Source organism: Pantherophis guttatus, chromosome 1, assembly GCF_059756535.1.
Source record: "Pantherophis guttatus breed Tessera chromosome 1, ASM5975653v1, whole genome shotgun sequence".
NCBI classification, from domain to species: domain Eukaryota; kingdom Metazoa; phylum Chordata; class Lepidosauria; order Squamata; family Colubridae; genus Pantherophis; species Pantherophis guttatus.
The window spans coordinates 169,864,451-169,966,212 of NC_142063.1; the positions used below are offsets into that span (position 1 = coordinate 169,864,451).

At 40.5% G+C, this 101,762-nt stretch overlaps 2 protein-coding genes across 2 annotated transcripts; one reads left to right on the forward strand and one right to left on the reverse strand.

Annotated features, from left to right (window-relative positions):
* Nucleotides 1–25,469: 25,469 nt before the first annotated feature.
* WDR12 (WD repeat domain 12) lies at nt 25,470–52,149 on the reverse strand. Its single transcript, XM_034431100.3, has 14 exons — nt 50,156–52,149; nt 46,962–47,056; nt 46,067–46,161; nt 44,634–44,740; nt 43,225–43,340; nt 41,938–42,092; nt 40,841–40,886; nt 39,790–39,881; nt 39,134–39,274; nt 38,922–39,027; nt 32,231–32,363; nt 31,457–31,529; nt 26,608–26,687; nt 25,470–26,331 (listed from the first exon to the last, which is right to left on the reverse strand). The coding sequence occupies exons 1-13, from the start codon at nt 50,194–50,196 to the stop codon at nt 26,610–26,612; spliced, it is 1,278 nt and encodes a 425-aa protein (XP_034286991.2). The 5' UTR covers nt 50,197–52,149; the 3' UTR covers nt 25,470–26,331; nt 26,608–26,609.
* A 10,004-nt stretch (nt 52,150–62,153) lies between these two features.
* CNBD2 (cyclic nucleotide binding domain containing 2) lies at nt 62,154–97,737 on the forward strand. The gene is made up of 13 exons (XM_060688106.2): nt 62,154–62,338; nt 63,834–63,874; nt 67,607–67,732; nt 67,954–68,007; nt 69,259–69,422; nt 71,522–71,678; nt 72,407–72,558; nt 73,794–73,932; nt 85,643–85,769; nt 87,452–87,647; nt 92,237–92,399; nt 93,758–93,897; nt 97,293–97,737. The coding sequence occupies exons 1-13, from the start codon at nt 62,275–62,277 to the stop codon at nt 97,621–97,623; spliced, it is 1,854 nt and encodes a 617-aa protein (XP_060544089.2). The 5' UTR covers nt 62,154–62,274; the 3' UTR covers nt 97,624–97,737.
* Nucleotides 97,738–101,762: the final 4,025 nt, after the last annotated feature.

A 101,762-nucleotide genomic window follows, 5' to 3' on the forward strand; every position in this document is an offset into this window, starting at 1 on the left:
ACTCAACCTCAGGATTTCCAGGTTAGACACACTTCACGTTTCTTCCCCAGGAGATGGTTCAGAGTGGGGGGAGGTCGTCCCTTCCGCAAGTCTCGTTAACATGCCCCCGGATTCCCATGTTGGGGGACGTCTCTCGTTCTTCTCCGACCGCTGGGATTCCACTACTTCTGACCTCTGGGTGCGCAATACGATTAGGGAAGGCCTAACCCTGGAATTCTGTTCCACTCCCCCAAGGGTTTTTGTTCCCTGTCTCGGGACCTGGCATATCATCAGCATATGGCTTCAGCCATTTCCCATTTCTTAGACATCAAGGCTATTGAGGCGGTCCCTCCTGCCCAACATAGGTTGGGATTTTACTCCCGTTTATTTTTGGTCCCTAAGTCCTCGGGCGGATGGAGGGCAATTTTAGATTTGAAATCCTTGAACCGGTACATAACCTATTGCCGGTTCAAGATGCACTCCCTCCAGTCTATTTTGGAGTGCATCCGGGAGGGAGATTTTTTGCTCATCAGTTGATCTAACAGAGGCCTATTTACACGTACCCATTTTTCCTGCCCACCATAAATTCTTACGTTTTTATTATAGAGGCCATCATTACCAATATAAGGCCCTCCCATTTGGCCTCTCCTCGGCCACTAGAGTTTTTACTAAGCTTATGGCGGCCCTTATTGCCCACATTAGGTCCTTACCCATTCGCATTCTTTTTTATTTGGATGATATCCTCATCCTCTCCGCTTCTCAGTCCCAAGCCCATCTCGAGGTTAGTACTATTCAGTTGCTTCAAGCTCATGGGTTTCTCATTAACTGGTCCAAGAGTTCCTTGTCCCCATCCACCCGTATCCTACACCTGGGCTCTATCATCGATACCTCCTTATCTCAGGTCTCCCTCTCCTCTGCATGCCAGTCCAGCTTAGCTGCCCTGGCTTCTAGATGTATTAAAGGCCATTCCGTTCCCCTAATCACCCTCTCCCGGTTGTTAGGTAAAATGGTGTCTACTTTTGGCATCGTTCCCTGGTCCCGTCTCCATAGTTGACAGTTACAATGGTTTCTCCTCCCCTTTCAATGGTCCCTTTCAGTCACCTCCCTAGCGAAGGTTTCCCTTCCCTCTGAGGTCCTGGAATCCTTGGCGTGGTGGGTCTCATCCACCATTTCCAAGGGCAGTGGTTATAGGGAACCGCCCAAGTTAGTGCTCACCACTGATGCTAGTCTTTCTGGTTGGGGTGCACACCTAGACATCCACATGGTCCAGGGTCACTGGTCAGAACAGGAGAAGCAATACAATATTAACCAGTTGGAGTTACGAGCGATTTATTTTGCATTGCTTCATTTCCGCCACTTGCTTGACGGCCAACATGTCCTTGTGCGTACTGACAATACTTCCGCCAAGGCTCATATTAATAGACAGGGTGGTACTCATTCAAAGTCCCTCTTCTATGAAGCCCTTCACCTAGGGCTCTGGGCGGAGGATCATCTGGCATCCTTGCGGGCGTCCCACATTTCTGGGAAATCGAATATTCTGGCAGATTCCCTAAGTCATCACTTCGTGGACCATGCCAAATGGAGTCTTCACCCGCAGCTTTTTTGTGACCTCTCTCTTCGTTTCGGATTCCCTGCAGTAGACCTGTTCGCCTCTCACGTCAATCATCAGGTACCACGTTTCTTTTCTAGGTACCCATCTCCCGGTGCGGAAGCAGTAGATGCTCTCCTAGTTCCCTGGCCCCAAGGCCTGCTACTCTACGCCTTCCCCCTCTACCCCTCATTGCCAAGGTTCTACGCAGATTGCTGCAAGAAAAGGCGGAACTGATCCTGATTGCCCCGCATTGGCCTAGGAGCCTTGGTTCTCGGATCTGATCTCCCTATCAGTGGCACCCCCTTGGAGGATTCCCGATGACCAAATATGCCTCCTCCAAGGAAACCTGACCCACCCTGAGCCCCAGTGGTTACAATTAACCATCTGGAGACTGAGCGGGAGCTGTTGACCAGGGCCAACATTCCGCCTAGAGCCATTCTGACCATTCAGGCTGCTCGGTGGGCATCTACTCTCTGCATTTATGAGGCTACGTGGCGTGCCTTTTCCCTGTGGTGCGTCAATCGGGAGGTGGTCCCCACATCTCCTTCAGTGGCACACATTATCGGTTTCCTACAAGATGGGTTCAACGCTGGCCTAGCTCCTTCCACCCTGAAGCGTCAGGCAGCGGCTATTTCTTCTGTATTGGCCTGTGACTCTCTCTCCACCCCTTTCGAGCCCCTCTGGGAGGTTTCCCTTCGTTATCTCTCCCTTAAAGTGGCCTTCCTGGTTGCAGTAACTTCTGCTCGTCGTATTTCTGAAATGGCTGTCCTGTCAGTCCGCCGTGAGTTGTGTGTGTTCCATCTTGACAAGGTAGTCCTCCGACCGGATCCCACATTTCTTCCCAAAATTAACTCTGTTTTTCATCACACCCAGGAGCTTGTTTTACCTTCTTTCTGCATGAAACCAGTTCATCAGCTCGAAAAGAGTTGGCATACTCTGGACGTGCGCAGGCCTTGAAGGTTTACATCGCGCGCACGGCTTCATTTCGTCGCACAGACGCCTTATTCGTCTTGTTTCAACCTGGTACCATGGGTTCCAAGGTTTCCGCTCCGACGCTGGGGCATTGGATCAGAGCCACTGTTTCCTCTGCCTATGAGTCGCAGTCCTTGAGGGTCCCTCGTCACGTGACCGCGCATTCAACCAGGAGTGCGGCCACTTCTGCCACATGGGCGACTCAAGCATCACTAGAAGAGGTCTGCAAGGCTGCGACCTGGTCTACCCCGACCCCCTTTATTTGCCACTACCGTCTGGACGTCTATGCATTGGCGGATGCTGCCTTTGGCCACCGCATGTTGCAACAAGTGCTGCCCTCCTGAGGTGGGTTCGGCCGTGGTTCTTCCCTCCCATTTGGACATCAAGCTTTGGTATGTCCCATCGCTGACTGCCGTTTCCACCAAGGAGGAGAATGGGCGTTGGTCCTACCTGATACGCCCTTTCTCTCATGGGAGGAAACGGCAGTCAGCCTCTCCCTTTCTGGGGCCGACCCACCTATTGCCGGGGAGGGTGGGTTCACTAATTTTTTTCTCGTTTCAGTTGGAGACACGACAGTCTGCATTGAGGTCCTCGCCGACAAACTGGAGACAGGAAGGAAGGACGGGGCCTAAGCAAAGTGCAAACTCAGTCCTGATTGGCTAGCTGACGGAGTCTACCCATCGCTGAATGCCGTTTCCTCCCATGAGAGAAAGGGCATATCAGGTAGGACCAACGCCCAGTCTGTCTGTAACCTTCAATTGGGCAAAACAGTGCATCACATGGCAACAATTTTTGAATCAACATACCTCTAATGGACTAACAAAGGAGTCCAAAATCCAGGACCTATTAATCCTATGGGATTGAAATTTGGCAAGATTGTGGCTACTTCAGCACTGTCACACTGCCACAGTCAACCATAGTCATGTCATTATTTCCAATGTTGCTCGCTGGCTTCCATACATGGAAATTCAATGGGCAAGCCAGCAGGAATCCAGAAGTTGTTCTGCTTTTTCCCCCTCCCTATGGTCATTCTGTTTCTCTTTTTAGGTAAGGGAGTATGTCTGAAATGACCCAACAAATCACTGGTTGTGTGGTAATTTATAAATACTAAACTGTAAAAGGAATTTTGCTAACATTCTAGGTAATCATAGTTATTTCTGTTTTCAGTTGCTTCAATATATTGTTGGTCCTTAGAATAAAAACATTATTTTAGTTTGTTTCTTCCTAAAATGTAGTAGTAAAACAATTCTTTTAAAATATTTGTTAGAAAGCATAGGCTAAAATAAGCTAAAGATTTCCAATGTGATCATGATTATATAACAGCAAGAAAGACTAAAATTGCAGAGATGGGTTGTATTTTGAAGTGGATTTAGTTTACAACATGACAGATTCTTATTGCTACAGATGACTAACAAGAAGATAATGTTTATCAGTAAATAGCTTGTTCTTAGTGGTGGCACCACAGCTGGGAAGCAAATCAAATAGCTAGACTTTAAAGAGAAAACCCTACACAACCTCTGACATTATGAAATCCAGGTTAAATGTTTAAGCACAAGAAAATATATTTCTGAAATTGAATTGGAAGAACTACTGAAGCTTCAAATACTGTTGTGCCCATCAAACACTACTACATGTTTTAAAAATCCCTTTAAAGGGAAAAGTTGAAAAATCATATTTGAAATATCTGCATTGGCTTGCATTATCTACAGTGCATTCAGGAAGTATTCAGACCCACCTTCACTTTTGTCAATTTTGTTACGCTGAGTGTATATTATTATACGTGAGCATGTCCCTCAGATTATGTAATTCCTAAATCGATTTTTGAAAAATAAAAATGGCTCCAGACCAATGCTTTGTTTGGGTAAGGAACAATCTCAACTGTTGGTTTTTCATATATACTGTACATATATATCTGTAGATATATATACGTTATTTGACTTATTTACTATGTCAGTCATTTGGTGAAACAAGTAGATTAACTCAAAATTCCAAATATGTGTAAGAACCCAAAAGGTTTTTTTTTTTTTAACTCTGAAAAGGAATATGAACATCTCAGAATTGAGTTTCCAGAGTTTTTCCTCAAGCATATTAACTGCAGAAAAAAGGGCATGTTTGTCCTGTAAATACATGTGTGGGCATGCACATATACAAGTGAGGAGAAAGAATCTCAGAGAAATGCAAAGTATGCCAAAACAATTTTACCCCAAAAAAATTGCTCTTTTCCAAAAAATAACCTTGCAGTGCTTGTATAATAACATTTTTATGTACATCTTCCAAGGTAGAAATGGCTTTATTAAATTACAAAACAACATTACTTGATCAATTGATCTAAAACTCAAGATGATTACTGTGCTAATATTCGTTAAAGTACTTGATAACTGATTCTGGGTTCTTTATTAAGGGAGGTTTTTGCATGACAAGATGTGTTGAGCTAAAAAGTTAATTAATTTGCAAGTACCACAATTTTATTTCCACAATCTACCCCATTTTAGTGCTGCATTTTAATCAAGCTTTGTGGTAATTTGTGTTGTCTGAACCTGAAGCAGCTGCAGTTTGAATTTTCCAGAAACTGGGAATGCATCCAAGATTTCTTTGAATGTGAAGGAACCATTTTTGGAAAACGAGTATGTCAGCCATTTCACGCTGGGATGTTAACGTTTACTTAATGAGCTGTGTGCAGTAGGGTGGGATCCAGAAATGTTCTCTGGTTGCTGGAACTGATTTTCTGACTGTTGAAATGTTGTGGTTAGATATGTTCTCTGCTGCTTCCTCGGTCAGGATACTGGAGAAAGATTGTTTTGGCTATATGCATATTTGCCTAAAAAATGTACGGCACATCTTCAATTTATGAGCACAACTGGGACAGGAATTTCTGTCATAAATCATTGTAGTCATAAATCGAGTCATACCAGATTTTACAACAATTTTAGTGGTGGTCATTAAATAAATCACCAGTCATTAAATGAATCCAGCTCCCCGATGGGCATTTTTTTGCCAGAAATTGGCAAAAAAAAAAGTGGCAAATTGACCTTAGTAAATGCAAGCTGGTTGCCAAGCATTCCACTTGCAGCAGTGGTGGGTTTCAAATTTTTTTACTACCGGTTCTGTGAGCGTGGCATGGCTTGGTGGGTGCGGCATGGCTTGGTGGTATGCCTTGGTGGGCATGGCAGGGGAAGGATACTGTAAAATCTCCATTCCCACCTCACTCCAGGGGAAGGTTACTGCAAAATCCCCATTTCCTCCTGATCAGCTGGGAATAGGGAGGCAGAGAATAGATGGGGGTGGGGCCAGTCAGAATTTTTACTACCGGTTCTCCGAACTACTCAAAATTTCCACTACCGGTTCTCCAGAACTGGTCAGAACCTGCTGCAACCCACCTCTGACTTGCAGTCATGTGACTGCTGGGGTGGTGCAATGATCGTAAGTATGAGAACAGATTATAAATTGCTTTTTCCAAGGCCTTTGCAACTTTGACCATCATTAAATGAATGGTCATAAGTAAAGGACTACTTGAGGGGGTATCCTGCTTTTCAAGTAGAAGCCAATTACCATAGTCAAAACATAAAAACAATAGGAATGAGTACAATTTAGCAGCAGTTGGGGGTGGGGGAATAAACAGAAAATCCACATTAAATAATACAGGTTTTTTGTAAGGATATTCTTTCACCTACTCCATCCAACAAGAATAGCAACAGTTATGGCCTTCAACATTGGGTTTTGCTGCCACTGTTTTGTTTCTTCTCCTTATCTGGGTTATAGAAACAAAGTCAAAAGAGGGGAATAGCCTTCCCCTGCAACATTTGGTAGACAATCTGAAACCTATTGGGCCTTCTGAGACATATTGCCACCCCATCTAAGACAAACTCTTGCATCCAGAATGTCTATTTAAAATGATGGGGAGCAATATAAAGCAGCAAAAAAAAAAAACCCAGCTGAAGCTAAAACATGTAAAGAACAGTTGCAGGAACTGCATATGCCTAATCTAGTGAAAAGAAGGACCGCGGGTGACATAATAACAGTCTTCCAGTTTTTGAGAGGCTGTCACAAAGAAGTGGGGGACAAACTATTTTCAAAAGCACCTGAGGCCAAGACAAGAAGTAACAGATGGAAGCTTAATAAAGTGAGATCCAACCTAGAACTAGAAAAATTTCCTGATAGGGAGAACAATCAATCAGTGGAATGGCTTGCCTTCAGAAGATGTGAGTGCTCCAACACTGGAGATCTTAAGAAGAGATTGGATAGCCATTTGTCTGAAAAGACATAAGGTCTCCTGCTTGAGCAGGGGGTTGGAATAGAAGACGAGCAAGGTCTCTTTCAGCTCTGTTATTCTGGTAAATGAATGAATAATGTAATGTAATCTGCCTGATTATCAGATAGAAGTCAGGATGCATTAGATTCTTCTTGAATCTTAGTATAGTTTATCCCACAACTGCAGTTAAATTCTTCCTTTTAGCCAGGTGATATTTCCAGGGAAATTTATATACCCTATATCAGTGATGGCTAACCTTTTCCAGACCGAGTGCCCAAAGTGTGCGCATGCACATGCGCCCCTGAACTCCCAAAACGCAATGCGCATACCCCATTCACATGCACCCAACCCCCGCATGTGTGCATGCGCCCCCGTGTCCCGCCCCCCATGCATGCATACACACACACCCGCACGTGCCCCCCGCATGCGTGGCAGAGACCCGAAGACCAGCTGGCCGCCGTGAGCACACGCGCATGTGCGGCAGAACTAAACTGGGGCAATGGCTCGCATGCCCACAGAGAGGGTGCTGCATGCCACCTCTGGCACGCGTGCCATAGGTTCGCCATCATGGCCATATATATATATATATATATATAAATTTGATTTATATGCCGCCCTTCTCTGGAGACTCAGGGCGGCTTACAATGCGTTAAGCAATAGCCTTCATACTTTTGTATATTTATACAAAGTCAGCTTATTGCCCCCACAATCTGGGTCCTCATTTCTTTTTTTCTTTTTCTTTTTTTTATAAATACTTTATCTCATTTCACCTACCTTTGAAAGGATGGAAGGCTGAGTCAACCTTGAGCCTGGTGAGATTTGAACTTGCAGTAATTGCAAGCAGCAGTTGTTAATAACAGTGCTTTAGTCCACTGTACTACAGGCTCTATATGTTGAATTCTTCCCTTGCTTGTTAACTTCAAGGACCTTAAACCTTCTTTACTAGAAGAAGGTATCACTCCACATGCTGTGGTATGCAGCTAATCAAAAGGGGATTTCTAAACTTTGCACTGCTAGAGATACCTGTTATAGTCCAAAGGTGTGTATACATATGGTGCATACATCGCTCATCCTTGTTCTCTTTACCTGGTGCTGAAAAGCCACCAAGTTTAGCTGGCAGCAAGCTTTCCTAAAAGTGATCTGTAAAACTTGGGTGCCACATTAAGAATTCATTAGAAGACATCATGACTTGCCTAACTTATGATTGTAGGGAAAAGTGGAACATTCAAAAAGTGCAATTGTGGAGGACATTATGAGAGAGTGGTGGATTTATATATGAAGTCACTGGCTGCAAAGAATGTTCAGATTTAAGCATTTCCCATTTAAACCATGTAAGGAAAGTCTGCTTACTTTTGTGACTTTTCAGTTGGCCCAATAAATATAGACCTCTATGCTGTAATGATTAGGATGTTGGTTAGGAGTTGGAAGATCCAGGTTCAAGGTCACCAATAGCCAGGTGACCTTGCTACCCAAACTACCCAAACTACCTCCTATTGTTGCATTTACAAGGATACAAAGAGAGATCCCCTTGCAAGGGAGCGAGAGTACAGTGATCGATCGGTCCTCTAGGAGCCAGGCAGTTTTGCTCCTGATTTTCTCAGGTGTGCCTGAATTCAGAATCTCTTCTCCATTTATTGGGCGTGATTTTTTAAATTTTAATCTGGCAGTGGAGGATCCCTTCAAGGAGGAAAAAACACAAAACCCAAACTATTCCAATTGAATAGATTTCCTGCAGCACCTGCAAAAGATGAATCTTCTAAGAAAGATGGTCAAAATATTCATAAATGTGTTTAATTGTTGCCTGCTGCTTTGGTTGCCAGGTGACTTAGACAATGCTCGGCATAATTCTATGGTGGTAGTTGTTTTCTGTAAAATAATACGATGACTAGGCATGTTTCTCCCTTCCTCCTGAAGGAAGGGAGAGGTCTCTGCTTCCTGCTTTCAAGCTCTCTATCAAGATCATTACAATTTGGAAACAGTGGCGGTTGGCTCTTGTGGTATGCCCTTAAGTTAGTGGTCAAAGAGATCATACTGTATCCCGATTGCTGAAATTTTCATACAGCTTTTTGTGGTGTGTGCAAGATTGCCGTCTAAGAAACAATGTGGATATAAAATGGAATGTAATTCTTTCTATGTATTATGCTTCTAACTAATGGTGATGAAAAAAATATGAAACTAAATCCTTACTTAGAGCCATGACTAGGATTAGCCAGTTCCAGAACTACCCCTGCTACATACCACTCAAAGAAGATGGATGCTGCCTATTATTTACTAAGGGTTTCTGCTAGGAATATATGATAATTGCAATCAGTGGTGCTGCCAGCAAAGCCTCTGATTAGTTGCCACTGGAAATAGTTCCTGGAAAACAGAGTGTCTGATGTTTTACATTTATGTAAATTACTTTTTTTTTTCTTTCTTCCCAGCCTGAACTACTACTAATCATCACTATTTCACCGAGTGGAAGCATGAGTCATTAATTGAGAAAAAAGGATTGCTGTCCATGAACTATATTATGTGTTTGTGCATGCACACATGTGTATAAATGTATATCTGTATCCAAACACAGAAATGAGGCTAATGCTAGTTTACTAATTTATTTACCATCTGCAAGTAAGAGATTTATTATAATGCCAGTATGGATTAAGAGAAGCAAAGGCTTAATACTTAAGTAGTCATCTGTAAGAACATTCCTATTCCATGATTCTACAAATCCTTAGCAATCTTTGTTATATCTATATAAAAGGAATCCTGAAAACAAATCAGTACATCCCAGTTAAATATAAAACTTATTTAATAAATATGTGTTTACATGTCTACATTTATGTAAATTCATTTTAGAAAAAAAATCAGAAAAGCTATATTTAAAAAAGAAAGCATAGCTCAAAATAAATAGTCTATATTTAAATCAGCTGACATCAAAATAAATTATTTACTTAGCATACCAAGCTTTTCCAATACTCTTTCAAAAGAAAATTGTTACCAAAAACTAAAAGTATTTAAAACTATTTTAGTTTTTCCTGAAACATAAAATTGTTGAATGTGAATTATAGATAATAGGTAAACCGCAATCAAATGGTCTTGATATGCTTAGTGGAATATAATAGTTTCATTATTTTGCAGTAATTCTCCCTGAACTACTCATAAACATGTAACCATGTCTATCATCTCACTTCAAGTTTTAGGATGAGCATCCTGCCATCAATGCAGGTTGTAAAACAAAGGGAAATTCATTTCGTTTGTCTTCTGGTTTAGATTGCCTGACCCAATTCACTGCTTTCACATTTAATTTGTCCAATCACCAGCTGCAAAGTTCTCTAACAGAGCAGTTACCATTCTGTTTTATAGCTAGCAGTTTCTGGTACAATTCCCTCTGCCAGAGTTAGCAAGTGATTGCCTAAGCACAATTTAATTAGCTACCTTGAGAATTGTATTATCTGAATACCTCAGTAGAATTAGCAGTTAGCTTCTTAAAAAAGATCAAATAAATGAAGATTTTAATTACTTAAATTTAGTACACTGCACTCAAAATAATCCAAAATTACCAAACTATTTCATTTTTTAAAAAGTGCATTATTAGAGCAAAATGCAGTAAATTATAGCCCTATTAAGGGAGCCAGTATGATGGAATGGTGAAGATGCTGGCCTAGAAACAAGGAGATGGTGAGTTCAAGGTTTCAGGATATAATAATAATAATAATAATAATAATAATAATAATAATAATAATAATAATAATAATAATAAAGGAAAAACACCTGGAAAGTGATGTAACTGAACAAATATTAATGGATCAAAGACGCTTCATCATCCGTAATAAAGTTTTCACAGATGTGGAAATGCAACATCTAGAAATATTGGCTAAAAAGAAAACAAAAAGTAATGATAAACAAGCTGAAGCTGCAACACATGAACAAACTGACCAGCCAGTGGAAGAAACCAACATACAGGATGAAGATCCTCCTGTGCAACAACTCGAAAGTGTAGCAAAAATGCTGAAAAAAAAGATTGAAAACCACATCAAAGAAAAACATAGAAAGAAAAAGACTACCTACCATTCGTGAAGTGCATAACAAACGAGTGAAAGATCTGTTAACTGCTGTGAACAACATTTTAACTTCCATCCCATCCAGCACACTATATGAAACCAACCAACTAATGCAGGGGTGGGCAAATGTGGCCCTTTTACAACCTGTGGACTTCAACTCCCAGAATTCCTGAGACAGCCGTCTCAGGGATTCTGCGAGTTGAAGTCCACAGGTTGTAAAAGGGCCACATTTGCCCACCTCTGAACTAATGTATAGCACAGCCGCCATTATAACGGCAGAACTGGGTTATATAATGCCAAAAAAGAAACCCACTGGAACACCAAAGTGGAAAATTCAACTATGAAAACTATGAGAGGATGTCAGCAATTTAAAGTACCTGAAAGAAGGAAAACTAAGGAACAAAAAGCTGAAAAACAGTTTACACAAAAAATACAACCTGGAGGAAAATACAATAACAGAAATCAGAGAAGAAATATAACAACATGTAATAGCAATAGCAAAGAAAATTGAAAGATATGAAGGACGAATAAAACAATATTGTGAAAATGTCCAGTTCAGAAGAAACCAACACCTCTTTCTACTGATTCCTTGATGAAAATCAAGTCCAAACTAATGTTCACCCATGTAAAGAAAAAGCTTTGAACTTTTGGAAAGAACTGTGGGAAAACCCAGTGGAATACAACAAAACTGCCTTCTGGATCAAAGATATACAACAACAAACAATATGAAACAAAATGGAAAATATTATAATAACAACTGACATGGTTGCAAAACAACCAAAGAAGGTCAAGAACTGGAGTGCACCTGGCCTGGACGAATTACATGGATACTGGCTAAAATACCTGACCAGCCTCCATCATTGCATGGCCACTCAATTTGATAAAATGCTTCAAAATGCAACAAGCGAAGAATAGTTAACAGCTGGCTGAACACACTTAATAATGAAAGAACCAGAAAAGGACACAGAACCAAGCAACTACCGCTCAATTACTTGCCAACAACGTTCAAACTTTTTACAAGAATATTGGCAAATTCAGTATTCAATCATCTGATGGAAAACAGTTTGTATCCAGTAGAACAAAAAGGAAATTATAAAAAATCAAGAGGAACAAAAGATCAGTTGCTCATTGACAAAATGGTACTAAAGAATGCAAAATGAAGAAAAATGAATTTAAATATGGCGTGGATTGACTACAAGAAGGCATTTGATTCTTTACCCCACAACTGGATTAACACCTGTCTGGAAAACTTTGGAATCAGCAAAAATATCTGTACATTTTTGAAAGCAAATATGCAAAAATGGAAAACAGTTCTAACAGCAAATGGGGAGAACATTGGTGAAGTCAACATCAGACGAAGAATCTTCCAAGGAGACTCACTTTCACCACTACTGTTCAACATCGCATTAATTGTACTGACAATAATCCTACAAAACACAAAACTGGGATACCAAATCTCAAGCCAACATGGCAAGATAAACCATTTACTATACATGGATGACTTTAAAATGTATGCAAAAACCCCCACTGAACTTAAATCAATACTTAACACAGTTCAACTGTACAGCAGTGACATCAAAATGAACTTTGGACTTGAAAAATGTGCTATATTATTCATGCAGTGAGGAAAAACAAAAATAATAGAAGGAATAGAACTAGGAAATGGAAGCATAGCGAAAGCATTAGCAAAGGATCACAGTTTCAAATACCTAGGCATATTGGAAGCAGATAACATCTTGAATGAAAAAGCCAAAGAGTCAACACAAAAGGAATGCATCAGGAGGATCCGCAAAATATTAAAATCAAAGCTGAATGCTGGAAACAAAATTAAAGCCATTAATACATGGATAGTTCCAGTGATATGTTACTCAGCTGGAATCATCAAGTGGACTTTGGCTGAACTGGAAAACTTGGACTGGAAAACACACAAACTTTTGAATATGTACCACGCTTTACATCCACGAAGTGACATCGACAGTTGTACCTGCCAAGAAAAATAGGAGGCAGAGGGCTATTACAAATCCATCAAACTGTAGAAGAAGAAAAACGAAGTTTGAATGATTATGTGAACCAAAGTACAGAAAAATTGCTGCAGACTGTGAAAATGGAGAACATTATAAAAACAACAGAAACAGAAACAAAGGCATAATATAAAGAAAAACAGTTGGATGACAGATTAAATTGAATTTGAATTGAATTTATTAAACTTCTATACCGCCCTTCTCCCAAAGGACTCAGGGCGGTGTACAGCCATATTAAAACACATATAAACTCACAAAATTTAAAAACAATTTAAAATTAATATATAAAATTTGGCCCACAAGGTTAAACGCTAACAAACACCCAATTTAAAATTCATATTAAGCCAGCCCAGCCTGTTGGAATAAAAGAGTCTTAAGGGCGCGGCGGAAGGTACTCAGGTCAGGGATCATACGAACCTCTAGGGGCAGCTCATTCCAGAAGACAGGTGCATCCACAGAGAAGGCTCTCCCCCTGGGTGTCGCCAGTCGGCATTGTTTGGCCAACAGCACCCTGAGGAGTCCCTCTCTGTGGGAGCGTATTGGCCGGTGGGAGGCTATCGGTGGCAGAAGGCGATCTCGTATATACCCAGGTCCTAAGCCATGGAGTGCTTTAAAGGTGGTGACCAACACCTTGAATCACACCCGGAAGACCACCGGGAGCCAGTGCAGCTCGCGCAGGAGAGGTGTTACATGGGTGCGACGTGTCGTCCCCATAATCACCCACGCGGCCGCATTCTGGACCAGTTGGAGCCTCTGAGTGCTCTTCAAGGGGAGCCCCATGTAGACAGCATTACAGTAGTCCAGACGTGACGTGACGAGGGCATGAGTGACCGTGCGCAAGGCATCCCGGTCCAGAAAAGGACACAACTGGCGTATCAGGCGAACCAGATAAAAAGCTCCCCTGGCCACGGCCGTCATATGATCTTCGAAAGACAGCTGTGCATCCAGGAGAACACCCAAGTTGCAAACCCTCTCTGAGGGGGCCAAGATCTCATCCCCAATAGTCAGCGATGGAGCCAGCTGACTATACCGGGACACCGGAAACCACAGCCACTCGGTCTTGGAAGGGTTGAGTCTGAGCTTGTTTCTCCCCATCCACATCCGCATGGCCTCCAGGCACCGGGACATCACGTCAAGGGCATCATTGGGGTGGTCCGGGGTGGAGATGTACAGCTGGGTGTCGTCAGCGTACTGGTGGAACTTCACCCCAAAACCAAGGATGATCTCACCCAGCGGCTTCACATAAATGTTAAAAAGAAGGGGCGAGAGGACTGACCCTTGTGGCACCCCACAAACAAGGCACCTCGAGGTCGACCTCTGTCTCCCTGCCAACACAAACTGCGTACGGTCGGAGAGGAAGGAGGAGAACCACCGCAACACAGTGCCCCCCACTCCCAACCCCTCCAATTATCGCAGCATAATACCATGGTCCATGGTATCAAAAGCCGCTGAGAGGTCTAATAGGACCAGGACAGAGGAACAGCCCCTGTCCCGAGCCCTCCAGAGATCATCAACCAATAGATGGAAAACCAAAGCTTTGCATGGACAACACTTGAAAAACATTGAAGGAAAATGTGATGACAACCTTACATGGGCATGGCTTAAGATGGGACCATCAAGAAAGAAATTGAAGGTTTAATACTCGCTGCTCAAGAACAAGCACTACAAACTAATACCATGAAAGCGAAGATACAAAAATCCACTGACAATCCCAACTGCCGACTATGCAACAACAGTTGATACTGTTTCACATTTAATATGTGAATGCAGCAAAATTGCACAAACTGATTACAAAGCTAGACACGACCGAGTTAAATTAATCCACTGGTCATTATATAAAAAATATGACTTACCTGTATCCAAAAAGTCATGGGAGCACAAAGTGGAAAAAGTTGTAGAAAATGAGAAGGTTAAGATCTTGTGGGACTTTCGAATACAAACGGATTGTCATTTGGAACACAACACGCCAGATATCACAGTTGTCGAGAGCTGAAGCATACAGTTTATTGATATCTCTGTACCAGGAGATGCCAGAGTTGAAGAAAAAAAAACTGGAAAAAATCACGAAATATCGCGACCTGGCCATCGAAACTACAAGGCTATGGAAGAAACATGTAACCGTGATACCCATTGTTGTCGGGGCACTTGGTCCCATGTCCAAGAATTTTACAAAACTCATCAAGAACTTGCAGCTTCCTGTAATAACACCAGTGGAACTGCAAAAAACTACACTACTCGGAACATCATATATTTTAAGAAGATACTTGGTTGATACCTAGGACGCTGGCAGCAACCCGTATCAGCTATTAGGACCAGTCAGTGGTATTTGTGTCACATCTTTAGATGTTCAGTTGACTGAGTTTCCTGTTTAATGAATAAAGTATATAATAATAACAGTATCACTTTCACTGGATAAAAAAGCAGTGAATACTAATAGCATGAACATGCAATTCCTTTATATTTTTCAAAGAATGTCCTTTTTAAGCGCACACTGGCCTGCAGGTATGCATCAAGAGACAATCAAAGCTCGCAATTCTATTAACATTTTAATAGTTTAAGCCATAATTTTCTATTGTGGCCCAGCTGCACCATAAATGTAAAAGGTTTGTGAAGATTGCATTAACTTTCCATCAAAATGTATTTAAATCGTAAAGCGAAAGCAAGTTTGTAATTGCTGTGTTCATGTCCTACAATCAACCTAGTTACCGAATTAAGTCATTTTCTAGGTTCTTACAATCTTTTCATTTATTATATTCATCACATTACTGCCTGTCTCACCTAAGATACATTAACTAAATAATAGACTAGGCTCAGGTAGTACCCTAGGCTAGTGGTTCTCAACACGGACTCCCTTTAAATAGCTTTTGTGGCCACGGACCATGGCCGAGACCACCAAGACTTAATACAATATTTAAATCATAACATTTCTTCAAGCCTTCACGGACTGCCTGTGACATCGCTGCCCCCAGGAATCCACGGAACCACAGGCTGAGAACCACTACACTAGATCACAATGGTGATAGTGACGATAATTTTGTCTGTGAGATCCACTTTGGTGTGGTGGTTCAGACACCAGGCTATAAACTCTAGTCCTGCCTTAGGTGTGAAACCAATTGGGTGACCTGGGCCAGTCACTCACTCTCAGCCTTAGGAAGAAAGCAATGGCAAGACACTTCTGAAAAACCTTGCCAAGAAAAGTGAAAGGAATTATTAGCCCAGGCAGTCAACAGGAATTAGGATTAACTACATAATGATTATTAACATTATATTCCTGGCCCCTGGAAGCCTACCATACTGAAATTGTTACAAGTTTCCGGAAGGCCGTGTGAGCAGGAACTCTTGTTGCCTGGGTGCTCTGCTTCCTATTTGCTACAGGAAATCATTAACACAGTGGGATACACGCACACGTAGTAGGAAAAAAGCTGGTTTGTATTTTAGGGAGGAATTAAATCCCCAGCATAGCTTGCAAATTAAAGCATATGTACTGTAAATAAAAATATGTCAACCATATTAAAAGCAAAGAGAAGTCCTGGCAATAAAAGTCTGGGGGAACATGTCTTTTTCAGGGCTCTTAAAAATCCACAGTAAAGATGATGCCACCCAAGGGAATTTCACATGTGAAGTAGCATTCCACATCACTCCTCTTCTCCTGTGGGATTCATGCTTAGCAAGTATTGAGCTACTGTACTGTAAGTAGGGAGATACTGTCTGTGGCATGCTGGGATGAAATCAGGAGGCATTGCTTCAGACTGATCATAAATGCATCATCTGAATAAATAAGATCACCAATTAATTAGTCAATATATTGTTAATCAATAATATTAATTGAATTACAGAAACAGCTTCAAGAATTAGCCAAATTTTATTAGCCCAGGTGGATGAGATATTTGGGAATTACAAAAGACAGAGAGCAAAGAAGGAAATGTAATTATGACTTTCTTTTTTAACAGTAGAACAGAATGTAAGATTTTACTTCTGCATGTTATGTTAGAGTAACTGCAGTTAAAATTGTTCTTCCTAAAATTCTTTTTCCCAAACATTTTCAATTCCTTTGCTTATTTGATTCTGCACATGGGGAAAAAAAATCTTCATTCTTGGAAGAATTACGGTATATATTACAAATATGTAACTCAGATCAGATAAACCATATCATATATGCAAAAGTATGATGAAAGTTATACATACCAAATCCTAAATGTCATTTGATACTTTTTGCTTAATTAATACTATTTGGAAGATGAAATATGCTCAACAGATACAAGCTGAGTCAGCCTCACCAATCTGTCAAGACAATACCGTTCCTCCCCAATATTCAGAAAACTTTGGGGGAAAAAAGTAGAAACAATGTCCAACCCTAACTGCTCCTTTCTTCTCCCATTCCAATCAATATATTGTGCAGAGGAATGAGGTTAACCTGAATGTCAGGGCATTTATTAATCCCATGTTTGGCTCTGGGACTAATTACCCTGGTTTAGAGGAGGAGATGAATCGAGGCTTATCCTTGTTTGCAATATTCCGAAAAGAAACGCGAGGAAGGTTTCTAATAAAACTCATTTATTTGTTATAAAGAAAATAAAACACCTCACTAACTAAGAAAAGTTAATTGTTACATTTTTGAAAATAATTCTTGCCGGCTATGTCAGCCGGACCTTGGCAAGAGAACAAAGGAAAAAGAGTGTGAAGAGCAAGAGAAGGAATGTGGGTGGATGCGGAAACACGTAGCTTACTGATAAGAAGTTGGCAAAGCTACGGAGAGTCTGACAGTCCAGAAATAATGAGCTCAGCTGGTAAATAAAATAACGCAGTGACATTCCCCTTCTTTGCCAGTTGAGCGAATATCAGTACATCATCAAATAAGGCACATCTTCTCGCGCAGATACTCGTGTTGAGCTGCTGGAAGTGGTTTGTTGAGCATATCAGCAATTTGATCATGTGTAGATACATATTGCATTTTGACAAAACCTTTTTTTCACTAAATGCTTTATGTTTTGGTAACGAATGTCAATGTGTCTGGACCTAGAACCTGTGAAATGAGATTCAGAAATATAAACCACCAATTCATTGTCTTCCATCACGGTGATCGGTCGGATCGGGTGTGTCCAGATATCTGTGACTAAAGCATCAAACCAAGTTAGAGAATTACATGCATCTGAAACACAAGCATATTCAGCTTCAGTAGATGAACAAGAAACAAAATTTTGTTTACGTACTTGCCAATAAACAGGACATCCATTTAAGAACATATAACCTGAAGTACTTTTACGTGATTTCTTATCACTTGCCCAATCAGAATCTGCATAACAACATAATTCTGCATAATCAGTATGTGTTGGTTCTAACAATAACTTCAAATGTTTAGTGCATTTTAGGTATCTCAATAATTTCTTAATACATGTCCAATGAAACTGTTTTGCCTTACCTACGTGTCGAGATAAGAGATTAACACTAAGTGCAATGTCGGGTTTTGTCCAACTACTAATGTACAATAGTGACCCAATGACTGAACGATAAAGTGTTTGGTCTTCGAACTCAGGACTTTCTTCTTGTGTCAAGTTGTGAAAATCTGTTTGCATGGGTGTCTTTGTTGTGTTAGCATCTTTCATGTTGCAATGATGCAAAACTTGTTCAATTTTATCTTCTTGTGAAAGACTAAACCCCTTCTGTGTCTTTTCAATCTGAACACCTAAATAAGTGCTGATATGACCTAATGATTTCAATGTAAAGTATCTCTGCAAAGCTTTGGCAAAAATTTCACTCATTTGCTTATTTGGACCAATATAAACAATATAATCAACATAAACAAGAACTATCTCATATGCATTGTTAGATCTTTTTGTGAACACGCACTCATCAGTTTCGGACTTAATAAAGCCCATGGAATTTAGTTTGTCAGTAAGACATAAATACCACATTAAACCAGATTGTTTCAGACCATAAAGACTTTTGTTTAGGAACCAGGTATCCCCTTCTTGCTGTCGGAATCCTGGAGGACTTCTCACGTAGATCTCTTCGTCTAGGTCTGCATGTAGATAAGCGGTGTCAACATCGAACTGGAAAACTTCTAAACCAAGGATAGTTGCAGTTGCTAAAGCAATTTTTACACTCTCAGTTCTGACTGTCGGTGAGTAAGTATTTGTGTAGTCCTCAGGATAACGTTGAGCGAAACCCTGAGCTACAAGTCTGGCCTTGTATAGTGACTCACCATTTGGTTTCTTTTTGATTCTATAGACCCATCGAGTGCCAATGACCTTTTTGTTTGCTGGAGGTTTTGCAGGTGTAAATACTTTAAGTTTCTTTAGACTGTCCATTTCAACCTGCATTGCATCATACCATTTGTTTTGCTCTAAATCAGGGAGCTGCTTGATTTGTGTGAAATTATCAGGTGGAAGTGTAACATTGCAAATCAAAGGCAAGGGTGCTTTTGTCAGTTGCCAAGAATATCGTTGTGGAGGGATCCCTTTTGTGGCCCTCTTGGAATGTCTCGGAACAACTGTCCAATCTTCTTCTGCTTCGTCCTCATCCTCACTTTCGTCGCTAGCGTCAGCATCCGCGGCTTGCGAAGACGGAACATCGGGTTGAGAAGAATCAGTGGAATCTTGATCATCAATCTGCGTAGCATCAGCAGTATCATCTCTGGGAAAATAAACTCCAGGATCATTGGAATGAATCCTGGACCAGTCAATATCTTCCTCAAAATTAGCAGATTGGGAAATCACAATTGCATGTTTAGAGTCAATAAATTTGCTCCATTTTGAATTATCATCAATACCCATAAATCTCAGTCTCTTTGCTGCTGGACTTCCTTTTCTTCTTTGAGCTAAGGGAATGTTCACCATAGCGTATGAACCAAAAATATGAATGTTTTTAAGATCGGGCTTGTAGCCATACAACATGAAGAAAGGAGTCTGATTTGTTACACTGCTCCAAGTACGGTTTACAATGTAATTTGCATACTTGATAGCTTCACCCCAATATATCATATCAAAGTTGGCGTCTTCTAGGAGACAACGCATCATGGTTTGCAGTACCCCTTGTCTTCGTTCTGCGACTCCATTATGAGCCGGTGTGTAAGGCGCCGATGTCTGATGAATAATTCCATTCTTACGCATCCAGTCCTGGAAACGCTGAGACATGAACTCGGCACCACGATCACTCTGGATTCTGGCAATGCAAACTTGGTGTTGGGTAGAAACAAGGGTTGCAAAGTCTTTAAAGATCTGAAAAGTCTCTGATTTTTCTTTCATAGGATATACATATCCATATCTAGAGTAATTATCAACAATTGTTAGAAAATATTTTCTACCACCAAATGATGGCGGGAATGGACCAACTATGTCAATGTGAACCAAATCAAAAATGCGTGTTGACAGGCGTGTAGCGCGTTTGGGAATGGCTGCTGCTTTGGATTTGGCCTTTTTACAGACAGCACAATCCAAAAACACCTTACACCCCTTTAGATCCAAACCTTTTGCGAACTCCGGCATCTTCCTAAGAACACGGAAACTGGCATGCCCCAATCTTCTATGCCATTTGTGGATACACCTGGAATGCAAAGGTTTACCTGTTAGTGAATTCTCAACATTAACATTTTTATGCGGAACCTCAGGCTTGCTCTGAGCAACCTGTTTACCAATTCTATTTTTGTTGGCTTTAGGAGCCTTAGGAATAGCAACAGGATCTCTCTCTGGAGCATCTCTCTCTGGGCCTGTGCTCTGCCTTTTTGGAGTTTGCATACTTGCCTGTGTTTGTGGTTTAGGCTTTGGCTTTAAGTAATAAACACCACCAATTAATATGGTTTCAGCAACAATATCTCCATCTTTAACTATGTAACTTGCTTTTTCAAGGTGGTGAACTTGGAACTTTAACATTCTAGACAAGTGACACTGACTAAGCAAATTACTGGTTGCTGTTGGTATGTAATAGACATCAGGAATGAATGCATCGAGCTCTTCAACATAAACAGTTCCTTTTCCTTTGACCTGACAAGGATGATTTGAAAAAGAATAAAGTTCACGTAGTTCAGGTTCAGGCTCGTGCATTTCTGTGAAAAGTTCCTTTCTGTAGGTGACATGCAATGCTGCACCACTGTCCAAAGTCCATAGGAGTCGTCTGTCATACTCTGGTTGAGGTTGTGGATCAATGGTTAAAGCCAATGTGGCGAGTGGAGTTTGTGGATCATGCCGGGGACCACGACAATCTTGTCTTCCGCCTCTGCCTCTGGAATCTGTTCCTCTGGGCTGGTACGTGACAGGAGCTGGAACTTGTTGGGGACAATCCCGGGTGGCATGTCCCACACGATCGCAGGTGTTGCATCTTGGCGTCCTTGGAGTGTAGGTCCTTCCTCGGAAGGGGCGCCTAGCTGGAGCTCTTGATGCGGGTGGTCCTCTCAAATGTGGCGTGGCCAACATGAATGCCTCTTCTTCAATCAAAAGTCTACAGACATTGTCCACTGTGCGTTGAGCAATTGGGACTTGGTTAATTTTTGTAACAGCATCTTTCCATTCATAATTCAAAGAGTTAATAATGATGCTGATCATTTGAATATTTTCAATGTTATGGCCTCTCTCTCAATTCTGTTCTCAGACCTTTCAGTTTGGTCAAATGTCCTCCAATTTGTTCACCAGGTTTCAATCTCGAACCGTGGAGTTCAGACATTTTTAGTTTTGACTCACCAGTTAGTGGAGAGACAGAAAATGCCTGGTAAGGAGCCTGCACTTGGTACGCTGGCTGTGCTGGCAGAAATGCCTGTGGTATTTGCTGTGCCTGTTGTGGACCTAAAAATGGTCTTGGTTGTGCCATTGGAGGTGGGCCAGGAGGTGGCCCTATTTGCACTTGTGGCTGGGGCACATATGCAGGCATTTGTAGCTGCTGTGGCTGATGCACTGGAATCTGCTGTATTCCAGTTGCCATTTGTGCTTGATCTGCAATATTGGCATGACCTGCTGGAGATGCAGTCATTTGCCTTTGCTGTGTTCCATCTAAAAGGACACCAACACCGCCAGGGGGTGTTTGAGTTTGGGCCTGTGGAAACACTTGTGGCATTTCAGCTTCTTGTAGTAAATTACTTTTGCCAGCAGATGGCGCTGCACCTTTAGGCAGCTTTGCATACGAGGCATTGTATGCTTTAGAGTAGGAGTGGTTATGTAAGACATGTGTAACTTGATCAGGGAGACTTTCATGTAACGTATGCAGTGCTCTTTGCCTTAATTGGCCTGACACAGGATCCACCAGGGGGAGTGTCTTTGGCTCTGAGCAAGAAGACAATATGGCGTTTTTTGAAAAATTTAAGTTATCTCCCATATCTTGCTCAAGCATAGATATAGCCATTTTTGCCTGGGATAGCTGCTGTTCATAGAGTTTTATACGGTCACGATAGGCTTTCATAGCCATCTCACGCTGGGTGAGCTCAGGGCTTTGAGAAGAGTAATGAATTGTTTCTCTCTCTGTGTGGGAGGAATTTTGCTCAGCAGTGTGCTTTGGCCTTGCATCGAGCGTTACAAATTCAGAAGATTCTGGGAAGACTTTTTCAGAGCTTGGAAGATCAGAAGAAAATGTTACTGACCTCAGTCGTAAATCATCATCTTCAAAAACAGCTTCTGTCTTATCTCCTTCCATTTCTGTTCCCACGGCTTTTTCTTGTTCCAGGCGTGTGGCTGTAGTAAGGGGCTGGAAATCTGGAAACCTCCTTTCTGCCACCTTCTCAGCAAAATACATTTTGTATTTGTTTTACTTCTGTTTCGGCATCTCAGCAAAGATAATTAGCGTACCTCAGTAGCTAAAAAACTAATTGCCTATGCGCTCTTATCAGAAGTAACAAAACAAGGAAAAAGCCATAAATCAAACCATCCTCGTGCTATCAGAATGTCAGGACATTTATTAATCCCATGTTTGGCTCTGGGACTAATTACCCTGGTTTAGAGGAGGAGATGAATCGAGGTTTATCCTTGTTTGCAATATTCCGAAAAGAAACGCGAGGAAGGTTTCTAATAAAACTCATTTATTTGTTATAAAGAAAATAAAACACCTCACTAACTAAGAAAAGTTAATTGTTACATTTTTGAAAATAATTCTTGCCGGCTATGTCAGCCGGACCTTGGCAAGAGAACAAAGGAAAAAGAGTGTGAAGAGCAAGAGAAGGAATGTGGGTGGATGCGGAAACACGTAGCTTACTGATAAGAAGTTGGCAAAGCTACGGAGAGTCTGACAGTCCAGAAATAATGAGCTCAGCTGGTAAATAAAATAACGCAGTGACATTTTTCCCCTTGGGGAAAAAAAAAGCATCCTTTGGGAGATACAAGCTTAGTACATAGTAACATTCAATGCTGCAGAGGGCCCAAAAATAGCCCTGTATTCCATTTAAGTGTAAAGTGTGACTCCTGATGAATCTCAGGTTTCACAGTCACCAAATGGAATAAAAATAGGCTGTTGAAAATGAAAGGCACATTGGACTAGCTGTAGATGCTCCCCACCCACTGTAGAAAAGGAATTATCCCATTTTTGTACTCTAACCAAGAAATATGCTTAGCTGGACAGATTCCATGTTATATACCCAGCTAGGATTAGACCAGTGGTGGGTTCCTCCTGGTTCGGCCCGGTTCCACGGAGCCGGTAGCGGTGACGATATGACATCACCGAACTGGTTCTCTTTGTTCGGGAGCTGGGCCCTCCTGCCCTCTCCGTTATTCTTACCTTTTATTTGGTCCCACCCCCAATCTATTGCTGCCTCCTGAGTCCCAGCTGATCGGCTAGAAGGAAAAAAACTGTTTAAATTCTTGCCGCGGGGCTTCAAAGGGCCGCCCTACAGCTGATCAGTGTTAAAAGGCAGTGTGGTGGTAGACTGGTGCCTGCAAAAATAAATGGGTAGACCGGTGCCTCCAAAAACAAATGAGTAGACCAGTGCCTCCAAAAACAAATGAGTAGACCGGTGCCTGGAAAAATAAATGGGTAGACCGGTGCCTCCAAAAACAAATGGGTAGACCGGTACATGTAAAAATAAATGGGTAGACCGGTGCCTCCAAAAACAAATGAGTAGACCGATGCCTACAAAAACAAATGGGTAGACCGGTGCCTCCAAAAACAAATGAGTAGACCGGTACAGCTCTGCAAGCAGTTAAAAGCCTGGTAGACCAGTACCTCTGCTAAATCCTAAAGAATTGTCACATGACCATCAAGCCACACCCACAAAATAAGCCACGCGCACAGAACCAGTAGTAAAACATTTTAGAACCCACCCCTGGATTAGACCTCTTGCTGCCATCCCCGGTGACTAGGAATAACTCTAACATAATATCCACTTGCTGAAGGAGACTTCAATTGAATCATGTTGCATATAAAGCCTGCTGCAAGGAGGCATGGAGAATTAAGCAGAAGCCCTAGTTGTTCATTAAGTAAGGGTTAGTCCTAAATGCAGCAAAAATGGCTGTTTCTTGTGCAGTGGGATTGCAAGTTCTCCTGAAACAACAGACATGCAGGAATATCTCATAGGACAGAGATAGGAAGCACAGTGGCTAACACCTATTTTCTCCATAAGCACAGCATATGTACAAAGTAATAACTAGCCTTTTCTCAGTATTGACACCAATATCCAAACTGACATCATTACTTCATTCTTTCCCAAGTATTCCAGTACATCTATACGGATAAATTATTTTTCCTATATCCAATTTGAAATATGCCTGACTCCTCGATAGCTTATAAACAGAAAAAGAATACATATAAAGAGATCATGCTGACTAGGACTAAGCACCCAGTTGCAAACCAAATATAAAGGTTACCGAGGACAGCAAATTACTGTAGCTCTTTCAGTGCGGTTCTAACTTTGAATGATCAGTATATGAATGGTTGTACCTGTATTTACATCAGGCTGTGGTGCTAAATCTGGACAGAGAAAACTCTTTGAGAGCTAATATAATGTGATTTGGTTGCTGGACTAACATGTGGGGGATGCTGCTTCAAATCAATCCTTGGCCATGGAAATATACTTACTGTGTGACTTTGGCTGATCAACCCTCTCAGCTCAGTTTAATTACCAGTGTTTTCATTATGGAGAAAAATAAGAAGGCTGGAGCCCTCTGCACAAGCTCTTGAATGAAACATGATGAAAATTTACAAACAAATGTTATGAGCTGCCCGGTATCCTTCCATAAAATTTTCTTCTTTTTTTGGTTTCTCCCCTCTATCCTACATGTTTCTTCCTTTCCCTCCCTTATTTTACCATTATTTTCACTTTTCTTTGTATTTCTGTATTTTATATTTTGATAAATTAATAAAATGTTATTTTAAAAAACACTTTTTAAAGCAATGAGAAGCACACTCAACCCCCCACCCCACTTTCTCCATGACCCCAAAGTGTGAGTCTTTTACAAATGCTGCTGCTTGTTAAAGAGTTTTCAGTTGAAATGGAAACTTCTGCTGTGTCTAAAGGTGCACTTACACTGGTAAAATATTAGCACCCAGTCACAAAGTCAAAGGCAAGAGGCCAAGGAATCCATGCAAAATGTTGCCCAGGACTTTAGAAAGGCCCAACTGGCACATCACAAAACTCCCTTCAAAGCAACTGCTCTTGGGTGTATAGGTACTTTGCTGAACATTACACAGATAATCAAGGAACAGTCTTAAAAAATTCAAGACTTTATTAAGTTTTGACCAGAAGAGGAAAAGGCATTTATATAGTGCAAGGCGCTATCAGAAAGAAATATGAGCAGAGGTATGTATTATCACATCCAACCTCTGCAGCTAACTCTCCAGTCCCTTAAGGATGATATTCAGAGAATGTCCATGAAGTCAGAAGAAATTTTCAAATCGGTTCTTGGAGGACCATGTTTCAAATTCAATCCATCAAATAAGTCCTCAAATAGATATCCAAGGTACAGTAATATACTAGTGAAAACTTTGGGGCTATCAGTAGGAAATGTCTTAACCAAGAGCAAGACTGACAATGTCCTGATTCCAGTTTCTCCTCATAAGTCAGCTGAAATGGAAGCCTCCAAAACTTCTCCCTCTCCCCCCCTCCCCCAATAACCATGGATTTCATCTTATCATCTCTTCTCAAAGGTAAATGTATTTATTTAATTAAAAATTCTTAAAACCATACATTTTATAGAATCACGACTAGCCATCTGCAATAAACAGATTTCCAATTTAATTTGACATTTCTTCTCAAATGGTTTGGGAAGCTGAAAACAATAATGAACTGAAACACTTAAATATAGTTGCACAAAATAAGATTAACTGACATAAATACTATACTGAAATCCAATATGTTTTAAGTGGTTAATTTTTTTTGTACAGTTCATATATGTACATTAAAAAAGCTTTAAATACAAGGACAGCAATTTCAACCCTGAAGAAAGACAAGGCAATGAATTTTGCTGCATGCCACAAGAATACACATTTGACTGGCTCCAGAACATCCTTTCTACAAATAGCAGGCCACTTTCTGTTCATATATGAGATGTAGATCTAGCAAAATCCTCCCTAGAAGGAGAAGAGAAGAAATTTTATCAATTCATCATTACTAACCCCTAGGTCACTTCCCACACTGTCTGGAAAATCCCTAGAGTCTAATGGGAAAAGAAAGAAGGAATGGACAAACAACACCTCTTTAAAAGGCAGTGTTGAACTCACAAGAACTTGGGGGTCTAACCCATGATTTGACTAGCTATTAAACAACCCATTTTCTACATATGTAGTAAACAAGGTAGCTGTAGATTCCAGGGGAAGAGTTTTTGCTTTAACTGCCCTCTCACTCACTTTCATGCTCCAACATCTGAAGTGGTTGATTGATATCTGTAGCAATATAGTTTGTTGTCTGCTCCACCACTCAGCAGCAGCTGTAACAGAGGGGGAGAGGATCAAATTATAATAAGACACTATTACAAACTAATTGTTTTTCCAATCAAAAGGGATAAAAATGAAAGGTACGAAAGTCCATGAAAAGTGTATTATTTAAATAATAAAAAATCACCATGACTTTTGTTTCTCAATAATTTCCAAATAGCAGGAAATATTCTCCTAACAGCATTATCCCTAATATGGAAAAAAACATAGAAAAATGTTCTCATGTTTGATTATTATATTATCAGAGTAAGATCTTCAAAGCCGTGAGAAAAAACAAAACAAAACAGCATCATGATTCAAAATGTAGTGAATCCCTGGAAAGTCTCTACTCCTGTACTTGAAAAAGAAGCATCTTTATATCCAATAATATTTATAATTGCGTAGTCATGTTCTGTTTCTTGTTCATGCAACTCCAGCTCAGTTTTGTATCATGATATTGACTAGATTAACATGTTTTAACAAAATGCATCAATTTAATTTAATAAAAATAATTAACGTAACATAGGAACCACTCAACTCCAAATTAACTCTGGGCCAGTTGTGAAATGTGAAATTTGTTACTACCGGTTCTATGGGCATGGCTTGGGTGGGCGTGGTAATATGACTGGGTGGGCATGGTCAACTTTAAAAAAAAAAACTTTTAAAAGCATTTTTTCTACAACCTCTTCGGCGGAAGAGGTTGTAGAAAAAATGCTTGTAAAAGCCTCTGACGATCCCAGCTGAGCCGCGCGATCATCAGAGGCTTTTTTTTTAACTTTTAAAAGCATTTTTTCGCCCAAAGAGGTTGTAGAAAAAATGCTTTTAAAAGCCTCTGATGATCCCAGCTGGGCATGGGGTGGGGGGTGGGAGATTTTTGCTAACAGTTTTCTGAACTACCCGCCACCATCGCTACTGGATCAGGCGATTTGGTCTGAACCGGGAGCATTTCACCCCTGCTCTGGGCTGTGTACAATACAGATATGAATGGTATGGTATGAGTTTTAATGTTTTTAATTTTTAAATGTTTTTTATTAGGATTTTAAATATATTGTGAGCCGCCCTGAGTCTTCGGAGAGGGGCGGCATATAAATTGAATTAAATTGAAATTGAAAAATTGAAATACAGAAAAGTATTGTACAGAGTACAATACAATGATTATAAAATAAATAAGAATAAAAAAAAACAAGAACCAAAAGTGAGTCTAGATAACCACACCTCCACACAATCTGACAGGATCTCCCAATACCCTAAGCAAGGCCTGGAAGAATAGCCAGGTGTTTAAGGCTTTCCAGATGCCATCAGAATAGCAACCACACAGACAGGAGGAGGAACCTCACTGCAGAGAAGGCACACTTCCTGGTTCCCAGGAGATGACACTGATTAATTGAAAGGCCTCAGTATGCCAACTCTTTTAGATCGAACCAGCCAGCCTGATACCATGGGAGACAGATAGGCTATGTAGGGCTTTATAGGTCATAACCAGCACCTTGAATTGGATCCAGATACATGCCAATAACCAATGCAACTGACAAAGCAGAAATGTTCCACATGCATACCAAAGCATGCCTATCACTATCTACACTGCTGCATTCTGGATCAGCTGGAGCTTCTAGGTATATTTAACGACACCTTCGTGGAAACAGCAATGCAATCTAGGAATCAAGCCATGATGGTTTATTTAGTAAGTCTTGTTAAACAATCCCTTGTGTCATACTCAGTTCACATGAGGAGTGACTGTTTAACAAGACTTGCTAAGTAAACCATCATGGTTTGATTCCTAAATGTTAAACCGTAAACAGAAGGGCAGTTTTACTAAGCAAATAAATAAATAAATGCCTACATGAGTAACAGTAATTTGCAATGTAGAATGGCCACATTCGTATTACATTTAAGCAAAAATGAAACAAATCACATTATGCTCTTTTAATCAGGACATTCTGAACTAACCTTTGGTCTATCTAAAACTAAAGAGATGAGAATTCATGCATAGAGCCTACCCTATAAAGTAAAAATAATGTTATCTAATTGTCCTATAAACCCGACACTAAAAGGCTTAGCTTATTTTGTTAGAATGGGTGGTGAAGGGGCTGCAGCTGCTTGGAAATTTTGCAAAGGGATCTTTCTACAAAATTAGTTGAATCACAATGCAAAAAAACAAAACCAAAAAAACCAAAACCAAAAAAAAAAAAAAACCCAACCCAACCTGGATATAAGAATGAGAAGGAAATAAATAATTTGGATTTGTTGAAACTCAGTTCCAGTTTACTATCTTTTTCCTCAGCCACTTTTTATTAACATAACTTCCTCTGGGTTCAGTTGTTTTAGTTTTGAAGAAAAATGAATTCTAAATATTTATACGTCTAATAGCTTGGGATGAGATTGAGGAAGAGGACAGGGCCCTTGGGACCGCAAGCTCAATCATTTGTTTACGACATCCATGTCCCTCCTGGCTTGTCAAGGCCGCTAGGGAGGTGACATGCGATTGGATCCATGCAGCAGCGTCAGCCTCTTTGAGGGAAGTGGGGGTTCTGTCTGCCTTGAAAGAAGCCCAGTGCACTTCCTGCTGAAAAAGCTATTGCTGGATCCGACAGTGTGGAAAATTTCTATCCTGTCTTCAATTGTCCTTTTTAAGAAGTGGCTGGGCTACAGCTCCAGATGGCCCTTTTGGAAAAAAGATTATCCAGAGTTGGGATGGAGTGGTGCTGCCATCCTCATTCTCCCTAACCCCTCAGTGGCTTTCAGTTGGCCATGGTGTCCTTCTGGACCATCTGTAAGGATTTGGGGGGGGGGGCAGCATGGTATGGCAGTGCTTCTCTCCCTTTCTTTGTGGGCAGTACTGTTCTAATCAACTGGGGTAGGAGGGGTTGAGACTGAAGCCCCTAACTTATGGAGTGTTTCAAGTCTTAACACTTTTACCTTTTCTGTTTAATATTAGCTACATGAGGCTCTGTGTGAGTCATCTATTGGCTTGGGGTTGACAACAATGCTGTCAAAATCTTGTTCAAGTGTCTGGTAGGTGTAAAAGTTTGAATGGAGAGGAACTGACTCAGGCTCAACCCTAACAAGACTGAGTGGCTTTAATATTTGAGCCCCCAATCCCAAAAATTTTCTGGGTGGGGTTACATATCCCCATTTGGGCCTTGTGGGCAATCTGAGTTTTTCTACACTCACAATTTATGCTCAAAGAACAAATGACAGCTGTGGCCAGGGAGGCCTTTGCACAGGTCATTCACACACTAATCACCGCACAGGATGACTACTGCAATGTGCTGTAGACAGGGCTGCCCCAGAACACCACTGGGAAGCCACAGCTGGTCCAAAATGGAGGATGTGAATGATGATGTGGATGCTGTGATATGCCCATATAACATTGCTGCTCCACAAGCTTCACTAGTGACCACTTACTTGGCTTTCAGATACCAGCTCCTTTAAAACCACCACGGTGTCCCATTTTTCTTGCCACAGTTGTTAAGTGAATCACTGTAGTTGTTAAGTTTGTAATACAGTTGTTAAATGAATCTGGTTTCCCCATTGCCTTTGCTTTGTCAAGGTGATCATATGACCCTGAGGCACTGCAACCATCATAAATATGAGTCAGTTGCCAAGCATCTGAATTTTGATCACACGACCACATGGATGCTGCAATGGTCATAAGTGTGAAAAATGGTCCTAAGTCACTTTTTTCAATGACGTTGTAACTTTAAATGGTTACTACATGAACTGTTGTAAGTCGAGGACTACCTGTGCAGACTTTCATGGTATCATTGTAATTTCAACCTTCCATAAAATTACTATTTTAAAAAAAAGGCTTTCATGGCATAGGACTTTGCTATTTGAGGAATTACCTACCTCTGACCCATCCTGTACAATCCTATAAAGCAGGGGTGTCAAACTGACGGCCTGTGGGCCCAATGCGTCACACACAGGCTACGCCCACCCCAGCTCCGCAAAGGGAAAAAACATCGCGAAACATCATGTGACGGAGCGAGTTTGACACCCGTGCTATAAAATAATTATGTTCTATGTCCCAACAATCAAACACTGTCATATGATGGGAGTCAGGAAGTTTGCCTTCTCTGTTATGGTAACTGCCTCTTATTTTTATAGAAGATTCCTGGGGTTTAGGTAATCTTAGCCCTTTGAGGTAATCTTGGAGAATTTAAGAAGTTGCTTCATTCTAAAACAACAAATTGTCTTTATTCTCCCTAGTTTGGAGGCATTAAGAAAAACAGGAATGCCTTAAGTCTCTTGAAGACTTAAATCCTCCAACCACCAACTCCTAACAGATTGCAATGTCTGATCCAACCATCTGAGGTATCACGTTACTTGACTTTAAAAACAAGTGGAATCCTAGCCCTAAGAAAACTGACTCTTTACTGCCTGGGCTATTTTCCCTTTTGTGGCATTTATACATATCCATGCATTCATGTGAGATTCATGTGAATTTACATATGCAATACTAACTTCTGTACCTTTTAACATTAACAGTAATTTCAATCAATTTTAAGTGTCCTTTTGTGAGTTTGGATAATGGCTATAATACCTTCTCCTGAGAAGTAAGAAGTACCTATTTCCATAATTAAAGATTTTCAGTGCCCACATCTGATTCCTGCATGTCTCATACCTGTTCTGACATCTGTCTCTGTACACACACAAGTTTACACGTTCACGTGAACAGAAGATGCTGACAACAGTCCTGGAATATTTTATGTGATGCAGAGTTAAACATTAGCTCTGTTCTCTGTTTTCATCATCTATACTTTCTTGAAATATCAATTCTTACCCCAGCTTCGGTCCACTCCACACAGAAAACTTTGTCTTCATGAGCCGCCAAGTCATAAAGAGGAGCTTTGCAACTGATGAGATATAGATTATTAAAGCCAGTTTTAGTGTTGTGTTGTTACTTAAGTGGGATAACTCTGATGGTTCTTTACTGAAACAAAGTTCCCTCTCAATCCATTTTGTCTCCAACTCCTCTTTCTCTATTTTCTTTTTCTTTAAATGTAAATCTACCAAAACACACATACTGTCCACCCATCTGAGATGAAACAAAAATCTTACTTAAGTTGATCTTGACTCCTGATCATGTTCATAAAGATACGCCATTTTCTTTTCTATGTTTTTTCCCCCCAATTTCCCATGTACCATGTAGCTTTTTCAAGACCAGGCATGATATGATAGCCTTGCAAGTGCTTCAGTACTAAATTCAAATTAAAAAAATATGTTGGGCTCTACAATATTCACAAGTTAAAGTGATTATATCACTTTATTTATTTAATTTATACGCTGCCCATCTCACAGTCACCCGACTCCGAGTGGCTGACAACTTCATGTACTGTAAGTGCTTTCTGGTAGAGAATTTGAAGGCAAAATTTGCAAAATTCACTTGCATGTTCAGATCTAATGGCCCACTAAGAGTATCTGTGAAGTAAGATTTATCAACCAATGAGTATATTTTAAAGCAAGAACTTCCAAAACCTTAAAGCTGCAGTTCTTTATTTTGCATGTCATACAGTAATCTGAAATCATATATAAAATACAACAAATGAGAACTTACCTCCTAGTATCCCAGAGTTTGACAATGTTATCTAAAGAACCAGAGATAAGTTGCTGCTCATGAGTAGGAGACCATTTCACTGAAGTCACCCAGCCAGTATGTGAGGTGAGAGAAAGTAACACCAAAGAGCCATCTGAAACAAGACAGATTCAATAGCCATAAGGTACAATATGACACCTAATTTAGTTACTGAAAAGAAGCCAAGATAAATGTATATTTGACACAGAAGCTTGTAATGGTCTTTTTTGGGGGAAAAATGCCAAAAATATAAAAGCCTATACACCTTTGTAGGGTTCTGATTTTAGTTTGCTAAGGTAGACGTTGACAGACAATTTGGTGTAGTGAAGCTGGACTATGGATGGAGAAAGCTGAATTCTAGTCTTGTCCGAGGCACTCAGCCAACTGGTGACAGCCATTCTCTTTCAACTTGTAATGATATATGGGAAAGACCTTGGGAGAGGAGGAGAGATACCGCCTAGCGGAATGTCAGAATTATTCTCTCTCACAGAATGCATAACCCCCTTGCTGGATGGGAGGAGGGGCAAGAGGTTTCGAAAGCCCTCCTTAGTTTCTTGAGCAGTAAAGGAGATGGCAGATTTGTATATTCAGACTTGCGTGGTTGTTGTATTATAGCCTTAGAGCAGGGGTATCAAACTGGATTTCTTTGAGGGCCAGATCAGCATTGTAGTTGTCCTGTGCGGGCTGGCTGGGGTGGTGGTGGTGGGGAGATGGGATGGATGCCTCCTGCAGCACCCTGCCGGCCAAAAAGGGGCACGGGGGAGCCCTGCGTGGCTCCTCCCGCGACCCATTTTGGTCGGCAGAGTGCTCCAGGAGGCCCTTCAGGCCGAAAATGTTTTGGCTGCCAGAGGCACCAAGGGCCGGTCCTTTGCTATTTCCAGGCCAGCCCTGCAGACCAGATTTAAGCACCCTGTGGATCTGGTTTGACACCTCTGCCTTAGAGTAAAGCAGAATTATCTCATCTGGTTGGTTTTCTGTCTGCTATTAGCCTCCCAAGTAGACCAAACAGGAAAAAAAAAAACAATGATGAGCTAAATCTACTTTATTTTAAGGCTACAGTAACAAAATCTTAAAGCCTGAAAGTACAAATCTCCTACAGTCTCATTTTATCACTTGAATAATTAGGGTGGATCTCTTTAAAGTTTCTTTCTCTGCCCATTACCGTATTGTTCAGAGTATAAGACACACCTTCCCCCCCAAAAGAGGGTGAATATTGGGTGCGTCTTATACACCGAATGTAGCCAAAAACGTGAGGCACAGAGGAGGTGATAGTCTATGGCAATCTCTGCAGCCTGAAACAGCTGATTGGGGGTATTCCAGGAGGCCAATCCACCCACCAATCAGTGCTGGTGCTGAATCAGGCTGCAATAATGTGCTGAAGCTGACCTGGCTTTTTGCTATTTGCTGCAAGGACTGTCAGAGTTTGCAGCAGCAAGCAAAACACAAGCAGAGGAGAGGAGTTTCAGTTTCAGTTTTAGTTTCAGAGACCAGCACAGCATGCAGCTTTAGAACAATTGACTTAAGCCATGCCCAGATTCCTTGCTGTCTCTTTCCTTGTTGCTCACATAGCAAATACTGTTTCAGTTTCCAAACAGCCCTCAACTCCCTCTCATACTGACAGGATGTTATTCAGATGAATACCAATGGATGCTGGTAGGAAGAGGCAGATTTTTTAAAATTTATTTTCCTCCCCCAAAACGAAGGTGTGTATTATACTTCGGAGCGCCTTATACTCTGAAAAATACGATACTTAGTTGTGGGCGACTAATCCTTTTATCTAATCATTCCCTAGGCAGCATCCCTCTCCACCCCCTCAGCTCCCTTTTATTATGGTCATTCTCATGTTCCATTACATTACTGATATCAATCTTGCAAGTCTGGAGGTACAATTCTCCTACCATTTCTTTTACAGCCCAAGAAATTAGGGAGGGTCCCTTTTGAGCCTTTTGCTGTGCCCACTATCCAGCTGTGGGTTATGCCTTTTCTTATCTGACCATTCCCTAGGCAGCATCTTTTTGGCCTATTGCTCAAGATGTTTCCCACATACCATCACACAGCTCTATAAAGACACTGCACCAAACTATTTTCAAAAATGTTGCCAAGAAAATTTCAGGGACCTGTCAATAGTCACCAGTAGCCAACATTAACTCGAAGGTCCACACCACTGTCACTTCAAGGTAGTCCAGACAGGAAACCAAAATGTTAAGTAATAGTATTACCTTTATTGTAAGGCTACTGTAATAGAAACTTGCAGTGTGAAAGCACCTCTTCCCTCTTTTCTTTTACTTTCCAGAGAACTAGGACCCTTCTGAGATCATTACTCTGCTCCCTTCCTTCTTTGGACTCAAATTTTGCTTATTAGATGGTTGCCTAAGTTGCAGCTCTTTCTTCTATTTCCTAAAGTTATTCTTACAGCCAAGTAACTAACACAGGGTAGAGGACAGATGGCATCTCAGCTAGACAGAGAATGGTAGGGGAATAAATAATCCTAACACAGCCTTACCTGTGCTATTGGTGGCCACCTTTCCAGAGTTCAGCCACTCATGAGCTAAATAACTTTCTTCAAAATGTAAACTAGATTGTTAAACTAAAGTGTCATGATATTGATACGACTGTGGAAACAGGACACCTATTGGCCATCAGGAGAGATAGGGGAAACTGCCATATCAGCTTCACTAACATGGTATGACTAGCAGAAATGTTGCAAGGAATCAAGTAGAGATATTTCCCATCATCCCAACCCTGACTCTTTGATCTGGAGATGCTAATATCTTCCGCACGTAAAGTATGTCCTCTATCACTGCGTTTGCAAGAAGGGGCCAAGAAGGCAAGACGTGGCCATTACTTTTCTGCCACATCAAGAATGCCACATTACTAAAATACTGCAATGGGACTACAGATCTATTTTAATTATGGGAGACTGGAATGGAGTAATTGATTCTAAATTAGATAAAAAGAGTTTGGCAAAGTCTAGGATCAGATTACCACAGACTTTTTTTGACATGAAAGAAGATATGGAACTAAAAGATGTTTGGAGAATACATAATCCAAAAGAATTGGACTATACTTTTTTTTCTGATAGACACAGATCCTTCTCTAGGATTGACTTCATTTTGCTGTCAGATGACTTACTTGTCAAGACAAAAAGAACAAAGATTTTTCCAAGAACTTTGACTGACCATAGCCCAGTATGGATAGAAATTGAGATGGATAAGGTTGAGAGACGTTCTTGGAGATTAAATGAGAACTTGTTTAGATATGAAAAAAATACAACAGAACTTAAAAAGCATTTGAAAGAATTTTTTGAAATAAATTTGAATAAAGGTACCCTAATTGAAATTGTGTGGGACGCAAGTAAAGCTTATATGAGAGGGGTACTTATCTACATGAACTCTAAACAGACTGTTTCGACAAAAGAAAAGATCTGAATTGGAAATAGAAATAAAGAATAAAGAACAGTTACTTATTAAAAATCCAACAGATGAAAGAATATGCAGTGCTATAAAACTTTTGAAAGACCAATTTCAAATGCTTATGGCGGAACAAGTTGCAACAAACTTACAATATGTGAAGCATAATACATTTTGTAACGCTAATAAACCGGGCAGATGGTTGGCTTACACATTGAGGAAAAAACAAAGTATACGGACTATTGATAGTATTGATATTGGAGGGAAAGAAATTTTTCAACAAAAATTAATTAAAGAAGCTTTTGTGGACTATTATACCAAACTATATGCCAAAGAGGAGGTGCAGAATAGACTTATAGAAAAATATTTAAATGATAAAAGAGTTACAAAAATTACTGATCAACAAAAGGAAAGAATGAATTATCCTATAACAGAGGAGGAGATAATAGTAGCAATTAAACAGTTAAAAACAGCCAAAGCTCCTGGCACGGATGGTTTGACCGCAGTGTATTATAAAACTTTGCAAGCTGAAATGGTGGAACAACTCAGAGATTTATTTTGCAATATTCAACAAGGGGGTAAAATACCCCCATCATGGACAACAGCTTATATATCTTTGATACCAAAAGAACAAGTCGGTCCTAAAAAACCAGAGAACTATAGACCAATATCTCTTCTGAATACAGATTATAAAATCTATGCGAAAGTATTAGCCAACAGGTTGATGCCAGTAATCCAAAAGGTGATTCATGATGATCAGCGGGATTTATCGAGGGCAGACACATGAAGGATAATGTAAGGCAAGTAATAGATTTATTGGAATATCTTGAGAAGAATAAACAGATTCCTGCAGTGCTGGTCTTTTTGGATGCAGAGAAGGCCTTTGATAGAGTGGATTGAAATTTTCTACTAAAGACTTTAAAAAAGATGGATTTTGGGGATCAATTTATACAGGCGATTTCAGCAATTTACCAAGAGCAAAAGGCACAGATTATTATTAATGGAAGTTTGACAACAGAGTTTAAAATTGAAAAAGGAACAAGACAGGGATGTCCGTTGTCCCCACTTTTATTTATTCTAACACTAGAAGTCTTGCTAAATACAATACGGGACTCTAATATCTTGAAAGGTATAATGATTAGGCAAGAGGATTACAGAATAAAGGCATTTGCAGACGATCTGGTTGTTACCCTATCACAACCAATGGAATCAATAATCCTGATGAAGGACATTATACAAGACTATGGTAAAGTTTCAGGTTTTAGACTGAATTCAAAAAAGACTAAAATGATAGCTAAAAACATGACACAAGATCGTAAACATGAGCTTGAAAGGAGGGCAGGTTTTGAGACTGTACCTAAGGTAAAATATCTAGGAGTTCAGGTTGCAGAATCAAACATGAAATTGTTTCAAAATAACTATGAGGTATTGTGGCGAGAGGTGCAGAAAGACATGGAGACTTGGAAAAAACTGCAGCTGTCTCTACTTGGAAGAATAGCAGCAGTTAAGATGAACATTTTGCCAAGATTTCTTTTTTTGTTTCAAACGATTCCGGTGCTTAAAAGTGATAAACAATTGAAAGTCTGGCAAACTGGACTCAATAAGTTTGTCTGGAACGAGAAAAAGCCGAGAGTGAAATTGAAAATTATGCAAGATGTTCCAGAAAGAGGAGGTCTTAAACTTCCAAACCTACAGTTATATTATGATGCAGCAGCTCTAACTTTAACAAGTGATTGGTTTGGAAGTAAAAAGGCTGGAATATTGAATGCAGAAAGTTTTGATCTTGAATTTGGATGGCATGCTTACTTATTTTATGATGACAAAGTTGATAAAGTATTTAAAAGTCATATACTTAGAGACTCTTTAATGAGAGTTTGGAAGAAGCACCGACTCAAATGGGATTATAAAATACCGCTATGGCTGGATCTTGGTCATACTTTGTGGAATACAAATATAATGTCACTTGGGGGGGTTTTATACAAAGAGGTTCTTATTACAGATGTGGGCAGATGGCAGCTGAAGACATTGCAGATGCTGTTGGACGAAGGGATTAATTTAACTTGGTTACAATATAATCAATTACAATTGAGATGGAAAGAGGACCAAAAAACTGGTATTATGTTGCACGAGGAAGAATTGGTTAGACATATAAAAGAGAAAGGTCCAATGCATATCAAAAGGCTTTATAATGTTTTGCTAGAAAGGGACTCAGAAACTGAATTAGTTAAAGATTGTATGATTAAGTGGGCACAAAATTTTGAAGAACCAGTGATGTTGGAAACATGGGAAAAAAATTGGGTTCAGAATGTTAAATTTACACAGTCGCAGAATCTGAGGGAAAATTTCTATAAAATGTTTTATAGATGGCATTTAGATCCCAAAAAGTCGTCATGTATGTACCCTAATGTTCAGCCAAAATGTTGGAGATGTGAATGTTTGGATGCTACGTATTATCATGTTTGGTGGACCTGTAGGAAAGTTAAGGCTTTTTGGATAAAAATTTGGTGGGTCATGCAGAATGTTTTGAAGAAAAAAATTCAATTCTCTCCACAATTGTTTTTATTGGGTATAGTTAAGGGTTTTACATCGGGTGAAACAAAATTGATATTGTATATGATAACAGCAGCAAGATTGTTGATAGGTAAATATTGGAAAAATGAAGCTTTGCCCACTATTGAAGAATGGACTTTGAAGATGGCCAGTTTTGCAGAGATGGCGAAGATTTCAGCATACTTAAAAGATTGTTCACAAGAGACTTATGAATGGGAATGGAAAAGGTGGATAGAATATGTTCAGAACAAATATCAAACTAGAAAGTATCAAATAGCTTTTATTTGAAAATAATGTATTAGAAATATTTTAATGAAATGAGGTAAAAAGAAAAATTATACAGGGGAGGGAGGGGTTCAAGTTTACACATAAGTGTCATACTAAGGGTTTTTTTTTGTGTGTTTTTTTTTTACCAGTTATGAGTATATTATAGGGAAGTCTGGGGGGAGGGGAGGGTTAGGGAGGGTTAGGGAGGTTGGGAAGTTTGGGGGTGGTGGTGGGGGGGGAAAAAGGGGTGAAAATGTAATTGTAAAACTTTTGCAATAAAAAAAAAGAATGCCACATTATTATTCAAGGAATAAAGCTTTATTAGAAAGCACATGAACTCTGTACAATGCTAAGTCAATTACTCAACTCAGTAAATGAGTGACCTTAAACTTGAAAAATCAAGGCACTGAAAAAAATCTCATAAATATATATTCACTTCTACTCACCTTTGCTCCGAGGGTCCCATAACCGAATGTGTCTGTCAGTGCTCCCGGAGGCTATACGCCGACAAAGGGGTGAGTAGGCTACTGAATTAAACACTTTGTTTCCTGTCTACGATACAATACAAAAATGTGATAAGTAGCATTTTACAGAAATCTCCTTTTGGAAAAAAATAAACAAATTAAACGCAGAGAAGTCATGTTAAAGTGGCATTTACCAAAGTGGATTTAAAGCTTCCAGTTTCAACATCCCAAATTTTAATGGTGTGGTCCCATGAAGCACTGCAGATTTCATCTGTATCTGACCAAAGTACGGAAGACACGGATTCTGTATGACCAGAGAGGGTTGCAACGGGAGTCTAGACATGAGGAATAAAGACCAATTAAAAAATGGGTAACACTGGGTTTCTTAAAAATGGAAAATTCTGATTATCAATTAAAAACTAGACTGAGGAAGTGAACTAGAGCGTCCCAGTAGAAGACAATGGCAAAAAACTTCCATAATGTTGCCAAGTAACGTGGAATTTTCTAAGAGCTTGAGAGAGATGTTGCTTTAGAAAGCATTAGCAGAACATATTGGTATATGAGCAGCTGAGTAGAACCTTGGCACGTCTTAGTTGTAGTTACATTCCTTGGGAGTTCAGTTATTGAAGTGAATTGTGAATAGAGCATGTCATGTGAAATACTGGCAAACAAAACTGAACTTTTGATAAAAAGCTCTTTAGGAAGTATTAAGATAATAGACAGCTACAGCAAATTTCATTTTGAAGTAAAGGTTGGTGGTGGTGGTGCATCACTATCAGTCATCAACCCTGACAACTGCCCACATGAAAGACTGTCAGGCCAAGTCTGACTCCACTCATTCCTTTCTTACTCTTGTTAGTCCCAGCTGCTCGGTTTTTTGCTTTTTCCTTGGTCTGTTTACTACGTCCTCCATTTCTGCTTCATCCTCTTCATCAGCAGGCACTGAAATGAAAATGAGAGAAGACAAAAACAGGGAGGTCAATAATCACACACTCATAATCTCAAATAAACATAAATAGCCTAAATTAGCTATGAGTTATTTTTTATCTCTTGGATTTCAACACATTTTCAAAGCTCATTGCAGGAAATGGAAGGAGAGAAGCGATCTGGATCTTTTCTTGGATGTTATTGAGCAGGCATTCTGTCTGTCTGTCCATGTCTGTCCACCTACCCACCCACCCACCCTGTTTTCCCCAAAATAAGACATTCCCTGATAATAAACCCAATCAGGCTTTTGAGCACATGGCAATAAGGCCAAGCGCTTATTTCAGGGTTCAAAAAAATATAAGACAGGGTCTTATTTTTGGGGAAACACGGTACCTATTATCATTTTCTTATGAACTGTTCTCAACTTTATGGAATGTAAAGAATAATTCAAATCTTGAAAAAGACCAACTTGTTTTGCCCAGAAATGTTCTATCTCTTGATATCTTCAGTCTAACCAGATAATAAAAAATATGTAGTCATAAAATTCACCTTGCTAACAACCTTCGTGGAATGAAAAAGTCTAGTCTTCATTTCTTTATTGTACAAATGAGATTAAACGGGATGGAACGAAAGTTGAATTCCATTTATTCAGTCTTCTCAGCATGAAACTGGCTTATCATATGCTTTACAAGATGTGCCATTTATATATATATATATATATATATATATATATATATATATATATATATATATATATATGTCTGTTTCATACTTTGCAGCTATAGAGTCAAAAGTAGCACCCTATGTGTAGTAATGTACAATTTTGCACTAAAATGCTACATTTGGAATTGTCTGTAGATAACAAACGCAGCATTTTTGCACGATGGAAATACATTCACAGTTAGGAAGATGTGTATGCTGAAGGGGTGACTTGTGGGAAAAAAGAATTCTTGTATCTAAAATATTTCTCTTACCTGCAGACCATATCTTCAGCATTTTATCCCAGGAGCCACTGCAAAACTAATAAAAAGCACAACATTTGAATAAAAAGGTAAATATCTGATTTGATCTGATTCCAGCCTAAATTAATATGCTTGTGTTCAAACCAGATTTGCACTGAATCCAAGGAAAGTGCTCATTATCAGCTCTCCCCACTTGTCCAACCTGCCCTGGTAGAGTTGCAGCAGCAGCAGCAGAGAAGCTGAAGTTCCAATTACTTCCAGACATTGTCCATCAGTGGCAGAAAAATATTCTCAGTGATTCCAAAAACACTGAATATATAGAAACCTCCAGGATCTTCATGGTCTTAAAATGTAAAATCTCTGCTGCCACTATATTCCCCAACACTGCTGCCCCCATTATTTCACTAATCCAACTCCAACTCAGATTAAGAGACTTTAGTGTCATCAACAAATAACAATGCAATTCATACATGATAGGAATCCCTAGAAATTTAAGGATGAAAGAAATGGAGGACATAAAACCAGCATATGTTATTTGTTCGATATATATATATCCCTCCTTTCCCCTACCTGAACCTACACCCATCTAGTCCTAATCCATCAGTTTTTGCAAACTTTAAACATCTGTATTTCATTAAAAACTCAGAAGCAAATGCATTTAAAGCTCTTGGCAATTATAACTGATGTTATTTAAAAACAATTAGAGAGCCAATGCAAGTCATCATCTTACAAGACCTGTGATGGAATGTTACCTAGATTCCCAGGAGGGTAGGAGTACATTCCAGAAGAGCAAGAGACAATGTAGTTTAGATAGCTTGTGTGAGAGAAAGAGAATGCAGATGAGTCCTCCCTAATAGTTCCCGGGATGTATGATTTATGGTGCAAGTAGTCTGCTTTAGTTTGGCATGATTTCTGTCTGTAAGTGAGGAGCAATAAAGAAATGTGCTCACAAGAATCACAATCTGTCTTTTTTAGTTTTCAGAGCCTGACAAGGCCATGTTATGAGGTTTTAATCTGAATGTTCAAAAGAACTGCAGTAGTACTTACAGTACAACACATCTGTCTACTTTTTAGAACACGAGAGCAGAGGAGGAAGGCATATAACTTACTTTGGTCCTTGAGCTATCCACAGCTACTGATTCTACGCTTCCTGCGTGTCCCCTGCAGCAATGAAGAGCTCTCACTTTGTTCCTTTCCACGTTCCATTCCCAGAGCAAGATAGTCTGGTCCATAGAGGCACTGAGCAGCAAGCATGACAAGCTGTCTGAAGAATACAGGCAATAATAGAAATAAATGTATACTGAGCATTTCCCAAACCAATCTTCCAATTTCACTCTAGCTCAGAATAGGATAAAAAAGCAAAACTGTACAGCAAAACCATAATCAGATTTAGGGTATTTAAAATGGGACACTCCACTACACCTAAAGGAAATATAATACATACATTTTAAGGAATATGAAGATCAGTGGCAATCCATAAGTAGTGATTACTATTGTATGAACCAATAATCCTATATAAGTATTATCTGTCTGAAAAAGTAATAGGAATATATGGGATTCTGAGAATCATTTGACCTGCCTGTTAGGTCATACAGCTCCTCTTAGCCCTTGAAGGACAATCCCTTAGGAGAGAGATTGCCTATGTTTCTAAAGGTGAAATCTAGATGTTGCTTTAAAATCTGGTTGCTTTTTATTTTACTTTTCAGTAAACTTACGGAATCCAGCTACTATATTCCTCTGCATCTTGCTGAAATACCAACATGGATCAATGTTGCATAAACTTATACTACTAAGAACACAACACTTTCTGATCCTGTAAATTACAGATACAGCCCCATTGCCATATCCACATCTATGTCAGAAGCATAGCTGAAGGATAAAAGCCAGTCAAACATCCTCTTTTATACTAAAGCTGGTTCATAACTGGGTCCTTTTCACTAAATCTAGAGTAAAAATAAAGCCACATTTTTAAGCATTTTAAAATAGCATGTAGCTCCGCCTTAAATAACGTAAACGCTTCCCCCCTTTCCCCGGTTTCATGAATTGTCTCTCAAAACAGGAGAGGCCAGGAGAAACGTCATGACGTCAGGTAAGCAGAAGTCTGAAGCCTCTTGCACTATTGTTCCTGCATGTAAACAACACCAGGACAAAGGTAACACAGCCCAGTCAAATCTGTGAAAGATGTGAATGCTGCAGATCTTTTTTCCAAAAAAATCCTTAACAAATGTGAAAGAATTTTTTAAAAAAACAACTGAAGATTTAACAACAAAGAAACAGTCATCACCTAGTGGAAATCAAAACAGCAACAAAAACCCCCTGAGCTGACTGTAATAAAAGTCTATCACAAGATTTTTGACAAAATCTGTTTTCCCCTACTGATAATGAATTTTACTTACCTTTTTTAACCCAAGCTACATCTTTTACCACATCTACATGCCCAGCAAGAGTCATGATAGGTTTGCCTTCTACTGACCAAATCCGGGAAGTCTGATCATAGGAACCAGTCAAGATCCTATGGAAGTCAGAAGTAAAGAACATTTTTGAAGGTGTGCACAGGAGTTTTGCCTATAAAAATTTCAATTATACCTACTACAAAGAACTTTCAGATTCTATACAAAGCCATATTTTTGTAAATGTACTGCCAAGATGTGACTGGTAATGAGTTATAAACACTGTGCATAGTTCAAAGCAACCACCATTCCATTTTTTTCTATAAAAATATAGCTATTCCCCAATAATTCTTATTGTCCATATAGCCATATAGCAATCATTACAGTTTACATGTGAATGCCATGTCAAGGTGTTTATGAGGTTCAAACACCTTTTGCACTGTTTAGAAATTCCATATTTCTGATTTGTTACCAAAAACGATTTAAGGCAGGCAAGAACTTGGCTATTACAAGTAAATCTGAAAATTTACTACCAACTCCACATACCTATTCGTTTTCCCATTAATTTACGGGAAAAAAAAGAAAAACATGGCAAAAAAAGCAATCATCTTTTATTTTGCCAATCATTCTGTGAGAAAAAGAGCCACTAACATAACATGCATGCCTAATGTATCCACTCAATTTAAAACAACAGTACAATCATTTTTGGGATTTGTCTGAAAAGAATGGAAGGAGCTTATTGTAATTTAAGCGTTCTACCCTTACTTTTAAGGCCTCAACTTTTTCTACGATACCAGTGGTATATCTGGAAAAACAATTTTAACCTTATTGGTGATGCCATTTAATTTCACTGCTTCATTTTTTTTTCTTTTAATGACCTGGTAATCTCTTGCATCAGAGTGGAGTCGGGGCAACTAAACGGAGTTCAAGCATTTATTGGCCGGATGCCCTTCCTGATGCCTACATGGAGTTCACAGCTGTGTCCAGAGAGAGAAATATCTGCTGCTATCTAGGATCAAATTCACAGCTGAGAGCTCTACCTCTAGGCCACCGCACTGCTCAATTTCACTGTTATTTCTAAATAGCAATGAAATGTCTAAATAATAGAAATTTTCTTATGTTGCCTTGCTATATTAGCGTAGAATAAACTCTCATTGAATGCATCACTTACCTAAAACCCCGATGTAGGGAAAGAAGATGGATTATAAGAATTTCTGAAAGAAGCAATAGTCCCTCAGAGAAATTAAACTGAAAACTGATTTAAAAAACTTTTGGCAAAGGACAATGACAATACTAATATAGCTAATAAGAGCATCTCATTCCTAAACTATTGATATACAGAACAGAGAAAGGGACAAGGAAAAATAGATAATCAGAAATCAAAAAAGCCGAAAGCTAATTTAAAAATATCTTGCCATTCTTCTGTAGCTTCAATGGAACTGATCCAGTCATCATGTAGCATGCATTCTTCAGGCTGGGGTGCTGTATACTTCTCTACATATTCAATTTCTACTACATCTTCCTGTATGCGGAAGAAAGAAAGAAAAATCAACTACTGTACTATAAAACAAAATCTAGGAGATAAGGGATTAAGCCTATAATCCCACTTCCTAGGAATGGAAAACATGTTGCTGTATTAACTAAATCCCATCAATCCTAATCAACATGGCCAATGCTTAGGAATGCTGGGACCTTTTATCATCATAATCTAGAAAACAACAAGTTCCCCAGCCTTGTCATTTACTGTCCCTTGCCACGGTTCAATGGAACCAAGGGAACATACTTCCAAATCAACATGCCACTGCCCATTCGCTCATCCATTGCATTTGAATTCTAGAACCTGTCAATTCCATGGTGGACATTGCTGAGTTAGAATCAGAATAGTAATATAAAGTTTCTAGTGGTCAAAAATACAGTTAAATATATAACCTTAAAAAAAGTAACTTCTCACGGTCATTCACTTTTCATTACAGTGATTTTGAGTTTGGGAAAAGTTGAACAAATGTTGTTTGTATCCAGTTTTGTCTTCCATCATCATAACAGGTACAAGGGAATAGATCTGATTTTTTTTTCCTTCCTTCCAAATATGCTCCAGATAGTTGGGAGACACTTTTGTATAGGTCCGGATGATCCTAAGTATGGGCAGGTAGGAATTTCTGCTGCTAGGCATGTTCAATCTATTCACATGAGACTGAATCTTACCCTTTCAAAATAAAATACACACAGTCTTTGCTTAAAAATGGTAATAGGCACTGGAACAGTACCCAGTAACTACTGTTAAGCAAAAACTTATTTTAGACTTCCTGTTGGCTTCCCCATTTACTTTGCTTGTGGAAAACCAGCAGGGAAGATTGCAAGTTACAATCACATGACCATGGAATACTGGGCTGGTTGCCAAGTGGCTGGAACACAACCACATGATTGCGGGGATACTGTGGACAACTGTAACTTTGGGGACCAACTGTAAGTGCCACTAATTCAATGCCATCACAACCTCAAGCAGTCACTGAATGAGATGTCAATAACTGAGGATCACCTGTAATGTTTTAGTCTTATACCTGTATGCTTGCAAATCTGACGGTTTAGGTCATCATTACAAAAGGCATTACTAGAAGCGGCTACCAATGTAGCTATTAATGTAAGTGAATACTGTTTGACACTATGTGCTTCAAAACCTACAATGCATGAAGCAGAGATTAAAAATAAATAAATAGGCAGCATACCCATTCAAGTCTCCCGCATACCTTCTAGGAAGAAAATTGCACTGTATTTTTAAAAATACATTTCTGAGAAATGTTAAAAATTCATAACATTCACTGTTTCTTCAAAAAACATTAAAATGACTTACTGTTGAAATATTTTCCATTTCCATGTGTTTGACCAGAGACATACGCAAGAACTGTCCTTTGACAAGGAAGTCAAATTCCACATAACTGTGGTCATCTAGAAACAAATCAAAGGTATCAAGTTACTTAAGTTACAATTTACATTAAGAGCAGATTTGGAAAATGGATAGTCTCTTAAGATATAGTCTCTCTTTCGCTGTTCTTGAATAGCCATATTTTCTTTAACAAGTTTGCTTTCCAGTCCACTAGTAATATTACCAATATACATAAAATGGAATGCAGAATCTTGGTTTTTTTCCAATCACATGTTTTGCTAGACTCCTTTACAAAATATATTACTTCCTCTGGATTGCTTTCTAAAAACAATAATGAGAACAAAACTGAGCTGCTATTGCAGACAATCTGGCTTCATTCCAAAGCTGCTGAGATAAAAATTTGTGTGTGTAAAAAAGCATCCAGAGAAAGAGGGAATTTTTTTTAACGTTTGTTCTCATTTCAAGTAAATGAACATTCAATTGTAAGTAAATACGACTATATTTTGAATGGAGTACCCAGTCTGACATCACTATCCCTTAGTCTAATCTATTTTTCCATACTGTGGGAGACTCCATATCCATATCCTGGATTGGTGAAAGAAAGCATAGAGAGATCAACTGTTAAACAATCCATTATAATCTAGTGCATGGATTACATTATAATCACTTCTAATTTTTTGATTAAATAATACTGAATCTGAAAACTCTATAGTAAGCAATCAGTTATCAAAATAAGTTAAGTCTGCATAATTATAAATCCAAAATAAATGCGATTATTTGTTTGTTTTTGATACCTGATTTTGCAATAGCCCAGAGGGTTAGAATCAATATTGATGGCACCACATCTCAAATATAAACATACCATTTTTGGCTTCCAACAATTTGTTGATAATGTTACTGAGGTCAGCAACTTCAGAGGTAGCTTGGATAGAAAAGGGAACATCATCTACTGTATATCTACAGAGAGAAAAGAATCACATATTTTAACAAGACATGGCATCTCAGACCTTCAGCTCTCTCAGAGAAAAATATGGTTGAAAATTTGGGTTTTCAAGACTCTCTGCTCAGAGAGGAAACTAACAGGACTCACAGACATTTTTATAAGAATTCCACAGGAAGAAGAAGAAAACAACTTCAAAGTCTTGTATTCTGCATGATGGTGGGCTTAGCTGTGAGCAATGAAAACAGTGCTCTCCTGAATGGCTTCTGTTTATAAGACCTACTGAGATATGCTCATTGTCACTGTGGGTGACTGACAAGCACTTCCTACAGAGTAACCAGCAACTCTTAAGAGGAATATAATACAGCCTGGTTCCAAGAAGAGCAGACTCAGCAGTTTTCCAAGAAAATATCTACCATTTTTTCCTTAAGTGAAACGATCAGAGGAGAAAACACTGAAAAAATGAAAGCCCTTGTACTGATGGTACCCTAAACAGCCAAAGCAAAGATTAATAGATGCAATCTGCATTTGTGATTTGCAATTCCTGTAACATATTTATCTTCCTGCCTGAATAAAGCATATATTTATAGCCAATGCAAGCTTGTAGGTATCCTTCATGAAAAAATCAAAGGAGCAGTTAATGGCCACACTTTGGTTGATGAGCAAGAATGAGTAAGTTTGCTATAATAGCTGGCTGAATACTAGTAGAAATCCTACAAGACAATCCCCGCTTCTGAATGGTTGCACTGAGAAGGCCTCTCTGGGGTGTGAGTGAAACATCCTGAAAAAACTCTGATCAACACCTGAACATTGATCCCCTGAAGCCTACATACCACCCACTAAGATGTGTAAAGAAAGATTTATTCGATCAAAAAACAAAATAACCACTACCACCACCCTGGTTCTATAGCAGAAACTGGCAGTCAACCATAGAAACAAAGCTAGAAGGTAGAATAAGAACCAAAAGCAAATTTGAGATTGACAGAAACATGGTCATAGAATTCCTCTTGCCTTTGAATGAGTTTGTATCTCCAGAATGCTAACTTACCGGTATATATTAGAGTAATGAAAGAACTATCTCACCACTAAATCCTTAGGTGCTATCACTGAGAAATTCTAACATACTAATGAAATGCAAGATGCCTGAGAAAAGTAAACATCTCTAAATTTAGCAACAAGGATTTAGGGAACTATAAATCATTCAGTCTGGAATTGATACCTAGGAAGATTCCAGAGAAGATTATAAAGATACTGATCTTAGAAACAACATAATAAGTATGGGACTTTCCAGAAGTCAGCATTAAGAATAATTTAAACAAGATTAGCTCTTATCTCACACTTTGATCGGTGTGGAAATTCTGTATTATATCTCAATTTCAGGAAAGTTGTACTCTTATAAATGCTCATCAACTATTCCTCACCAAATTGGAAATAGGTGCCACAACGATCAATTTGGGATTATTTTTGTTTGTTTAATGCTGGATGAGAATAAATGTTGGAAATGTTAATCAATTTTGTAGACAACACAAAATTTTGCTAATTATTCTACAAATGAAATAAAATTCAAAACAATCTCAGGTGAGAGAAATGAAATAATAGAACGACATTTAACAGAAAAATCAAATGTAAGGATGAAATAAAATCTTGAAATAGCATGGATTGCAAATCAAATACAAGTCAACAGTTTGATGTGGCTGCAAAAAAAAAAGACAAATGCAATGTTAGAAAAAATTCACATTTATTGGATGTGTTCAAGCAGAGTCTTGACAACTGGCTGTCTAGATATTTTAAGTTAAATTCTTATACTAAGTAGGCGGTTGGATTCAGTGGTCTAAAATTGACACTTTGCAGTAATATGATTCTAAGAGAATCAGTATGATAAACACAATACAACTGTAATGCTTCACATGACAGGCTTCACGTGACTTTTCAAACCCTAGTGTTGATATTAAAACCATAACTTCCTGATATAAATCTCAATATGTATAAAGCTAGTCTACCTCACAGGGCACCACAATGGCACCACAACCAATTCAGAGAAACCAAGTACAATAGAAATGAGCATCCAAGTGGTAGAAAGCTTCCATGCATGCAAAACTATTCAGTTCTATCATGTTCTCCAAGCAAGTTAATTTTGGACTAAAGCTTCTACAATTCCTTGTCATTAGCCATGCAAGTTGAATTTGGTGGGAACAGAAAATACAACTGTTTGGATGGCAGCAAGCTGCCTATTCAAGTTTTACTATATTTCATTGGGCTTATTAGAGTACATAGTTACACTCACATAACTCACCTGGAGAATCTATAAATGAGTTAATAATTTTTACCATTTCTTTTTATTTCTATTATACAATTTTTCCATGAGTATTTTTACAAAACAGATTTCCCACAAGATAGAAGGCAGGTGTGATTCCATTTATTATGGAACTGTGTAAGCACACCTTCCTTCCTGCCTTCGGTTGATCAGGAAACAAGAATTATTGGTCACCGGAACTCCTCTGCACACGGACTAATATAGTTGTTTATGTACTATCAAGTGAGAGTTAACTGCAACAAATATCACTTCAAAATCCCGTTTTTGTTTCAATTATATTTCTATTGCAATCAGTGTTTAACAAATAAGCTGATTGTCCTTCCAAGAAGCGGCAACCAATACAATTTATTGTATATAACGTTGCTCCCTGAAATCGTGGATGATGGGTTTTTAATCACTCAAACTGCATTTGGGCTTCCCCAACAAAAGGCTACATGGCCATTCCAAAACAAACTGCCTAAGTTATCCAATTGCCATAGTTACTACTAAAAGCTTGGTTAGAAAACGATACGTTTGCAAAGCCCAGATGCGCTCCGGCTACGAAGAGCGGCCCGCTCTCCAGCACAGGATCTTGGAGATCGCTTTCCAAAATTGCTTAGGTGGGCATGCCCCTCTGCCTCCGTCTCAGCTTTAATTCGAATTTTAAGTCGAAGGGGGCAAAAGCTTTGTTTCACTTTCGGGCCAAAAGGTGAGGAGGGAGCCAAAACTAATGGTCCCATGCAAACGATGGTCCTATGCAAGGAGACCCTTAAAAAGTTACACCTCCGATTCTTCTTCGCGGAGACTTTCCGTTTCCACTTACTTCGTATCGCTGGTGAAGAAGCGAGCCTGAAGCTGTGCCATAGCAACGATTCCGGCTGGCGAGCTCCACAGCGGTCACGCAACACGCGAAGAGATGCCCGGCCTCTCCAAATCCGAAGATCCCACGTGGCTGAGAGTCCCCTTTGCCCAGTCCTGCAAGGCTCATGGATAGTTCCGGGAGTGATTAGTAAGGTCTACTCTTAAAGGTCAAAACCCAGCCTTGGAGTTTTAATATTTCTTCTTTCCACGAGGAGGAAGGAGAGATCCCTGATTTGAGGAGCATTTTCTTCCCCGGTGCCGTTTTTATTTTTACTTTTTCTCTTCTACACCCCGCGTGTTATCGTGGAAGTGGTTCACATTCTTGCAACCCTGAGCTTCCACCACGTTTATTCTTTAAGAAACACGAACAATGCTCTGACATTCTGCAGCGATGTTCGTAGTTTGCTAAAGCCCTACTCGTACAATTTTAGACAGAGGGTGATTCTGTCAATGTCAGTATTTATATTTTATTCTCTTGTAGCACTGATAATACAGTAGCCCAATGAAGGGAAGAATAGCTAAATGTGTCCTGAAGATCGAAAGTCATTTCTTTTACTTGTTCCTTTTCTCTTTTTCTTAATTGTTTCCTCTTTGTCCTTTTTTTTTCTCTTGCACTTTCTTCTCCGTCTTCCGAGTTCAGTTTGTCTTTTATTTTTTTAATTTGCTAGAGTAGGCGAATGGTGACTGTTATAATATTTGGGGATTTTTTTTTTGCATGTGCATGTTTTGTTTTTGCAAACATTTGCCTTACTGCTGCCCTCCCCCTTCAAATTAGCATTTTTGTAGACTCGGTTAAGTCGGATAATGTAATTCAGCCGTTCCCAAGCTAGTATTTTCTCAAATGCCTGGGAATTAGGAGAACTGAAATCCACCCCTACCAGAAGTGCAACAGGCTTAATAAAGCTGTCTTAATTTTCTGATGAGGTCCGAGTTTCCCAGCTACTATACTCCCTTTTCATTATTTCGTTAGCTGATTATAATTTCAACCCTCTGTAGAATTAGACTTAAGAGACCTCTTTTAGGGAGTAGGAGAATTCCCATCTGGAGGATCACATTATGTTTACCGCACAATTTAGGCGTGTTTACTCAGAAGTAAACCCCTCTTTAGTGAGAGCGAGTCACGTCGAATTGAAGTTTTAAGCCAGGCACCCGTTTTCTTCCGCTAAAAGAATATGAAGTGAACGGGAATGCGTGTATTTAGGACAGAGCAAGCTGAATGAAACGCGCAGATATCTTAGACTACAATTCCCATGATGCAACTCGCGATCATATCATACGTTCGAGCAGCGACTTCAGTGCCTGCCTTCCATGCTATTTTTATCTGAGACAAAAGCGGGGACTATTTACAGTAATAAGTTATACTGAATATATAACTTATGAATTCCGGACTGCGTTAGATAGATTTCTCGGGTGGGCAGGATGAAAATATTGGGGGAAAATGTTTTAAAATTCGAATTTTTCGATAATATGCCTATAATGTATTTTTTGAATACGTAGCTTACTTCAAGTATAGTTTGTTACTAGTTAACCCGTGTCCTGTTGGGTCATCGTTTCTTACCATAATCCTCAGTATCTTCAACAAGACAGATCATCTGAGCTTTCACTGCAAAAGTTAGGATACAGTCAGAAATGTATTTGCCCTGAAAATAACATAGTCAACTGTACAGCACGAACTTCAGCACAGGAAATGTTTTATAACTTTTTGTATTATAACATAAACTTTTTGGTAATATTTATCTCATAAAATGTTTTATAAAATTTGCCAAATTTCAGTTTCACAAGAGTCAAAGGTCCCAGATTTTGGACACATTCTGTTCATTAGGCTATTTGAGGTAGCCTGATTCAAAAAGTTTTGCCCTATGGTGCCAATTAAAAGTTACAGGAATCTGAGTTTTAGTAGTATATATACTGTACTGTATATTGGCCCTGGACAGCATTCAAACTTAAAAAAAAAAAAAAAAACAACCTTGCAATTCCACAACCTGCAACAGTCGAGTGTACTTCTAAATTTATTAAAAATTGATTTCCAGTCCAGAGTTGAAATGTGCTATTTTCTCTCTGGAAATCATATAAAAATATCTCATTCATAAAACTGTATATGATCATTTATATAGAAAGTGAAATCTTGGTGAAAGTGCCAGTTGGAGAGACAGGAATGAAAACCAGTAGGAATGCTAAGTATTGAATTTTGAGAATGCTTGCGCTCTAGTTCGCTTGTAATCTTAACATTTAACAAATTGATTATACCATTAACTCAAACACCTGAACATTTCTTTGGGTAGTTATAATAATCTATGCAGTTGCCAATAGCTATAACTAAGAAATAATCTATAGCACATACGAGCCGCAATGGGGAAATAAAACCTATTCTGCTTGAGATCGCTTACTTTTTGTAAAGACTTTTATCAGGAGAAAGCCTAGAGCAAAGGTGAATCCCTCCAACAATCGATGAAGCATAGGGGGGAACAAAGACCGGCTTTTTATTTATTAAAGTCTCTAAATCTAAATGGCCTAAAATTCATCGGAACCGGAAAAGATGAAAAACAAAAAGGCCTTCCAGGGGCCTGGCTATCACCGACAATCAACTTCCGGGAAGTACGGTGGCCCATTAGGTTGCCTTGAAAAGCGTTCGCGTAGTGTTAGCACTGCTCTTGCGCTGTACGAGTGGTTACGTGAGTGCTGAACTCCTAGACGGGGTTGGGTAGACTCGCTTTGGATTTTTCCCCTCCCCTTTTCCGCCACGTGCCTATTGCGTGCTGAATCAGGGCTGAGTCGCGCTCTCAATTTACTGCCCGCCTCCTCCTTCCTAGTCCCTGGGGTAGGCGGAGTCAGAGCGCCCCATGCCAGGGTGGAAGTCTTCTTCCTTAGCTTCCAGCCTCCTTCGGCTGTGATTGCTGTGTAAAGATGCCTCCGATTTGCTTGCTCAAAGGGACAGGCAGAAACATGACAGGGGAGGAGACGGGTTATAGGATTTGTTAGTCATCCGGGGTGGGCGGACCACCATATTAGCCTGCCATTGTCCTTGTAACCAGGTATTGCAATGCAACCTCTAGTGTTGGATTATAATTCCCATTATCGCCCGTTACCAAGACGTTGGAATACAAAATGGGGACAGTACTTTTGAAAATTAAAGAAAAAGAAATAACAGTATGCCGTGCAGTTTACAATAATTTAGAGGCAAGACTCATTTTGCTGAAAAGGACCCGCACTGAATAGAAAAGGAAATTTGTTTTTATTAAAAACGCATGTGATTGTAATATTTGCAATTTGGCTAATGCTGAAATTAAAGTTTAATCGTAAGTGCATTTACTTAGAGAAGTAGTGGACATAGATCTAAGTAAAGGATGCTGAAGAGTTGCAATGACTCAATTACAGTATCGATAATTGCATGTGGAAACTATCGGCAAATATTTAACACGATTTGCTTGTTCCTTCTTTAAAAGTTGTACTTTGTAAACATGTTAAACATTTTCACATGCCAAATGGATGCTTAGTTTTGATGACACTGTTTAGCTCTGTAACAGACTTTGCTGATTGAATCATTGTTCTCTGATCTGTGGAGTAAATGCATTTGCAGAAGTACTGGTCCCAATCATTTTTTTAAAAATGCTATATAATCTGTAGACATGAACACCAAAATCTTTTAAATGTTGACCTTAACTTAAAATTTTAAAATTAATTTGTGGTTTTATGGATGTTGTCATATGTGCCATGGTAACCACAGGTCTGAGTTGCCATCTCCTGGTTTATGTGGTTATCTTAAGCTTTAAGAACCATGTTGGATTCTCTGCAAAAAAACCACCATTGGTTAGAGTCAGACTGATGAATGAACTGCCATTTTAAAGAACAGAATGATGTGTCCTCATAGAGCTGCATGTACTTGTTTCGGTTACTTTGTTTCATCAAATAGAAAAAACACTCCCTTATAAATCGAGTATTTATCCAAAGTTGACAATATTTTATATTGCACTTGAATATAACAGTTTTTTTGCTATCTTAAAAGCATTTTATGATTGGTTGCAGTGTCCTTTTATTTTTGTATGTGTATTTTATTGTTTAGGTTCATTTTAGTTATTGTATATATTTTTACTTATTTTAAAATAGTGCACTACCCAGAGTCATGTGAGATGAGCAGCCATATAAATTGAATAAATAAATGTTTCAAAAATGTAAAGCAGAGTTCATTTTCTGTAGTAGGATGTTATAAAAGCTTCTGAGCATAGAGATGACTGATTTATTCATTATTTAAAAGAATAAAGATTAAACAATTATATATTGACTATTTGGGGAAAAATAATTCTGATCTGCACTGTAATTGGAAAAACTGCAGCTTTTGCCTTTTATTTAAATCTTATCTCTGATATTTTATGAATCTGAAATTTAAAGAAGACTTCTATAATTTGAATGAGGACTTGTAGCTCTGAGTAAAAGGGGTCATAATAATCTATTTCATCCAGGGTCCTCTGCAGCCAGCATTAGATCACCTTCTCCACAACCTTATTTATGGCTAATTTTGAGATCTCAAATTTCTCATATGAAGTTGCTGGATTGCTGGATATCATATTTTTTAACCAAGGGATACAAACATGGATATTTTTTTAGTATTTCAATTCCAATATCTAATAGAGATTGTTTTACAAAAAATAATAGATAGATTCCCCCTTTTCTTTAATGGGGGGGGGAATGAAAAGTAAAAATGCAGAATATGGGAGAGAGCAGATTCTGGGAAAAGAAATTACAGTACTTGCCAAGAAAACCTAAACAATGGCAAATAAAAGTCACAAAATAATTATGGAAGAAAAACTTTCTCACCCAGTGCATTTAACCTCTAACTTTTAGGCATATTGATAACATTTCTTCTATGACCAATGGATCATACAGACTAAGTACATCTGATACATTTGGTGAAAACCTGGTGAATTACATTTCAGCTTTTTATTTATTTATTTATTTATTTATTTATTTATTTATTTATTTATTTATTTATTTATTTATTTATTTAATTTGTATACCACCCTTCTCCCAGAGGGGACTCAGGGCGGTGAACAGCCAAAATTAAAAAACATACAAATACAAAAGTTAAGATAATTAAAAAAAGAATTAAATTATTAGCTTCCCAATTTAAAAACCCCAAATCCATAAAATTTAAATCCCAATTAAGAACCATTTAGGCTAGGCCGGCTTGGTGGAATAAAAACATCTTCAGGGCTTTACGGAAGGTCCGGAGGTCCGGGATCAATCATATTCCAGGAGGCAGCTCGTTCCACAGGGCGGGTGCCCCCACAGAGAAGGCTCTCCCCCTGGGGACCGCCAGCCAACATTGCCTGACCGACGGCACCCTGAGGAGGCCCTCTCTGTGAGAGCGTATTGGCCGGTGGGAGGTTATCGGTAGCAGCAGGCGGTCTCGCAAATATCCTGGCCCTAAGCCATGGAGCGCTTTAAAGATGAGAACCAACACCTTAAAGCGCACCCGGAAGACCACCGGGAGCCAATGCAGCTCGCGCAGGAGAGGTGTTACATGGGAGCGCCACGTCGCTCCCATAATCACCCGTGCGGCCGCATTCTGCACCAGCTGGAGCCTCCTTTTTGCAGTTTATCCTATACTTCCTGGGACACGTTTGGATAAAAAGGTGAATACCAGGACACGTCTTTTCAGTTTACTGTGCAGAAGAAAATCTTCAATACATTTCACTTTAGAAGAAATGTATTGTAGTCCTATCTATAGCTTTCTTGAATTATTCTTGAATAATTTGAGCTTCATCTGTATTTTGCATCTTTCCTCCACAGTAAAAAAATTTAAAATGCAAAATCCTTTCTCTGAAAAGTCATGAAATTCAAAGTAAAAGAATGATTGGATGTCAGAGCTCTGAACAAGTCAGAAGATAACTTTGTATTGTAAAGAACTATGGTAGAATATTTATCTGTATAAAGTTAGAATTCAGCATTACTGAAATTTATGAAATTCAAACAACAAACAATGTAATGGTTCTGTATTTGTAAATGTAATTTCTGTGTTCTGTATGCACATGCATAGTCCTCCTAAGCTTTATCTTTATTCCTTGTACGAAACCAATTTCCTAAGAAAGTTTTCCTTTAAAGTTAGGGATGATTGAGTGGGGTTCATTAGGGTGCTTGTTCATGGCCCCCATTTCTAAAGAAGTTCCTGAATCCTATTGTTCCATTTCTAGCTTGGGAAAAAGTTAAAATATTATATTTATAAGTCAACGGTGTAGCTTTTGTTCAAATATAAATGTGAGTACATTTGATGCCATTATCTTTCTAGATGAGTCATAAAGCTACGTTGGCAGCTGCTGTTCCTTTTATTTGAAACTGTTAGAGGGAAAGAGTAAACACATACAGAGTAATGAATGTCAAAGGTCCACTTTTACAATGAACAGTCAATGTGCTTGGAATAATGTTCCAAGATTGAGATTCTTACCCAGATCTCTATGAGTTAAATGAAAGTAATTTGGGATCAAGCACAAGTTATGCACAAATTAATACTGTAGTTATGCAAAGAGACTTTCTGAAATGCTTAATATTCTTGTTTGCTATTCAGTTTGAAGCCGGGAGAAAGGCACTGGAGACAAAATGGAGGCTGGAGGCTGATTGGAAAGAGGGTCCATTTATTGATGAAGCAGAACCACCAAGCACATGTGATTCTGGGTAGCTGACGTCATGGAGTTGAGGGCGAGGGGTTTTTATACCTTCTCTTGGGCTTTGAACTTGAGCTTCCTGTTCCTGGGCAAGAACATGTATTCTATTGGCTGTTGTCAGATTCCCATGGGGCCAATGTAGGGGTCATGTTTGTCTGAGCTAAGTGGTTGAAGTTTGGACTGCTGATGCAATGAAGGGGCATTGGGCAATTCCTATTGTGACTGAGGGCTAATCCTACCTTTGTTCAGACATGGAAAAACAAGATCCATCTGTCTTTAATCAAGTGCAATTACCCTAGGGGGGAGTATCGAAGCTGATTTACGCCCCGACACTTACTGCAGGGAATTTCTGCCTATGAATAGAGCTGCCTAGATACTTGGCTTCTTTCAATAAACTCTTTATCTCTTAAGTGCTGACATCTGCAGAGGGCTATTAAGAAAGGTAGGGGCTGCTTTCTCCCTCTAAAAAAACATGTTTCTCAATTTATCATCCAGGGAAATATAATATTCTGCCTTTTTAAATATTTCTCAAGATATTTCATTCTTCTAGGAGAGGGGTGGGTGTGCTAACTTTCTACAGTAGCTTTTAAAGGAGCCTTGGTAGTACAGTGGTTTAAAACACCCTGTTATTAACACAGCTGCCTGCAATTACAGCAGGTTCGAATCTTACCAGGCTCAAGGTTGACTCAGCCTTCCATCCTTTCTAAGGTAGGTTAAATGAGGACCCAGTTTGTGGGGGCAATAAGCTGACTTTGTATAAATATACAAAAGTATGAAGGCTATTGCTTAACGCATTATAAGCCGCCCTGAGTCTCCGGAGAAGGGCAGCATATAAATCAAATTAAAAATAAAAAATAAAAAAAATATTTAAAATGGTTTAGAGTAAACCATTTTTAAGCTGAAAAGATTTACACTTGATTTTGTTAATATTAAAATGTCAACAATTGTTAACAAATCTGTAGCTCATTTTTTGTTGTATACACTGAATATTCATATTGAAATGCAAACCTCAGGTTCTTTTTACATAAAATTGCATATTTCTAAAGAAAATACTTGAAATGATAAAGCTAATATTCCAATTATGATACATCTTAGATATTATGTTCAAAATATAATCCTGATCACTTCACTAGTTACAAATCGGCCTGCCTTAGATCAATCACCAATTTCCATTTTCATGGAATTTTCAATTTTTGAATTGATGTAGCAATGCATAGTAAGGCTGTGCATCAACCTGGATTCAAAGTGGGAAAGGTGATTCAGATCATATGCACGTGCACACTTTTTGCTGGAAATTCATTAAAGACATATTTGATGTAAGGAAATGTCAATAGGTGTGACGTGGATGGCCACGTGTACTTTGGTCACTGTTTACTCTTCAGATTTGAACTATTGAACAAGCCTATTCCAAAGAAAATGTATTAATTGAGTGGCAAACCTATATTGAGTGATGGGATATCTAAACCAGAACTGAAACATATTATGGTGCCTCCAGATGCAAGGCATTTTCAAATTTCAGAGAAAAAACACTATTTCCTGACATTCCTATGAAAGGTGTAGCTGGCATCGCAGATATTGGCTATTAGGAGATTTTACAGAAATCCAGCTCCACCATGTTCTCAGTCTCTATGTGGCCAATTAGGTTAATGACTGGATCCATGCTAGATTAATCAGGTCCATCCTAATAAAGAACATAAGACTATAGCTCACTAAGTCGAAACCAATCTCATGATTTGATGCAGTATACAAACCAAGTCCAAATTTCATATATTCAAATTTCATATATTAATTGAATTCTGAAAGCTGCTTTTGAGATCGTTTGCTTTGATATAGCAAAAGCTACCTTTGCCCAGGCAACTCAGACCCTAATGATATGTCCCCCACAATCATGCTGTGCTTCATGATGGTAATGCTTGCTGTTATGTTTCTGCTAATGATGGAGAGAGAAGTTATTTGAGAAGAGAAGGATTTTTTGAGAGAAATGAGACAAACTGAATAAAATATGATGCTGTAAGGAAATAAGTTCTGAATGAAAAATGGACAGTAGAAGATCAACAAGAATAGGGGGTGTATGTGACTGAAAATGTTTGTATTACTAATATTTATTTATTTATTTATTTTATTTTATTTTATTTATTTTATTTGATTTCTATACCGCCCTACTCCCGAAGGAGTAGGGCAATATAGAAATCAAATATGTTTAACATATGTTTATGTTATTGGAGGAATAATTAATTTTTCTGAAGAATCTTTTCCACTGATATACTCTCTCCTCTCCCCAAAATAGTCATAACACTGCATTAAAAAAATTCTCTTCCCACCTTTATGGGTGGTTTGTGTCTTCCTCTGTCTTCTTAGGTCTTCTATCAGAGGCCTGGAAGTTTGAGAGTTCTGCAGAGGATCTTAGCAGTTCCTAGCACTGCACACTTTTGGACAGAAAGCTTCGACATTTATTAAATCTATTTACTGCCCATCTTGTATCGAAACAATTCTATTCCTGGTATCTGTTGGAGTCGCTCTCCCAGTTTACGAGTCACAGACCCAAGTCCTACCACAGGGACCACTTTGGCCCTTACATTCCATATCCTTCCAGTTCCTCCTTCAGATCCTGATAATTCTCCAGCTTCTTCCTGATGTGGCTGGCACTTGGCACTGCTACATCTATCACCACCATTGTCTTTGGTTCTTGTCTATTATGATGTCTGGTTGATTGGCTAGTATCTATCTGTCTGCCTGGATCTGGGAGTCCCACAGGCTCTTAGCCTTCTTATCTTCCACAGCTTTCTGTGGAATCTCCCACCCAGACATAGGATGGTCTCGTCGTCCATATTTTGTGGAGACGTTCTTGTACACAATGCCAGCTCCTTGGTTGTACCATTCAGTGTATGCTGTTTCTGTCTGTATCACCCTGCCACTATGTTGGAGTGTCTCTGAGGCCTCTACATAGTCTGCACCTCTAGTCGGTAGACTCCTGCTTCTATGGACTTGGAGCTTAGAATCTGTTTTTGTGCTGTTCTGGACAGTGCCTCAGTGCTGTCTTTTTGTACAGCCCTTTCCAGCACTGTTAGGACTTCCCAATGTCTGTCTATCGATGGGACATCCCATGCAGGTTCTTATCTTGCCATGTCACCTCCCCTGCTTGATCTTCCTATCATGTCTGCTGCTGCCTCAGGAATTTTCTCATCAGCTCATCTTTGGATGCCCTATTACTGATGTATTCCTGGATACTCTGGTTTCATCTAGGAGTGTGTCCTTGTTACTCACCGGACCCCAACCACCCTCTTTCCATCTAGTTTACAGTCCCTGATGTTGGACTTGGGGTGGAAACCTCTGTACATTGTGAAGAGCTTCCAGATTTTCACATTGGCAGCTTTTGGGTCCTTCTTTGGCCAGCTCACTATAGCAGCAGGACATCTGATGTCAGGGCTTATATGTTAATTGCATGGATCTTGTTTTCCCTATTGAGCTGGCTCTTCAGGACCTGTGTAATCCTTTGGTGGATGTCACTGTCCTCTTTGCCTCCATCTCATGGTTCCCATGTGATTGTGGGATACCAAGGTACTTGTAACTGTGTGTCTGCTATGTGGCTCTCTAGTAGTTCCACCCCATCAGTCTTAGTTACTTTCCCTCTCTTTACTATCATCCAGTCACACATCTCAAATCTGAATGACATCCCAATGTCGTTACTGTAGATCTATGTCAGGTGGATTGGTAAATTGATTCTCATTCATTGTTTGCATATAACTCAGGGGTGAAATGCTCCCGGTTCAGACCAGCTTGGGCAAGTAGGTAGCAATGGCAGCAGGCAGTTCGGAGAACCGGTAGCAAAAATTCCTTCCCCCCCACCCCCAGCTTCCAGCTTGCTTACCTTTGCACGTCTGCCTTGCTTCACTTGCTGTAATCCCTGCAATCCATTGCATCAGCAAGCAACTGAATCTCCCTGCCTGCAATCAAGCTCATCGGTGAGCAGCTCTATCTGCCTGCCTGCCTGCCTTGCCCCTATTTCAATTGAGTAAGTTTTTTTCTCCTTTGGGAGCTTTAAAAAAATAGTTAATTGGGGTTTTTTTAAGTTGTTCTTTTTTTAGACCTAGCCATTTAAAGTTTAGGAAGTTTTAAATTTAGCTGCTTTTATATAAAAATTAAAATAAAATAAAATAATATTTGTGCAGCTTTCTGAGAGTTAGTGTGTTTCTGTAGTGTTTCACTCTAACTACACAAACACACAAAATTTCACAAAGCTGTATGTGAAATTTTGTATGTGTAAAGTGTGAAAGTTGGTTTTTTGGGCTTTTTGTGGCTGTGTGAGGTTCCTGCTTGTTGCAGGGGCCATTTTGGGTCTAGCACAGCTGCTTTTACATTGTGGGTGAGCCAGTTGTGTTGTGTTGTGCTTTGTAGGTTAAAAAAGGGCAAAGAAGTAATGTCAACTTGGCCACACCCATCTGACCACCAAGCCACACCCACCCAGTCACCTGACACCAAGCCACACCCACTAATTAAGTCACGCCCACAGAACCGGTAGCGAAAATTTTTAGATTTCACCCTTGATACAACTTGATATAATCCGTGTAGAGGAGTGGCTGATGGTAGTCATGCTTGAACCCATATCCACGCTCAGTCTTTGTGGTTATCTGGCTGTGGGGGTTCGAGCCTACGCAGCATAATAGTGGGCACAGTGCATCACCTTGGTATATGCCACACTTGATGACCACTTATATGAGCTGTCTTGAGTTGACTTCCAGTGTTGTCTTCCACAGTCCCATTGAGTTCTTGAAGAATGTCCTTAGTATCTTATTGACTTTGCATAGCGCCAGCTATTCACACATCCATATGTGTGGCTTTGAGTGTGCGTGTGTGTGTGTGTGTGTATGATACATATTTCAAAAAAGGAATGAAGCACCACAAAGAAGGATACTGATTAAACTCAAGCTTTGGCATGAAATTTCTGAAGAAACTACAATTTCTGCTAAATGTTTTGTGGGGGAGGAAGAGAATTTTCTAGGTGTATTGTAAGAAGTTGAGGTACAGCTGCTAAGTAGTTTTTAAATACTGAGCTTCTTAAGCCCTAATAGCCCCAAGTTTTGAGTGTGGAAAGAGACAAGCAGAATAAATGCTGAGTGCTATTGCTATTTCCATGTACACCATTCACAGCTTTGAAAAGAAGAAGGAATTACTGTCTTCTTTCATTTAGTTATAAAATTCCATCATTATTTGGAAAATTTATTACTGAACCAGAATGTTGTATGAAGTGGATTTCCAATCTGGTGTAATTCATAGGAGCTTTTTTGAAAAAAAAAATGGAATGAAGATTGTCTGGAGAATTCTGTTAGATGGTTCTGTTACAGTTGGTTCAGATCCTATTACAAAATGCTTTGGGTTAAGTCATCTTAGTTTCTGCAAGAAAGATGTCTAGAGAAAATCCCTAAATATGCCTAGCTCACTATGGAAAAAACGTTTGCCTACTACACGACTCCTGCTGCGTCCTTGGCTTAGTGAGCATTAGACAGAATAGAATAATTTATTTTTATACCTGGTGGAAGGGAAAGAGGAAATTTTGAGTTTGTATTTGAATACTGTATTTTTTTTTTCATCACTCCTAGCTGGAAATCATTTACTTGAGAGTTCAATTTCTTAAAAATCATTATTTATATTCCCTTTGTCTCATACAGTCTTCTCAGGAAAGTTTGGAGTGAAATACATGATATCATCATCATCAACACCATCCATCATCATCAATCATCATCTCTACCTTTCTGGCTCTCCTGCCAGATGGGTTAGGCTAAGCAGTAGTACAAATCTGAAACAACAATAGCTTGTGTTTAACCAGGAATTTGTCCTTGGCAAAATTGGTGGGGGTTTAGGGATACTAGCAAAGCTGAACTTTCCTTATAACAGTATCTCTGCTTGTTTTTCACCTTTTCTAATGCAAAACAGAGGTTCTGTTCTGAAAACGTAACAGGCTGCAGGTAGAATTAATTTTCCTCCTTTGAAGTTGGTGGCCTCAATCTCATATTGGTCTTTTGGTGATTAATTTTTCAGGCCACCACAAAGTTTGCTGGGATCTGACCAAAAATGAAGTGGCTAATGAACCATAGCCATGAGAAATGTTCTGTAGATCATCTTCACTACCAATAGGCATTTCTTGTGAATATGAGCCTTTACTAAATTTCACACTCTGTCACTTGATATTTTTCATTTGAATTTTTAAAATATGCAAGACTGTTTTGTGAAAGGCAGGAGGTCTCGAACCCCATCTGTTGAAAGCCCTCAAGTTCTTCATATCCTGATCTCCTTCCTGCTTTGCTTCAGCAGGTCGATAATTTTTGCTGCCATCACCTATACTCCAGGGGGTATCTTACTAAGTATTCAGACTATTACCTCAATCACTCATTCAGAGATATCTGGAAGGGAGCAATTTAAGGAACTATGTGAGTGGCAAATGAAAGCAGCACCCATTGCCTCAATTGCATAGACTTCCATGCTTGGATTTCCCAGTGTAAATCAATGCTGTTAGGGATGATAAAAGCCCAATTCTTTACTATACTCTTCCTGTGTTAAAAAGTAAAAATAAACCTTTCTCCAATTCCAGTAGAGGGTGGAGTAAGAGTAAACTGACAGCCTGTGTACCTGACAGCCATTTCTCATACATGGGATGTCAATTGTAGGTCAAATCTTCATACAACCTACATCCAACAATACTCCATGTCTTTCCTTGCTGGTCCTATGATAATCCATTTCTTCCATTTAGAATTTATCAATCTGATAAACAATGGAAAAAGAGTAAAAAAGGATATAGGCTATTCCATATGTTTGGGAAATCTTTCCTTTCTCTTGGTATATTTTTCCATTCATGACTAGAGAAAAAAGATAGGAAGAAATATTTATCTCTGTTTGCATACAGATGTTTTCAGTACAATGAAAATGGGAGAATTTCAGCTGATGGAAAATATAAAGAAAAATAAAGTCCATAGCCATTTTCTTTTACAGGTTACAAGGAGAAATTGGCTAGTCACAAAAGGGGAATTAAGGTATGTTACTTCTTCTATGTACATATTTTGATTTTTTCGAACAAGGAAAAGTATCAACATTAACATCATCAATAGCCAGTGATGATGAAAACAGATGCATTACTAACTGACAGGAGAATGTAAAGATACAGGTTTAGGCTAATTTGCATCCACACATGCAATAATGCCTTTATTTTCTTTTGTGTATGTTAGTCAAACATAGTTTTATGGCTTAGTGTGTTGGGTAAACCAGAGTTAGACTGCGAATGATTTCATAAAGAATAGGATTGTGCATGCATCAGAAACAGTGGTGAAATCCTGCTGGTTCTGTCCGGGTCACATGAGCTGGTAGCGGTGGCAGCAGGTGGTTTGGCGAACCGGTAGCGGTGGCAGCCTGGACATCGTTACTTCCTGGTTTTAATTCTCTGCACATGCACATAGGGTAAAAAATCGGACGTGATGATGGCGTGTGTGCAAGCGGAGCGCATGCGGGCGCGACGTGCACACTTCCGAACTGGTAAGGAAGGTAAGTAGATTTCACCCCTGATCAGAAATAAATATGAAAAAAGACTGTTGACTTCCCATGAGCACAGGGCCACTCTGCTGTTGATGTGTGCAGCTCTGTTTATGTGGATAGAAATTGCGACTGAGATAGTACAGTAGGAGATTTAAAAAGATCTGATCAGGAAACAGAGTATCTTTAACAGTGTATCTTCTGAGGAGTTCAATTGGGGACCTTTATCCCAGGTAAGAGTTTTTGTCTTCCATGTATTTCCCAGCTTCACCTTCTTTTATGAGTTGGGAGAAGTAATAATTTAATTTAATTTACTAGCAGAAGTTCTTTTTTCCAGGAGGCTCCCAGTAAAAGTTTATTACTATGGACTATCATTAACTGAGTTGAAGACATAATTTTCATCTTTTGTTATCAGTTCATATTTTATTTCTGATCAGTCTTTTGCCTAAACAGAGGTAATCTATTAAGGCAGAAATCCTTAGCACAGAACTGCAAATTTTTGAAGGTTTCAGTCCGATTCCAGGAGTAGATCAAGAACAGAGACTACGATCACAATTCAGTGAACTTATCTACATCATGAATGAGAGAGGAGGAATACATCTACTTGGTTCTGCTGGGCTTCTTAGTGGCATTCAGTACCTTTGACTAGGGTATCCTTCTGGTCATACCTTTCTGTGGTATCATAGTTATAGCCAGATCAGATTAGTACAATGTGTTATATTCAGAAATACATTTGAAAAATCTCTGAAAACTATAACTAATCTTGAATGCGAGTACAAAAAAAGTTGGGAGATTTATATTATGCCATCATGTAAGAGTTATGATAGCTGCCAATTTGTTTTCAGCGACTAATCAGAGTATTGGTGATAAATTTTAAAACTCCAAACAAATTAGGTGTATAGTATCTCAGAAATTACCTTCCCATACTGGCCTGCTTATTTCCATGTCATTTGATAGAAGAGTCATTCTCTATGTCCAACTTCTAGAACTGGCATATTTGATTGGAATGACAGAATGACCACATCTAATGACTTTATAAGGCCTTGGTAAGACTGCACTTGGAATACTACATCCAGTTTTGGTCACCACAATATAAAAAGGATGTTGAGATTCTGGAAAGAGTACAGAGAAAACAAAGATGAGATTAGCCCCCAGGCTGGGGGCTAAAACATATGAAGAACAGTTGCAGAATTGGGTATGTCTAGTGTGAAAAGAAGGACCAGGGTGACATAATAGCAGTGTTCCAATATTTGAGGGACTACCACAAAGAAGAGGCGGTCAACCTATTTTCCAAAGTACTGGAAGGCAAGACAAGAAACAAAGAAAACTAATCAAGGAGAGAAGCAACCTAGAACTAAGAACTTTCTGACAGTGAGAACAATAAGCCAGTGGAACGGCTTGCCTTCAGAAGCTGTGGGTGCTCCATCACTAGAGATTTTAAAAAAGAGATTGGGCAGCCATTTGTTTGAAATGGTATAGGACAGTGATGGCTAACCTTTTAGCCGTTGTGTGCCAAAAGCGGGGGGGCGTGGAGGGGTTGTGCCCACGCGTGCCCATACCCATAATTCAGTGCACCCTGCCCCCACGCATGCGCGTGTGACACCCCTGCGCTCCTCCCGCTATTGGCATATGATGGCAAGGTGGGCCCAGTAGGCCCATTTTTCACCCCCAGGCTCCAGAGCCTTTCTAGGAGCCTGGGGAGGTCAAAAACAGCCTCTCCCCCCCTGGGGGCCCTTCAGAGGCTGGAAATAACCTGTTTCCTGACTTCTGGTGGGCCCGGAAGACCTGAAAATCATCTGGCTGGCACACACATGCGCACTGGAACTGAGCTAGGGCAACACACACGTGCCAACTGATATGGCTATAGATTCGCCATCACAGGTATAGGGTCTGCTGCTTGAGCAGGGGTTTGGACCAGAAGACCTTCAAAGTCTCTTCCAACTCTTGTTATTCTGTTAAACTCTGAAACTTTCTACCTTGGCAATAAATGGAGAAAGCACCTTACTATCTTTTTCCCTCAACTAACGAGACTTTTTGTTTTTTTTTAAAAAGTATTAGCAAAAACTACTGTCTGCTTCGTAATTTCTAAAAGATATTTTTGTGTTTTGTTTATATAGATTTTTTAGTATTCTTTTTTTTAAATATGTTTAACATTTTAAATGTTGCACTGAATTTAAGGTAATCAGCTTCTTGCATTAATGAGTGCATCAGAATGGTAAGATATAAATCTTTAAAGATACGAAAAAATGTTCTACTATGTTTTGTTTCATTTTCTAAGTGAATATTTTTTTTAGACATTTGGGATGACTTCATAATCAGTGATGCTCTTTAATCCTGTTTTCTGCCCTTTTTCTAACACCTCCCCAAACAATTCTGAGGAGGTACATTTAATTTTTTTTCACAGCAGATTTCTAGAATGTGAAAAGTACTGAGACACCTGAGATTAGCTCTATATCTTGTCTTGGAACTTTGTATACCTGTAAGGAATATTTTCTAACATATATACAGATTTGGGTGATCTATTTACAATGTATAGGTAGTCCTCAACTTACAACAGTTCACTTAGTGCCCTTTTGAAATTATAACAGCATTGAAAAAAGTGATTTATGACCATTTTTCACATTTATTACTGCTGCAGCATCCCTATGGTCACGTGATTTACATTCGGATGTTTGACAACTGACTCACATTTATGACAGTTGCAGTGTCCTGGGGTCATGCAATCCTCTTTTGCAACTTTCTGATAAGCAAAGTCAATGGGGAAACCAGATTCACTCTAACAACCATGTTACTAATTCAACAATTGCAGCAATTCACATAACAGATGTGGCAAGAAAAGTTGTAAAATGGAACTTCACAAATTTCTCACTTAGCAACATAAATTTTTGGGCTCAATTGTGGTCGTAGGTTGAGGACTACCTGTATTGTTTATTCTAAGGATTTTCTCTGTAGCCACATGTAATGCTGACGAGAGGGAAGAGATGGGTAAAATGATCATCAGCTTTTTAGAAAGTGGAGCCATTGTACTGAAGGAAAAACTCCTCCACACAGTAATCTGCTTTAGCTGCCCTTGTAAATCCCACTACTGGATATTTTGTTTTCTTGTCTCCAAGGATCCATGTATTAAAGGGGACAGTGAGGATAGCATGCCTAAGGCCCTCTGCTGCAGGATTTATACTGATACAGATGACAAATGTTTAATATGTGGCCAATTTATTGCTTTTTCCCCTCCCCCCCAGAATTTTCGCAGGCTCATTGTGAACATTATTCTGATGATAAAAGCATGCCGAGGATTCCGCAGCGCATTGAAAGGATTTGCAGGTTTTGACCTAATAGAGAAAGACTGTCGTCAGCAAATTGAAGGCGTAAGGGGTTCCACAAAAATAACTGAAGATCTTTTATTTATTATTGCTTTTTAACATTAACTTCCATTGGTATTCTATAATATAATCACAAACCATAAATATAAAATGGAATTATTTGTTAAAAACTAACATGGAAAGTATAGAATACTTTAAAGCCTTTTTTTATTTTATTTTACAGAATTCTATGTAAAATTAACTGCCATTCAATGTCTGCTTTTTAGGACATCAAAAGTGCCAATATTGTGTTTGATCGACATGAATTCAGCGTTTCAAAGGTATGAACAAGATATATATATATATATATTTGTTTTGCATCTGCAGTGACAGACAATTAGAACAAGGTAGGAATATAGCAGTAGGGAAACTGAACAAATATTTCTTCAGAAGATAAAAACAAGAACAACAATTCAAAATGTTTTGAGTCTGACCCAAAGTTTTAGTTGAGTTATTCCGTTTTGAGTTCAGGGTGAAATACACTGTCAACTTCCTGCATGCCGGTTATTGTTATTTAGTCCTGCTTTACAGAACCACAGTAGCAAAAACTTTTGTGTGTCTGCTGCAGCGGATTCAGTATTTGAGCTTGACTGGAGGTGAGTGTGAGATGCCTGAGGGAGGAAAGGTGTGCCAAAGAGTGAGTGGAATATACTGAAGTAGATGCACTTCAGTATGATCGAGCACGGGGACTAAAGGTTGTCTTCCCGAATCCTTGGATTGATTGGTATTATCTCTGCCACAATCTCTTAGTGACCATGTGGGCTGGGGAATGCTGGAATTATAGTCCAATAGCTCCATAGCAAAAGGCCAGGAGGGAAGGTTCATATAATTGCTGAACTGAAATCCAATTCACAGTCATCTGAGCCATTCCTGATACTTCATTAAAAATTAAAGGCAAACAGTAAACAGTATAGCTGAAGTATGGGAGTACCTGAGAGGATCTTATTTCCAACAGCATCTGCAGATGGGGGAGGGTGTCAAAATAATCAAGGACCCACCCCTTTTAAAGATGTAATACAGACCCAAATTCACTTTAATGTCCCCTCTCTCCTGCTGATGCTTCACTTATTACTTCCACAGCCGGCTTCTTTCTTAGTTGGAAGAATGCCTCAACAGTACACAAGCTTTTCCCCCATCATTACTTTCATTACTTCAAATTATTTGCATTAACTTAGGCTTGTTTCACAGGCTTCTTACTGTCTGTGGGATGGGAAGTGCTTGGGTGGATGGGTAAAGCTGTAGAAATTCTGAGGCCATCATTGCAATGGAACTTTATTGCTATTTTGTGAAGATGGAAATCACACAATTCTCCATGGAACTGAGAAGTAATTGCAAGGAGACCTGATAAAATACTGATCAAACTAGCAAGCAATAATAGAACTTTGAAGTTACATCTTTTAAAGGGAGGCAAAAGTAAAAGAGAGAACAAGAGAGGACTAATGATGCCTAGAGTGTTGAGAGAATGATATTGTCATCTTTTACTGCTGCCCCTGTGAATATTTATTTTAAAATGTATTTTATATTGCCTTCAGGAACATTTCCCTTTTAGAGCAATCCAAATAACTAAGAAGCCGCCAACATGGAGGACTGAATCAGAAATAAAGCACTTGCGCAACCGCTTACAGCTTTTAGAAAGTTTCCGCCAATATAGCCCAACGCTGCAGTATCTGTTGGCCAAAGTGATTCGCTTTGAACGGTAATCGGGAAGAGAAGGTGGGCTGGGGAAGATAATAATGGCTTTGGAGGAATCCAAACCAGATCTGTAGCTTTAAAATTCTCCAAGTATTCTAATTAAAGGTAATGTTCCATCAAGGTACCCAACATATTTTATTGCAGGAATTGGAATAGTCTAAGGCTGTGATGGCGAACCTATGGCACGCGTGCCACAGGTGGCACACGTAGTCATATCAGTGGGCACGTGAGCTCAGCTCTGGCGCGCGTGCACATGCCAGCCAGCTGATTTTTGGGTCTTCTGGGCCCACCAGAAGTAGGGAAACAGATTGTTTCCTGCCTGAGGAGGGCCTGGGGGGGTGGGGAAGGCCATTTTCTCCCTCCCCAGACTCCTAGAGAGGCCATTGAGCCAGGTGAGAGAGAAAAACGGGCCTACCAGACCATCGCGTGCCATGAGTGGGGGGGGAGGGGGGTTCGTGCATGCATGTGTGGGGGCAGGGCGCATAGAATTATGGGTGTGGGCATGCACGCACATCAGCCCCCTGCCCTCCCCTTCTGGCATGTGATGGCAAAAAGGTTAGCCATCACTGGCCTAAGGTATCCCCCTACTTTGCATTCTTCTGCTGTCGATATCACATAAGACCTTTATCAAAATCCTAGACAGTTTCTATGGAAAATTTTTGCAAGGTCTCAGTCTGCTTTCTGGAACTGTTGCCTGTATTCTCCCGACTCTCATTCACTCTGAAAAACTGCTTATCCTATTAACATTTCCCACAGTGCTCAGCACCTCTTTGTTGGTAATGGGGGGTTCTCCCCCAGCTGCTACCATTAGAAAAGATTGCAGCTGGAGGAGAGGAAATAATGCAGGTAGATCACCTTATCAGATATGATATATGTATTAAGTAATCTTCAGTACAGATCAGTACAATGTTTGCTTCCCAAACATTTGCTAAGTGGACATAGTTTCTTTAAACACGAAAGCTGGTTAGGCCCTGGGTTTTTTTCTATATTCTATATTCTTTTTTATATTCTCCTACAGTCCTGACCTACTGAAATAGAGTTATTGCCTTTCTAGCTACCCAAAGAGCCATTTATCTGAAACTAGACTGGCATAAAATTTACTGCCTTCATTGCCTATCTCTACCTTACCTCCACTGAATCTGTTCCAAGTTACTGCCCTATGGTAGCGTTGTAATTTTGCATGTGTCATTCAAATAAAGCAAAGTTATTTGTTTTCTGGCCCAGGGCTTCCTACGGCTTCCTAGGATTTGATAGAACACATCAAATTGTTTTTTGTTATCAAAAAGATAACAAAAAGTGTCTTTGATACTACTCAGAGTATCAGAAGAATTATTTTAGGCCAGGGTTCTAGTCCCAGAATGGCATCGTCTTCCGGTAGCATAAAAGGGAACACAGCAGCATCCTTCTGTTTTTGCTTCCCAGTAATTGCTAACTAGTGGTAGAAAGAAAAATCTTAAAACTTCTTCTACTTGTAGATCAGATCTAACCTGAGTATCTCATAGCTGCTTTTGTAGAGAAAAGAGTGAGACATTGGAAAGAGATACACTGAAGAATATCATTATTACAATGTCTAGATCAGGTGTTTTCCAACCTGCGGCTCATGGGCCACATGCAGCCCTGGTGAGCTAGTAATGCAAGCCCACAAGATTGTAAACTTTTAACATTATTGTGGGTTTATATACATTAACTATTATATATATATATATATTTATGTGAACCAAGACAATTCCGCTTGACTCATTGTGGCCCAGGCAAGCCAACTGTTTGGACATTCATGGTCTAGAATCTCAAGATTGTCTCTTTTTCTCCACTTTTTAAAGATATATAATAGCTGATTGATCCTGTCTTATATTTTTTTGAACCCTGAAATAAGCGCTTGGCCTTATTGCCATGCGCTCAAAAGCCTGATTGGGCTTATTATCAGGAGATGTCTTATTTTGGGGGAAACAGGGTATGTATAAATTTGAAAAATAAATAAATAAATCTACAATTGAAAGGGCATCAGGTCATGGAAAGCTAGTGAACTGTTGCTAGCGTTTTAAGTCTTCTTGTTCAGGTTCATTTTTGCTAGCTTGTGATGTCACCTGATGATCTGTTTTCCAGATTTGGCCGCAGAAGAGTGATCATAAAAAAAGGGCATGAAGCAACTGCCTTTTACTTCATTTATTGTGGTACAGTCGCTATCACGGATGATGATGATGGTAGCAGTGCCTTTGTGGAAACAGCTCCAACTACGATTCAGAGGGGTGCTTCTTTTGGTGTGAGTGTGATCTGCAACTGCGGTTCTCAACTTTTCAGTATTAGCAAAGAAAATGGTGTTCTCCATAATAGAAACATATGCACACACACACACTTTTTTCCACAAAGGAAATATCTATATAAGTTTACAAGCTTCAATAAATTTTATGCCTCTGAGCATTCTCAATATATAAGAATTATAGTATTGCTTTTCCAATTGAAGATGTTGCTCTTCTCAAGCATTGGGAAGTTTCAGCTTCAGAATCCAGCAGGTAGCATTGTCAAGTGAGATACCTTTCAGGGAAATTGATAATCAGAAAATCTTGTGAATGAGTTACAAAGCTAGGACAATGTAAAGTGCCCAGGGGCCATAAAATCCTTACAACAAAAATGAATTTTATATACATTTCAAAATCAAGTGGCATACTGTGAAGCCAACTCCATCATTCTGGATCATCTGTATTTCCTAAAGTGTTGTAGGATTCCAGATAAACTCAGAGGTATTACAGAGTAAAAATGATGGTGGATTCAGGAAGGCTTCTATTGATAGATTTACTCTGCTGCCTAGGCAAAAGGAAAGGCAAAGATGGGAAGAGCTTGAGTTTAGGAAATATGAAGGGGGAGTGGACCAGTGAGGAGGATGAGAAGAGAGAAATTAAATAAAAAGAAAGGGACCAGGTATATAATAGGAAAAGAGGAAGAATCAACCATGACAATATTTGCTCTCGTTTATCCCTTGCATATTAACAGGAAATTGCCCTTTTACAAAAAACAAAAAGAATTGCCACTGTTGTCTGTATGGAAGAAACGGAATTGCTGGTGGTAGATAAAAAGGATTTTTTTGCCTATAAACTAGATAAGGAACTTCAACGGGAATTCAAAGTTCGCTATGATTATTTGAGGTATTCCTTATATCATTCTTGTCCATTGTTTCCATGGTTTTGGCTTTGGTTCAACTAATCAACCTTTATAGAAAGAAGTCCATAGATAAGGAGTATTTCAGAAGAAGATCCAGGCAGCCACTTCTGGAAGGCAGAAGCTTCACCCTCTCTAAATCCCCACTCACCTGTTTCTGCAGTGCACTTTCCCCAATTATATTGCCTCAAGCATTCCTGTCCATTTGGACAGGAATGCTAGAGCATTTCAGATTATTGCAGTCTACCCTTCACAGTTCATGGCTTCTTTGCAGAGGTAGGAATATACCTGAAATTTAGCTCCAAGGCCTTTTAGACCTTCCCTTTACATTGCCTGTAATGTTTGCTTCACAAATCAAATGTTGCTGATTTGAAATTGTCAGGAACCACAATTTCCCAAACCTTTGAGAAAAATTGATTTCAGCCCTATAAGGTGGACCAGATCAGAAAATGGATTCCACAGAGAAGGCCAGAATTCTGCTTTATTGAGATGTGTGCTAGTAGCAAAAACTTGCAAGTCCACCTATGTTTTCCCTGCCATATCTTTTATGCTCCAGAGTCAAAGGGGAACTGGCCTGAGTATCTTCTTGTCTTGGGAGCTTAACACAAACTTCTTCTGCACCTGTTGTTTTCTTAACAGTTGCTGGATGGTTTCTCCAAGGTCATCTCCAAGACTCCCTACAGAAACCGGGCAGGAACTATTTCAATTTTTTTTCTTCCTGGGCTTCCTTTCTCTCTTCCTCCTCCTCCTCCTCCTCCTCCTCCTCCTCCTCCTCTTTATTTTGTCACCTATTGCTGTTAGCTTGGGAACAAGAGGGAAGAGCAGCAGCAGCAGTGATATATATTATTTAGAAGTTAAGCATCTGCTCCAGGCTTTATCATCATGTTCATTTTTCCAGAATACAGCACAGCATGCACATCGATATATAGGACATTTCAGAGACATTAAATGGTGGGTTGTATGTTGAGCTGCATAAAGCCAACAAAATAACAAATTTGTTTCAGGTGATAGACTTAGAAACAAGTGATTATTGGGTTTCCTTTGCCTGTGTTCCCCTTTATCTTTAATGGAATTCCATACATAGTGGAATAGACTTGAATTTAGAGGCAACATATCTCAGAGCCATAACTGAATGCTTTGATCTGTAGTTAGCCAAAAGTTTTCAATTTGTAGTTAAATAAATAGTTGATGAGAATAGCCACATTTTTTTTTCTATTTTCAGGGCTATAGATCTTTTTCAAACACTGCCTGATTCTTCAATAGATAAAATAGCTAATTACTGCAAAGTTGAGAGATTCTATTCTGGACAGGTGATTACCACTGATCTTGCAGAAACCCACTGTATGGTATTTGTTACCAAGGTGAGATTTACTTTAGTTTCATATTTTATAGTATGGTTTGCACCATTTTGTTTCTACTAGTTACAGTTTTTTTAAATCTACAAAATTTAAAAATAGATGGATTTGCACAGCAGTTACTAACTCAAAATCTATGAACCTATGATCTATGCAAAATTCAGATTCAGTGATGTTATATCTCGAACACCAACATCTAGTAAAGTTTTGCAGTCTTTTGAAAGGGAACCGTTAAAAATATATCCAAAGTAAGGGAATCCATTAGTACAGACTACCGGTGGTTCATGGATCATAGGTATCTATTTTAGGCCATCATGATGTCAAAATGATAACATGCATGTCATACTATCCCACAAATAACAGAATTATGTAATTTGCATCACTTGTACCATGTTGGACATAAATACATAAGTTGTATCTTCACCTGTGTTTCATAAAAGGATGGTGTCTTTTGACTCCTATGCATTCACCTGCATTCCTCTGTGCACATCTATGACTCGGCTTCTTCTACACTTCCAAATTGGAAGATGCCTTGATGATGTTAGGAACTGGTTGAGACATCTTTGCATAATGGCCTGCTTTAGCCTGAGAACCATTGATTCCACCTCACCAGCCTCAGCCTATATGCTTATACATAGCTTGTAGCCTGCAGCAATGGGATTATGCTAGTGAGAAAGAGCCCTATGGCCGAACATGATATGTGAAGATTGTCTTTTGTCTGAAAATGTCTTCTTTAAGACACTCCCCAGGCCATACCTGGTTTAAGGAAAATATCTATGCGACAGAATAGCTAGAACTTAAATGATTTTTCTCTTTAACAATAAGCATGTGCACAGCATAATTCGCAGGCAAAAAGTATTATCAGGTAGACATTTTTATTCTAGTATCTCTATTTTCTTCCCTCTTTCTCATAGCAAATACAATATTTATGCAAATCTGTGTCTTATTTTTCACACTTGTTCTAGGCGACCTGTTTCCCTCTATATTGACAATAAATACATGGTTCTGATGTTCTTAGCAATACATACACCCTCAATGAACATCTGTGAGGGATAGATGTTCTTTGTAATCTGGGCACAGACAGATACTACAACCATTCCTGTGGTTGGAAAAGATTAAAGATGGAAAGGATTTTGGTTATGGTTTGCACTCTGAGCTTGCTGTTTAGCTTCTGAACATTTCATTACCAGGCTAGGTAACATCATCAGTGGACTTTGTTTGAAGTGTCTTGTCTCATTTCTCTTCAGTTTAAATAGGTCTTGTGTGGTGGAATGGTCAGTCATGTAACTGGCTAGTGGCGTGGTATGAAAGTCAGCTGGTAAGGGGGTGGTCGGTTCTGTCACTGATTGGTCGTTCTGATGGTCTACTTTCTTATAGGCTCATATGCTGGTTCCAAATCCATATGTTTATAGATTGAACCTTTTGTAGAATGCCAGACTTCAGCAAATTGGTGTGCATGGCGAGTGTTGGCATGGCTGATGATTTTCATTCCGTCCCAGTCAAACTGGTGTTGTTCAGTGTCAATGTAAATTGAGATCAGTGATTTTTGGTGGTGTTACTTAACCTCTAGCCAATGATCATGAATCCTTGCTTTTAGTTGTCATCCTGTTTGTCTGATATGGTTACAATTGTTGCAACTGGTTTTGTATATTACTGTATTTTTCACCCTATAAGAGGGTGAAAATTTGGGTGCGTCTTATACACCAAATGTAGCCCCGCCCACCCACCTGCCCCCACCCTTTGGCCTCTACCTACCAGCAGTTTACCTCTTTGCAGCAAACAGCCTGTTTCAGCTTCAATTGTTCAGCCAACAATTAACCTCCTTGCAACAAACAGCAAACAGCCCATTTCAGCTTCAGCACCGCCTGATTAGCACATGCAGTTGATTGTTGGTTGGATTGGCTTCCCGACCCTCAGCTGTTTCAGGATGCAGAGGTTGCCAGTGCCTATTGTCATGCGGGCCTCCGCTGTTTGCTGCAAGGAGGCAAATTGCTGGGAGGCAGATTTTTTTTCTTGTGTTAATCAAGCTGTGCTAAAACGTAAATGAAACTAAAGCAGGTTGTTTGCTGTTTGCTGCAAGGAGGAAAATTGCTCGGAGGCAGGGGCAGATTTTTTTTCTTTTTATCCTCCCAAAAAAAAGGTAGGTGCGTCTTATAGTCTGGAGCATCTTATACTCCAAAAAATACGGTATGTTGCTAATGTCTTCCTTCTATATTTTGTCTTTGATCTTAAATAGCTCTTGTCAGAGCATGGACATGGGTTTGTGAGCCACCATTATTCCCAGGGGTTGTAGAATCTGAACAGCCATTTCTGATGTTCCTTTGGTGTATGGTAGGACTTGTTTCCGTGCTGTGATTGGATGAGTGGTCCGTTGGAGTTTGGATGATATGAATTGGAGTATGAAGTTTTTGGGATAGCCATTGCAGAGGGAGACACACTGCTTTTCTCAGTGACTTGGTGCGTCAGAGTGTCTCTGTGTTCTTCTGAAAAGGGTCTGGATGCAGCTTCTCTTGTGTGTGGTAGGGCAGTTGCTTGCGAAACTAAGAATCTGGTTTGCGTGTGTAGATTTTCGGTATATGCTGGTTGTTAGTTCACCGTTAACCTGTCTTCTTATGTCAATAAGAGGAAAGGGAGTCATTGGTCCTTTTCTTCCTCAAGTTGTTCTGTCCCCGTCTCACACACGCCAGGGGTTAAATAAAACTTGCAGACAATAAATTCCTTCGATAACAGGATTGGCAGCAACCCAGTAGCTGCTTGACAAGAACTTTACTCACAGAGGGAGGTGTTCCTCCTCCGTCAGATAAACCAAAACAAATACACAAAGTCAAAGAATTGTCAAGTCCAGTCCGTGTTAAATCCAAGGCAGGCAGATAACGTAGTTTCAGAGATACAATGCGACTCGCTAGTTGTTTAGTTTTGTCTGTCACAGAGTCTGAATGGCCACCACACCCTCTTTTATCCCCTGTGGGGTGTGGTCCAGTGACTCAGCTTAATCTCTGGCACGCCTCCTTTTCTGCTGCGTGCGCTTGTCTCTCCGACGCTGACGTGGATCCAGCCAAGACTTATCTCGGTCACTGTCCGACTGCGACTGCTTGGAGATACCTGGCTCCTGGCCAATCTCTTCTCCCTCGGGAGACACCTGAGAGGAGGGTCCTGGAGAGGGAGGCCTGGCCAACTCCTCTCCTTCACCTTCGGAGTCTTCTCCCTCCGATAAGATGGGCTCAGGGTCGGAGTCACAACACAAGTGTGAAACTGATCCCAGTGAACATGTTATTAAGTAGGTGGTGTCTTCTAGTTTGGAGCGTTTAATAATGACAAAAGTGTCATCCACGTAACGTACCCGAAATGTTGGCTGGATGGTCAGCAGGAATGTATGTTCAAGCTGTTGCATGATTGCATTTGCTATCAGGCCAGATATGGAAAGGATTTGTTTGTTTTTTAAAAAACTAAATATAGTTGAACTGGGGAGAAGCTGGGAGAGATAGGCTGAAAAAGAATGCAAATTAATAACCAAGTAGCCTCTGATTCAAGAGGTCTCCCCAGAAAGCTGGAGGATATTATGTAATGAAATAGGGGAACTTTTAATTAAAGAAGTTGCTATTTTCTGTAAAAATGGATAAAATTCCACTCAGCAAATTATATTAGATTGTGTTGTGGCCCCGCCCTCTGAGCCTGTCCCATCGGAGGAAGAAAGCTCCGAGCATGAGGAAGAGGAGTCAGCCAGGCCTCCCTCTCCAGGCCCCTCCCCTCTGGCATTGTCTCAAGTGCCAGTCGAGGGAGAGGAGACAGCTGATTCGAGTCAAAGTGATAATGAAACATCATTCCTGGACGCACGCCTCCGAAGGCGTGATAAACGTTTGCAGCAGCTTGGGAGGCGTGCTAGGGATTAGCACTGAGTCACTGGACCACACCCCAGAGACTATATAATAGAGGGTAGTGGTCAAAGGATCCTTGTGACGAACAAAGCAAAACCTTGGAGTCACTAAAGCCTCGTCCGGAACTGCTGGGAGGAATATTATTTCTGTTTGGACTTTCTTGAACGTTCGTATCTTATCTGTCTGTTTGTGAAAATAAAGACCCTCGGCAGACGGTGTGTCTATCGCTGCCAAGTCGGAGATAAGACCTGGGTGCGTTCCAAAGTGTTTCCTTAACCCTCGACTGGCTGTGTGTGTGTGTGTGTGGGTACGGGGACAGATCATCTTGTTCGTCACCCCATACTCCATCGTTAACCCACGATGGACCAACAGCTGCAGCAGCAGATACAGCAGATGCTGGAGGCCAATCAGCTTCTGCAACAGCAAGTAGCACAGCTAACTGCCCAACTTGCTTTGGGAAATGCTCCTGCAGCTCCACCTCCTCCCCCTCCCCGTCCGAGATGCCCAGTGAACGTGCCAGATAGGTTTTCTGGGCAGCAGGAGATGTTTCCGGCCTTCTTGGGACAATGCCAACTGTTTATGGCGATGAGGCCGGAGGATTTTCCGGATGACCGGGCTCGGGTGGCATTTGTTATCAGCTCCCTCTCTGGCACTGCCGCCCGATGGGCCACGCCCCTGTTGTTGCAAGATAGCCCCTTGCTCCTGGACTTTCAGGGCTTTTTACAACACCTGCGCACCATGTTTGAGGACCCCCTCCGGGTGCAGACGGCAGCGAGGCGCATCAAGGACCTCCGCCAAGGCAAGCGCCCCCTGCAGGACTATATTGCAGAGTTCCGACTGCTAGGTCAGGATTCGGCTTGGAATGAGGTGGCGCTGATGGACGCTTTCCAGGACGGCCTTTCCGACGAGATGCAGGACGAGCTGGTTCGTGTGGAGGCGCCACCGACCCTCGACGCACTGGTGACCCAATGCCTGCGCATCGACGCCCGCCTGCAACGGCGACGGCCCCGTCGGGCTCTTCCGGAACCACCGACAGCATCGGCACCCCCGCGTTTCGCACCGACAGCGCTCCGGACCGCACAGCGTTTTGTGGCGACGGCTGAGGAGCCCATGGAGCTCGGAGCAGCCAGACCTCAACTGACGGCCCAGGAGCGGATGCGGAGACGTCAAGGGGGGTTGTGCCTCTATTGCGGCGAGGCGGGACATTTTGCCGCCTCGTGTCCCCGGAAGCGGAGTGGACCGCTCAAGCCTGTTCCGGAGTCTCGACGCGACCAGCCGGGAAACGGGCCAGGCCTGGCCTAGGGGAAACTCTGGGTCAGGCACGTGACCATGCCCCGCCGGAGTCGGCGGCTGTGGACTGTGAGCCCCCTCGGCACCTGATTTTGAACACCCGGGTGTTGTTGGCTAACCGGTCGGAGGGGCTCCAGGCGCACGCGCTGGTGGACTCGGGGGCCACCACGAACTTTATGGACCAGGCCTTTGTGGCCCATTACAAAGTCCCCTTGGTTCCAGTGGACCCTCCGTTGAGGGTCGAAACTATAGATGGGCAGGAACTCGTGGCGGGACCCATCAAAACCGCTACCCAGCCCTTGCGCCTCGCCATTGGAAACCACGAGGAGGCGATCCAGTTTTACGTAACGGCGGATTTGCACTTTCCCTTGGTCCTGGGGATGGCCTGGCTTCGGGCGCACGACCCTCAGGTGGCGTGGTCGAGAAACGCCATCTCGTTCCCGAGCCTGCAGTGTGTCGACCACCTTCGCCACACCTGCGCCGGCCAGGACGTCTCTGCCCCAAACGCCTCCTTGCCTCCGGAGCTGACGCCCTTCGCCGACGTGTTCAGCGAGAAGGAGGCGGACCGCTTGCCCCCGCACCGACCCTACGACTGTGCGGTGGACCTAATGCCCAACGCGCCCCTGCCCTCGGGACGCCTGTACTCCATGTCGGAGCCCGAGCTGGCCGCCTTACGGGACTTTCTGGAAAAGAACCTGGCCCGTGGGTTCATCCGGCCTTCGACCTCCCCGCTCTCGGCCCCGGTCCTCTTCGTTAAAAAGAAGACGGGGGACTTGCGCCTGTGTTGCGACTACCGGCGCTTGAACGCCATCACAGTGCGAAATCGCTACCCCCTGCCGCTGATCCCGGAGCTTATGGAGAGGTTGCGGGAGGCCTCGATCTTCACTAAGCTCGATCTCCGAGGGGCCTACAACCTGGTGCGCGTGAGAGAGGGGGACGAGTGGAAGACGGCGTTCGGCACTCGGTACGGACACTTCGAGTATACCGTCATGCCGTTCGGATTGACCAACGCCCCCGCGGTCTTCCAGCATTTGATGAACAATGTGTTCCGGGACATGCTGGATCGGTTCGTGGTGATCTACTTGGATGACATTTTGATCTATTCCCGGACCCCGGAAAGTCACCTCCAGCATGTCCGCCAGGTCCTGCAGCGCCTGCGGGAGCACCAGCTCTATGCGAAGTTGGAGAAATGCTACTTCTTCCAGACTTCCATAGAGTTCCTCGGGCACATCATCACCCCCGAGGGCATCGCGATGGACCCGCGCAAGGTGGAGGCCTTGCGCAGTTGGGAACCCCCGCGTCGGGTGAAGGACGTCCAGCGTCTGTTGGGATTCGCCAACTACTATCGGACCTTCATTCCGGGCTTCGCCACCCTGACCTTGCCGTTGACCCAGCTCCTTCGGAAGAAGGTCCCGTTCCAGTGGGGGCCCCCGCAGCAGCAGGCCTTCGAGGTCCTCAAGCAGGCCTTCCTCACGGAGCCAGTCCTGAGGCACCCCAATCCACACCGTCCGTTCGTGGTGGAGACGGACGCGTCCAACGTGGCGATTGGGGCGGTGCTGCTACAGGCTCCGGTGGATGGCGGCACTCTTTTTCCCTGCGCATACTACTCCCGGAAACTCAACCCTTCCGAGCGCAACTACACCATCTGGGAAAAGGAGTTGCTGGCCATCAAGGCCGCGTTCGAGGCTTGGCGACATCACCTCGAGGGGGCCCGACACCAGGTGGAGGTGCGGACGGACCATCGGAACCTGGAGCACCTCACCACGGCCAGGAAGTTGAACCAGCGGCAGATCCGGTGGTCGTTGTTTTTCGCCCGGTTCAACTTCCACGTCACATACATTCCGAGCAACCTCAACCAGAGGGCGGACGCGCTATCCCGTAAGCCGGAATACTTTTGCCCCAAGGACTCCCTTCCCCCCCGGACGGTGCTGCCAGCGGACTCCTTGGCCGCGGTCCAGGAACCGGTGGACCTGCGGGCTCAGGTGCTGGAAGCGCAGCGACAGGATGACTGGTCGCAGCAGCGGAGAGCGGACGTCGGTCCCGCGTCCCCATGGACCGTGGAGGAGGGCTTGCTCAGACACCGGGGTCGGCTGTACGTGCCCACGAGTCCGCTCCGAGCCCTCGTCATGAACCAGTGCCATGACAACCCCGCGGCGGGGCACTTCGGCTTCTTTAAGACTTTGAACCTGGTGACGCGGACTTTTTGGTGGCCTCGGGTACGGCACGACGTGCACGCCTACGTGACGTCCTGTGTGACGTGCCGACAGGCCAAAGCCGCGTCCGGTCCCCCTCCCGGACTCCTCCAGCCGCTGCCGACACCGGAGAGACCGTGGGGAGCCATCTCCATGGACTTCCTGACAGACCTGCCCGTGTCCGCTACGTACACGACCGTCCTCGTGGTGGTGGATGCGCTCACGAAGATGGCACATTTCATCCCGTGCCGCGGCCTGCCCTCGGCCCGCACCACGGCTCGCCTGTTCCTGCAACATATCTTCCGCCTCCACGGCCTGCTGGACCGGGTGGTTTCGGACCGCGGGGCCCAGTTCACGGCCCGCTTCTGGAAAAGCCTGATGGCCGCGCTGGAGGTGCAGGTGTGCCTGTCGTCGTCGCACCATCCGGAGACTGACGGGGGCACGGAGAAGGTCATCGGCATACTGGAGCAGTACCTCCGCTGTTTTGTCAACCAGCAGCAAGACAACTGGGCCGAGTACCTTCCCCTGGCGGAGTTCGCCTTTAATAACTCCCAACACACCTCCACCCAGATGACCCCGTTCCATGCCAACGTCGGATACCATCCACGGCTTTTCCCGTTGACCATCATGGACTCCCCTGTTCCTGAGACCCGGGACTTCCTCTCGGAGCTGCAGGCGGTGCAGCAACTGGTGCGGCGGCAGCTGATCCGGGTGAAAGAGGATTATAAACGGTTCGCCGATCGCGCCCGCCGGGAGACGCCACCGCTGGAAGTAGGAGATCGGGTGTGGTTGTCCACGAAACACCTCCCCACGGACCGGCCGGTGAGGAAACTGGCCCAACGCTTTATCGGTCCCTTCCCTATCGAGGCGGTCATCAATCCGGTGGCCTACCGGTTGACTCTACCCCGCTCCATGCGGCTCCACCCTGTTTTTCATCAGTCCCTCTTGGTCCCTGAGGCCCCCGCGAGCCATCTCCGCCGCCCGCCGACGCCTGTCCCCCCAACCGCAGCCGACGAGGACGACGCCTCGACGTACGAGGTGGACAGTATCCGGGACTCCCGTTGGCTGAAGGGGCGCTTCCAATACCTCATCGCCTGGAAGGGGTACGGGCCCGAGGATTTCACCTGGGTGGACGCGTCTGCTGTTCAGGCCCCTGACCTGGTGCGGGCTTTCCACGAACAGTTCCCGTCCCGACCCCATCCCGACCGTCAGACCCGGGGGAAGGGCCCTGCGGTGGGGGATAGTGTTGTGGCCCCGCCCTCTGAGCCTGTCCCATCGGAGGAAGAAAGCTCCGAGCATGAGGAAGAGGAGTCAGCCAGGCCTCCCTCTCCAGGCCCCTCCCCTCTGGCATTGTCTCAAGTGCCAGTCGAGGGAGAGGAGACAGCTGATTCGAGTCAAAGTGATAATGAAACATCATTCCTGGACGCACGCCTCCGAAGGCGTGATAAACGTTTGCAGCAGCTTGGGAGGCGTGCTAGGGATTAGCACTGAGTCACTGGACCACACCCCAGAGACTATATAATAGAGGGTAGTGGTCAAAGGATCCTTGTGACGAACAAAGCAAAACCTTGGAGTCACTAAAGCCTCGTCCGGAACTGCTGGGAGGAATATTATTTCTGTTTGGACTTTCTTGAACGTTCGTATCTTATCTGTCTGTTTGTGAAAATAAAGACCCTTGGCAGACGGTGTGTCTATCGCTGCCAAGTCGGAGATAAGACCTGGGTGCGTTCCAAAGTGTTTCCTTAACCCTCGACTGGCTGTGTGGGTGTGTGTGTGGGTACGGGGACAGATCAGATTGTTTCTTTCTGTTTTCTATGTGCTGCTAAGTTGCACTTAAAGTTCTTATTTCTCCGTACAAGTTAGGATGCCATCTTTTTCACCGGGCAAAAAGAACTTAATTTTATTTTTAGTTTTCTAGTAAGTCTACAATATAGAATTCTGAGGACTCCTATTGACCAGGAAAAAGCATTCACTGAGAACTGACAAGGCCATTTATTATTTTCCTAGAACTGTCAGGTCCCAAACCAAGCATAACATGTGACAATTCTTCTAAGCTAAGTTTTTTTTTTAATTTATTATTTCACACCTACAGACAAAATCTTGCCAGATTAAGGACTCTATCTGCAACCACAATACACTCTGTGAACTAATAAGGAGGGGCTGTCTTCACTCTATTTCTCTCACACATGACGTTTGGGCTAAGTTGTCCTTTACTCTTGTGCAATGCGCCCTTTCCTTCTAAGGATCCACCTTCTCACTACATTCCATCATAGAACATTGTCTATACTTTTGTAATTTTATTTTAAGGTAAAACAGGTTTCATGTATATATCTTTTTTAAAAAAAAAATTCTTTAATTTTTGTGAGGTTGGCCTATTTCCAGGTTCAAAGCCTTCAGTCAGTGCCTCTAAGCTATATAGTTGCATTATAGCCATTATTTCAAGTCCCTTTCATTTTTACCTTTTAATTGACAAAAAGACTATACAAATTGTGAGAGTTCTACTTTCTCATACAGTGGGATTAGAGAGAGAGTGACAAGAGCAGTAGCCCATGAAAATAGGCTGCGACAGTGGAAACCACCAAATCATTCCCCTTTTGTGTTGGAGGCACATATAAGGCGCTTCCAGTTTGAAAGGATTAGCTGGTGACATCACTGTTGCCCGTGGGATGCCCGTGGGGGCTCCTTTCATGTCCCTGTCAAGGAGCTGGAGTGTATGATGGGAGCTCATCTCACCATGCAGCAGCACTCAGGTCTTGCAGCATCGTAACTATGGGAGCCACCATGCTCCCACTAAATCATTATCTCAGGGTAAGAGACAGTGCCAGAATTTGAAGAACTGGGAGATCACCAATTGTTCAGCCCACATTGTTCAGCCATTTCTGCTATCCAAATAGTTTTGGGCCTGAGGCAAATTTCATTCAGCAGAATCTTTTGCTCAGCTGAGCAACTATCCATGATTAAATCCGTACTTGAAAAAAACCAACAATTAAAAAACCCTAGATATTATGAATATTGTTTTATAAGAAATACTTTAGCCTTACTCCTTCACGAGGACAGTAGGTCTCTTCTAAGATAATGTTTCTTTGATACATATAATTGCAGTACTGTATACCTTTTATTCCAAAATAATCATTTTAGTCACAAGCAAGTATATGCCGACTTAATCAGTTCATTCTCAGGTGAGTAACTGCTTCCAAGTCATACAAACTCTTTTGTAATGAAATACAAACTGAACCACTTCCAAGTCTTTCCACAGGATTGACCCCCTTTGCTTTAAATTATCTTTAATTTTTAAAATTCCCTTTTCTGTCTGAAAATGAAAGAAAAATACAGAGATGAGCACTGATCCTACCATTAAGCAAAATGAGATGATTGTCTTAAATGGCAGAACTTAACAAATACATATTATTTTTCCTTCTTAACTATTTTATTGGGTTTGGTTGTGACAGATAATGATACCCCATTATCAGTGTTGATATTTAAGTTAAGCATTCTGCTGCCAGTGGAGCAAAGCTAACACTTTATGCAGAAAAATATTGTGGTTGGGAAGTGATATTCTATTAAACCTCTCAGTAAGAAGCAATTGCTGCTCTTATTGAGAGGTTACCAAATACAAGCAAACCAAAACTATTTATTAGCCAATTTAGGCTTATTAGGACCAAATTATCCCCCTACTTCTGAGTACCTCAAGGATGTTACCACTGGAAGTAAAGACTTAAAAATTGGACCTGTTTATTGAGAGGTGGAGAGAGGGATAAAAGTAAAATAGGTGAGTTAAATCTATTACCTAGAGAGAGTTGTTATAGTTATTTTAGCTCTTAAACATAAACATTTATTAGATGTTGTTTAAAAATAAAAAAAAAGACCTCTCTGTCCATGATAATTTATTGCTGAATTTAGGTGCTCTTGGGAAGCTCCATGAATATAATGGGATATGCAAATAACCTCGAAGAACAGGAGGAAGAGCAGCCAAGGAAACCCTCAGATAAGAGAAATCTTGGTTCTGAGGTAGAAATGTAATTTAAGAAAGGATTCAGAGTTGACCCTCCCTAGTTCTCTTTAGCATAAAGTTGGATGGGGATAAATTACTTTCAGACTTGCAAGATTCTGTTATTGTAACCCACTGGTCTACTTTGAACTGTCAATGAACCCCCAAATAGAATCTTGGATCATATATGGACTCTGTATCACTTTGTTAATTACTGGTTTAGATACTGATTTTTAAAACTCTGACTGATAATTTAGGTGAACAAATTTTTCGATAGTATAAGCTGCTCACATTTGTTCATTCATTCACCTCACAGACCTCCATTCAACCAGACAAATCAACTGCTTTTTATTTTTGTTTTGTTTCATCAGGGCATTTGTGAAGTATTGCGACTTGTTAATCTCAGCACTTGTCCATCTTATCAAAAATGGATCGCCAAACAGCTGCATTTTCCCAAAAACAAAATATCCACAAAAGAAAGGCAGCATATGGATTCTGGTATGTTACATGTTGACTTTTATAAAGGTGTAATCCTTGTAAACACAACGTATAGCAATGGTATTGGTCTTACAATCCAAATAATTAGTTCTTTGTGGGCAAAATATTTAAGGCAAAAATACTTTATGATTGGAAGATAGAGAGAAAATATCAACTCCAGATAGTTTTTGGGTTATGACCAGTTTTTCAATGACTGTTCAGAATTACAACAGTGCTGAATAAGGGGAACTTGCAAAGAGTCCTTAGAATTCAGCATTCCTGCAGTCATATTATCATGATCAAGGTTCTTTTTGCCCAGTTTATAATTACAATATTTCAGCAAGCCGCGGTCACGTGATAGCAATTTTGAGATTTTGGAATTGCCATGGCTAAGTGATGTGGTCATGTGACATTACACTTCATGACTGCATTGCTTGGTTCCCAGTCCCATTTGCCATCATAATTAATCTTTTTAGTTTTTTATTGATGATGTGTTGTGTATATACATGTATACACACTAACACAAATCATTTTTATTATGCAACTATATATTTACCTGTGTTAAATTATTTTCCCAATTTAATTTGCAAGTGGAAATCTAAAAATATTAGACTCTAAAATTTTAAGCTTTGATTACGATAAAAAGCAGACATTATGTCATACTATTCTATCAAGTTTTATTCTCCTTTGCTAATCTTTGCATGAAATGCTTTTCAGGAAAGCATGTAATCAAACAATTTAGTTTACATTTCTATGGAACATTCTTGTGCAATTCTAGAGAAACCTGTTGCTATAAAATAGTTGTTGATAGAGAGAAAATGACTTATTTATTTAAAGAAGGTACAACAAAAAATAGTTGAAGACTGGAAGCTCACCTAAACTAAGAAAGAAAGAAAGAAAGGAATAAGCAAAGTAGGGCCTTTCTTTAAAATATCCTATACCAGTGGTCCCCAACCTTTTTATCGCCACGGCCCGCTGAGCGCGCGCAGGGGTGGGGGCACGGCCCAGGAGCTTTTGCGCACGGCCCATTGCGCACGGCCCAGGAGCTTTTGCGCACGGCCCAGGAGCCTTTGCGCTGCAGCGTTCATGTCCCCCGGCTGCTGCGCGGCCCGGTGCCAGGTACTCCACGGCCCGGCACCGGTCCGCGGACCGGGGGTTGGGGACCACTGTCCTATACTATATATGCCATCAAAGAGAGAGAGAGAGAGAGGGAGAGGGAGGGAGAGAGGAAGGGAGGGGGATAAAATGTAGGAAATGAGAAATGGGAGGAAAAAAACAGGAAATATTTTTTATTTGTTAGTTTATCATTTTCAAAGTTTACTGAAGAATAGAGAGACAAAACAAAAAAAATGGCCATCCTTCACAACTTAAAGCTATTACTTCCCTTTTTCCATATTTCAAAATCAGCATTTGGCTTTAATAACTTTTTTACCCAGAAGTTTGCTTCAACTGCATGGCAGAACTATTAGTAAATCTTCATTCTTATCATATTTATTTGCCTTTTCTATGTTCTGCCCGAATCTTAATACAGTATTGCATTAAGTAAAACACTGTAAGTAAAACATTGTAAGAACAAACAAACAAGAAATGTGAAAATGTTCTAATTTAACTCCTGACTTTAAAAGCATACCAGGTATGAAAACAAAGGATAGAGTTGGATTGAGTAACTTCTGCAATATCTTTTCTCCCCCTCCCCTTTCCAGAGATTGCCTGTGTTGATAGATTTAAAAGCAGTATGTGGACCTCCTACTCTGGACACAAATTAAGGGACCTGAAAACATATTACTTACAGAGGAAGAATTTATCCTGTGAAAACTATAAAAGCTATGAAAAGCAGATCTGTCGCTCCAATAAGAGTTGTAAAAGTGTAGTGATAGATGAGCAGAACTCTGAGAAAAGGTACAAAGAGCATTGCTTGAGTCTCTGAAGGATGGCATATTTGTTGGCACTTTCATTCCTGGGAGGTCTGAGGCCTTGCTGAGGGCAAGCTGCCTTGGAATCCCAAGCATGATACAGGTAAATTGAAGACATGTGTGCGTAGAGGATAGATCAGGAAAAAGCTGTAGATCAAGAACTGGGGGCTATAAGGCTGTGAAACGGTTGTGTAGAAGATAAATGAATCATAGAAATACTTTTGGAGGCCAGTTTTTCATTTTGCCAAAGACCGCATGAATTTTCACCAAAGTGGGCACTTTTACACCAAGGGCCGCTGGGATAATTTACTGGGTTACTGGAAAGAATCAATAAACTTTAAGTCCAGCTTCTTAAACAAGGGCACAGATGGTAAAAATCCAGAGGAGAGCCACATCAAATCCCCCACTACAATCTTGACATCCTCTTGCCTGGATGAATCTGTGGTGTACTTGCACACCGCCTTTGTCAAATGTAGCTTTTCTTTAAGAGGAGCTGAGTAGCTTGGGGCCAGATCACCTTAGGGACCATCTTCTCTCAGTCATTTTATCCATTCAGTTTGGTCAGACAGGTTTGGTATATCCCATCAGCCAAGGAATATTGGTTGGTAGGGACTTGGACATGTTATTTCTCTGCCACAGTCCCTGCCTTCTGAAATATTCTCCCTTCAAATATCAGGATGATCCCGAAACCAAGGCTGTGATGACTTGGTTGTGTGCCCAGGCCTGGAGTCCCAAGTGTGCTAAGAGCCTTGTTGCCTGACTGTAGTACCATCCATAATAACAGTTTTACTTGGTGTCATATGTAGTATTTTGTGCTGTCTTAATTGTTTCAATGTTTTATAATGTACCCTGCCCAGAGTTGCTTGTTGAGATGAGCAGCTATAGAAATCAATCAATCAATCAATCAAACAAACAAACAAATAAATATTGTGTGTTGTACAATAGGACCAGCTCAAAGCATTTTCCATCAATAGTTTCTACAAACATAGGTTTCTCTGATAATCAGTGTGGGCAATTTAAACTGCTGCATTATGGCCTCATCTATGAAATTAACTGCTGTATCTAACTCTAAAAAAGTAGAGCCCAGTATTTGTATACCTGACATTGTACAAAGAATAACAGGGATAATTTACATATTGTTGATTGTCTGAGCTCTTCTTAATTGCTTGAGGGCACAGCTGTTAAGCTCCTGGGAGAAGAATCAGCCAAGTTTCCTGAAGTAGAGACTTTTGACTAATTTGGGCACTTGCTTGCCACATGGCATACAGTTCCACAGGTGTGGCACTTACAGCAGCAACTGACTCAGAGATATATACTTTAGTATACAAGCTTTGGCTAAATATCCTCTTGGTTTACTGTTGCTCTCTTAGATATAGCATCAGTTCTAAGTCTTTATTTAAAGTTCTGGTAATTTTCCATTAAAGAACTGTTGCCCTCAATGACTAGCACAGCTCATTTGAATGTTTCTTCTTTCAGCTGGCTCAGAACAAAAGTCACTCTGGCATGATCTATAGGAAATTCTGCTGGTTGACATGTCACAAAAAATTCACAATGCGTTGTAAAAGTGAGAAATTGATCCTGGGTTCCTACAAATATTTCTGACAAAATCCCATGGAAGTGAAGAAATACTGAAAGGACTGTTTTTTACTTGGGCAAACCTAGTCCCAAATGCTACGTTACCTGTAGTTTGTTATTTATACATCCACTTGTTATTAATGTTGTAAAAATGTTTTAGCAAGTTGTTCTGTGGGATCACATGGCATAATTAGATGCATCTTTGAGTAGAGCACTGAAGCATACAAGATTGATGTCAACCCTTTGAAGTAGGCTAGATTTGGAAACAGACACCCAGCAACTACTGGAACTTTGTAATTGTAGAATATCTTGAAAGCTTGACATGTTTTTCCTTACCCTCTTTTTATATGGAGGAGATCCAAGGCAGGATTATCTTAATTTGGACCTGGGGGTCAAATTCCTAGGAAACATGATCTGCAACAAGCCCCCACTCTAGCCATCATCCCCACCCAGAAAGAAACAGGAGATGGAAACATCATCAGCATACCAGCTTGATGGCCATCAGCAGCATATCAGGGTTGAATGCTACAATAGGTTTTACAGATGCCCATTTTGTTTACAAAGAGCACAGAGCATAGAACATTAGAATAATAAAGTTGGAAGGGACCTTGGAAGGGACCTTCTAGTTCAACCCTCTGCTCAAGCAGGAGACCCTATACCATTTCGGACAAATGGTTGTCCAATCACTTCTTGAATACCTCCACTGATAGAGTACGCACAACTTCTGAAGGCAAGCCATTCCACTGATTAATTGTTTTCACTGTCAGGAAATTTCTCTTTAAATCTTGATTGAATTTTTCTTTAATAATCTTTCACCTATTATACCTTGTTCTACTCTCAAGTGACAGCCAGAGAAGAGGGAATTGACAGCCATTCAAATATTGGAACACTGCTATCATGTCACCCCTTGTCCTTCTCTTTGTTAGACTAGATATACCTAGCTCTTGCAACTGTTCATTGTATAGTTTAGCCTCCAGGTCCCTTATCATCTCTGTTGCTTTTCTCTGCACTCTTATCTAGACTAGAGTCTCAACATCTTTTTAATATTATGGTGACCAGAACCGGATACTGTATTCTAAGTGTGGTCTTACCAGGGTATTATAAAGTGGTACTGGTAATAACACCTCATGTGATCCTGATACTGTTCCTCTATTGATGCAGCTTAGAATTGGCTGCTTTTTTGGCAGATGCAGCACATTTCTATCTCATACTTAAATGGTTGTCCATTATGATTCGTCTCACAATTACTGCTGTTGAGCCAAATAACTCCTGCTCTATACCTGTGCATTTGGTTTTTCTTGCCTAAGGAAGACCTTACTTTTCTCACCCTTCAATTTCAGTCGGAGGAGAAGAGAGGGGAAGTGACTGCCTCCTTACCTCGTACCAGCTGCTCCGTTGCCTGTTTTGCCATTTCTGCGCCACAAAACTTGCCCCACCCACCACCACCCAGATGCCCTCGCTTCCCCCAAGCATTTCTTTGTCTACCTGATTTCCAGCTGTCGCATTTCTCTGTTGCTTTTCTTGTCATCGTGTGCAGGGAAACAAAAGTTTGTGGGACTAAAAAAAAAAGTTCACTCAATCAATTCCAACTTCATGAGATATTTTTCTTTTGCAAGAAATTGGAATTGATTGAACTTTTTTTTTTAGGCCCACAAACTTTTGTTTCCCTGCAAACAACGGTGAAAAACATGACAGAGAAATGCGATGGAGCTGGGCCGGGGCGGCAGCGTGTGCCCACAGAGAGGGCTCCGAGTGCCACTTCTGGCACATGTGCCATAGGTTTGCCACTACTGCCCTATACCATTTCAGAAAAATGGTTGTCCGATCTCTTCTTAAATCTTCCAGTGTTGGAGCATTCACAACTTCTGGATGCAAGTTGTTCCACTGATTAATTGTTCTAATTGTCAGGAAATTTCTCCTTAATTCTAGGTTCCTTCTTCCTGCTGCCCAACATGACATGTGCTGGCTGGGGACTCTGAGATTTGTGGTTCAGACTCATCTGAATGTTAGGATATAGAGAGCCAGGGAAATTGCCTTAAAGCAGGGGTCTGCAACCTTAAACACTCAAAGAGCCATTTGGATCCATTTCCCACAGAAAAGAAAACACTGGGAGCCACAAAACCAGGGGTGAAATCCAGCAGGTTCTAACTGGTTCTGGAGAACCGGTAGCGGAATTTTTGCGTAGTTCAGAGAACCAGCAAATACCACCTCTGGTTGGCCCCAGAGTTGGGTGGGAATGGAGATTTTGCAATATCCTTCCCCTGCCACACCCACCAAGCCACACCCACAGAACCGGTAGAGAAAAATTTGAATTTCACCCCTGCACAAAACGCTTCCCGTGCCTGACTATTTCTTGAGCGGCTACAAAACTAGCATATGTAGTTGAATTAAATGTTCTGGTTTCTTCTGAAACTTTTCTTTTCTTGGATTTATCCATGGTTGGCCTACCGGGAATTGAAAAGCTCAATAAATTGCGTGCTAGCGGGTGTCGCACATTGGTGGTTGTGACGCATATTTTGAATGACAGGGAGCCGCAGCAGAGGGGTGAAAGAGCCACATGTGGCTCCAGAGTTGCAGGTTGCTGACCCCTGCCTTAAAGCAAACATCAGAAATTGATGACAGGTGCATTCCTTAAATCTTGGAAATGGAGACTGCATTAGGAGGAGACTCAGGTTGGATCCTCCCTGCCTCCCAGGGTTAAAGAGAGAGGGGAGAAAAAACAGAATCAGACTTGCAGGAGTTTGCATTAGAACCCACCTAAATAAAGTAGAATTCTGGTTCTCCTGCAGAATTTGCTTCCTGATTTGGTCTTTCTCCAAGGGGTGATATAGGGAAGGAAAATAGCAGGGGCTGCCTTGTTTTGAAGATGTGCGTTGTTTGTTTGTTTTTTAAAGTTGGTTCTTGTTATGAATTCAGAGGGGAAAGTATTGGTCTTTGAGACTAAAACCCTACATTGACCAAGCAAGAGTTAATATATAAGTTTATCTGCTTAAATTCAAGCATCCTTCATGAACCGGTATCATCTGAAGAACAAGAGCTGGTGCAAAACGTTGTATCAGGAGTATTCAGACAGAAATCACACTCAGCCTATGGAGAAATGCCAAATTCTGTTGCCGCGGCTGTATATATCCGACTAGATCAACTCTATAAAGGAGATTACATAGTAAGTAAATCTGTAAGCTGACAGTTGGGGATAGTGATAAAGATACACTGAACATGAAAAAAGCAAAAATAATCCTGAATAAGTGTGATTTAATGTATTTCCTTTACTTCATTTATGATATATTTTGATAGCCATATGAGGGCTATGTGTATGTGTATGTAGTACTTCATCAGGATCAATGACTAGAACTCCATTTTTAAAAAGTAAAAATTGATCAACGATCAAAGCACCATGGGGGGAAAAAAAGAAAAAAAGAAAACAGTAGTTTCAACCAAAATGAAAATATGTATAGCCACCTGCTGGACTCCAATCTAATCACATCACATTCGTGACAAATGACTGCTCTAGGCACACTTCATTCTTAATTAATTAATTCTACTTCTTAGAAATTTAGATTGTAGATTTTGTTCTATAATAACCCAACATAAGTAAGGCCTTTCTACGAATAGGAATAGTGGGAGAGGAAGCTGCTGGTATTTACTCAGCAACTACAATGGCAGTTATTGCACATCTTTCCTTATATCAAGAAAAAAAATACAAGTTTAAAGATTTAAAGTTAGATTTTGTAAAAACTCTGAACCTATATGGAAGTGGCTGTATGTATGGTCTATATACAGCACTGGAATCCTGCCTCCCCACCCAATATTCCATTGGACATTGGAAACATTCAAAAGTTGCTCCATGGTTACAATGACTATATTTTCTTGGAAAAAATAAAGGACAAACCTAAAAAGGGGGGGAAATCTGAGAGCTTCATAAGGATAAAAGTGTTTAATTGCTTATGTTATAACTTTGCTTTACAAAGGAAGATTCAAGATGAAAACCAAGAAATTTTTTACAAAAACACATGTTCTAATAAAAATATCTAAAAAGCATGAAACGCTATTAGAAGCAAGTATTTCTGCAGACTATGCATTAAATGGTACTCTTTGTATGCTAAAAGTTAAATCACCAAAATAAAGGACAAAAGTGAGTTTTTGAAAAATAAACCCAAAGGATAGCTTTCTGAAATAATGTTCTTTATAAGAAAGAACATATAGTCATTGTATCCATGATACGCCTGAGTGAGTGGCGTAGGAGGCTAATGCCTCCTACTAAGGCAGCATTTAACATCCAGCTACCTGCAATTACTGCGAGTTCAATTCTCACCAGGCTCAAGGTCGACTCAGCCTTCCATCCTTTCTAAGGTGGGTAAAATGAGGACCCGGTTTGTGGGGGCAATAAGCTGACTTTGTATAAAATATACAAAAGTATGAAGGCTATTGCTTAACGCATTGTAAGCCGCCCTGAGTCTCCGGACAAGGGCGGCATATAAAAAAAAAAAAAAAGCTGACAGGTGCATCGTTTGTATTTCTTAGGTAAATCTGGATGACAGTCGTGTCATCGTTATGGTCAGTCAAGGAGTTGAACTAATCCGACTGAAAAAAGAAAAGATTGAGGCATGGGCTGATGACGTTATTCTCATGAAATTGAACAAACTAAAGATTAAATATCCCAGGTGGGTGTAGCTGAGGCTGGCATTTGCTGAATTCGTGTGAAAATGCTCATGATCAACATTGGATCATGGTCAAAGAGGTTTATGCATCATTTACTGTATCTAGTGAAAGTCTTGCAGAACTTCCTTAGTATGAATAGAATTCAAATTTAAAAATTTTGTGTAGAACTCCAAGCAGCTGGCTTACTTTTTTCTTTGGGATGAAAAAGAAGCCAAGAATCATTCTACAGAATTATCACCAGTGTGATATAGCAGATAAACGCTCTACTAGGATTGGAGGGACCTTGGTTCAAGTCCACCCTCAGCTCTGGAAACTCGTTGAGTGATCAGGCTTGTCCCATGCTCTCAGCCCTCCCTTATCTCACAGGACTGTGGTTGTGGTTGATAAAATGAAGCTCCCTATGGAAGCTGCCTTGTTTTCCTGGAAGACAAGGCAATTTATCTATTGAACAACTAAACAATGCAGGTAACCCCCCAGGTAGAAACTTTCATTTAGTGAATTTTCACAAGAACAAATTTATTCAGAAAGGTACTGATGTTAGAAATTAAACCAAATGCAAATTTGGATTTTTGTTTTTGTTTTTGATGCTGCATGGGATTGAGGACTAGGGCTAGAATTGAATGCTAGAATTGTTTCTGTAACTATTTTAAAATATTCTTTTTTGTTTTTCTATAGTACTGTACTGTTTGTAAGTACTTTGGGAACTGCTCTGCTTTTTAAGTACTATACTTTGCAAACTATTGTGTTTGTAAGTACAATACTTTGCAAAGATAAAGTTTGTTTGCCTTGAAACTGCTTGTAGAAATGCTAGCTAGCATCTAGACAAAGCATTCTATAATGTTTTTCCTTGCTTTTATTTTTATTTTTATTTTGGAGATTAGCAATAGCACTTCGACTTATATACCACTTCACAGTGCATTACAGTTCTCTCTAAGCGGTTTATAGTGTCAGCATATTGCCCCCAACAATCTAGGTCCTCATTTTACCGACATTCATTTAAAGATCCTTTTGATTTAATTAATGAATTTGATTTTAAAAATTCGTAAAATTGAGACAAATTTTTTTACTTACAAACCTAAAGGGCAGGCTCCATTAGTTTCGTACCTCGAGGACTACCTGTAGTGTTACTGCTGCTATTAATGCTAGTAACGTACACTTTTTGCCATTCTGGAATTGGAAATCCTTTGGTCTGTAGGGAGAACTGGAATCACTAGAGTCTCCTTTGTATTCTTCATCAGGCTGGTTAATGGCTCATATTTGTCCTTTCCAAGGAAAAAAAGTCATATTTGAAAATAGACAAAGTGGTCGGGTTTTTCTTTCTTCTTCTTTTAACAAAAATGTTCCATATACCCACAGCTACACATGGGTTTCCTCAAAAGCTACTTCTCTTCTAAAGGGCTTCCTGGCCTAAACTGGTGATCTATGGATAACTATGTAAATTTAACTTCCCCGTTTTCCTCCAGTATCTAAGTCTCTATTAGAGATGTACATTGTCCTCTCCTTCATAATTCTGAATCCAAATAAGCATTTATTACCAGCAGCACTGTAATACATAAGGGCAGGTTCGTAAGTAAGCTGGAGAACAACTGGATGGATGGGTATGAAAGCAAAAGAGAAAGTACTGGTCTCCTTATCCTCCAAATACCAAACTTCTCCTTGACCACAACTTTTATCCTTCCCAAATTATGCAGAATATTTCCCAAAACAGTTTTAACAGTTTTAAGACTTTAAGCAGCAGCCAGGAATACCTCCTTTTCAAAGTACTGAACAATCATTACTAAATCATTATGAGTATCTCTGAGTGTTCAGGAGGATCTGTGTACTGGTGAAAGCAATTTTAGTATGGTGGTTGCAAGGAGCAAGGGCCCTGATGGAGTTTTGAGAGTTGATTAATAGAAGAAGGATTCTCATCCTTGTAACAGAGAATTGTGTGTCCAGCACTGTGGAATCTCTATAGACATGCACTGGGTGGGAAACCATGAACTGTCAGACTGGAATCCAGCTGACTCAGCTTCAGCACTTTTTGTATCTCAAATCCCAATGAGCACTTTAACTTTCCCTTTCCTCCCCACCATGCAAAGGTACTTGACTAACTGTCAAGAACAGGAAAAAGATAAAGTGTAGAGACAAAGAACAGTATTATATCTGAGAAATTTAGTAAAGAAAATGTATATTTGATTATTCATGTAATAACTGCAGCAAGAATTGTATTTGCACAAAATTGGAAAGCGGAAAAAATCTCTACAGAGGGAGAGGTAATTAAGAAAATACTAGAATGTGCAGAAATGAATAGATTAACACTGGCAATTAAAGGGAAGGAAGAATCGGAGTATTATAATATATGGGGGCATTATCATTGGATGGAAAGTGAATATGGAGAAAAAGTAGTATAAAATTAAATACATTTGGAAGGAAAATGCTTTAACAGGAGATACAATAAATTGAAATGTAAAAGTAAAGATATGTACATATTAAGAAAATGGTGGTAAGCGTTAAATATGATGACACAAAAAATTTGTACCCAGATGACACACTGATTGATTAATGATGTAATGTTTGTTATGAAGAGAAAAAAAAAACTGTTTATAAAATAAAAAAATAAAAAAAGAACAGGAAGAAGATAAAGTGTAGAGACAAAGAACAGTATCTAAAATGCTCTCCACATGGACATAATGAATGTATACATACATGCCATAAACAAATATGTGTCCCAGAATAATGTTGCAAAATCCAATCTGGGTCAGTCACCAGGATCAGAGTTTACTCTTCTGAGTGTCAGGGTTCCAACTCTAAGGCAGGTAGATTCCTCAAAGAATAGCTTAAGTTCCTGAGGGTGTGCTCCAGCACGAGTTTGAAAGCTTGGAAGAGTAAACCTCTAGTCGCAGTGACAGATCCAGATTAGATCTTGCATACATGCCATACCTCAACCTACAAATACAAGTCAGGAATCAAGTGAGATGATAAGCTTCAACCAAAAGAAACAAAAGGAAAAAAGGAGAGCCATCATCAGAAGCAACTTAGAACTAAGGAGAAATTTCCTGACAGTTAGAACAATTAATCAGTGGAAAAACTTGCCTCCAGAAGTTGTGAATGCTCCAACACTGGAAATTTTTAAGATGTTGGATACCCATTTGTCTGAAGTAGTGTAGAGTTTCCTGCCTCAGCAGGGGGTTGGACTAGAAGACCTCCAAGGTCCCTTCCAACTCTTGTTATTCTATTATTCTATCATGACTTTCTAAATACTACAGGGAAGAGGGAAAGATGCTGGTGGGATGTGACAATCATATCTGATGAGTTCATTTAAATGTAGAAAAACAATACTTAAGACATTTAGAAATAGAAAGATCTGCTGCTTAAAAAGAGGAATCCAGTTTTTAATATTGCTTTCACTTTTCAGTGATGATGAGCTGTGTCAGATCTTCCTTCGACAGAATGCCTGGGAAATGTTTAAGAAAGATCTATTGAAACTTGTGATGGAGCCCAAACTCATGAAAATGGTACATCCTCCACATCCATGCCCTACAGCTGAAATCTTTGATTCCTGGAGTTTGAATCAAGAAGGAATCTTGGATCTTACTTCTTTGTGTTACAGAATACCACGTCCACCACCTAAACTGAAATACATTCCTATTCAATTAACCCAAACAAGAGAAAGTCTACCAGTTATTCTACCAAAGCTGATTCATGGCATCTCAGTTGTGCGTCCCAATTTGGATGGCGCATTTTAATAGCATCAGGGTTTGGATGTATAAGTCAGCCACATAAGCCCAGTTCTAAAAGACTGAAGGATGATACTACTTATGTGTTTATGGCTATTTGCACATAAATATGCATTTGTCAAAGACTACATTTCTTTTTATAATTGATTGATACAATGATTTGTGTATCTGGTCCATTTCATTTTTTTATGATGTTGTAGGGAGACAAATTTCTTTTATAAGGTAGGTTTCCCCATGCATATATATATGCATCAGTAAATTCATGTTTTGTGGTTAGTGCTGAAATGCTTACATACTATATTTAATTCTTTATTTATGTATTAAATGTTTATGCCAGCTATCTCTGCTATACGGTAACTCTGGGTGGCTTAATGCACAAAAATGCTACAGGATATCTGGCTTTCCCTCTGTAGGCTGATCTCCTGACACTCGTCATTCTTGAAATATCCTGCAAATGTCATATTAACATAACATGCATGGTTGAATAAGCATGACCTACTGTTTCAACATGAGACTGAAAAGGAAACATACTCCAACATTTTAAGACCAAAAGCTTTATAATCAAATAGCAATATAAACTGCACTGGTTATAATTTAAAGTGATTCAGAGTATTTGGAAAGCCAATAGACCAGAAATGGAGATGTGGCTTTCCAGATCTTCTTAGGCTTTCATTTCTGCAGTGCTACACATGATGGATGCTACAATGTGGAATAAGAGTATTGTGCTTTTAAGGAGAGTTGATAGCCAGCAGATGCCCATTAGACAGCTACTTCTAATTAGTCTGATTTACTTATATATTTCAAGGTGCTTTCTGAGGTACTTTCAATCACCTTACGTACACTGGTCGCTGTGTGTACTTGGCTCCCTTCCTATGTCTAAAAGGACTTGCTTGTCATCTGAAGGGGACCTCAGATCTAAGGCACAGCCTTGGGATGGTGCTGCTGGGCTAATGAAAGCTACTCTGAGTCAAAAGTGAGTGTACTCTAAATGGCCAAACTTCCAATCTCTGATGTCCTGCCCACAGCAGAAAACTGCAAATATTGGCAAAAGTGGCTCCAGCGCTTCAATTCAGTCTGATTGTTTGCAGGTCCTAGGAAAAAGAAAATAAACTTCAGGGCTTTTTGCATTTTACTTGAAAAGAAGCAGAGATGATTTATAATCTGTTATTGTTTATGCAAAAGGGGTTAAACAATAATAGACACCTTTCCTGCATACTTTAACCATAGAAGGACATAATTTTTGAAATGCATTTTTTAAATATCAGGATTTAAGGAGTAAAGGAGATTGTGTTGATTGTATGCCAAAAAGACTTAAGCGTGTGAATTTGGAGAACTGCCTATGTTGTTTATAAACCATCCAGAAAGAGAAATTGTTCATATAACATGATTTGACCCTGGATGAAGCAGTAAATATAGTCAGAATAGAAAAATCCTTGATATCTCAAATCCAAATTTTGAAAGCCTCTGGGAGAGATACATATATTGTTTAAGTTAGCTCAACTTTGGAACAGACATCTTACAGGAAGCCATCTAGGCTGTAGAAATCTACAAATGTTCTGCTAAAGTCAACAATAATGTCAACAATGGTAAGAAATATTCTAGGCATTTGTTGGATAAAGTCTTGTCTTTGGAGTGGACTTTGGCTAAGCAGTTCCAGTTGAAATGGCCAAGTCACATCCTAGCTTGGTTATCTGAGAGGAGTTTGAGGTGATCAATTTTGAACAAGTGGACAGAGGTTCTACTTCTGTGAGTTCTGCCACCTGGAGTTTGGACTAATGCCTTTCTGCAAGCCTTGAAAGAGGTGGTGGTTCACCCTCTGCTCAGAAGGCCATCCTTGGACCTGTTGGTTTTAGATAACTTTTGTCCAATCTCCAACCTTCCCTTTTTAAGAAAGGTTGCAGAGAAGGAGTGGGCTCCCACTATAAAGGACCTTGGATGAGGTTGTTTTATCTGGATTCTTTTCAATTAAGATTCAGGCTATAATACAGATTCTTCATTGGTTGCACTTGTGGATGACCTTTGGAGGACTTGGGATGGGGGTGGCATATCAATCCTGGCACCTGTGGATCTCCCTGCAGCTTTTGATACCATTGACCTGGTAGTTTGCTGACCAGCTCTGAGGAGTGGGAGTGGGGGCACTGTTTTGCTGTAGTTCTCCCCCTTTTTTCCTGATTGATATTGATCAGTGCTAGTGGGGAAGAAGAGATCTAGCCTTAGGCCCAGTGGTGAAATTCAAATTTTTTTACTACTGGTTCTGTGCGCGTGGCTTGGTGGGTGTGGTGTGGCTTGATGGGCACGGCTTGGTGGGTGTGGCAGGGGAAGGATACTGCAAAATCCCCATTCCCTCCCCACTCCTGGAGGAATGATATTGCAAAATCTCCATTCCTACCCCACTCTGGGGCCAGCCAGAGGTGGTATTTGCTGGTTCTCCAAACTACTCAAAATTTCTGCTGCCGGTTCTCCAGAACCTGTCAGAACCTGCTGGATTTCACCCCTGCTTAGGCCCATTTGTGGGGCTGCCTCAGGACTCAAGTCTCTCTTTCCTTCTATATAATAGCTATTTGAAGCTACTGGGAGAGGTCATGCACTGGCATTGTACTTGGTGTCATCAATGTTGGAAGGAAAATCCATCTGATTCAGTTCCAAGCTGGGAGAAAGATGCTGGAAACAATTTGAAAGAAGGTCCATTTATTGATGAACAGAACCACCAGGTTTTGTGGTTCTGGTGCAGCTGACAAAATGGAGTTGAGAGTGGGTGGGTTTTTATACTTTTGGGCTTTGTATTTGAGCTGCTCCTGTGCAAGAACATGTCCTTTAATATTCTATTGGCTGTTATCATATTCCTATGGGGTCACGGCTGGCTCTATAGGTAAAATGGGAAATGCAAATTCTAGGTGTTTATCTGAGCTAATCCTCTTAACCTTTTTGGCTTGCCTAATTGCTTATTTGGAGTTTCCTGTCTGACCCAGTTTTTCTGAACGGATTACCAAATCTGCATTTCTAAAAGCTGGCTGCCTCAGTTTCTGCTTGGGGGCAGGGAAACTAGGGCTGGTTTCTGCCTCCCTTAAGATTTTCCCCCATTTCTCCTTTAGGGAAATATTCTATCCTATCGTTTTAATATTCCCCAAAATATTTCATTCTTTTTGGGGTGGGGTTCCCACAATTGTATGGTATGCAGTTGGGGAGGGGGTCTTTATGAACTCAAACTCAAAGAGCCTTGGTAGTACAGTGGTCTAAAGCACCCTGTTATTAAGACCAGCTGCCTGCAATTACTGCAGATTTGAATCTCGTCAGGCTCAAGGTTGACTCAGCCTTCCATCCTTTCTAAGGTAAGTAAATTGAGGACCCAGTTGTGGGGGCAATAAGCTGACTTTGTATAAATATACAAAAGGATGAAGGCTATTGCTTAGCGCATTGTAAGCCGCCCTGAGTCTCCGGAGAAGGGCGGCATATAAATCAAATAAAAAAAACAAAACAAAAAACTCCTGCTGGAAAATAGGTAGCAGTCACGGCCAGAGGCCTTTTGCACAAATCCATCTTGTGTGCCAACTGCATCCATGACAAAGCAATAAAAATATCAAATAATTGCATTATACATAGTTTATATTGTTTTCCAAGTAAAGGTTTTTAGAAACTACAGATAGATTTGGAAGTAATAAAAGCTAGTTAGCTATTATGTATTGCCACACTGAGCCACAAAGAACTACCTTTTGTTGGTACCTTATCTCCACAGCAAAGAGCAATAAATGGTAACTGAAAACAGAAGACATATTCTTGAGTTTTTCCCCAACTGTTTTTTGTAACATAACGTAACTATTTTTTGTAACATAAGGTAAGATGAGAAGTGTAGTGGCGACTCCTATAAGTAGAGACGATTCCTATAAAGTGGTCATGGTTTGGGATCCTCATCTTAACGCTGAATGGTATAGTATATTGCATAGATTTGTCATTGTTTTGGATTTGAATTCAAATCTGACTAATATAAGCAGAGGTGCAGTATCATTAATTTTTATTGGATTCATTTAAGCATTGGTTGGAAAAGTAATTAAAACCTCTCAAATATATTTACTTTGATTAAAAGTTATCTGGAAGTATAAAACAATAAGATGGCCAAGTCTGCAAGGCATTCCTTCATTATTTGGTACAGT

Excerpts from the sequence above, each read along its gene's own strand:
- CNBD2 (XM_060688106.2), top strand. The coding sequence starts at position 62,275 with ATGCCTAGCTCACTATGGAAAAAACGTTTGCCTACTACACGACTCCTG. Across the intron at positions 62,339-63,833 it reads CCTGCTGCGTCCTTGGCTTA|GTTACAAGGAGAAATTGGCT; the intron begins GTGAGCATTAGA and ends TTTCTTTTACAG. Across the intron at positions 93,898-97,292 it reads CTAAAGATTAAATATCCCAG|TGATGATGAGCTGTGTCAGA; the intron begins GTGGGTGTAGCT and ends TTCACTTTTCAG.
- WDR12 (XM_034431100.3), bottom strand. The coding sequence starts at position 50,196 with ATGGCACAGCTTCAGGCTCGCTTCTTCACCAGCGATACGAA. Across the intron at positions 42,093-43,224 it reads TGTAGCTTGGGTTAAAAAAG|ACAGCTTGTCATGCTTGCTG; the intron begins GTAAGTAAAATT and ends TGTATTCTTCAG. Across the intron at positions 32,364-38,921 it reads ATGGGACCCTCGGAGCAAAG|ATGGCTCTTTGGTGTTACTT; the intron begins GTGAGTAGAAGT and ends GTCTTGTTTCAG.